At 38.0% G+C, this 126,550-nt stretch overlaps 7 protein-coding genes across 12 annotated transcripts; 3 read left to right on the forward strand and 4 right to left on the reverse strand.

The window, feature by feature from the left end:
* Window positions 1–9,033: 9,033 nt before the first annotated feature.
* LOC108677574 (septin-2) lies at window positions 9,034–19,773 on the forward strand. Of its 2 annotated transcripts, none has more exons than XM_047880523.1 (9): window positions 9,034–9,054; window positions 10,939–11,053; window positions 12,742–12,884; window positions 13,626–13,819; window positions 14,194–14,383; window positions 14,919–15,033; window positions 15,633–15,760; window positions 16,352–16,525; window positions 17,214–19,773. In XM_047880523.1, the coding sequence occupies exons 1-9, from the start codon at window positions 9,049–9,051 to the stop codon at window positions 17,385–17,387; spliced, it is 1,239 nt and encodes a 412-aa protein (XP_047736479.1). In that variant the 5' UTR covers window positions 9,034–9,048; the 3' UTR covers window positions 17,388–19,773. The 2 variants fall into 2 exon arrangements, with proteins under 2 accessions (XP_047736479.1, XP_018021300.1); XM_018165811.2 differs by lacking the exon at window positions 9,034–9,054 and adding an exon at window positions 9,373–9,967.
* Window positions 19,774–20,611: 838 nt separating this feature from the next.
* LOC108677572 (myosin heavy chain kinase B) lies at window positions 20,612–24,568 on the reverse strand. Of its 2 annotated transcripts, none has more exons than XM_018165804.2 (6): window positions 23,713–24,568; window positions 23,361–23,482; window positions 22,547–22,777; window positions 22,059–22,194; window positions 21,782–21,942; window positions 20,612–21,424 (listed from the first exon to the last, which is right to left on the reverse strand). In XM_018165804.2, exons 2-6 carry the CDS (start codon window positions 23,478–23,480, stop codon window positions 21,197–21,199), a joined length of 876 nt encoding a protein of 291 aa, XP_018021293.1. In that variant the 5' UTR covers window positions 23,481–23,482; window positions 23,713–24,568; the 3' UTR covers window positions 20,612–21,196. The 2 variants fall into 2 exon arrangements, with proteins under 2 accessions (XP_018021293.1, XP_018021295.1); XM_018165806.2 differs by having other exon boundaries at window positions 23,361–23,496.
* A 59-nt stretch (window positions 24,569–24,627) lies between these two features.
* LOC108677571 (echinoderm microtubule-associated protein-like 2) lies at window positions 24,628–45,576 on the reverse strand. Of its 3 annotated transcripts, XM_018165802.1 has the most exons (16): window positions 45,496–45,576; window positions 36,191–36,355; window positions 35,307–35,444; window positions 34,853–34,925; window positions 34,142–34,243; window positions 33,223–33,318; window positions 32,439–32,673; window positions 32,016–32,167; window positions 31,498–31,620; window positions 30,892–31,023; window positions 30,167–30,304; window positions 29,019–29,135; window positions 28,363–28,450; window positions 27,333–27,559; window positions 26,895–27,040; window positions 24,628–26,212 (listed from the first exon to the last, which is right to left on the reverse strand). In XM_018165802.1, the coding sequence occupies exons 1-15, from the start codon at window positions 45,516–45,518 to the stop codon at window positions 26,909–26,911; spliced, it is 1,941 nt and encodes a 646-aa protein (XP_018021291.1). In that variant the 5' UTR covers window positions 45,519–45,576; the 3' UTR covers window positions 24,628–26,212; window positions 26,895–26,908. The 3 variants fall into 3 exon arrangements, with proteins under 3 accessions (XP_018021291.1, XP_018021290.1, XP_018021292.1); XM_018165801.1 differs by having other exon boundaries at window positions 24,628–27,040; XM_018165803.2 differs by lacking the exon at window positions 45,496–45,576 and adding an exon at window positions 42,429–42,548 and having other exon boundaries at window positions 24,628–27,040.
* Window positions 45,577–51,334: 5,758 nt separating this feature from the next.
* On the reverse strand, window positions 51,335–59,653 carry LOC108677584 (transcriptional repressor protein YY1). Its single transcript, XM_018165827.2, has 5 exons — window positions 59,184–59,653; window positions 55,771–55,961; window positions 54,894–55,052; window positions 54,198–54,367; window positions 51,335–53,792 (listed from the first exon to the last, which is right to left on the reverse strand). The coding sequence occupies exons 1-5, from the start codon at window positions 59,605–59,607 to the stop codon at window positions 53,642–53,644; spliced, it is 1,095 nt and encodes a 364-aa protein (XP_018021316.1). The 5' UTR covers window positions 59,608–59,653; the 3' UTR covers window positions 51,335–53,641.
* Window positions 59,654–59,722: 69 nt separating this feature from the next.
* On the reverse strand, window positions 59,723–88,371 carry LOC108677581. 2 transcript variants are annotated; one of them, XM_018165823.2, is made up of 10 exons: window positions 87,751–88,371; window positions 72,150–72,266; window positions 67,754–67,857; window positions 66,633–66,714; window positions 64,809–64,892; window positions 63,562–63,672; window positions 62,709–62,823; window positions 62,415–62,536; window positions 61,480–61,614; window positions 59,723–61,112 (listed from the first exon to the last, which is right to left on the reverse strand). In XM_018165823.2, exons 1-10 carry the CDS (start codon window positions 88,117–88,119, stop codon window positions 60,978–60,980), a joined length of 1,374 nt encoding a protein of 457 aa, XP_018021312.1. In that variant the 5' UTR covers window positions 88,120–88,371; the 3' UTR covers window positions 59,723–60,977. The 2 variants fall into 2 exon arrangements, with proteins under 2 accessions (XP_018021312.1, XP_018021313.1); XM_018165824.2 differs by lacking the exon at window positions 64,809–64,892 and having other exon boundaries at window positions 87,751–88,370.
* Window positions 88,372–109,765: 21,394 nt separating this feature from the next.
* On the forward strand, window positions 109,766–111,431 carry LOC108677568. Its single transcript, XM_018165799.2, has 3 exons — window positions 109,766–110,213; window positions 110,869–110,946; window positions 111,170–111,431. The coding sequence occupies exons 1-3, from the start codon at window positions 110,130–110,132 to the stop codon at window positions 111,368–111,370; spliced, it is 363 nt and encodes a 120-aa protein (XP_018021288.1). The 5' UTR covers window positions 109,766–110,129; the 3' UTR covers window positions 111,371–111,431.
* LOC125177908 lies at window positions 111,371–112,587 on the forward strand (the record flags this gene model as incomplete). Its single annotated transcript, XM_047880540.1, has 2 exons — window positions 111,371–111,631; window positions 112,363–112,587. Coding segments are annotated over 2 exons (411 nt in total), but the record flags the coding sequence as incomplete, so codon positions are not given.
* Window positions 112,588–126,550: the final 13,963 nt, after the last annotated feature.

Below are 126,550 nucleotides of genomic sequence, written 5' to 3' on the forward strand. Positions count from 1 at the left end.
AGAATGACGAAATACTGCTTTATCAGTTTATGGTATAATAATCAAGAAATTATAATCAAGATAATTGATTTTTATGCCGCTGCATAGAAATGGCTGGCAATAACTGACCATCGAAGTTCGAATTTTCGAGAATATAGTTTATTCTATCGTTAGTATCCTATAATTAAATTAATGTCTTTAAAACCACGTTACATGTATAACCTTGAGAATAAACGTTAGGTTAACTAATTTACGGTTGTTCAGATACATTGACTGGCATCGAGTTAAATTTTAATAATTTTTCCTGCAGAACTTTTTGCCATTTTTGATTAAACTTCTTGAAATCCAAACTTCAATATGACCGTTCAGAAAGTTTCTAATAAATTTAAATATTATAGAGGCCGAAGTAACTCGTAAAATCCAAAAAATCGCGATCTAAATAATTTTATTGTAATTGTCCAACGTTAAATGTCAGCTGAACATAAGTAAGCCTTTTTTCATATTCATATATATATAAAATTCATTTATTAATAAATTTTATTATGTAATAATAAAATATAATAAATCACCAACACGGGAGTCGAGAGCTTGTTGTCAAACCACGAACTGTCCTAAACGTTTTGACTCCTTGTTCAGCCATGGCTGCCGCCCCGCCGGTTGCAGCTACCTCGTTCAGTTGCCAGAGGCACGGTTCTCGACTGTCTTCCTGTAATAAATATTCGTTGCATTTTCAGATCTCCTATCTTTGATTTCAATTTTCTAGAATATAATTTATTCTATCCTATTATTAATGACATGTCTTTAAAAGCAGTCTAAATCGTCTCCGTCTGTCTGTCAGTCCGTGACTTCATGTTTTCGTCGATGAGAAAATGCGCTCTCTAATATTACACTTTATCCGTCTGTCCGTCCGTCCGTCTGTCTGTCAGTCCGTCTGTCCGTCCGTCTTGCGTTACTATCATGGATACAGTATTGAAGGATATGCAGTGAATGTTAAATTGCATCATCGCGAACACAGGGCTTGGCGGTATCGTTTTCTTGCCCACCAACTCCAAGACGAAATAGTTTAATCTCTATTTCAAACGTATAAGAAATTTTATCTTCTACTAATACTTACTAAATAGTTTACCATCTATTCACTACTAATAAAATGGTTCACCTTCTTTCTACTACTAATAAAATTTAGAGTATTACTTTAGATTAAGTGCATCAAAAAAAGGTTTTTTTTTAATTATTTGGTTTTTGGGGTGTAGATTAGGAATCTGAAATCCGTTTTTGGCGGTACAGATTTTTTTATATATTTTCTATAGAAAATGACAATGGGGGAACCAGGGGTTTTAGGGGTAGGGGGGACATGCCTGTAGTGACTAGATAATATTATAGGTATAGTGTATAACCTCCAAGCTGAGAGATATTATAATTTCTTTGAGATTAATAGTTGTATAGCTGTACCTTGTCGGCATAGTTAATGTCGTAAATACGACGATGCTCGTGAACGTTGGCCGACAACTTCACAAATAACTAAGTTAAATATGTACGCCAGTTAAATATGGCCATATTTAACTGGCGTATAGTGATGATTATTTTAACTTAGTTATTTGTGAAGTTGTCGGCCAACGTTCACGAGCATCGTCGTATTTACGACATTAACTATGCGACAAGGTACAGCTTTACAACTATTAATCTCAAAGAAATTATAATATCTCTCAGCTTGGAGGTTATACACTATAATATTATCTAGTCACTACACGCCCGAGGTTCTAATTCGTAAAAAAAAATCGTCGAAAAATTTGAAAAAATCAGAAAATTTTTTTGACTGAAAATGATCTATATCGATCTGGGAATGACTGTAAACCTATGTAAAAGCCAAAATCGTGCTAGGTTAGGTTAGGATGTAGGCTGCTATTCCGCACCACCCAGGAGGTTGCAGCTTAGGCGCGTTAAGGCTTTAATTTATATACCACAGGCCTTTCCCAAGAGGCCTATGACCGTGGTTAGCTTTGCGAGAGTTAGTTTACTTACCTTAACCAATACATAAACTTAGCGTCAGTCAGCCGTTACTTTTATTCATCTTCAGACTCAGGTGCGATTTTTGCCCGATTTTTTTGACGAATTAGAGCCTCGGGCGTGTCCCCCCCCCCCTAAAACCCCCGGTTCCCCACGGGTCCCCCATTGTCGTTTTCTATAGAAAATTTATGAAAAATCTTGAAAAAATCGGGTTTCCGACGCCGACCGCCAAAAACGGATTTCAAATTCATTATCTACACCCCAAAAAACATATAATTAAAAAAAACACCATTTTTTGGATACACTTAATCTAAAGTAATACCAAATTTAGATTGATTCACTCAGTATTTGAAGACTTTTCACCTCCTTTGTAATGCCTTGATTTACGTCCGAAATAGATCGATAGCTGAAGCGCTTGTAGACATTTGGCCATTTAACTAAACTTGTCTTCATTTAGTGGTAGAAACGGAAGTTTCTATATATTTCGCGCTATGATGCATTGCGTTGAGATTTTTTTTCGTAGTTTTTTTGCGCTACAATGCATTGCGTTGAGATTTTTTAAAGAACTATTTGATTCAAGTGAATTTGTTGTTGAAAAAATTTGAAAATCTAACTTATTGATAACTTTTTGTTTTCCGGTTTGTCGGATGAGAATATACAGCTGCATCACAATCTGCAAATGGCGGAATCGGTTGCGATGCGGAAGCCACATTGACTGCTGTAGTTCCTGGGGAGTGGGGGATATACTCTTTGAACTTTTAGCAGCTTCATTGTTGAAAAATTACTCGGCGACGCATCCTGAAGACTTCTGGCGGCGACGGCAGATGCGGAAGCCACATTGACTGCTGTAGTTCCTGGGGAGTGGGGGATATACTCTTTGAACTTTTAGCAGCTTCATTGTTGAAAAATTACTCGGCGACGCATCCTGAAGGCTTCTGGCGGTGACGGCGAGAACTATCGAGTAATGCCGGCGACGTTGTTGGCTGGAAACTTGTATCTTGGCGACGTTGCTTGCACACTCTGCATAGTGGGTTTAAGTCACTCTTAAAACACCACACTATGCGCCGCAGCGCCAGCAATGATGAAACCGTCGAAACGTCACAAACTGTTGCCATATTTATATAAAAGCCTTTAGAATTCAAATCTACAAAATCGCTGAATTCCAATATGTGTGTGACTAAATGCGTTGTATTGTGAGACTAATTCTGACAGCGCTTCAAAATCATAATTCATAATTCCTACACCCTGTGTTGGAATTCCAACACCTTGTGTGAGTTGTGTCTGAATACAACACACGGGCCGGGACACGGCTGTCACGGGCTCAAGGCTGTGTGTCATAATTCCGACGCCATGTCAGGATTAATTTTTAATTATCTAAAACCATCTTTTAAATCAATCATCTATTAATTTATTTACCACTTAAAATCAGCAAATACAAGTATACTTGAAGGATTCTTAATATATTCACAGACTTGTTTAAAAGTCTCAAACCATAATATTCTTTCTACGCAAACAGTTTATCACTATTTGGTAGAGCAAGATCAACTATCAACTTTCACACATGTTTCGATGTTCTCACTGGGTGAGGTGTACTTTTGCCCTGGGGATCTTAAACATTTTCCCGCCAGACCTAGTGTTTTGCGGAAATATTGCGCACAATAGTATGACGTCACTATTTCAACCATCTACGCATGCGTGGAACTAAGACAAAGCTTAATATAAAGGTAAAAGTTGAGAAGTGTCGGAATTATATACAGTGTTGGAATATGGTGCATTTACCCTAGGTAGCAAACGTGAAACAAGATCTCTGGTCCAGCTACTTACAGAAATTTCTTACTTGATAGTCCAAAGTCCAAACTGTGAAACTGACATGTAAAATAAATTATAATTTAAAAATTTTGGTTGAAAAAGGAAGTAGATATTACCATTATTAAATATATATTATAAATGATATAAATATATTTTATAAAAATGAATATTGATAATTTTGTATTAGAAAAGGGTTAAAAAAATCTTAACAAATTTATGTTACTTGGCTAGAATTGTGATGAGTATTTCTTTGTCTTGCTCAAACCAAAAGTGAAAAATTAGGCTTGAAAACCTGTCATTTTAGGTTTTTGTGAAATAATTGAATAAGAATATCATCTCTATTTGAAAGGAAGTATTTATTGATGAGCAGTAAATGAAATGAAGATGTAATATGACTAAATGCAGTAAATATCATAACAATAGTCCAGAAAATTATCACACAAACTCGCACAGACACATGGGACAGTGAAATAATCTTTGGGGAAGGGAATTGTGCATCAGTTTACTTAGGTATGAGGCTAGAAGAACTTGATGTTCTCTTAGCCTTAGCAACTGATTTGTGCCATATTTTGTCTACTGATTTAGAATTGTCCATTAAATATTTATGCAGCAGTATCAGCTCAATAATTGATGTTCTGGAAGTTCAACATTATAGTAAAAATTATGCCAAAATTCATTCTTGATATAATTTTCATGACTTTGCACCACCTCTAGATATTGTTTCTTTGGAAAATCCTTCAAGAATATTCATTTGTCAGGTATCCATAGAACAAAATCATATTAATATTGCAAATTTGAGAAAAATTGTTTATCAAACACCCTGGTGTCCATACGTGTAACCCATGTTGAATGCTGGTTGCCTCTGGCTGCCAGCAGGGTCACATGAACTATGCAACTGTCTGCACAAATTAATCAAATTGAGTTTGCCCTGTGCAAACTGTGCAGTTAATTGGTTCCAGAAATCTTATTTTTCTTGGAAAAGTCCCGATAAATTTACATCCTCTTGAGCATGGTGGATAGACTTGCAGATGCATTTTGGATAATCTTGTATTTGTGCAGAAAACTGCAGTTACCAGAAAGCTTCTAAGGATGTTATGAACTGTGTCCAACTATATAGGCATAAAAGAGCAAGCATTATTCCCATTTACAATGGTAACACTAGTTGCCCATTGCAAGAGAAAGTTTTGATGCAATGCATGTGAAATTTAGGTTATTGTACTTAGACATTTTTAAAGAAAAGCGCTAGTTGGTGACAATTTAGGGCCATTGTAGATTGGAGTAAATTTCATTGTTGTATTTATTAGTTAATTACATTTTATTACTTTCATCAGCAGTAATAGACAGAGCTGGGCAGCGCTACTTGGAAATGTAGTGGCACTACCGCTACCGCTACATGCTCTAAATGTAGCGGGTGCTACCGCTACACCCACTAGATTGTAACGGGCGCTACCGCTACAGTAAAATGTAGCGCGCTACATTAGCCGCTACAATGGCCAAAATTATTGGAAATCTCTAAATGTTTATTCATCTGCTATTGGGATTTACTCATTAACATTTAATGATAATAAAACATTTTTAAAACATATCAATGCAACTTTAAAGCAATTAACCTAACTGAACTAGTATGGGTTACCCCAGGGTTAGATACAGTAAATAGAAGCTACAGTTATTTTTATGTTTTACCTTCCCTACATGGATGTGAACTTTAATCTACCAATCTAAGAAATTATCACATATATAAAAATCAGTTTTTTTTTGTATATATATGTGGATTATTTTTGAGATTGGTAGATTAAAGTAGACATCCATGTAGGGAAGGTGAAACATAAAAATAACTGTGACTGTAAGCAAACTGAAAGATGGAAACTGAAAGATGAAAAAAACCTGTAAGTGGTAACTGGTAACAACTTAACAAGTAACAACTAACATGTTGACACTAGTAACAGGCTGAGCTTGACAACATTACACCGAAATCTTTCGTACAGTTTTATTCTGTAATTTATATTATGTATGTATCATGCTGGTTTTTAAATAATATTTAATACTATTAAGGGGACCGGCTACCCTAAAAATCGGAAATTTTGGCTTTAACGTTTTTTTTTGACTCATTTTGTAGCTGCTGAAAAGGCGCGTCTAACGCAGTTTACTGCATGTCTGTGCGTGCTATAATTTTTGCGTAAGACAATTTTAAAAATATATATATATGAACATTTTTAACAATATGTACAAAGATTTATTTGAATTAAATCTGTATATATAGATCATTACTCTCGTTAATTACAAAGTGTTTGCACTCGTTTGATAGCTACAAACGAGACGCGTTCAACAAAGCTACTAAGGTACCATAGATGTACATGCAATACTTTTTTGTGTAATGCAGTCTTGAACTTTTATAAAATGATCATTTTATATCATTATTTACAAATAAATGGTATTTATATGTCATTATTTAGGTTAATTGCAAAGTGTTTGCACTCGTTTGAAAGCTACAAACAAGATGCGTTTAACAAAGCTACTACCATGGATGTTCATGCAATAGTTTTTGCGTAATGCAGTTGTAAAGTTATGTAAAATTAATATTTTATATATATATATATATATAAATGAAAAGTCCCATTTACAGCCTATTATTCACGTTAAATTGAACATAAATAGGTCTAAAGACGCGTGCTGGTACCTTGAATGCAAATAACTGGCAATGAGAAAGCTTGGGCTACAATATCAAGACTTTTTGGGCATATTCTTCTGTTTTCAATGAATTTTACTTTATTTGGCTCCCCTGAACAATTTAAAAATCCAAAAAACGCCATCTTAAAAAAATTATAACTCCAACAGTTTTCAAGCTACGACAATGAGAGACATACCATTCGATTTGTAAAAACAATACCTAGCGACTCTAGAAGCCTTTTTTTTAATATGTGCATGGTTTGACTTATATATGGGAGGGGGAGGAAGGTGGGGGGGGGGTAAAATATGAAAAAAATGGAAAGAACGCAAAAAAAACTATGAGGAAAATAAATCGGGGCTCTACAGTCGCTAGATATTGTTGTTGCAAATCTAATGATATGTGTCTCGACATTGTAGCATGTGATTTGCAAAAGTTATAAACTTTTTTAGAGTACCCCTTATATGCCGTTTTCTATTAATTCCATGTTTTCTTTCATTTTTTTTTAATTTACATGAACAAAAAGGTCTTAGATTTCTGTTTTACATATGTGTACCAAGTTTCAAAACAATCTGTCTGTAAACAAAAAAGTTTTGTTAGAGGGTAGCCGGTCCTCTTAAGTAAAATCTAAAGGCTTTATCTATAAATGTAGCGGTAGCGCTGTAGCGGCAAAACCTCGTATCTCTACTTAAATATGTAGCGGGTGCTACCGCTACCGATACATTGCCTTAAATGTAGAGCTGCTACCGCTACTGAAAGCGGCCGCTACATGTAGCGCGCTACTGCCCACCTCTGGTAATATAGAGAATATAGTAAACGTAGAACTGCCATGTTGTTATTCCAGTCAGAACTTCTGACTGGAATAACAACATTCTGGTAGTTTAAAAAGTAGATCAGTGTTTTATATTGCAAAAATCTTTGTTGAATTTGAGGCGTAATGGTTGGCTCTATAACACTAGATAATTTTCTTCATATCAAAGATATCCTGACCTTTACAGTTTGCTTGTAAGAAAAAAGTTTTTTTCTACATTCACCAAAAATAAGTTAATAACTATCTACTGTTGTCCTTCACTTTGCTCCTTTTGCAGTAACATTCCACCTTTAAATTAAAATTGTTCAATATATTTAATATGCATTTTGTGCGATAATATTACTATCAAAGTCATCTATGGCTCCACATGACATTAGCTGACACCCTGGGTGCTGGCTCCCTGCTGTTATGTCTGCTCTGACCTTTACCTCCCCTTCACAGCTGACACAAATGAAGCCTCTGCACCCAGAAGAATAGAGAAGCTAATTATATGAGACATTGTCATATATCAAGCCTTGGCATTTGCCTAAAAAAAATTATATATACTGGTATACCAGTATAGGAAAAATTTATTTCCTAGTTCTTGCCATTTGAGTGATGAATGTACTTGTCATTTGAATGATGAATATGCTTGTCATTTGAATGATGTAAGTGCTTGTCATTTGAATGATGAATATGCTTGTCATTTGAATGATGAAGGTGCTTGCCATTTGAATTGTGAATGTGCTTGTCATTTGAATACTAAAGGTGCTTGCCATTTGAATGATGAAGGTTTCTGTCATTTGAATGATGAAGGTGCTTGTCATTTGAATGATGAAGGTTTCTGCCATTTGAATGATGAAGGTGCTTGTCATTTGAATGATGAAGGTGCTTGTCATTTGAATGACAAAGTTGCTTGCCACTTGAATGACAAAGTTGCTTATCACTTGAATGAAGTATGAAGGTGCTCCTAATAAGGTGCTTGCCATATGCACTAGGAATGTTAGATGATGAAAGCACAGGGCCATTTGAAATTTCATCAAAATAGGTATATATAATATGAATTTGATGATTAATATCAAGACGATTTTCTCTGCATTTATTTCTATGCCTTCCATTGAAATTGGTGTCAGGAGACATCAGGTCAGACTTTAGCATCAGTCAGCCTTCAGCCATGACACTGTTTTTCATATATTCAAAAAGCACAGCCAGCACACCTCCCTTGAGGTCAAAATATGCAAAATATGTTAGATCAATAAGATGGATTTACCCTTAGACATCTTAAAATACCTATCCTATTGTTCTTATCCATAGTGACTAAGATGCATTTAAATTGAAGAGAATTTTCACACATGGTCTTGAAACTGGATTTAAAGTATGGGTGCAATTTTATTGTTTTATTATTATTATTTCATTTAGTTCTATATTTGATTTTTCCTTTGCCAATCCACCTGATCTTATTCTTGTCATTGTCCTCATATCACTCATTCTGTCTCCAAAATTGCTCTAGATATCTTTTTTCGTTGTCAGTCACAGTCACAGATGCTTCCTCAAACAAACCAACCCATTTTACTTTGAGGGCACATTACATACAAGTTTATCTACACTTTCACTGCAGTCTACTCATTGCCTCTTATTATGATAAGTAGGGTATTGAAGACTTTTATCTATTGATAAGTATATAAATGTGAAAATGCGCAATTTTAATATGTGGTAATTTTACTAATTTATACTCCATTAATGCAGCATGACATTTGCACAGAAATTATTTTCAAAATGTGGTCAAGTAAATAGGGTAAAAATGCATGTGAGTTGAATGTTGTATGATTCTATCCTCATTTTATGTTGTATTTTTTATATTACTATGGTATATACATATAGCATAGAAATTGCTACTATTTTCAGTAAAATTAATACTGCCAATTTATTCACATTTTAGAAAATTATACTAGAAACCTATATATGAATAAGAATATATCCACTATATGTGCATTTAATTTTTTTGCTTCACTGTATGTGCACAATAAATTGATTACAACTTATATTCGGCGAGAATGGCACGTTGTCTACAGGATCTATATATGTACGCAACACTCGAGTAGCTCAGTCGGTCTCTTGAAACTATTGAGGAGGGTCGCATACTTCGTTGACGGTCGCTCGCTTAGTGAACTCCAGCTCTTGCTCTGAACAATGCATGCTTAGTAACTAACTTTAAAGTATGCTTTAAAGTTAAGTTACTGAGCTAGTTAAAGTAAAGTACACATGCTTTAAAGTAAGAAATGCTAGTGTAATGGGCTGAAATGCCTGGAAAGCGATATAATGAGTAAAGAAGATTTTTAAACGCAGTCGTATTCGATAAAATACCGCTCGAGAAGGATTACAGGATAATCTGCATTGTCGGTGGAAAATACAAAGAAAATGCTCGTTATTAATCACGGTTGATATTATTCAATTGCAATAATATCGCATCCCTCGTTTTGCTGATCATGTCCGTTGCAAGTGAACAAGATTCCTCGGTTGTGTCTGACGGGTGCCGTCTGCTGGACAATCACCTGTACCAGTTAATTCAGTTCGATAGAGACGATAGCGAGAGAATCGTGCGCGAGAAAAGCAAGCTGGAGGAAAGTGTCGACGGTCAGAGTCTTGCGGCTGGCTGGGCGCGCGAGAACAGTTTCCTGAGACGAGGCATCGCGAACTATACCATCGACGACGCGCTTCAGGTCTGCTGTATTGGGCTTATTTGTGGTGTTTGAGCTTACTTGTGGTGCCTGAGTTTCTTTGTGGTGTTAGGGCTTACTTGTGGTGCCTGGAGTTCTTTGTGGTGTTAGGGCTTACTTGTGCCTGGAGTTCTTTGTGGTGTTAGGGCTTACTTGTGGTGCCTGGAGTTCTTTGTGGTGTTAGGGCTTACTTGTGCCTGGAGTTCTTTGTGGTGTTTGGGCTTACTTGTGGTGCCTGGAGTTCTTTGTGGTGTTAGGGCTTACTTGTGGTGCCTGGAGTTCTTTGTGGTGTTAGGGCTTACTTGTGGTGCCTGGAGTTCTTTGTGGTGTTAGGGCTTAATTGTGGTGCCTTGTTTCACTTGTAATGCATGGGCTTACTTGTGATGATTTGCGAAGTGCGAACAAACATGCACGTCAATCGGAGACTCAAGACGTGTGCGATTCATCCGGTTATCGGATCGTATACTTTCCCTTATGCGACGTGGGCGATCTATCTGGATGTGTAACGTAACTTCCGTTGTGCGACGATAAAGAAATGCTTATCTAGCTGTAGAAGATAAATAATTGCATTTAAATACAAAACCGTATGTTTAGTGTACCCAGCTCTATAATGTGTAGATAAAGCATTCGATTCGGATGTATATTCTGATAATTGATTGTCTCAATAAATTTATGTTATGCACAGTATCGTCACGCTCCTTGTAATTCACGTCAATTTCGAGTGATAATAATATCCACTGCGCAGACATCCTGCTTTGTCTCGCATTGCATGCAGTGAACATCGTCGGTCAACGTGGTTGTGAAAAAAGTGAATGCGTCTCATTAACTATTACATCTCTGGTGCGGGGACGGTGAAAAACTTGGGAGGAAGTGATGCCGCGATATAGATATGGATTACTGTGCACTTTGTGCACTCGCGTGTTGTACTGAGTCGAAAACTTCGGTGTTAATCGCGGTCTTCTCTCTTTATACAGGACGAAAAAATTCGGACGCTCAAACTGGGCGGCCACGTGGGCTTTGACTCCTTGCCCGAGCAGCTGGTCTCTAAAGCGACTCAGAATGGCTTCACCTTCAACATACTCTGTATTGGTGAGCCTTTTTGTTTGTTACTCTTTCATTGTATGCCTTTTTAGCGCATTTTCTCATTTATGAAAAAAATGCACTATTGTGCTCGCCATGTCCGTCTGTCTGTCTGTCCGTCCGTCCGTCCGTCCGTGACCTCAAGTTTTCGTCGACGAGAAAATGCGCTCTCTGTCACTCGCTGCAGTGAGTACTGAGTTATATTTTTTTGTTATTGTAACTCATTATAATTCGATTTTTATTTATAAGTTTCACTGGTTTTCATTAAATACTGGAGAATATATTGTTTTATTTTTGGTACTAATGTGTTGATGCGTGGATTTTTTCCTTGAATTTTCAGTGTTTGAAAAAGAAAATGAATTAAAGTAACTTCGCTGCAGCAGAATTATGCATTCGCGTGCAGAGCCTCAAAATTATGTTCGCAGTCGCTTCAAGCTGTATGTTTAAGGCATTAAAAATTCCCTGGGCCAATACTTACATTCAAATCTTTGTTAATTTTATTTTTTCCTCTTTCTTAAATTGATCGTTTGACTGTAAAGGTATACGTATTTATTAACTTATTACAGAACTGAGTTATTCCATTTTGAGGTTCAGATGTTCTTCTTGCGTATCATATCTCCTTGAAACTGTTCATGAAACGGTTTATTTTTTTAACTAAATTGTAATTTTTGATGTTTGCTCCTTCTGCATCCGTCGTCCTAATTGATCTCATATCGTTATCACTTCAATATTAGAAACACAAGAAGAAAGTGTGAGTAGTTGCGTGATGCGCGGAATCATGTCTCGCCCCTAGTTAGTTATCATTTAATTATGTTGCGACGACACGCAGTGATCGCTCTCTCTAAGCAAGTGGTGCAAGTGTTTCAGCAGTGTTCAGCTGTACCATGTATTGTTATTGTTTATTCAGCCTTCTTCCTCGTCTGGCTTTCAGAAACATTTTTTTTTTTGTCGCCCCGTTTGCTTATGTAGGCAACCCACTGTTCCATTATTTTGAAGGTGAGTAATTGATTTGCGCTGATGGGACTTGGCTGTCACCTTATCCTGATACATCTTGATTTTGATACATTTCAGATTCTCAGTGTTGTATATTATTAATATTTTTAATTATGAATACATTGCCATTCGGTAAAAATTTACGAATAACGTTTATTTTTGATTTTCAATTTCTTGTTATAAATTTCGTTCTGTCGTAAATAACTGATCATTTGATAATTGAAATCAGGATATAGAAAACATTTCTAGAATTCAATGGACAGGACGAAATAAATTCCAGTCTGTGCTGCTTCTGTGTTAGAATTGCCATTAGTGTGCAAATTTAATCCTACCCACTGACGATCTATTCATTTGGTCGAGTTTCGTGCCACGTAGCGCGATTGTGAATAATTGTAATTGCAGTTAACTGATACCGATTTTTATGTATAACGGATCATAGTTTTTTTAAGAATTGCCATGAATATAATATTTACGAACACAGTGTGTAGCGAAAAAAAAATTTTCGCGTTTCCATGCGCGGCAAAAAATTCTTCTAAATATATTTGTGCCTCGCAGTCGCTACTATTCGGCGATCGCAACTCGTTTACGCCGACTGATCGAAATTTGTAATTCATGTTGTGATCGGAGCACTGTAAGCACTTATGTTGTGTTACGTTTTACGGAAACATGTTTTCGGTGTTACGAATGCATTTATGTTGTGTTAGGCGAGACGGGCATGGGCAAGTCTACTCTCATGGACACGCTCTTCAACACGAGCTTCGAGTCCACACCGGCGACGCACAGCCTGCCCGCTGTCAAGCTCAAGTCTCACACTTACGAGCTGCAGGAGTCCAACGTCCGTCTTAAGGTATTCATTGTCCACGTGTAAAGCGCACTCACAGAAAATAATACTTGGTCCAAGTAGGTATGCACTTTTTGCCCTTGTGTGGGTTTTCCTGACTTTGATTTGCCCTGCACACAAGCGTATCCGTGCAACGCGCAGAAAGTGTCATTGTTTGGACAATGAAGCATATTCATTATTTTGAGTGCAGCCTCATGGTCACTAATTTTGGTACTTACAAACTAAATGGTTTCATTCGAGATCTGCCAAGGAGGTTTGCTTAAATTTTCGATCATATTTGCTGGGTACTTTAGTTTGGCTTCCAAGTGCTGTAAGAAAAAATTGATGATAGGCTGCAGTATTTAGTTCAATATGACCTGACTGATGGTTTGTTTTGAAAGACAATAGAGTTGAGTGCGCGCTGAATCTGCACGGTCGACTGAGATGACAGAAGATTCTTCCGATTTTCAAGACTATAAAAACATCTACCTCCGAGCTTAGTCTTTTAAACCTTGAGCATTACTTAAAATCCTTGCTAGAATTTTTAATACGTCGCTGTGTTGAGCGAGTTCGGCCCGGGTGTAGGTGTGGTATTACGATAAACCAATGAACCAAAGCATTCGTAGTGTCATGGCTTCATAGACATTTCTATAGAACTACACTCTATGCATATTTATCATAAAATTTCGTCAATAATGTTTTCTGTTAATTTTTATGCTATGATTTGAAGTGGTCATCTGATTAGTCAACGCATGCTCCCCGTTTCAGCTGACCATCGTAGATACAGTTGGCTACGGTGACCAAGTGAACAAGGCAGACAGCTTCACTGCTATCGTCGACTACATTGACAAGCAGTTCGACGACTACCTTCAGGAGGAGCTCAAGATCAGACGCTCCCTCAACACCGCGCACGACTCCAGGATACACGCGTGTCTTTATTTCATCTGCCCCACTGGACACGGGTTAGCTCTCTTCTGTCATGTATTGTTTCATGTATTATTAATCGAGTTTAGTAATCTCTTTTGTTGTTACGCAGAATGCAAGTTGTTTGTTGTAAAAATTGGTTTGTTGAGCTATCACGAACAAAATGAAATTCATGTCTGATGGTGTTACTGCATGTTTCTTGGCGTTATAAACTTGAAAATAGTGTAAAATTAGTTAATGAGAATGGGTGGTTAATATAAAGGTAATTGTGTTTAATTCTTATCTGGAGGTATTTTCGTTATTGCATTGCCTGGGGTCTTATGCACATTTACCCTGCATGCAAAATGAATGAACTTGAATTTTTCGCACCTCGTTCAATTTTCTGATCAGCTTCTTCTGCTTTCGATGACAGTCTGAAGAGCATTGATTTGGTGTGCATGAAGAAGCTGGACTCTAAGGTCAACATCATCCCGATCATTGCGAAGGCTGACACGGTCTCCAAGGTGGAGCTATCGCGCTTCAAGGCTCGCATCACACAGGAGATCAAGAGTAATGGCATCCATCTCTACCAGTTCCCCATTGACGACGAAACAATTGCCAAGGTGAGTTGACAGTAACATTAGCCTTGTTTGTTTTTTCCTCTTTGCGCGGTCTATTTTGTTCCGCTCAGTCTGAATGGCATTCCCACTAGGCATCTAGCGTCGATTTAACACCTTTTCACTGAAGTCAACGTTGTATCAGCGTCATATGACTGGGAAGTTGTTAGACTTGGACATTAAGTAGCCACCTACGTGACCTTTACCACAGCTGCTGTTTGAATGTTGTGCAGGCATGTGTGTTTGAAAAACGATATAGGTTATGTTAGTGTCTTGACTCTTGAGTAATGGTGTTTGTCGTAATGATTCTGATTACTTCATCGTGTATCTTAAGAATTCACTTTGGATTTAATCAAAGAAAACCAGAATTAAAGAACCAAATAAGAATTAGAAAATTGTTGAACTTTCAATAAAAGTGAGAGTGAGAGATGAAAACTGTGGTCAATTGCCAAGTAAAAAAATCAAATCAAATTTATTGTCCAGTGGAAGATTATAGTAAAGTTAGTGTGCTTTTCACGCTAATGAAAGCTTCTCGTTCCAGACGAACTCTGAGATGAACGCCCAGATGCCGTTCGCGGTGGTGGGCAGCACCGACTTCGTGCGCGTGGGCAACAAGATGGTCAGGGCACGCCAGTACCCTTGGGGCACCGTGCAGGGTACGTAACCTCGACGCTTGACGTGCGTAAATATTTTATTAGATCAAACATCTATGATGTTTGTCTTCTTAGTATGATTCACTTCCTCTGATCAGCTGCATGCAATCAGCACTTATCACTGAATTTTCAGTGATAAATGATTCAGCATCTGGATGCTTGTTAATTAATTATTTAAAGAAATATACAAGTTTTGTCCAGCTTGAAACTTGGTCATGACTCCATTAAATCTCTTGTGGTGTTTACGTTGACGAAAGAATTGACGGTTGACAAGGAGTCCTTGATAACTCTCACAGGTCTCCGTCATTCGCTATCAATGCGTCTACACAGTCGATATCGAGATCGATGCACAAAAAATGTCGCACTACAGTTTTAATTTTTGTTTGTTTGAGTCGCTTTCCAGTTATTAATTGTGCGTTTTAAGGACATATTTAGATCGAAAACAATGTATAGGGATGCATAGTAACAATCACACCGTAAACTCGTGGAAGAACGCCTCAAAACTTTTTTCCTGATTAAATTAATCAAACATGATTTACCCGTTCAAGCTCCGTGCGTCTTGAACCCGTGACGATGAGGGCTAAATATTTTATGACCAACAGTGGAGAGTGAGAGTCACTGCGACTTCACGAAGCTGCGTGAGATGCTAATCCGCACGAACATGGAAGACATGAGGGAAGTGACGCACTCCTGCCACTACGAGCTTTACAGAAAGAGGATGTTGGAGCAGGTCAGTTGGCGTAACCGGTTTTGCATCTGTGCTCTTTGCGACTTATTTACTCGGTCTGTTGAACGAAATTGGTCCTGTGGCTAAAACTGGAGTAGAACAACCTGCCTTGCACGTGAATGACAGTTCATAAAAAGTTTCTTGTAGCGTATGTTAAATAAAGATGGCTTGACAACTACGCTACCAAATAGCGTAGCTGCATTGCAGTGTCAGATCTCATTGATCGAGTGGAATGTTAGGCTTTTGCCATTTTACCATTTCAGACGCGTCAGGCGTATGGTAAGGTTGAACTATTGACACATGTTATATACTGGCCTGTAAATTGTTGGTCTATTTCAAATGTTGCTCTATTTCATTGCTTGGAAATACTCAAATTCTTCTTTGTTTACGCGTTAAATATTGTTTTTTTTTTTCTACATCTATGTTCTTCAATATTCTTTTGGACCTGTGTATTGGCTCTGATGAAACAAGAGCGATTAGTTGGGCTTATTATTTAAAGTAATAATACTCCGGTCGAATGTGCACATTTATTTGTTCATTGCTGTGACGCTGTGTAGATTTGTTCAATTCTGTAACGCGTTGCCATGTCTCCAGATGGGCTTCAGCGACGTCGGCGAGAACAACCAGCCCAAGAGCTTCCAGGAGACGTTCGAACAGAAGCGAGAAGAACATCGCGCTGAGCTCCAGAAGAAAGAAGACGACATGCGCCAGAGCTTTGTGCTCAGAGTCAAGGAGAAGGAGACCGAGCTCAAGGAAGTCGAAAAAGAGGTGAGGCTTTTCACCAGAGAAGGCATTTGCAAAGTGAACTATAGTGCACTTTGTTTCAGTTCCATTACTTTGAAGGATTTTTTTGCGTGAAAGAATTTTGTTTAGTTTCGAAACAATTAATAGCTTTTCATGAAGTTGTGTCCTTATTTTCCTTTTCATGGGCGTCTTTGTGTTCACTCTTCAATTTTCAAATTTTTCAAATTATTGCGTATATGTGAAAGCTCAATACTTTATTAACGGAACTTTCTGACATGCTAACAAAAGGGCTCCTGATGGTAGAAAATAACATTTGTGTTATGCAGCAGATTATGATGTTCATACAAGTTGAGTTTATTTCAATAATTTGTTGGCTGGTGCTGGCTGAACGTGATTCTCTTGACTCATCCTCTCCTTATAATGAGGAGCTGACACCTAAACACCATCGACTTCACTCGTTCATTATTAATGAAATCTACTTTGTTTCATTTTAGACTTGTATCTTTAGAGTAATTTTACGTGCCTTGACAGTTTTTTTTGATATTCAAGAGTTGTCCTGGGAGAGGTTTTTGGAAATAGCTATTTCTAACGATCGTTTCAATGATCATCTGGTCAATAAGTTCTAAAACCCGATCGTGTTGAACACGAGAAGGCAGAAATTGCTATTATACACTCCAAGTAAAGGGGACATAAACGTGCATGTTTTGTGCAGCTGTACACGAAATACGACCAGCTGAAGCGTGAGCACGCCGAGGAGAAGAAGCGCTACGAAATGCTCAAGAATCGCCTTGAAGAGGAACGAAGTGAGTTCACCAAGCGTCGCGCCCAACTCGTCACCAACGCCCACCACCACACCCTCACGCTGGGCAAGAGTAAGAAGAAGTGAGGCATCGCTTCCCCTATTCTGGGGCTACGGGGGCAACAACGTCACGAGATGGGAACGATGCAAAATTCCAGTGCACTTCTGCATTGTTATGACACAACGGTTACAAACCCAGAGGCTAGGTTGAACCATACAGGTGCAACCGTAAATTCAGCTGATGTATCAGGGCAACTTGGAAATTCAGCTAAAGGTTCACAAGAGTTTATTGGTGGGAGCAGCGATGTGACACTTCAGATAATGTCTGGAAGTAATAACGATGTTTGTGATGGCGAGTACAGTGACGTTAGTGATGTTGACAGCGGGCTGGTTGATGGCGGCAGTCCACTTTTAGGATTCGAAAAGAAGTGTGCGCCTCGCGAGCATTTCGATGAGGCGCTCAACAACAACGAAAACGTGTGGGTGAAGCAGGACCAAATTTTCCGACCCGTAAGTGTGGGCTGTGCACTCAACACGGAAGAGCTCGGCTCCCTCATTAATCAAAAGAAAGAGAAAAAGAAGAAAAGTTGCTTGAAAGTCCCTCGCACGAAGTGGGAAAGTGTCAAAGAGGGTAAAAAAGATGGCTTCCATATTTGTGGGTTTTTCAAGTTCAGTTATTAGGGAATTTTGTGAACACGGAATTTGTAATTAGCTATGCAAGAATTGAGACTGGGCTAGCGAATGACGTGTGTTCACGGCACAAAAGATGGCAACGCTAATTTTTTTAAAATGCTTAATTGTTCAATATTCTTGACACTCTTGTGTAAATTTATTGCTTTCCTGTTTCATCAGTAACATAATGCATGCATTTCAGCAGCAGTGATCACTTGCTTTGTGATAAGACTAATATGAATTTATCGTAATTGCTCTGCCTGCGCCATGCCATATCCTTTCATTCTGAGGTGTGCCCTTGTAGTACTTTCTCTCAAGTCTCAAGCTTGCCAAGGTTTAGATCATAAACGTTATCCTAGCGTAGGTTATCCAGGCAAACTTTTTTTTTTAACGTGATGTTGGATAGAGTTCTCGAATTGTTGACTCTCACTTCTAACTAACATCTTAGAACGAGTTGAGATAGTCGTAAGAATTTGTTGTACCGCAACCTCAGTTATTGTGCTGGTAGCTCGTAGCTTACCGTGGGATTGCAAATGTGCATCCGAGTTTTGTTTGTGCTTTGCATGTGAATCTCTGCTGGCTTCTGTCTGTACTCTTAGTTTATGTTAGTGTTGTTGAAATTTTATTTTGTAGGAATTACAGTCTTCTCCGCTGCCAAGGTGCATACTTCTTTCACAACCGTATTTTCGATGATAGTTATTTGTCGTTCACACTTTTATTATCGTAAACATGTCAGATACACTTCTGGATGAAGTACTGTTGATGATTTGTAATTTCCAAAAGTTAATGTAATGTAAATCTAAAAGTTGAAAATTTTCATGTCGGAAGTAAGCCTGTCAAATTTCTTAGTTTGAACAGAGTTGTCAAGTTGCACTTTATGATCTTGTAAATGTTGCCGTCTCACTTCAGAAGACACATCGTATCAATTCAATTCAATGAATCAATTAATTGAGTAATTTAAGGATCCCTTGACTTCATGATGGCGTCTAAGATTCAGAGCTAAATTTAAGTTTGCCTTTTGTTCTGTTCAGGGCCATTTTAGTGCTAACATCAACAAATTGTGTGAACAGATGCTCACTTTGCATGCAAGTCGGTTAAAAGCTAGTCAAGGCTGATTATCACTTACATTATTCCTTGAAGGAATATTTGCATAAAAACTTCCCTGAAACATAGTATGAATATTTGGCGCTTGTTCCAAAAGAATATTTCAGTATTAGTAGTGAAATACTTCAGACGGCTTGAATTAGTCCCAGAATTTTGATGAATTTCACTGCTGTTAGGGGACTAGTTGAGAATTTCGTCAGTTACTTTTTCCAACACATCTTCCGATCAAAGTATTTTAAAAATAACTTCTCTTCTGCTATCAATATTTTTACGTTGATTCGATACTCTACCCAGGCGTCTCCTCCATGGGTTTTGCTATTCACCTAATTTTCTCATTCTTATTCTGTTGTTATTATATAAGTAATGACAAAATACTATACAATCAATTCCTGTAATTGTTTTGGAATACAGTTCACGCGATTAATTTCTTTGTCGCCTCTTGAGATTGCTGTCAACGCAGGTTACATTGTGTCTACCATCACCATTAGTCTATCTTCAGAGAGTAGTAACAAACGAGATAGTAAGTTTTATTGGAGAAAGTCTCCATTCTTTGATAGGTCAGCCATTGAGCACCAAAGATCATTTTTACTGAACTAATCACCGCTTAACTAACACTCGTTTTAGGTTGTATTTAAGGTATTTTTATATTATATTCCATTACGAATATTCAAGAGTTCTCAGTACATTATGGCTTCTTGACTATTTCTCCTTTTCCTCTATTGTTTATTCTCATTGTAATGAAGCACACAGTTTTTTATCAGGGTACAGCGTGCTGCCGTAGTCACGTGAACTCTTTCGTTGGTTGAGTGCGTGTAGAGTTATCCTCAGGGGTTTTAGTTTAACTGAGTAAATTTGAATACTCAAATTAAATTATTAAATGACATGATCAAAATTATGGCCTTGGTCTTTTTGTGTAATTTAAATGGTAAATATTAAAGTTATTTTTGTAGACATGTGATGCGCTTGCCTTATTACTCGCATTTGTGCTTTGAATTTTTTCATAATACCGAAGTGCAAACCTTGAGTGGGATTATCCCTTGATAATTTCTTAAAACGTGGTCTTCAACTCGTGGAAAACTTATGTTGATAGATAACCAGTGCCAGCACCTGCATATATTTCATCGTTGTATCTTATATGTTGGAAGTTATAAGGATTATTCAGCGCTTTAAACTCGTAAAACATTGGGGGAATTGCGAATTTACGGAATCACTGACTTTTAAAGCAAATAATTAGATCATACTCGCAGTCTTGATACGAAAGTTCTTCTAAGTTCGTCATTCGAGAGTAGGTAATATAGCTCACGGTTTTAGCTGTATTAATGATCGTATAATTGTAGGCCTGAATTGGATTCGTAACGTGAACTTGTTGAATTATGATTTTTTTTTTGCGGGAGTTAAGTCGCGGAACATTTCGTCCTTTTGCCCTGCTGCTCTCGCTTTACTGTCACAGTAGATACGTTGATGCAGAATAAACCCGAGGAATCAAAATATACAAATTATATTCGGAGAATATATATATTATGCTATCTAATAATTAAAATTTATTGCTGTCGAATTTTCAGCATCGAACTAAATTTTATAAATCAAAGACGTTGGATTTAAAATTAAGGCTTTCAGCACAAGTTCATCTGAACTCCACAGAAGCCAGGGACGGCCAACTATCTGTAGACTATAGCATCAGCTGAACTAGTCATGTTCCATTGACTTGTCTCTTATAAGAGATTTGTATATAATAGAATCATTTGTAACCTAATAGCAACTAAACGGTTGAAAGTTTGGTTTCTGCAAAAAATGTAAAAGTTGGGCAGCCTCAGTTTCTTATACAACCACAAAAATATCTAAAGACTCGCTTCTTTTTTTTTTTTGTCGAAGTGTCACTTTGCTTAGGAAATATTTTTTACCATAATTCAAGCCATATAATCTTAGTTTATGTAACTCAGATATTGACATTAATCAAAAGCGATGCCTTTCTACTCCTTTGTTCACAATCAACCCTATTTTGATATTTATCACTATTATCACTAACCTAACATGTTAGTAGTAACCATCCAAATATTAGCTCATATTTTGTAAGTAGTACTCCGATAATTCATCCGAGTGTGGTAATCATCGATGTCTGCTCATGCAGCAACAAGTTTGGCCAAGTAGCCATCGGGTCCACCGATGTACACAGCGCCATCATCTGCCACAGCCAGACAGGACGGAGTTACGCTGGCATCGTACGTCGCCAGGAGTTTACCCTCTGGCAGCTCCCACAGATTGACTTTGTTGTCGTACCCGCTGCTTGCAATCCTCTCGCTGCCGCTCACTGTGTTCCCGCCAAGACAAGTGATGATCATTGAATGACCCTGCCCATGTATGAGAACTTGTAAATTGAGGTACAATTTCTTATAATTTTTGTTCTAAGTGGTCATTTACGAAGAACAAAGTATCTTTATCAACAGCTGACTCGCTCATTCTACCGTCGCACTCAGTTACGAAATATTTTTATTATGGTCATGTCTAATAAGGCGCCCATTTTATATCGTGGTGAAGATATCATTTATAGGTAGGATTGTTGGTCACGATACTATATGGTGCCCATTATTAGTATAACTATTAACTTCAGCTACGTACGTAGAGATTGCATAGCCACTTATTTTTTTCCTAAAAAGTTTCAGCGAAGACAAGCCATCGAATGTCTCGCGTGGGAAGTCGAATCTCACCCTCAAGTCTGTGATCTTCGGGAAGTCGTTAGGCAGGTTCTTGTGAAGATGCAGACCGTAGCCGGCCCCAAACTCGCTGTAGACGAGGTGCTCCTTGCTCAGGTAGATAGGCGCTCGGCCTTGCAATGATTTCACCACCGTGTGCTGGTTCGTCTCGCCTCCTGAGATATGGCGTACCTTCAGCGCCATGAAACTTATTACACATTATTATTTTCTCTCTTACATACGTCAAAGCATATTTATCGTGATGTTCCAAATAGCATTTGTAAGAACTCACTTTTGACTTCAGTGACAGAAAGCCCTCTGTCTCTGACGGTAAAGAAGAATCTATCGTAGGCTGCCATGTCCCACACTTCCTCGACGACCTCGTACCTGTTCTCTGAGGCCAGACTGTCGCCGTTCCATATGATAACCTGCACAACGTACATATGATGTAGTATATCATATATAAAACACACGTATGATGACATGCACAACGTAAATTTCATGCCCCGCGCAATGTACACAGACCTGAAAAAAGTTTACATGATGCCCCACATAACGAAAATACTATGACTTGCACAGTACAATGAGTACATCATCTAGGGCTGCAATTTCAACGGCACGACTTCATTTTCGGGATTTCGTTTCGTATTTAAATATGTGCTCTGTATCTAGACGATTGATTTTCACTGAGTACGCCTTTTGCTCAAATTGATATTTCTGCAATTTAGTTATATTAATAGGCAATTAATGTCCGTTTTTGAGCAATTGCGGATCACTCACGTCGCCCTTTTCGTCGCCCGAGAGGAGACGGTCTCCGTTAGTAGCAAGCCTCCTGACGGGTTCCTGGTGCCCAGTGAGGGTCGTCACCAGCTCGAAGGTGCCCAACTTCCAGACTTTGATGGTGGCGTCAATAGAGGCTGTGAAGAGTCTGTCCTTCAGTACCAGCAGGTGGTACACGGCGTAGTCGTGAGCCTGAAACTCAGTCTCCAACTTCAAGTCTTTATTCCACACCTGAAATGGTATAGAAATCATTACTAACGTCCTTTACGTGCAACGATATTTAAATTTTGTTTCGCCCCCTTCTTTTTCAATCGCACTTCACAATTTTGATGATCCAAGTTAAAAATTGTTATTAATAATGGAATCCGTCATCCTCATTCCCGTTCAAAATCCAGCGCGACATCAGCCATCGTAAGGCGAGGTAAGCGATGATGTGCGCGGAGAGGATGTCGGGCAGTGTACCATGGAACACGTTGGTTCCATAATTCTGTTTTCGTGGATCCTACACGAGTTTTGAGGAGTTGAGTTAAACTTTATATAAAGTCAATTATCATGAAGGTGGTTTTTGACGATGTGTTTACCGTATAATTAACGATGCATGTTTCGAGGACAGTTTGACAGCTCCGAAGCTAACATAGGTTAAATAAACTTTGTAGCTACATGGATGAATCACATTCAAATTAATGATACTAGTAGACATAAAATATGAGTTTAGGCTAAATTGGTTCCAGCTGTAAAAAAAATTATCTAATTTATTGCCTTAATTTTATATTAAACTCGAAGTGAGTTAATTACGTTACGTTATTAAGCTCACCTTGACCTTGCCGTCATCAGCTGCCGTATAGATGCGCCCGCCATGCAGCACGACGCTCTCCATGTCAGCCCCGTGGCGACTCTCCACGTCTGCCTCGCACGCCAGCGTCAGCGACACCATTTCTGCATGGAACGGCCTTCTAACTCGTTAGTCTTCAGTAGCATGTTACAGTGTCTTACTTTATAACTTTTAACACTACACCTCACTGCAATGAACTAAATATTGTTACTTGCCAGCAAACACACTAGCTCTAGTCAACAATTTTGCATTGGTTTTCATTCCAAAAGTATTTCATAAAGGTAATACTTTCTTCACTCAATCATTGGCGAAGCTTCAACTGCAGTTGACTCACCTCTTGAAAATTGAAGCTTGTCTCCCGTACGCACACGTTGCCGGCTTGAATGTAACTGAGCAATTTTTTGGCACGTGCAGACCAGCGGCGAATATTCTCGCCTGCACTTCAGAATGACTGGTGGAGAACGTTCAAGAACTTACGAGGAAAGAAACTCGAACGCCTCAAACTTGTTCGAAGATTAGTCTTAGGTTCTGTTTTTGATGTACACTTACGGATGTGATCCTATGCGCTTTCGGGCTTAACTTGTAACAAAATTTTTTTTATATCTATTTTCATTAATTTTTGTGAGCTTAGCATAAGCACAGACGTATTGCTCGGTAAATTAGCTTTCAGCAAATTCTTTTAATTCAGGCCCTCAAAACAGCAGAAGAAAACGACCGTAAAATCAGCACTAAAAATAGAGCAGGTATCGCCTTTATTATAACAGCGGCTGCGATGCTATTTTGAGGACAGATTGCCACCCCACGCACCGGCCAAGAATAGAAATAAACGCGACGTGTGTACGGCAGTCGTTCCTGTACGCAAGCGCAAGATGTTGACGACCAATTTGTCGGTGAGAAATATATACGTAGTCTTGAAAGGTGTGGATCCCTGCCGCACTAGCAGCAAATGGTATCGCGAAAATAAACTGATCTTTCAATTCTTCCAAAAAAAATGGAGTTTGAATAGTTGTTGGCAGAACCAGGACATTTTCGTGTAATACATCTCGAATTAACCTCGTTTTTTTTTTCGATGTTAAAATTGAACTGCCAGTAGAAACATTTCCGCCGTCATTTGAATTAATTATTTAAATATTTAATTTAATCAACAAAGTTGAAATATCAGAAACTATGTCGTGGATCAAGCAAGCTCCACATGAAGAAATATATCTTGCGAGTCATAATTAATATCAGTGGACAATTATTCGACAAATATGGTCACGTTTATATTATATTTGCGTTATACGCATGTTTGGAACTAGAGTGCGCGATTAATATTACATTTTTAAGCACATTGAAGGCAATTGTTTTCAAAGGCAGCATTACTACTGGTTTGCTAATCAAATATTCAAGGAATAATGCTGATATAATTTCGTCAACAAACTCAATTGGGCCATTCAGCTCGCGAATTTAATATAATTAACACATATAACTAGAGTTTTTAAATACTTTTTCATTACAAATGAATTCATAAAGATTGAAATAGGTACCATAACAATTCAAAGGTATCAGATAAATTATCTACTAAAATCTGCAAGTTTGAAAATTCACGTAACTAAGATTTGAAAACTTAATGTTCAAAAAGTAGAAGTTCTAGTTCAAGCACAACACAAATACATCGCGTTGAAGTTGTATTCAATCATTAATTATATCAATCCATGGGAAAGCGGTAAAGTTGAAAAGACAAAATCTTACTCAACTAGGAACGGTGCACTAGCGCCCAACAGGAACGGACATTGCTAGTTATTACTACAGTTTTGCCCTACACAGCCTATGACAGTCAAGTATTTCTGAGAATAACTTATTTTAAATCACGAATTGGGTTCTACATAATTGATTACCATTGCAAATGCTTTGTGATAGAATTTCATTATAAAGCTCAATAGCCGCAATAAAAACTTGGAGATTTTGGAGAACTCAAGGTTTTGTGATGCAATGCTTATTTAAAAGAACTTACTCAAGAATTTACTTTGGTTAATTTTTTTGAAACAATTTTAATTATCAGACAATTCTTCAAGCATTTAGTTAACTTGAACTTCTAAAATGGAAATCGTAGCCACAAGAAATTATATTTCTCGACTACAGACAAGAGAATTTGGGTCCGATGATGACAGGCTTTTTAGCGAAATTTACAGTGACGTTGAGAATCATCCAGTGAAGCTCGACTGAGAGTTTAGGCAAATACAATTCGATGTTTTTCATTCTTAACCTACAGTGCGAAATATCAAGTATGCAGTTCTCTTCCACAAGGAAGACATAAAATCATTCAACTGAGAGCAATACAACTAAAATTTCGTCCAACTTCCATGAAATGTTTCAAATAGTAGAAGCAAAATATTGCACGCGTGAGCGCCACAAAAGCGTGAATAGACTACGATGAAGAAGGAATTTTGACGCGGCTAGCAGCGCAATGTGCATGAGTGCATGCCAAAGCGACATACAAAGGAGAGGTGCTGATAACTAGAAACATCGTGTTGACGTAACCGATCTTATCACAGACTTAGATCAGTGAAATGCTTCGGCGTCTCTAAAACCACAAAGTATAATTTTTCTATGAATTCGACCTTCCATCAACACGGTCCATTTCAGGGCCTTCAGCGTTACTACTTGAAAAATTTATGAAGAAACCGCTGCCGATAACAGTACTACTTCTTGGTTTGTGTTCAACAATTATTCACGTCGCGTGAGGCAAGGTTAACTTAAAGATTTGCTTCCTTGGTAGACCATTTCAAGACTGACAGCACTGCCACAAAATTGTAGAGTATCACAACACCATCACACCATTTTCACAACGAAACCTGCACAGGCAAATAGATAAAGGTATTCCGTCAAACACGTGGTCAAATTTCAGCCATCAAAACCATTATTAGCGGCAGTTAGAAACTCGTTCAGGCAATTTTAGTAATTGATCGGAACTTATTTAATGTCTTAATTAATTTAATTAATGCCAAATGTGATCGGAAGTCTGATTTCGATCGAAGCAATTCTTCCAAAGTTTAGAAGTTAGTAAATTTCGTTCAATTGCCAATGTTATTATGAAATGGAAAACACAATAGGAGAATAAATTTCATGTAATATAAATTTTGTTAAAGTATTTTCAGTTGCTAGCAACCGGCCAATTTTTTGGTTGAACTGTCATCTCAATAGCACCATAAAATACCTGCCTTTTCACAGCGCGCTCAAACTGGCAGTCTTATTCTGTTATACGAGACTATGGTTCAAGAGACTATATGAGAATATATATGTAGACATTAGAATCGTTGTAACTGAGATACAGCGACACAAAACGTAGAGAAAAAAAATGATGGAATGTTTGACGCACAACTTCCAATGATGCGCACCTCGACGCCTAACTAATTATAATGCGCCATTATAAATTTTCACTCAAACAAAACAAAATATGAATTCAATCAAGCAGCAAAATCTGAACAAGATCTAGTAGGCCGGAATCGGAAGTTGTGAAGCAGGGAAGTAACGTGCCGTTAGCAGACGCGTTACTCGTCGACCACGCGCCACTGCAGGACGCTGCTATCACCACCACCCAGAGACACGAGGAAGCTGTCGTCGTGGGAGAAGGCCGTGGATGTGGCATGGCTGCTGTGACCGCGGCACACCTTGTGGCTTGTCTGTGTCAGGAAAGTTCGATGAAAAGTTATTTAGTTAATGACATGTATTAATTCTCTTAACACGTGACATTGTACGCGAGTTTTTCAGATGCAAGTAAATTTGATAAAAATCCCGAAATTTGATTTTAAATTTAATCCATTGTAAATAATTAAATTTTAACATATTTAAAACTTAAGGATATCATAAAATTAAAGTTTTTGCATTTCAAGTAGCAAAGTGCTTCATTAAATGCAAAATTCTGAAACCTAAACTAGGGTAATTCAGTAAATGCATTCGAAGATTAAAGCTCACATATGCATAGTAAGTTTGAGATTTGAAGAGCTTGATTTTGCCGAAGTCATCGGCGGTGACGACAATCGGCTTCTGGTGCGCGGCGGTGACAGAGTTGAGGTCCGTGCCGTCCACGCCCTCCGGCCACACTCCGAAGTTCTCGAAACAGAGCAGACACGTGCGGGTCGCCCACTCTGTGTCACGCAGCTCTGAGGCGCTCGTCTCCTGGCTGCAGTCTTCCGTGCGCCCTGCAAGTTATCAATTTAGCTTTCAAAGTTGAAAATAAACATTGTTATCAATGCTGTTAGCTTTCAAAATTGAAAATACGGAGACTTCCAGGATCTTTAAAGGGTATAATAACCGTCGTCAACTGCCGGTTCTTGCCTTTATTTGGCATTCTCAAATTTAAAAATCTTAACTTTCGTTCATTTACGTAACAGCTACTTGTGAAATACGTTAATCCATGAACTTACAGTTATAATATTTTCATGGCCAATATTCATGAATTAAATCATACAGATGCCAGTAAGAGAGACGACAAAATCAGTTTTCTAGTCATTTTAGTTTTTCACCAAGTCACACGAGTACAATCTACAATTTTATCAATACTGTTTTATCAATACTGAAAAGAGTACCGGTATCTCTAAAGAGTATCTCAACAGGATTTATAGCTAATAATCATTTCTTACGTAGCACCTATGCAAAACTTATTTCACTTCAGACGAAATAAAACACCAACCATTGTAAAGCTAGCGAGGGCGAAAACATGATAATTGGATCAGAATAGTTTAACACGCACTCTATTCATGTAACTTGATGTAGCCATTGTAACTCGATGATAATAAATCTAATTGCTCTAGATCTAGGTGACAAGTAATAGGGTATATTTAAATATCAATTTAAAAATGTGTTTTAAAAAACATATTCATCATTATCTTAGAAAAAGGCATTTAATCACATAAAATATGAAATTATTACGATTACGAAGACTCAACATTCTCCAAATAAGACTGGAGACACAACACAAAGTTTGCCCAGGCCGACAACTCACAGAAGAGCAGCTCGTAGTCGCCAGAATTGGTGCGCAGGAATGAACCATCGGCAGAGAAGTCGAGGCTGCGGATGAAGCTTGAGTGGCCCTGTCCAACAATATACTCGGTATTATTAGAGACTGATTAATAATATTGACGATTATTAAATATTCACGATATTAAATATTATTTAATAATTCGGAACTATCATAATTTCTTGTGCATCTTTAACTACAGAGAAATGCACCGAAAGATAATTGGTTAAAACGTTTCCGCTCAGGGAGAACATTAACATGATGAATATTGCGTTTCCGTCACTAGAATTATTTGTTCGGTCTCCTAAACTAATCCACTTTCACGAACCGTTGAACGTACGGATTATATTTTCGTCTAATCTTAGTCATCTCAAAACAAAAAAAAAAGAATAAAAAAATAATTTACAATTCTTCGGACAATGACAATCTTACCCCTCCAATATCCAGTCCCTGGTTATTTATCTTATTTATTATATTATTGTGGAACGAAAAATACAATTTTTACAAGAAAAAAAAGTTAATTAGGAACAGTTAACCTTTGCATTAAAACATTTATGATGAAGGGAAATTGTGCACATCAATGTTCATGAACTGATCGACTTGTTTATCATTTAGCGATATAAATTCATTTATTGACTCACAGTGCAGGCGCCTCGACTATTGTATTCCTTGAAGGCGTCGCCAGCCTCGTAAATATAGACGCTGTTGTCCCGGGACCCGAGCGCCAGCAGCGACCCATCAGGGGAGAACCGCACCACCTGACACAACACGTTGACAACTCACAGCACATAATAAAGTGATTATTCAAGGTTCCTGCAGATAAAATCCTTATGAGGAACATCACGTGAATGACTGTGAAAAAATGTATGGCAAATAGGGAATAATACAAATAAATTTGCTGCCTCGTTTCTTTGGGCGTACGGACACACAGAAATGATAGTTAATAAACCTTCGAGAACGATTCAAAAAGAGTCAATTATTCAAGAATAATCATCTGTACACCATAAGTAAACCTCCCTCTATTGGTGAAATATTGCAAGTGAACAATGCGAGAAGGATGTCTCAAAATTATGTACGTAAACCGTCTATGATGTTTAGTTCACGTATCAAGAACATGTGACTTCTCGAAGTAAAACAACTGAAATTTACTCAAGGCTTAAAGACATAAAACTTAAATTCCAGAACAACTGAGTTTCAGAATATAACATCGATTCAGAACAGAAATCATTTCAACGGCCGTTGATTCAGTTTCGATGTTGTCAGTTGCCAAAAAATTAAATAACCGCAAACACTGTAATCAATTGAAAAAAATTTTAATTCATTAGAAAACATTGTTACAGAATAGCCGAAAATTATAGAATGAATAATTGATAATTACGAGACAAAAACATCATTCATGGTTCATTGAAGAAAGCGAATGATAAATAAAAATAAAAGGTATGCTCATGATAATCAATCTATCATGCTGCTCTGCTCATTCGCTCATATCATTTCTTGGCAAGAATTTTGAAGTAATAAATGGTAAGAAAATGTGTGAACGAAAATATTGATTACAAACGATGGCACGGCATGGGTAAGATAATCGAACAGACATGACTGTGGACAGTGATATATTGCTGGGCAACAGAAACATTGAACAATGATAAATCTTACGTAAAAGATATCTGAAACAATGATCAATCCTAGGTACAAGATGCAATTAACAAACACTATTATACGTATAAGTTACGCAATAGAAAAAACAATGATATAAATACAAGGCATCATAAAATAAGTAAGTTGTATCAACCTGTATGGGTTCATCGCCATCATGTCCCTCGAACACGACCTCCTGGGTCTCGGTGTCCAGCACCTGCCACGTGCCGTCAGCCAGCCCCACCACGACCACCTCCCCTCCAGGTGAGTAGCACACGCTCTGCACGCCACTCTGCACTCACAAAGTTCTACTCATTAGCCAAATAACGATGTCTCCACCGGCTGCAGCCTATGCTCTGCACGCCACTCTGCACTCACAAAGTTCTACTCATTAGCGAAATAACGATGTCTCCACCGGCTGCAGCCTATGCTCTGCACGTCACTCAGCACTCACAAAGTTCCACTCATTAGCACAATAACGATCAGCTCTAGTCATCCGAAGTATACAAGTTGTGCATGTCGCTTTGTGCGAATTATCTACAATATTCTAAATTTTTGTTTCAATTTAAAATTTAAAATTATGTTTTAGGAGCTCGGCCAGCTAAAGCCGACTTATACGGTTAGTTGCATTTTACTCGTGGCAAGACAGAGGCATATTGCTAAGAATTGCAGGCAAATAAGAGGAACAACATTTACGAGTGTTGTCAGATTATAATAAAAATCACGGCCGTACTATATCTTTTCTCTATTCAAATCATTAAGGACTGACTTTTGTTTGTTTTAGCCGCGTGATTTGAACTTCGACCTATGCACTGTCATCAAAGGAGTACATCGTAGCAATGCCTAAAACTGTACATAGAACAAGATGAAAATGCTGACCTTCATAGAGACGAACCACTGAGTTTCTTTAGTCTCAGCGTCTCGCGCGATCAAGAGGCCGCCCAGGCACCCGGTCAGGAATTGGCTGCTGGAGGGATGAGTGGCCACGGCCCATAGCTCTTCTTCGGCTCCCTGTGAACGGCGGGCAGAAACTTTCAATGAAGGAACTCAACATGACGCGAGTGACTATGACGGTGAAATAGAGCTCAATATTGAGCTCAATATAGCTCAATATTGAGCTCAATATAGCTCAATATTGAGCTCAATTTCAAGTTCATGTTAAATTCAAATTTAGAGAGAGATGATAGATAAATATGTACTTGAAACAATATTTGAAAGAACTACTGTAGTAGATAGTCTATTTGCGAAATACAAACGATACCTTAGATGGCTAAATACAGTCTTCAACAACCCATCGAAATTAACACGCAGCACAAGTATTTGCATTAACATTATGGCTCAACTTTCAGATTTTGCGGGTCAAATCATGGTACGATTTACAGTAAGTCGGTGTAACTTACGATGTCAGAAGTCTTACTCGTTAATATAATCAATGTGCGCTGTTCGATTATTGTTATCTTCCAAATTGCCAGTAACATACGTTACCTTGAAGATGGTGGTGAAGCCGTCAGCGAGGCTGCCTTTAAGGAGACAGTTCTTGATGGTGCCCACGACAAGCTGCTCCCCCAGCACCGCAAACGCGCGAGCTGCTCCGTCGTTTTCGCTCACCTGTCGAGCAGGAATAATTAGTCAGCAGCTCTAAACAAAAAGTCGAGCAAGAGGCGTGTGTCAACAGCTCGAATCTAAAAGTCGAGCAAGAGGCGTGTGTCAACAGCTCGAAACCAAAATGTCGAGTAGGAGACGTTTGTCAACAGCTCGGAATCAACAAGATAAGAGAATCCGACATGAAATGTAGCCTAAAATAGCTGTGGAGCGAGTAGACAAAATGAACACCAGATAGGCGTGAAAAATAACTCCATGTTATGAAGATAAGTAATCGATTTTTGTTTCAAACGAAGTCTCTTGACCGCGCAGCTCACGAGAAAATAGTCAAAACTGAATCAATCGCACAAATAATGTAAGCGAAAGGCAGGGATTCACAATCAGGTGCTGCAGCATCTCACCACAACAGATGCGCTGGCTTCGCCAAAGTTTACATCCCATTTCTTAATAGTGCCGTCCTTGCCGCTTGTCAAGAAGCCGCCTTCGTGAGGCAGAATGAAGAACACGGAGCCTTCGTGTATTCCAGTCACCGCTTTCGTGACCTCGCTGCCGTCTGGAAAATGAAAGTAACCGAAAAAATGAGTTTCATGACGCTCATGTTCAGTTCTTGTTCAAGTTTACACATTGTTGTTGTTTCCCAATACATAACATTACTTTCATATGACAAGATTTGGCTTAGTCTGAATGTGGATCCCTGTAGCGTCAAATAGTCGTTCAATTTTATACTAATAGCACACTTGCTTGCTAATAGAAGATCGGTTCCATAAATCTTGACCCACACAAGCGAAAATTACACGAAAATTTTATTTGTTTTATAATCTAACCTTCCTTCCAGAAGAATATATTGCCGTTGTTGTCTCCCGTGATTGTTTGGCCGCTCTCGGTGAAGGCCACAGCTGTGGTGAACTTGGGCTTGGGGTGAGAGCCATAGACGGCCGTGCGTTTCTTCAAAGCTCCGTCCTCGAGGCTCCAGAAAACAAGAGAGTTCTTTCCGCTCGTGACGACGCGCTGAGTGGACTCGCGTGAGAACGTCACAGCGAGCACAGGGTCGCCAGAGCACTGGCAACGGACATGATTGTTAACTCAATAATATAAAACTTAGATGGCAAGATAAAATAATAACGACATCAACGATATGAAACTTGAAACTCACCTCGAAAGATTAACACGTTCAGGAAATATTTGTACATTAAACCGACGTTCATTTTATAACAAAAACCAAAGCACTCTGAAAGGAGGATCTTGAGATGCAATTACACATTTGTCTTCAGACGAAAATTTGTATCAATCTTTGTATTGATACAAATCAATACAAATCTAGCAACAATAACAATAGCCAATGACTTTAATTAAATTATTAGATAAATAATTTAGCAATCATTACTCAATCATCGAGTTCGATTGTTCAAGTAGACAATAAAATAAAGAAAAGATAAAATTCAAGGTTTATTAGTCCAGATGATAATACATGAAAAATCAAAGCAGAGAAAGAAGATGATGCAAGTAGATGAATCATCGAAGTAGAGGATTCGAATCTCAAAGCAAAATATATTTAAATATATTTGTCACAGACGCGGTGTGAGTTTACTAAACTAAGCAGTAACTCACGCGAGCGGCGGCGACTTTGTTCTCGTCCTGCCACTCCCACACTGACAGCCGCGGCTCAGTCGCTTCGTCCACGACGGCGAGCAGCCCTCCTCCGTCCTGGGACAAATCAACGCGTCGCTTAGCAAGGCAAGCCTTCATATTCAATATGGGAAATTAAATAAGATATTAAATACTATTAGTAGACTGTTGAGAGCTCATCAGGCAAACGTGAAGAATTTAATTCCCGCAGAGAAATAATATATTCCCGCGGAGAAATAGGAGGGGCGATCCAAAAAACACACTGCCTGTGTGGTGGGCGATGTTTTGGTAGTACCGCATTATCCCAGATTGTGAATATTCTAATGACATTCCTCAGCAAGTGTAAAAAGCATTTCTGCCCCAGAAGGCCGTGTTCCGCTATCGCAATTTATTTTCGTGACATTTCCTTAGCGCGCTCGTCTTTTTGTGATGGAGAATTTCCGTGAGCAAAGTGCTGCCATTAAATTTTGCTTTCTTCTGTAACAGGAAGAAACTGGGAATGAAATGCTACAGACAGCATACAAGGATGATGCTATGGGGAGAACGCACGTTTCTAAGTAGTTTACCCGCTACAAAAAAGTGGAAATGTCAACTGACGACAATCTTTGTTCAGGTCGTACTTCCACTCACCGCACTGAAGAAAATGCTGTGAAAATTAAGAGACCAAATCCTTGAAGATCAACGTAGAAGTATTATCAAACTTGCGGAATTGTCACAAGTGACGCGGAGTTAACTCCAGCGAATTTGAAGAGAAGATTTTGGCTAAATTGAAAAATTTCAAGGAAATTGGCTGTTTTTTATTTGGGTTCCCCCCTCATATATTTCCAGGTTCAAGTATATTTGTCCTGCTCTTAATATTAAAGACTATTTTTTACGAACCGACTGACTTCTTGACACTCACTGTAACCGAGAAGGCTAAGCAGGCAACCGCGCGCTCCACCTCCCCCGTGCCGAACACGTGCAGCGTCTCCAGGGTGACGCTGCTCCACACGCGTACGTGAGCCTGCACGTGCGTTTAGCGTCAATTACTGCTTAAGTGACTATTGATACGCAAGTTAGCGACAATTACTACGTAAATATTTCACTACGGTACTTCAAGAGCAATCGTTGCTCTACGATTAAAGGCAAGACGTATCAGAGCGTTACGCGTATCAAGTATCTCACCGCATCATCAGCAATGACGGCTCTATAAGAACAATTTAAAAATCATTAAGTACACTGCAACCACAATAAAATGTTTCAACTAAAGAAGAAATTATGCGTTTACTTCATACGATCAAGAAAACTGCTGGATGAAAAGGCTCATGGGTACCTGGGAACAAGGAATATCAAGATGGATACGCTAAGCTGTTAGTTAGAGCTTAAAGTTTCCGAGTCTAAGTTTAACTCGTATAACTTGTATGTTCTGTGATTTTAAAACTCGGGAAAATTTTTCTCAATTGAATGTATGGTTACAAAAAAGTGCGTGCCTTAAGAATAATTACGCGAATCATTGAAATCACTCAAGGTTTATCATTATTAAACCTTATTATTAACAGAAAATAACCACACGTTTTCACGACTCGTAAGAACTCAACAGAAAAAATTGATTGCTAGATGCGGCGCAACTCACAGCATCGAACTCGTCGTCGTTTCCTTTGACCTGGCCAGTGGCGACCGTCTCACCATCGGGGTGTACGGCTAGGCTGTCACATAAAGATTAACTATTATTCAGGACACAGATTAACTATTAATCATGTCATTTATGCATGGAGAAACCACTTTGGTTTCGATGAATGAGATAATTAATCAATTATCTTGCAGTTATCAATAACATAAAAGTAGGAGACTATTACGCACATGCAATATCATTGGAACTAAAAAAATCCAATTGAAACATGTATAATTTTGCTAAGTTTAAAAAATAATTTAACATCTCTTCTAGGCTAAAAGACACAATAGATCATTATTTCCTCTTTATTAGCCGCAATGACGAGTTTGTTTTGGAATAAATAATAATCAAAATAATAATAATCATTATTATGAATAATATCGAACGAGGTAACAAACAAAGGACAAGTACATACCTCCTGATGTCGTCGGTGTGCTGGTTGTAGAATCTCTGCGTGTTATCGTCAACGTTGTAGACGACGCCCACCGCCGCCGTGAAGTAAACAACCTCACCTGACGCCAGGGCTACAACGTTGTTGCGACACGTGCGGCCTCTGGTGAATTTGAACGATGAATAACAACTTCCCACCGAACACAGGACGTTGAATTAGCGTTTGAATTAGCGTTTATGCAGGATGAATTAGCGTTTATACATTCAGAAAAATATTCAACTCAACGTCAGATGTCTGGTGGGTTGACTTCACGATACGAAAATACAAGAATACAAGTATACCTATACAAGTAACAGGATTAACTTCAGGGCTGACTCTAACTATATCCAATGTAGTTTAAAAGCACTCTTCTACAACAACCAGTATTTTCACAGCGTCGTTCAAATTTACAACAAGAACTTTTAACAAAATATTTCAGGGTTTTAGAGACACAGCCTTCTAAGTATTATAGAAAAACAAATGTTCATCATTTCTCTTCACCAAAAGCGATATTTTAGTGAGCTTTGTCGCTCTTCAATTATTGTAACAAAACAATAGCTCAAAAGTTATTATTTTGATTTTCGTCGTCCTTCAAACTCGCAAACGCCTCGATACTGTTGGATTCAATATACGCTTCGGAACTCTCAATTGACCACTAATATGGTAAAAACTAGAGGTAAAATAACCTTACTAACTAATATGGTAAAATAACCTGCAGCGCCGCAATTTACAGTCAATTGTCTCACTTAAATGGCAAGCGTCACGATTTACAGGAGGCGTATTTATTTGTAATAGCTCACTATAATATTCCAACAAACTATTCAATAATTTAATATTTCTTTACTGTATAATTGTTTTAATATACTTACTTGTAGCCGTAGATATACTGCAGCTCAAGGCTCTGAGAAGGAGGGCTTGTCTCGAGGAGAGGATCGTAGCCATCATCTTTTATGGCCGTAGGAACGTACAGATGCACAGGACGACGGAGGTAAAACTTTACCTGGCCCGAATCTTCGATGTAGCTGATCTCGTGACTGAAAAGATGGAAGACTTTTTAATGCCCTTCTGGTCGATGATATGGCCGTTCAACACAGGCACTGGCTGGGTACAAGTTAGGTTGGAATCGGGAGCAACAATCATTTACGTATTGACTACCGGCCACAATCAGCTTGCGCAGTTAATAATGGATTACCCTGCGAGCATGTAGGTGAGAATTGTGAAGACCTCGCCATGGCGCGATACGTACAACATTCTAGAACAAAATATCTTAAATACTAACACTTCAAATAATAATAGCTTAATTTGCCAAAAAACAGCTGATAATGGTTTGCGTATGGATAAAGTTGACAAACATAGCAATTGCGCAGAGAGCTCTGTAACATCATAACATGACAAATTATTGGAATTTTCAGTAGATTCTTTACCAGCACATCGACTGAGTGCATTACAAGCATCCTTTAATAACGCAGAAGTGGTCACTGGTCAGGTAGGAACATCATTCGTCATGCTACGAGCCAGACTTACCCTTTACAAATAGATTACCTAGATTTTCTGGGGGGAAAATGTACCGGTATACATTAAAACGGAAAAATATTTTGTCCCAGATAATTACGGCAGCTCATGGGTCAAGCTAGGAGAGTTTTCAACAAGCAGTATAGCCACAAATACCAAGCACTAACAATCAATGGCTGAAACAAACAAAGACTGAATCAAGTGCACGGCTCACACTGTCACTTGAGCAATGTTTGTTCGCGCAAAAATTTGACTACCAAATACTGGCGTCGAATTAGATGAACACGACCATGACCGCAAACCGGCAATTTGTCTGATTAGAAGAAGTTAAATGCAATTGAAACTTAAAGCTCGTGACTATCTCGCACCAACACAAGGAAGTTTTGTGTACATTTTGGAAGACAATGAAGTTTTTGAGCACCATATCCCACGACAACTCCACTGCATAGGAATGATAAGCTCATGATGAAAGTATTGGAGACGAGATAGTTGTTCGTCTGAGCATACACTCCATTCAACTAAATAAAATAGTAGATTCATCCCACCTTTAAAGGCAGTTGAATGATGATGATAACACAACATTCTTTCCACATCTTTTTAAAGAATACACATGCTACGTTTTTTTTCTATTATAGAAACAACGAACGATTACTGTACACTCCATTTCGGTTGTTAGGTAACATCAGGCTAATAAGAAGATCCTTAAACGAAAAAAAAATGAAAAATTTAATTCCCACAGAACAAAAGTGCATGGTGACCCTGCTTCCATGTTAAGTATATATATATTTTTTCTGTTCGTAGGCATAAATTAATACATACATAAGAATTTAAGAAAACGAAGCTAAATTTAGACTAAATATGGAAGATTATTTTACAAATAGACTCTCTATTAATAGTCAAAACCACCATGCGAATGCATGCAACCAGTACTCAAATTCTAATAGCTTTTCTAGTTCATGTCTAATGTTAACGATTAAAGCGACTATATAAAAGAAATGATACATTTGTATGGAGCGAAATACACCAATAATGCAACAAAAAAATTATTTCCACCTCAAATTAATTATGAAATAGTACAATGAGCATAACCATGAGCCAAAATAACGAGCAAAATGAAACTGCACGCACAAAGCATGCATTTCCTCGTCACTCGTGCGACGAGACGTTCTCGTTCGTTTCCATTCAACAGGTCGAACACGATAAATAATTAAGAATGTATCTCATTAAAAACGAGCCTTAATTTAAAAACTAAAATCATCTTGATGGTAATGCAGCCTTGTTGATGCCATCGACTGGGCACGGTTAGAACTTCCTGAACAACATTCACATGAAGCTCAGGTAGCTGCTAGGTCTTATAAATGTGCAATTGTGCATGGAATGAACCTCGATATGTGGTGAGCCGTGGCCTTTAGAACCGATTTAATGTCACCGCACACCTTGCGTTCACTCGCTACTTCGGGGTTGGTGCGATATCGTGCTTATCAGAGAGTGTTAGTTTCATAACTTCAATGCTGTAATTGAAGCCTACTAATTCGGGTGAAATGAAGTGGATGTTTTTATATAGTACATGGAGTGCTATAATTGGCTCGAGTTTAGTGCCGCAAATTTTCACAGGCAGACCGAACATTGTCAGGGAACTAGAATGAAGAGCAATAATTCTAGAATAAAGTAAAAGAAAAATATCAAGTACATGAGATGAGGAGGTATGGTAGAATTGTTCCACACAACTGCTTGCTTCAATCTGTAACTCAGGTTAGCTGGCCATGTAAGGTTATATTTAAAATGGTTCTTTAAAGGTTTTGTTCAGTCGTAGAAATGTCAAGTCAGCTAAAAGTTAGCATAATATGAACAACTGGTCTTCATATAACTGATATGTGCCTTTAAATGGCAAAAATAAACCGTTCTCGGGAATTCCAGGATATATCGGCGGACACGGTACGTCCTCAACGTCGGAACGCAGCTCAATAGTTGATTTTAACAAACACACAACATTATTCTGTACCTGGATTTTCGTGCGGCATGTATCACTTATCAATTGAATAAGAGTTAACCCAATTGGAAACTCGACTGCAAAATAAATCATTTATGTAAAATGACGCATAAAATGAGAATATAATTTAAAAATTTACATCATGTAAAAGTTCCGGCAAACCATTTCACGGAATATTCCAACTCGCCCTTTAGCACTTCGATCATCAGCAGGTTGCGAAGTTATATTTTTTTTCAAATAGCTACGGCGTAACTATAGTTACTTATAGGCTGAGGAAGGCATAAATAAGAATAAAAATCAATTTGTGATAAATTGGAACGACGGCAAGCCAAATATGGGTGATGTTAAACAAACCTCATCGTATATAGAGCTTGACAATGGCGATATCTCAGTACTTCATAATAGCATATAACACTGGCACGCCAGCAATGAGACGATGAGAATACACAACAAAGATGGCGAGCAGCAAGTGAAACGAACCGGTTAAGAATTCCTCGGCCAAGATAACCTTGGACGACGGAAGCCGGTCCGCCATGGCAGGCGGGACGAGTTGTGTCTCCTTCACGCTAGAATGCAACGCTCGAGAATCCGCCGTGGAAGACAAAGCCGCGTCACGGACACGGAATGCGAATAGTTTTTCATGCTGAGATTATCCAGCTTATATCTTCGCTGGCCAATAATCGAAGAAGTCTAAAATGAAAAAAAAATGGATTCGCAGTTGCGATGGTAGCACGCAGCATGCACAGATGTTTGTAAGCATTCGTTTTCGTGAACTCTAAAATACTTACAACACATGGTAATTGAATTGACAACCATTGGTAAATAGTGGTTGCTTTAGCCGGAAATAGTTGAAATTTCTTTTTATGAAATTTTTATTTTAATAATGAGGGCTTCTGTAATTTACTGAAAGCGCAACGACTATCTTCCACGGCTTATCTCTATTCCAAGTGAAATTATTAGGTCCTCGATGGCATACTTAATCATATTGAACGACGTGAACCCTTATTCATGTTATAATGAAAGAAAACTTTACGATGTTATGCCAGGGCTAAGGTCCGAGAAGAGCTGATGCAACGAATTAATGACCAGGTGCTTGCCATACGAAGAAGGAGGTCGCTTCTTCATAATTTGTCAGAGTCATGGCATTGATAAACGATAAAGTGAGCTCACTGAAAATATACGGCGGCGGGACAAAAGGCTCGATAAAATTATAGGTGGACAAGGCGAAAATATGTAATTTTGATGGCGTGAATTATCAAGCTAAATGTTAAAAATAATTTCAAGTCGATTTGGATTCGGATAGTCCAAAACATATCAAAGAACCGGCTTACAAGAACTCAGACTAGGCGACAGGATCGAACGACATCAAACTTTCAAGGAGGGCGGCAGGAGGAAGGAGTGACCTTTATGTGCATAACGCGCTAATGCCGGCTGGCATTTATCATTCATAATATAGTACGAAAAAGAGGTGAAAACGAATGCTGTGATCAATAAAGAATTGACATCACATAATTACATTGACATCACAAATTACGAAATACTTTAAAAATGCTTTGCAAGAATATTAACGATTATATTACTCATATATTTTGTGCAACATTCAATTTATTAGGATACGAAAAAAGAAATGTTCCAGGAGTTTAGAGCTGCAGCCATCTTGTCATGTCAAAAGCCTTCATTCTGATGGCAATATGAAAGTTAGTCGCTGAGCGTGTAATGTAAGACCAATAAGTGAAATTCGCGCGTGAAATTAAAACTGATAAATTCCATTTAGAGGATTGAAATGATCGATAACATAATTATATTACCGAATATTCTAGTAAAATTTCGAACTTTTTTTCATAACCATATGCAACAAAAATACTCGTAAGTAGTCCTTTAAACACAGCCAACAAAATCTCGTCGTCATGGCAACGGGCTTCAGACAGTCTAAAGAGGAGGGCTCTGTCTGCACGATATTCAAAAGAATCCATGCGAGGTGACACGAAATTAATGATGCCCAACTTAACGACCACCATGGAAGGATAACGACCGGCGTGCACTGTAGCTAGTGTCCTCTTTTGAAAACGGTTCCCAAAAGGTTGTAACTAAAACGGTTGTAACTAGAGCGAATTCTGTACCTGGTTCCACCTGCCTTGTAACTAGAGCGAATTCTTTATCTGGTTCCCAGCAGCCTTGTAACTAGAGCGATTCTGTACCTGGTTACACCTGCCTTGTAACTAGAGCGAATACTTTATCTGGTTCCCAGCAGCCTTGTAACTGAGCGAATTCTTTATCTGGTTCCCAGCAGCCTTGTAACTGAGCGAATTCTTTATCTGGTTCCTAGCAGCCTTGTAACTGAGCGAATTCTTTATCTGGTTCAGGCAGCCTTGTAACTGAGCGAATTCTTTATCTGCTTCCCAGCAGCCTTGTAACTGAGCGAATTCTTTATTTGGTTCAGGCAGCCTTGTAACTGAGCGAATTCCTTATCTGGTTCCCAGCAGCCTTGTAACTGAGCGAATTCTTCATCTGCTTCCCAGCAGCCTTGTAACTGAAGCGAATTGTTTATCTGGCTCCCAGCAGCCTTGTAACTGAGCGAATTCTTCATCTGCTTCCCAGCAGCCTTGTAACTGAGCGAATTCTTTATCTGGTTCCAAGCAGCCTTGTAACTGAGCGAATTCTTTATCTGGCTCCCAGCAGCCTTGTAACTGAAGCGAATTGTTTATCTGGCTCCCAGCAGCCTTGTACAACTGGAGTGAATTCTTTCACTATCTGTGATAGTGAAATCAAACAGACTAGGGACTCGCAAGAGCAAGAAAACGTCCAATAGGTTAATCCAATGCCTAACCTACCAACACTGTCACGCAGCGTTTTAATACAAGGCGCTGAAGATGCAAACAAAATAATGAAAGCTAATTATAAAGTCGGAAAATTCTGTTGACGAAAATTTCCTGCACTAGGAAAGATTGTAAAAGTGATATAGAGTAGGCTTAAAGTTTCACCAATTTTTGAGTTCAAGATACGAGCTAAGATCGAAGTTCGAACCACCGTATTGTCAGGTATACCGAACAGTCCAATCTCCAAACGTTACGTAGGGATGAAAATTATTAATCCGTTTATCAAGTTATATGAAACGTGGTCCTTCATATACAAAGACCGTTTCTCAATATTTTTTATAAGAAGCTCGTTAACTCGGATAAATATAAATATATAACGATGTATTGTATAACTGGGTACAGACGTCAATACATACGCGTTACGTGAACGGAATTCAAAGAATTCTTCCAAGTGCTCTTACAAGTTACAGTCTTAGCAACGCATACATTTAGCCTCGTCCACGAAGTTCGTGCAGACACCTGCTGGTTACTAGAGGTACAGTCAGTGTTGAGTATTATAGAATTGAAACAATAGTATTCAACAGAATTATTGAATAAGTTACTCGTTTACTGTAGTACAATAGTTGTAGAGAATTGTCAGATTAAGCCGGGGACGAGACATCCCTCGCGGTGAAGGAACCACTCGCACAACCGGGACAGCCCTCGATTATATTGGTTCTAATTTCTAAATAATCGATGGGCATTACTATTACTAAAACAAGAGAGTCTAGAATAACTTTTGCAACTTACTCGTCTTCGCCATCGGCCATTGTGTTGGTATGCTAGTACAGAGAATAGCGTGTTAGTAACCAATATATTGCCACTTGCACTCTACCACCCGTCCTGTCCGAACGCTCACTGAGTGGACGAGAATTCGGGAGTCGGGACGTCTCGTCTGAGCGTGTTGCGCAGGCGCTGACATCAGACGCCTAAACCGTCGCTCCAATATGACCTTCCCTAAGCCAGACGTGAGTCACCAATGCACAGAGCTGGGCAGCGCTACTTGGAAATGTAGCGGCGCTACCGCTACCGCTACATGCTCAAAATGTAGCGGGCGCTACCGCTACTGCTACACCCACTAGATTGTAACTGGCGCTACCGCTACCGCTACAGTGAAATGTAGCGCGCTACATTAGCCGCTACAATGGCCAAAATTATTGGAAATCTCTAAATATTTATTGTTCTGCTATTGGGATTTACTCATTAACTTTAAAAGATAATAAAACATTTTTAAAACATATCAATGCAACTTTATTGCATTTAACCTAACCGAACTAGTATGGGTTACCCCAGGGTTAGATANAAGGCTTTATCTATAAATGTAGCGGTAGCGCTGTAGCGGCAAAACCTCGTATCGCTACTTAAATATGTAGCGGGCGCTACCGCTACCGCTACATTGCCTTAAATGTAGAGCCGCTACCGCTACCGCTACATGTAGCGCGCTACTGCCCACCTCTGCCAATGCAAAGCAATTCTGGATTTGGTTCATAAGGTATTACATTCGTGTTTGCTAAAAGATTGCATTACCTTCAGTCTATTGGTATTGATAGGATGAGGATTCGAGTGCTGACACTACTTTTGACGGTTTGTAGCAGTCAATTTTTTCAAAGCTAAATCGCTGAAGCTGACAATATTGGCTATATCACTGGAGACTATTCGACCATTCAATTCTAATTTTTGTATAAGAATTTCGACTAGATCGTTTGTTTACACGTGACTTGAAGCCCTCATTTTCAACAGGACTGTGGGACATAGACTTTCAGTTGGCATATATCGTCCATGAGGTGTAGTTTGTATTATAGTGACCCAACTAAGTTCACTTCAAAGAACTTCAAATGATAATTGACTTTAGAATAAAATCTTAATACTAAATCGAAAAAAAATTTCCGTACCTTTCTTAACAATGGACAAATTTATATCTATCTCAGGTACTGGGACTATTTCACACCATAGGAATAAGATATACAATACCTGAATCAGTGGTTCCCAAACTTTTTCAGGCTGGCGCCCCCTTTGGCTCCCTACTGAATTTCAAACGCCCTCCACAGACAAATAAAAACCTACGCCTCTTTCTTGAAATTTGGTACGCTGCAATTTTAAAAGATAAAGGTTAAACACAAATGGGTATTTCACAAATAGAATCCCATTTAGTGAACCAATATGTTTTTCAGCTGTTTTTACTGTTTCAGCACTAGAAACCCAGGACGTCTCGGGCAAATTTATGGCAGGACTCGTTGCCGGTCTCACGACCAATCTCCAAATTCAATTATCAAGAAATATCTCCCAAACTAATGAACGCAGCTCAATGGAACTTGGAACACGTATTCATCAGAACCTAACGTTATGTTTAGCTCGTGAAACTTTTTTTTAATTTCGCTTCCTTTCGTGAGTTATATTGCGATGAAGGCCGAAATTCGCAGTGATCAAAGAATTTCTTCCAAACTACTGAACAGATTTGAACGAAATTTTGAATGTACATTCCTAACTACCAAACGGCGATTTTTAGCTTTTAAAAATTTTTTTATTTTACCTTCGTTTGCGAGTTTTTTTTCATTTCACCGTCCTTCTTGATTTCACACTTCCTTATATTAAGCCCATAACGCCGGGTTATTTGTCGCTTAAATTCGCGGCGATCAAGAAATTTATTCTAAACTACTGAACAGATTTCAACGAAATTTTGTATACAAGTACATAACCTCCCAACGGTGATGTTTAGCTCGTGACAAATTTTTATTTTGCTTTCGTTCGCGCGTTATACAGTAGAAATTTCTTATAACCAAGAAATTTCTTGATTAGGTACTACGAATTTAAGCACGTATTGCTGTTTAAATCACGAATGAAGGTAAAATAAAATAAAAGCTCGCGAACGAGGGCACAATCGAAACAATTTTCATGTGCTAAACATCACCGTTCGGTAGTTAGGATTGTAAATTAAAAATTTCGTTCGAATCTGTTCAGTAGATTGGAATATTCCTTGTTCACAGTGAATTTCGGCCCGTACAGTCATATAACTTTGGCAAGAACAAATGAAGGCAAAATTAAAGAAAAAAAAATCACGAGCTAAAGATTAGGTACCGTTAGGTTCTAATGAGTACGTGCACCAAGTTTCACCCAGTCAAGTTCATTAGTTTGAGAGATATTCCTTGAGCATTGAATTCGGAAATGAAATTGGCCGTGAGACCGGCCGCGAGTCCGGCCGTTAATTTATCCGAGACGTAAACCCAGGAGAGCTTAAAAAAAAAAACAGATTTGGGTGAGACAACTATTGCTGGGAGTCATGTGCTGCACGTGTTGTGTACAAATCGTCAAACACACGTTCGAACTTCTAACTTCGGACTCCCCCTCTACCGCCCCCTTAACGCCCTCTTCTTCCTTACCGCCCCCAAAATCTTTCCAAGCCCATAGGGGGGCGATATCGCCCACTTTGGGAACCACTGACCTAAATGAATCAACGTCTCTCTTCCAAAACGCCAGTACAAACTGCCAGACTTATCATTTATAGATTGAATTCGCAAAATATATTCTACCTTTGTGACTAAAACAATTATGCATACACGATTCCGTTTTTCAAGAGTATTTGAACCAAGATTAAAGTTAACTATTTTACACCAGTTCAATTTTGTGTCATCTCATTTTTACGATACGCTAATCCTAAAAGGTTGAATAATGCTCGTAAATAACGATCTTGAGAAATCTAGACTTTTTGGTAACGTCGAAAGGTCACTACCAAATACATGCGACGGGCTAGGGTACGTAAGTGAAGGAAACTAACGGCATTACGGTACAACAAAATAAGGAAATTAATCAATAAACTTACCTCTTCTTCCTCTTGGGAGCCATTGCTTCTTCTTGTCTGGTTCAAATTTTGACAGCAAGGTCTAGGAAAGATCACAGATCTAGAAAATAATTCAAACAAATCACGGCTTAAATAACTTATTTATGAAATTCCTACCAAGTAATATAATTGACACACTAATCTATGCTAACCATCGCATTTATGAAATTCCTACCGAGTAATGTAATTAACACACTTATGTGTGCTAACCATCGCTATGCTTGTTCATGCCTCCATAAATAATCATTATATCATTCTTCATTCATGGCAAAACGAACTATTTTGGTTAAAGAGTGAACCGTTGTGCGTTCCAGTAGCCCAATCAAGCTATTCCTAATTGACGAACCGTGCTTCAAGTTTAAATATGCAATGGCACATTCAAGTTAGGCGAATAATTCCTCATCTATCTATAATAAATTAGCCTCAATTGAGATTTTACTCACTAACGCCTTTGACCCATGATAAATTCGGCCGTGAATTGAAAGAGCATTGAAGAAGATGAGTCAGGGACTAGAGTTCTTGACCCAGCTTATAGTCAGTTTGAGAGTAAAACTAAACTCGACATAAATTTATATGGTCTAAAAACGTCCTAAGAAGACAATAAGGACAACCTAAGTAAAAATATAAGCTCTCCTAACAATGTTCTGCACACTATTTCTTTGCCGCTCATGCGCCGCCGTAGCTAGAAACACTGAACTTCGATTTTTTTAATATACAAGCAGCACAATTACGGCCCCTCCAGCTTTACAGGTGCGGCTGGCACGAGGCGTCGACACCGAATGATATCTCCAGCAATGGTGAAGTGCTCCTCCCGATCACAAGCCTTCTGGAGCCATAAAAGGGCCCGCGCACAATGGGGGACTGGCCTCGTCTGAGTCATGATCACTAGTGCCATCCTTGTTTTATTGATTGACATGATAAATTAGTTACACAAAAAAGATTCCTTGGTTTGAAAATTTACCCTGAATATATTCAATAACATTTTCTTCGCGCGTCTTTTTTGTTTTAAAACCAATGGCCAAGAAAGTAAGCCTCCCAGTGCTCCCTACACATTTCGTCTAAACTCTAAAGCATTCAATTGGGATGTCTCAGGCGGTGACTTTGAACAAATATATAAAATGGCAAATTCGGTTTGCATTTCATGTAGAGTACGTTTACTACGCCAATGAACAGTTTTAGTGTGATACAAAGTTTTGAACTCGGCTAAATTTACATTAACACGAGACGTCATTCAAGAAATATGTCAAAAAGAAGCAAAATGAAATTTTGCTAGCGAACGGCGTTATTTTCATGGTCAGAACGATTTAATGAAAACGGACAGTTATAAGCAACATCGTGATGAAACTTTGAAACAATTCCAAATTTTTTCGCCCACGTGCAGCCATTTCATGTAAACAGAATTTTCACGACGACGTCTCTACTAATAGCCTTCGAAACAAAATTATTCACTGACTAACTTCATCATAAAGTTCAATTGAAAAGTATTTCCTGACATGTTAACCATATTCCTGACGAGTCAACCAAAATTAAAGGCGGGTTCTACTTCACTGAAAACAATTTTGTTCTTTCGCTGTCAATTTTGCAAATAACAGCGATTCCATTCAATTTAGACAATTTTAATTGATTATTTCCAGGGCCACTATCCACCCAGATACAATAGACTCGTAGATATAAACATTTCAAAGGCGTCTACTATATACGTAGATTCTTTTGTCTGAGCTGACGCCTTCTTACTCGTGTAACAGGCAGACAGGCGATGTAAAAGGGAGACAGGCAGTGTAACAGACAGACAGGCCGTCATCGTAATTGGACGACTCATCAACGACTAAATGAACCCAGTTGTTGGTGGTGTCGGTGGTATCTTACATATCACGCACGCCCCACATTTGAGTTCGATACCAGATGCAAAAGTTTGCATCATTTTGTTTACAAAATAAATAAATATTCAAAGAAATGGACTTTTCTTTCATATTTTTATCGACATTTTCAACACCACAAAACAAGTAACATTGTACAGTACTATGTTGCAAGTGAGAATCATCGTGAGTATGAGATTAATAATATACGTTTAAAAATTACTTTTTAAAGACAACACTTCCAAAGAATCCAGTATCTCCAATCTTACAGATGTACAATGAATTTCTCATTTAATATTCGAATATTAAAAAAATTAATTTTTCAATTTTTTTAATATATAAATTTTTTTAATTTATAATTTTTTTTCAAAATTATTTATTCTATTAATTGATTCATGCATTGCCTCTGATTTCACACAAGTGTGCAAAATTTCAGATCAATTAGACAGGTAAAAGTGTGTCAAATATCAGTTATAATATTTGTAGCTGATAAAATTATTTTTAAAATTTTTTTAATATTGAAAAATTTTTTTTTTACTTTTTAAAATCATTTATTTTGACATTTGATTCATGCATTGCCTCCAACTTTACACAAGTGTGCAAAATTTCAGATCAATAGGATAAGTAGAAGTGTATTAAATTTCGATTACAAGATTTGTAGCAGATACACAGACAAACAGACAAGAAGTGAAGTTAAAGAGAAGTGTTGTAAAAATAACTTCTGTTGTTCAATTTACACCCTCCGCATGGAAATTCATTACAATGAAACTGCATTATTAAAATGTATAACATAACATAACATAACATAATGATGTCGGCGCTGAAATGTAGGCCTGATGTGGCCTGTCGCCGATTCTTTTCCTTTTCGTGCCTTGTTCATAGATCTAAACTCGTATCATTTGATCGGATCTTTTCATGACTGGCGATAGTTTGAAGAGCAACAGCCGCTCATGCGGAACACTGTCAAATGCTTTGGCAAAATCGAGGTACAATGCATCCACTGGCTCCCTTTCGTACAGCAGGCGAGTCCAAATTTTTTACTTTTAGATTTTACTTTTAGATAACAAATTTTTTACTTTTAGATCCAAATGTATTGTTTGTAATTTTTGCGTTTCTTTGATGTTTCAACATTTGTCAAGATAACAATTATTTTTAAATAAAACTTTCGCATTGATCCATATTTATTTTTTATTTCGCATGTGAATTTTTATATTAAAAGAATAAGTCACTTTCTAATAAATGAAAGAAATGATCTATTAGAGACAAAAAACTAAAATGGAACGTTGATTGAACGAACATGCGGGCGATATGACGTATAGCAACTTTCGCTACACTAACACTAGCACATGTAGTTAACAGGTACGGGTGTGCTATCTCACAACCTCGACCTACGATGCGCGAAAGGGGACGACTGAAATAACCCAGCATTGCCCAATACCAGCATAATTTTCATACTTCACCCCGTGCGCAAGCATGCTGCAGAGCAAATTAGCCAAAACCTAACCTAACCTAACCCCTTCGCGGTATCGCGGAAAGGTGGAGGGAATGGGGTAAGTGTGGAGGTAGAAGATGCTGGTGAGCGTTAGGGCTGGGCTTACGCCTGCGAAGTGGGTAAGGTGATGCGACAGTCCGGTGCGGGGCCGTTCCCATTTACGGCAGTCTGGTGCGGTCTGCGGACCCTGTGGCTTACGGCATTTGTAAGAAGTGATAGTATGGGCTTAAATAATTGGTGTAGGAGCTATTGGGCGTAATCCGTTTGTAGTATCAGTTTGTGGGATGAGGCATTGCTTGTTTCAAGCTGGTGTGGCGAGATGAGGCAAGTAAGAACAGCTGCATAGGTATTAGACTGACTATTTCTATTGCATGTAGAGGGTTGGCATTGGCTTTTGGGCTGATTTAAGAGTCAAATTTTTGGGCTACGGCAGCGCTCCCCGCGAAAGTAGTCCTAAGTCCCATTGTCCCAATAATGTGTGCATTTCATTTTTCTGGATAATTTACACGCAAGTTTAATGAAAACAAACAGTGCATACTGAAAATTTGCACTCGATTCGTTCTCACGAATTAGGGCAACATATGCTAATTTTTTTTAATAATTTGCCCAGACCGCAGGCTCAGACACAACATAAAATCTAAACATTTTGTCTGTTATTACGTGTTTCGAATTGCGCGCGAGAAACTCATCCGATTGATCATCTCTTGGAGCCGCCAGCCTGGGATTTTTCCACGCCACAAATATGCAAGCACGTTTCCATATTTTAGAGACACAAAAGATAACCGGTGATAAGGAGTTGAATAGGTCAAATTAATTCTTATACATGCATTTAGACTGAAGTAACACTCCGACATATTCCTCAATCTTCGGAATCCTCATCGTCTCAAGGAACACTGTTAAATTCCATCTAGTAATAGAATCAATCAATTACTTAACCTACCCACTGCAACTCTTTTGAACGCACATAGCACAATCATCCACAATGTGATCAGTATTGAACGAGCGTAACTAAACGAAAGGTGAGACCTTGCTGCACACGAAATTTCTCATGGACGACGCTCGGAAAAGAAAAGGCGGTGCCACTATTCGGTTAAAAAAAACTTCATCCCGCTAGCCAACAATGTTACGAAAGAGGTCCAGAATTATGAGTTGATAATAAACTGAAATAAATCACTCTGATTAACAACTTAATAAAGCTCGTTAGAAATATTTGAAAATGCGTTCGTAGAGCTGTGCCAGTGCTACTGACGTAAGTCATCACAACGCTGCTCTCGCGCGCCACTGCGCTTCGGATGCTGGCAGAGGCCGGTGGCGCAAAATAGTTCGTTCAGCATCCCCATTAATTGCAATTTATTTACTTATTATGATTCCTGACAATTTTTTTACACGTTTTTGAACCAAAATATACTTCTACTGTAGTATCTTCCCATTTTAAAGTCAGTAACTGGAGGCACCGACTTATTTAGACAAAATTCTCACAAATTTTCGTTTGTACTCCAAATTAATTAGTTTGGTTCACGGCGCGATATCATTTCACAGGCGGCACCTCCTCTCCTGTTTTCTCTTTCCACTGTCACTCCTGATAACGCTGCTGTGAGCAGAATCCAGCAACAGCGCCACATGAACATTGGAAGCTTGCGCTTTGATCTTCATGGCAAGGAAATATTGAAACATCTGCTGCTTTTCCGATAGAAGTTGTGCGCGGAGGATACCATTGTTTCGTAAAAAACTGATGCATTTAACCATTGATGGACTACCGTAGTGCACATGGATTATAAAATTCTGTCTGCAAGAGTAATATAGAACGGAGCAAAAGTTGACTTCTTTAATTGACTCTGTTATGGTGTTCACTCAAGGGTAATGGAATTCAATCTCAAAAGGTCCCCTTAATGAGATTTCGCATCAAATTTAGCTGAAACGCACCATGCTGAAAATTTTTAATTACGCGCAATCATACCTAGTGCGTCAGATACCAGCAAAAATCAAAATATTACATTCAAATTCATGGAAGCACGCCGGTCACGAATTTCGTAAAATTAGCATTTGATGCTCTTTAGCGTGAAGGATAATTCGATCAAAAGCGTCTGCAACAATGACAAGCGAGAATTATTTTAAAATGAAGTCAGATAATACTCGAATCAAACGTTCATCTTCGTACACAGATTTCCACAATCCAATTTCAATAAGGCACTTAGTATTTCGAACGAACAATTTCTGCGTTAATCTCTTAATAATCTAGATTTGACCATAAGCGTGAACATTGGCTTTTAACAAGGCCAAAGGTAGAGCATACAGAACATTGAATAAGAATTTCACTGTATCCTGCTTGTCCTAAACTAAGTGCTGGCAAAACGATGACTGCAACTTTCAGAGTTAATACGTGTATCTAAAACCGGAAACGACGAATTTCAAACGTGAAGACGCTGAGTATCGAACAAGAATTAGTAGTGCTAAAGGAAAGTTTAAGTCTGAACATAGTATAAAAATGTACTTTATTTGCAAGGAATGCCACGCAATGCGTGGTAATCATGATATTTATATATACATAATCTACTCAGTCATTATAATCAATATAAGACACGGATCAGGATTTTAGCTCACAGCATTTGGACAGAAACTCTTAAAGTCTATCAAAATGCCACTAACGCAGAACATATGAAATGAACGACCGCACCAATAAATAACGAAATCATAAGATGAGTTTAAGTACATAAATGATTTAGACCAGATACACAGAGCCCCAGTCCCTAGCACTGCAGTTCCTTCTTAAATTGAGTACCTACCTAAATTGGAAACTTGTCGGTCGTTAAACACTATGTGAATCTGCTAAGCAAATGCTTCGTAAACCAACTAAACGCCGCCTGACCTCTCAGTATGTTTTATTTCCTCCGATTACCTGACTTTTCCAATGGTAGTCAACGAATTAAAAACATGAAAACTTACATAGTTTATAAGACAATAACTAATAAATGCACAATTATTTACACTTGGTAAACGTAATAAAGATCGTGCGGGACAAATTAGAAAATAAACACCACCTATCACTAGGCAAACTAAGCGTCACGAGCTCAACATGAGCTTCTTCGTTCCGAGCAAAGCAAATTTCTGACCGTCCAACTCTAATACAATTGCATTAGAGGCAAAATCACGAGAGAAAATTACGGGAAAGTAGATATAAAACTTTCAGTTTAATTTGTATAAAATCATCGATAACCAAAAATAAACGAGCGAGCTATCGATGGTGGTTAGATTGTCACGGGGTTGCATAAAAAGTTACAGGAGATCTATCACTCTCTGAACAAGAGAGCAAGATATTGATAAACCAAAAAGAACGATAAACGAGATATTCGACCAATAACTCACTAGTTTAAATTCATCTAGTGTTAAAACAAAGAACGAAAAGAAATTTTTTCTACTGTCAATGAGAACGCAACTTATTTATTTGGTTTAGGCTGTCCATAAGTAATGAGAATAGTAGAAAGAATTCGATGAATACTGGTATCAAAGTGAGTAGGAAGCCGAGAAGAGCAGCGATCAGATATTAGGGAAGAAAGAAACGAAATACGATGCATTAGCTTGCTCCAATTCGGTGAAGTAAGGTCAGTGCTGCAAGTAAGCTGATGAAAAGAAGGCTATCAAAATATCCTCAACTGCGCTATTCATTTCATAACTCAGGTAGGAATAGCATCATGAATCGAAGAATGTGATCGCACGCTAGAATCGGCAGTGAATAGTTGTTAGAAATTACAGATAAGTAACACTAAAAATATGGGAAGTCAGATCGGCATATAGGTGAATATTATTACTGCCTATGAACCATCAGGACTTGGTGAACAGTACAGAAATTGGTATCATTCATAATATAAGCTACGAATAATTTGCAATAACCCTGCATAACTTGAAAGGTTATGAGACAAGGCACGAGCTAATCTATTCTCCGACCCATAAGAACATCCGAATGTCAAACTAAATTAAAAAATATAAAACAATTTCCGAAAGGATTATTTCAAATAAATTTTGTACAAGATTAAATAAATAATCAATCTACCATGCTAATTTAGGAATTGAATTTGACCACAAATGAGTGAAAACTTTAGTGAGGCAGAGAAGTAAGAAAAATTAGACGTCAAAAGTATGATCTCGAAGCAGAAGATGCTTTCCAACCTCTCATGGAATACTGAGAAGAACATGTTATGAAATAAACTAGCGTCGACTTCAGATCAAGATCAACTACTCTCCCGATCAACTATTTGAAATGGTTTTCAATTCAGATAATACTTTACAGAAGGTCTCAGTGGTTTGAGTCTCAGCCAAAAGTTCTTAGTCCCTATTTGAGTTTTTTTCAATGCAGGTAACGATTTTTGAAGGTAATGGGTCTGTCACAGCATCATAACATACTAAAAAAAAATTAAATGTTAAACATTTTCGAAATTACCCAGTATTTGAAAGATATTTTGATATTATGATATCAGTTAGTACCTAACGCATCAACAGACCAGTGACAATATAAGTCCCAAAACCAATTGATCAAGAAGTAAGGGAATAATCACTCAACGCGAAATTCCCCATTATTCACCAGTGTTGAAAGTAGGACACGAGTGCAAATGAAGCTAACGGAACAAATTATTCTGAAGACATAGAGCAAACTTCTCTATTATTGGATTTGCTAGGCCGAGGCAGTCCACACCATCATAAAAACATAAAAAAAGATTCTTGAAGAGCTGATCAGGCCTCAGCCTTGTGCACAGGACTAGAGCTGCACGAGGCTGATGGCCTCCTCCTAGCTTGTGTAGATAACGAACTGCTGGTCTTCAGGTGAAGGCATTTCTACCTGCACGTATTGCTGCGTCTGCGAGGGTAGATTGTATTCGGTCTCGTATTGAGGGGTGGTGTCAGCCCCTGAATTGTTATTGTTTGCCCTCATGTTGTTTCTGAAAAAAATTATAAATATAATTTTTTCCAACATTTATGAATGACCTTAATAAAAACGCCATGGAACTTTTAGCACAAAACAAATCACAAGTCAATTTCTACTTTTGTGCATTAATCATCAAACTTGAGAAATATTAAAAAAGCGGACCTTTTAAACTAGCTCAATAGACACCTGGGGCCCATACTTTCAAAAAAAAGTTAAGAGATCGTAAGTTCATCAGCCAATCATTGACGGCCTTTCAAGCCACTCTTTTAAAAACAGTTAAGAGATCGTAAGTTCATCAGCCAATCATTGACGGCCTTTCAAGCAAAATCCACCAATAATAGACAAGAAAATTGAGCGTAAGTACTTACGTTCACTTAGCGAGTTTTGAAAGTATGGCCCCAGATACAGAAACACTTACTTTGCCTTAGCGTGTGTGAGGATGTGAGACTTAAGATTTGTACTTTGTGCAAATTTCTTGTTGCAGCCATCAAAAGGACACACGTACGGCCGGTCGCCAGTGTGGATCCGAACGTGCGTGCGTAAATTGAAGTCCAAAGAGAACCTCTTGCCACATCCTTCGAATGTGCACTGTAAGGTAAATTAATTGGACATAATAATTATTTTGTAAGTGGAGTAAGGTAATTAAATGGATAGGAAACGGAAAAAGATTCATAAAAAAAACAGAGAACAAAATTTTTATTAAAAAGATTTCAAAGTTCTAGATAAATCATGATCATAGAAATTAATAAAATAACATTGGCTTACGAAAGCCTTACTTTAATTAATAATAACAATAAATAATTAAGATATTCAATAGAAGTCAAGAACTTTATCTACGGTAGTCAGGAAGTCTCCATTAAAAGAATCTTAACCGTTCTGTTCATTCAAAATTTAAATGAGTCTGCAAAAAATCCAGGCAATTCTCAGAACAATAAAATCATACATGAATCAAAAAGGAAACCAGACAGAATGTGTTGAGCAATTACTTTACTATAATTACTACAACTACTTTGATCACTATAAATAAAAAACAAGAAAAATATTTTGATGCACTATTTAATAAACATATATGGCCAAATTTTGGCAACATACAAATTCAAGTAGAAGAACTCACTTGGAAGGGTTTCTCTCCTGTGTGAACAAGTTGATGACGCTTTAGTTTAGAGGACTCAACAAATGCCTTGCCACACTCCGCACATACATGGACACGGGGGCCATGAGTGTGGAGGTGTTTCCTCATTGCACTGTTGTCACGGAACATTTTACTGCAGCCCTGAAAAAATAAATTCTAATCAAGACAAGATTTATACCTGCAGTAAAATTAAAAAAATCATTCATGATTATATTCACAGGCATAAATTCTCTTTTGCAAAACTGTCTGAACAGATGAGATAGTAAGACTTCTATATTTGAAAGAAATTAGGTTTCAAAGCAAGGCTTTTCTACACATTTAAATGAATAGGTACATACCGGTAGAGCATAAGATGCAGGATAATGAAGTAAAATTACCAAAATAAAATAGTCAGTGAGCAATGGTGAATAGGTATATATTATTCTAAGTACCTATATACCTATATACATGTAACAAGTTAGTCATGGTTCAACTCTTTTTTTTTCATTCTTTGATAAAGAAACAAGATTGAGATATAGCATAATGAAAAATGTCAATGATGGGCAAAGAAAAGCCTACACAAAGTGCCTATGCCTAATAAGGTTTAAACAAAAGTTAGGCAAAAGTTAAACAAAATTCTAGCCCACTGCAAGATGAAATGGTTACCCATCACTAGTCAGAATACAAATGGGAATTAGACATTTGTTATATCAATTTTTCAGCACACCAATTGCATTTCTCCCAAAAATGTTGTCCTACATTCATAATAATAATCAGTGATAGTGTCCATTAGTGTTTTTAAAAATTTGTAGTAATTTCATGAGATAAACTGGCAAAAAACATGAGATAACTCCATATAAGACCAGAGAACTCTACTTACCTTGTGCGGACAGGCAATAGTTCTTGCTACATCTGCAATTGGACTTTTCTTTGGTTTGATTTTAGCAAATTCTGCAAGTTGTTTTGGGTCACTGAGGTCAACATCAGGGACTCCACCAGCACCCAGCTTGCGGCTGGACCCAGCCATATACTCCGCATAGTCAGGATCAGGTTCTGGATTGCTCAACTCATCTGCACAGGTTAAAATTGAATTTAAACCTTATTAGGCATATAAATTTGCACCAAGAATAAATCAAATGTATAGTATGCTACAAATCACAATTACTATGAATTCAATTACAAAAATAAGTAAAAAGCAAGAAAAAAAAGATTATATATATATATCTATATATATTAGTTTTGGATGGCAGAATTTGTTGATTTATACGCGTGCAATTAATGACCAGAGAATTCGTTTATTTAAATTATCAATGAGTCGGACAATTTTTCAGATGACGTTGGTAGATCGAAAGGCATATATCAGGAAGTAGTTTTAGTTTGTTAATGACGTTTCAAATGTAACAAACATCCATTTTACAACACTTCTCTTTAACTTCACTTCTTGTTTGTCTGTCTGCTACATATCTTATAATTGATATTTAACATACTTCTACCTGTCCAATCGCTCTGAAATTTTGCACACTTGCGTGAAGTTGGAGACAATGCATGAATCAATTGACAGAATAAATAATTTTATAAATTAAAAAAAAATTTCATATTAAAAAAATAAAAATAATTTCATCTGCTACAAATCTTATAATCCATATATGACACAATTTGACCTGTCCAATTGATCTGAAATTTTGCATAATTGCATAAAGTCAGAGACAATGCATGAATCAATTGACGGAATAAATAATTTTGAAAATTTACAAAATTTTGATGTCTTAAAAAATTTGTGAAAAATAATTTTTTTTTAAATTTGAAAATAAAATTAGAAATTCATTGTACATGTGTAACATCCAAGACACTGGATTGTTCAGAAGTGTTGTCTTTAAAAAGTAATTTTTAAACGCATATTATTCAAGTTACAAAGAGCATTAAATATTGAAATTCTGGTGGAAATAAGTACATAATATACGTAAATAGGATACTACAGTAAAATTTTGAATCAGAAAATCACTCTGAAAACCATTTCAAGGTTCAGCCAAATCAGGCAGTTAAGAAAGAGATAGCAGGCATCCAATGCGTAGAGACGATGAGGCTAGCCATCTTCGGTCGATTGATGTCAGGCCACTGCTTGATGACAATGCTGGTGGGTTCCTTCAGCACAAAGTGAGTGACGGTTTGGTTGCGAGATTGTTGCGTGTGGTTCACTTGCCCTCCGGGTTGGAGGTAGCTAATAAGATAGCATCTCTGTGTCCTGGTTGTTGATCCAAAGTGTCGCTTCTTTGTAATACTTTACTTTACTTTACTTTAATCGCTTCTTTGTAATACTTTGAGACCTGGTCTGGTTGTGAGCTTGTCTCAGATGGTGGGAGAAATGGTAGTTCAATGTCGTAGTCATTACTGCAATTACCCAAATGCAATCCAAATAATGAAGAAATCTACAACCTTCTTTGAAGCAAAATTTACAGACTACACCAGCCTCTTGAAGAACTTCCACTTTTTTGCATTTGACATTGCTTGGTATGGTCCAGGGTTTGACGTTGTTGTCAAGGTTGTTGCGGAGCCAGTTTAATTCATAGATGATCTTGAGATGAAATTGCTCGATTGTAATACTCTGAGACCGTTTCAGATACTTTTCTGAGTCTCTAGTTTTCATATTTTTACCTCACTGCTGATTTTTCTAGCAATTGGTTTAGTTCTGTGTCTCACAGTAATCATTTTCTCTCCTGCTGCCGGGTCTTTATTGCAAAAATTAGTTTTGGATGGCAGAATTTGTTGATTTATACGCGTGCGATTAACGACCAGAGAATTCATTTATTTAAATTATCAATGAGTCAGACAATTTTTCAGATGACGTTGGTAGATCGAAAGGCATATATCAGGAAGTAGTTTTAGTTTATTAACGACGTTTCAAATGTAATATATATATATATATATATATAACATTTTATATATATATATATCTCAAATTTTATTTTAGACAAATCCGGTAGCTATATATATATATATATATATATATATAAATTACAAGTTAAAGTAAACCCAAAACTTTAATGAACTTCAAATGAATATGTTTGTTTTGTAAATTTTTGTATCAAAAACCCTCTTAAGCAAAAAGTAAAATCAATTCAATGCTCTGTCATCCGGGTAATTCATTTGATCAAGTCTAGAACTGCACAAAATAATGTAACAGCATAGAAACAAATTCATTCACATTTGTTTGAAGCTTTAATTGACATAGCCATGATAAGCAATGAAGGAGTCTTACATTTCAAAATAGAAATTGAAATCAAAAACATAAAAGCTTAGCATGGTATCCTGGAAATAATCATCTACGGTAGTTAGTACGTAGACTAGTAGTTATTAATTATTTGATTAAATATTATGATCAATTATGACTTTGATATTAAAAGAAATTATTATTATTCTCATTCTACAAAGCAATTATCCTGGCGTCTGGTTAAAACAAACTTCGAGATCGAAGGGACGTTACACTTAACTTTAATGGCAAGCGAAAATAAATGATTAAATCACGTTGGTACCGTACGCTTTGCGCGAGCGTGACCGACCTATCATTAAATTATGACCCTAGGCCTAGAACAAACTGTTTTAACTTTTAAGTACTGAAAAGAATTTATTTTGAACCTGGGCCTGTGGACAGAATTTAACGTCTTTTTTTTTAAATAAACAGTTCTTCTCAATTCTCCTTGCCAATTCAGTTAGCCCTCTAATCCGAATTTTTCTTATTAGTTCGGAATTAGAAAACGAAAATATTCTTTAGTTGCAATCCACACATCTAAACTCGAATAAATTTCCAAAATGAATAACAAGATCAAATCTTACGTGGACAATAACTATTTGGGTTCTTAATCGCAAAAATTATCATAAGGTTTGAAAAAAATTTGTGAATTAACTAATTGGACGCTGTTATCGTGACACAATAACGTCCCTTGCTGCTCAATGGCCGCCATGTTTTCAGGACAGCAGCCATATTTGAAACATGGCTGCGCCCAGACATTTCAATGGCGGCACACCAAAACAATAACAAACAAGTCGGCCTCAGTGCCAATCTTCGCGAAATCTCAACAACGTGAAAAATTCTACGTCACTTAGATTATTAAATCAATATAACAGCTCACTGAAAGTAACCGACTTACATTTAGAGCACAAATTTGCAGATTAACGAAATAATACACGTAGGTATATCAAAAGTATAAAACATGCAATAATATTTATCAAGTCCATGGAGCATTAAGCTAAGGTAATGATTAGGAAAAATTCTGAAATTTTATGGTTCAAACTTACCATCATCTACACCAGATGACCACATGGTAACGGAAAACTCTCCTTCCAAGGTCTTGATTTGAACTTGTTTCTGTTCCCAACGTTGTCCAATAATCATAGTCGGACTCCCATCATCATCTCGCCTTCTTTTATTAGGTTTTCTACCAGATCTTTTAGACGTGCCGGGCAAAGATTCAATAGTTAAATCACTGTCCATTTGTATGGGTAAAACTTGTTGGTAAGGAATTTCTTGTTCACCGCCAACTTCCTGGGAGTGAAAAACAATTTCTTCTCTGCCTGGTTCAGGTAATTGTTGAAACGATATTACTTGTCCACCATACGACTCCATTGCTTCAACTGGTATATCGACCGGCATTGCATCGATTTCAACTTCTTGTATCTCGGGTTGAATTCCAACTTCTGTCACAACGTCAGACGATGCCATATCATGCTCACGCGAGAGCTTGGCTCACACTGACCATACGCCGCCATTATCTTCAGGCGCCGACCTCTAAACTTTAGCGGCAATATCACCAGCAGTTGGAAATGAAACGAAAAGGTACGTTTTTAAACGACTTCATGTTGATATAAATATCTATACAAAAAACTAACACCAGTACAGAATTAAAAATGTTCGCTGTAATTATAATGGGAATCGAAATTTAATGAGGTGAACCTAGTCAAATGGAATTTTCTATGAATTTGTTTAAAATAAAACATTACCGTAAATTTATGTTGATGTAATAAGTTATTATTTCGTGAAAGTTAGCATTAAAACAGATATCATATACAATACTTCACACTAAATTTCTATCGTTTAATGAAGTGTGTTGCGTTCTTATCACATGAAGACGAAAAATTATCAAAAGGTTGATCCTCTAGAACGATATTTCTCAACTATTTTGTCCGGCTTTAACAGCCTTTAAATGATTTGACGATATTGTGCTCTTTAATCTCATACACGGTCATAAACTAAAAAATTATTTTCAGTTTTGATAGCTTACGAGACGGTTGACGAGAAAGGCCGCAGGACGAGCAGAGACACTTAAATCGAACTTCAGGTACCACAATTTCTGAACTATAGCGCAGTGATTTCCTCATAACTGAGTACTAGACTTACAAATTATGAGTTAGTTACAGGTCAGCAACATTATACGAGAACAACACGAAATTAGCTAGCTTACACTTGTAAGATCCTGCATCTTTTCTAAGGAAAAATCAGTTATTAAAATTACAAAAACTATCGCCTTGGTTTCAAACTTTAGGCATAGATAATAATTGTGATAGCGTGTCGTGAGGGTGCTTAAGACATCGCTCGTCTAGCGTGTCGAATGCACTATATATTAATATAGAATCTAACTCTTTCATTCAATACCATTTGGTGTTAGGGGGAAAAAGTATGTAAATGGGTAATGCACATAACACAAAAACTGAAATAGGATTAACAATAACCGATTACATGCTAATCTATGCTTGAAATGACCTCTACTTTGACTCAAATCGCAAATTTATAATTTCGTGCTTTGATTTTTATAATGGGCAGATTTGTCTAAGATAATGCAAATTTATGACAGATTTAATCGTTAATTCATTCTTGGATTATCCGGATCCAGTTTAATGAGAGTTGTGTTGATATTGTATAACGTGTGGCCTGGAGGGAATGTCTCCACGCATCCGAGAACTGTTCATAAATATATTTTTTATGTAAGCAAATAAATATAATAAATGATGCATAGACAAACTAATAATCGAAGACAAGCTGCGTAATTGATTGTTCGAAATCAATCAGTAATTAGATTGAATCAACAAATTGATCTACGCGTCGAAGAGCTGATGTTGTGACTCTGGGGCGTCGAGCAGCTTGACGAGACCGAGCGTTGCCTCTTCGCCGTCCTGCAGCCGCAGGATGGGCGACTCGGGCGTGTGGCTCTGCACGCGCACCACGGAGTTCTGCACGAGTTGTTAGAGTATTTGATTATAAATATTACTAGTGATGAATGCAACAGTATGCATTGCGATAAATAATTGCTTCTTCACAGGACAATTGAATCACTCGCGCACCACAAACTTCGGCACTTTAAATCAATCGATTTGTGATCATAAATACTGAAAATCGTGATACTTATATCACGACTGACGTGCACCACCATCACGTCACCTCACCAGGTGATACCATCATCGCACGACAGACATGCAGTACCATGACGTCACCTCACCAGGTGATACCATCATCGCACGACTGACATGCAGTACCATGACGTCACCTCACCAGGTGATACCATCATCGCACGACTGACATGCACCACCATCACGTCACCTTGGGCAAGTAGGTGACGACGGACGTGTAGCAGCTAGAAGTGTAGGCGTCGCTGACGTGCGAGCACGAGGCTTCCGCGCGGTTGTTCACTTTAATGTCGAAGCCCGCGGCGCGGTTGATGATGGCGAATTTGACCTGCCGCAACGTGATATTCGTTAGTAGTTATAATAGCTCACTGTGGTCAGTATTACAATGTTTCTATAAATAATATTCGATTCCAATAATAAATTTTTTTATCAGTTATATTTATGTGAAGAATGATATTTTGGAAGCATTTAGTCTCTTGATTGATCAATAAACCAGTGAAAATTCTAATGAAAGCATTGCTAAGGTTACGGAGCGCGCTTCTGTAACACAGTATCGACGTTTATTCGTAATACAATTTATAGATTATGTGATGTTCAAAATAATTTTTTTATCGAGCCTCTGCTAAACTATATTTGTTATTTGAGTAAAGAAAAACTGTTTTGTTGATTCAATAATTTATTACATTGAGGCTTCGATGAATATCAGCTAATAATCAGTTCCATAGATCACAGTCTCTTACACAACAGGGGATTGTTGATCAAGGATATATTCACCGTTCTTGAATAACCTCGTTAGGTCTCTTTCGATACGATTTTCAAATAATTTTCAAATAATTTTCAAATAATTCATACATATTTTTTCAATTAGTATAATACGGTATTCTTGACAGAGAAAAATAATAACACACGAAAGTAAAAATTTCGCTATTTTTCAGTGAAATAATCTCAAGATGAGTACGTAGGACCAGATATTTCAGGGAAGCAGTCACTAAAATTGTGGTCGTTGCTTGGTAATTCTTGAAAAATTAAAAGTAGGCCTTAAAGACCGACTAGAATATTCATCCAATTAAGAATCGACAAGAAATATAGGATATGACAAATGAAGCATGAAAACAAACGAACTCATACTTGCGCGTAAAGAAGATAAACGCCAGACTCGGCGACAGTGACGTGATCGCCGCCAGTCTTGTAGCGCGAGGTCAGCCCCAGACCCTCCATCCACTCGGCCGCTTCCCACACGCCGTCTCCTCCTACGTCATCAAAACAGCATTACTATACTGCAGAATAGAAACTTGTTTGATATTATGGGCCCTACTTATTGAAACATCGCAAAAAATCTTCGTTTGTCAACGAAATTGGAGTTTTCATCTTCTATTTTAACCATATGTCATACTTTTAAAATACCAAATACAAGGATCTTACCAGCAGCATCAGGTCGTCCGTTGAAGTGTGCAGCGGTGGAGCGCGAAGCGTGGCGACGGCGCTGGGAGTTCTTCTTGCGAGGCCGCTTGTGCGGTCCAACGAGACGGCGTTGGGGCTGTGGGGGTCACGAGTATTACATGATGGCTTTGGGGGAGTGTAAGTAGAGGGTGAGTGACATGATTGACACTGCGACAGAAGGAGACAACGAACTATATGGGATGCGTGAAACATGAGTAAGATGATGACACTTGGGCAAGCAAAGTAGTGGATTAATGATACGATTGAGACTGCGAGACAAGGAGACAACGGTTAATAAGATGCATGAAACATAAGTGAAATTATGAGACTTGGGGCAGCATAAGTAGTGGATTAATGGCGCGATTGCGAGTGCGAGGAAATGAGACAACGATTATGGGATACTTGAGACACGAGTGAGACGTAAAACATTCAAGTTAGTAAAGTAGAGGATTGTTTTGACATTATCAAGGATATTTGACTAGAAGACAACAATTATGGGATGAGACCCGAGTATAGGATGGCATGGATCTGCGTCCCAGATGCGACATGGGTCCGAAGTCAGCATGAAGAAGTATTCAAGTGACATATATGTTGAAGATGTGTTTGGATTCGTGCTTAAATTACAGTGAATGTCAGTGAATCTAAGTTCATACAAGGCAAGTTAAAGAAAAATGCAAAATAAGTCGGGGACTCCAATTACGAATCCAAATTCCACTGAAATAAGTCATCAAGCATTATCTCGAAAAATCTTTGAACAATTTGAATGACTTAATATGTATAAACGTACGCTTAAACGTCAATGATTTAAGAGAATCACGAATTTATTTGTACTGACCTGAGAGACAAAGACGGGCTTCGAGGCAGCCTGCGTCAGGTAGGCAGGGCTCGCGGTGCTCTGCTTTACTTTAGCTACTGCTGCATCCCAGACGTCGTCCCCGGGAGTGTTCTGATCAAACATTTATTCACTTTATTCACTTTTTCATGCATGCAGTTAGTTTGGGAGCATAAACTATTTAAACTATAATAATATATTTTTTAATTTGTCAGAGAATTCACTCCCCGGTATTTTGTGAATGATGGCAACATTAAAAAAATCATCACTTTATTAACCATCTGGCATGCGCAGCAGTCCAACGAAAACAAATAGTTGTTCTTCCTTAGGCGTATTTCTTTATTGCTTTGTATTGTTTTGCTGATTTTAAATGATCTCTTAGAAAATAAGTCTAAGATGGTAATAAATTGCTTCTAGCTCATCCATGTGGACATCAAATCATATCAGCCGTGCAAGTGAGAACGTGTGAAGCACGCGATCAACGAGTGTCATTCGGCCAGCAAATAAGGAGTAGGGACGGGACGATGTTTGGCTAACGCGCCTTTGTGAGGGCAACCCAAAAACCAGTTGATTAATTAAAAGTTGTTTCTCAGCACGCGAGAACAGTGCGAGAAATTTGGACGCGAAAATGTACGTGTACTCTTTTCCTTATTCAGCGACTCTACTACAGCACAGTCACCTGTAGATCTTGAAGAACAAAGACAGCCAGAAAAAAATTTCTTTATACGAGAAAGAATGAGGAAGTCTTGAAGATATTGCATGTCAGATTAACATGGTCCCTCCGCAAGAATGACTTGCAAAATCGTGGAGCATTTCAAACTTTTTCTCTTACAAAAAAAATGTGATTTTCTTCGCTTCTGAGCTCTTGATCGTGAACAATGTATAAGGCGGTACACATGACTGCTTTCGTATGTATACCTAAGATAAATTGACTGCTGCAACGAATCGCAATAATCTTTGGAAAATATGTCATGAAATACATATGTAAAATCTTGGTGACCGTTTTTTTATCCCTTACCTTGAGCGTATTAGACATCATGCACCATGATGCAGATTGATAAAATTTCTTGGAAGTTTGTCCTCATATAACCTTGGTTACATTTGCACCTTGTGAAGACAAAATATTACCCGGCCTCCACCAGCAATAGCGGAGGTAGGTTTCGCTATTAGACCGTATATGATGTTTATCCAATGGTTATATATATACCGCCTTGTTAAGGTTAGTCTTCTTTTGAGGAGGCCGAGCTCACCTTGTAAAGGGACTCTCTGTACAGGACGTCATCATTTTTCACAAGCCCACCGATGGGAGTGGGATTTTCATGTCGAATGAGGCTCTGATGGCGCGAGTTGGAGGCAGAAGTTAGTTAGAAGTAAAGACAGTTCAATGGTAGCAGATTCTACAAAATAATTATGAAGCCATACATACAGCTTCTCAAGGAAACTGACACCTTTTAAGCTAAAATTTGAAATAAAATAAAAAGCTGACATGAATTATTTTTGAGAATCTAGCTGCCATATACCAGACCGGCAAATATCAGTCAAATACACAACAAAGTAAAGTGAATTTAGAGCTCATTCTCGGCAGAGCCGATGCGCTTACGGTAAAACTTGACCTTTATCTGCTAATACTGCCTGTGAAGTTAACTTTCTTTCATAAAATTTTTCGTTTCATTGATGCTCTATCACATGTATGAGTGAATGAAATTGATAACTTTTTAGTGACAGATAATCGGCGTATACGTTGCGTGGATGAGTAACGAGGTTAAGTTACTTTTCAAAGTTTAGGGAGATATAATCAGTGCAACAAAGTTTCAAATGTTAAATTTGCGAAAAAATAAAAAAAAATTCAAATTGATTGAACGCTGAAATAATTTATGCACGATTAACGTTGGGCTGACTGTAAAGACTGCATTTATTAGCAAATGAACTAAATTTATAAAGCTTTTTATAACGAATTCGAAATTTTGATGATCATATATAAAGTTCATTCCCTGCATTGAATTCCAAGTAACTTTAAATATAGGATAAAAATGCTGAATCTGGATGTGTTAAGCAACCATTATAAGTATTTTTTCTAATCGACTAAGATCCCAAGTTTAAAAATAGACGAATTACTTTCGTCGAATAAATTTTTACAGCCAGATATTGAATCAACCAGAGAAAAGGGAAGTTCATGGCTGGGATCAATTAAAACATACAGTACAAACAGGCCCAGAGATAATTAATTATTTAATTTTTAATAATTTTGCTATGTAAGCCACAGACGATGAGAACAACCTGACGGTAAGCTATTTCAGAGGGCAAGTGGCAATTTGGAAGTTGAGAGATTTCTTGGGAGATAATGATAAGATAATGGCTGGAAAAATTGTTCTTCGATCCTGACATAATAAAGTTCAGTCGCTCGAACCAAGAACTCAAAAAACAGATGCCAAGCATTAGTGGTTTTCCAGTCGAATAGAAGAACCAGTTGGAGATAAGGATGAACAATGCTATAAGGGAGATCATGTTCAGACGATTTCACTGGATAATCCAATATTGTCCTATGAATAATCTGGACTGATAAATCTTAAACAAATACCAAGAAACTTATTGCACCATTTTCTACAAAGCAGCACACGAGTGATATGCGTAAAAAATAAATTAAAATAAGAAATTAAATATAGACAGCTACACAAAGAACCTGGTGTAGTTATAAAAGTATTTACAGCATGAATAAGTAAAAGCAAGAACGTTGATTAGGTATATACACACGAGTAGTTCGATGTTAATTGACAATGTAATAAATATCAACGTCAAACAGTACCTGGTCGAGTCTTTGGCGTTCAGTGGCTTCCTTATAAACTTGATCCTCAGGCTAAAAACAGTTAAATCGGTCCCTGAAAAAGCTGTATACCTATAGGCTTGAATTTAATTGTGTTCAGTGACATCGCTTTCTCTCGATGCATGAAACAAAGTGGCCAATGCTCTTCATCAAACTAATTGTAACATAAGGATGAAATATTGAAATTTGCTGATGCAAATATCGCGAAGTGGAAAATAAGCTACCAATAAGATTTTGCAGGTCGAAATCAAACCTTGACTTGAGGACGCTGACCACGTCGGCGCCTGATACCGTCTCCGCTCTTGAGGAAGGACGCAGGAGGCGGCCGCAGGACTCTGAGGTACAGAGTGGTGAAAGATAAGAATAGCAGGTAAAAAGCTTTTATTATGAAAAATATAACTCAGTACTCACTGCAGTGAGTGATAGAGCGCGCATTTTCTCGTCGACGAAAACTTGAGGTCACGGACGGACGGACAGACAGACGAACATGGCGAGCACAATAGTGCATTTTTTACATAAATGAGAAAATGCGCTAAAAACACACGAAAAAAACTGCTAAACCTCACATAAACCTACTAGGCAGGTTGCATATTGAGTCGGTAAGCCCTGTTACAGGAAAAGTTTCATGATTATATATACTTGCTGACAACACGAGAATAGGCAAGCGATATGAATGCACGGATATTCGGAGAAAGTGCGTATCTAGCGCACAAGAACAAAAATTTGTGGAAATGAAAAGTTCGATAAATTGTGAACTGCATAAACAAAATTTATGGGGTCGTACTTTAGTCAATGTTTTTGAGTATATAACTCCGTCAGCCAATTACTGACTGCTTTTAAAGCCAAACCCACCAATCACAGACGAGAAATCGGCCTCTACGTATACTCAGACCGAAATCATGTCCTTAAGTGAGTTTTAGCCCCAGAACATTGAATATGAGAACTTAAGCTACGCGCTTGATGGGTCAAAGTTTGTTAAAAAGAGCTGGAAATGATTAAGTAGAGAGTTGATTAAATAATTGCATTTAGCTAATAATGAATAAATATGTTAGCAGTGCCAGTACTTAAAATGGAATTTAAACCTCAACCAATAAAATTAACATTGAAACGGGTTCACAACTTACGCTATTCACCACAAATACTGGGCTCAATTGAAGATCTCGGTGCTACAAATCTAAACCTGAACTAAACTTACGTTATTCCCCACAACCACTGAGCTCCAACAAATATTTTGAAGCTTGAAATGTAAACCTGGATCAAACTTACGATATTCATCACAAATAGTAAGCTAGAAAAAATATATTGGTGCTTTAAATCTAACCCTGGGCGCAAGCTACGTTATTCACCACAATTCCTGAGTCATCGCTGCCTTACCTAACTTCATCAGAGTCTGGCTTTTCTAGAGGCGCGTCGATCGAGTTAGCGTCATCGGGGATGGACTGCAGGGTGCTGTACAGCTTTAGTCCGTCGCCGTTCTTCTGCACACACAAGGCACAAACATTACTTTAACTTTCATAACCATGCTTAAAATTATAGCGTAGGCAAGAACTTATTCAGAATCAAAAGCCGAGATATGGACATTGAAACATGAGTGCGGCAGCGAAATCATACTAACCTATAAATTGGCTTTCAAAGTGAGCGTGAACAAATCCGCTCTTGAATTATTAAAAATTCTGAAACTTTAATTAACTATATCCGCAGCATATATAACTTACTTTGGTAGTTCAGAGTAAAGATTGAGGCATGAGTCGTATTCAATCTACACGCATTACCCGCACTTGTAAGAGTAACCGAACCTGCATATTGCTCAGGTCGCCTTATGCTAGGCAGGTTCACAAGATACTACTCGTCATTCCAAGCTCCTTGTTTGTGTAAATAAATTAAAGAATTTCAAACTGAATGCACTTAACTGAGACAGATGCTACATATTGTTTTCAATTACTAATTAGTTCAAATTTACGATATAATCGGTTCCGCAAGTAGCTCGTTATTTTCCTCACACGTGGCAGTTCTCGCTTCTTTTGTAGCGATTAACCTTGGGTTGAGGGAAGAAGAACCGCCAATATCAACAGTACGTTTTTTCATATCAATGTAACATGACTTCAGTTCTCTATTCGTGTTATTAATTGATGCCGAAACACGAGAGAATTGTATTCACGTTCCGGGCGTTCGTTTGAGGCGAGCGTGAACGCGCAGTGCATCTCCTCTCAAGGTCAAGGTCACAGGCACCTACTGGAAGTCTACGAGGATCGTCCGTAGATTAAAGCCAAGTTGACGCTACCCTTTAAAGGGCATTCAATACAATTCAAACGAGGATCTTGACTGGTACGCAGGTCTAATTATATATTTTCATCAGCTTGCAACATGACTACGTTTGCCTGAGGGTTACATCTTATAATTTTGAGTATCTTACCCTATGAAAAAGCTGATCATTTTTCTAATAATTAAAAGATGGAAAAAACATGAAACTTTGTTCCTCGGAACTTCATTTACAATTCATGAATACAGACAATAACAAGAAATGAAAGTTTGCTCGCTCATGCAGTTAGCAGTCCAACTGAAGCCTGAGTGCCCATTCATCATTTTTGATTCCCCTCTACATGAATAGTTTTAACTTAAAATTTAAAAAATTACATCAATTCAAAACCCAGTATAGTGCAAAGCAAATGTCTTGAGAGCACATAAAAATATGAGAGCCATGTTTCGCATTTGCCTGTTACTTTTGGCTACACTAAGTTTCTCAAAGTCAGATATTTGTTTCAGCCTGAGCCATACATTTTGCCAGGTATAGTTTTATATAAACTTTGAGCGTACATTGTTTTCAGAAGGCCGTTATGAAAATTCACAGAAATTTCATTATTACAGCGAACAATAAAATGAATTCAGTCAAACATAAAACGCAATACTGAAAGCGCTGCAGTTAGAAACTTCTAGGCATTACCTATGCATTTCATTTATTACCAATCGTAAACGTACAACCGACATGTTAGTCTTAAAAAGACACAAGTAAATATTGGATTCATTAAACTACTTAACGCACTCGTGCAGAGTGTAGCTGCCCCTAAATTATTTTTAAAACCATATTTATAGAGTAAATTTAGATAATAAATTCGGTAAGATAACAGGGTTATTTATTTCTTGTCGGGTTATTTGTCGTATTTATTTAAGTATAAATTCAGAATGAATAATTTATACACGAATGGAAAGAATAGATTTTTTCCATATTTATAAATGTTGAATATGTCCCCCTTGTGCTGCACGGCAAACATATAAACGGTAGCCAAACTCGTCCCACACACGAGAAAGCAGATCTTCTGTTACTGAGTGCACCGTAGCAGTGATACGGTTCTTCAGATCAACCAGAGTTGCTGGTACAGGCGGGACTTAAACAGAGTTGCTGGTAGAGGCGGGACGTAAACAGAGTTGCTGGTAGAGGCGGGACGTAAACAGAGTTGCTGGTAGAGGCGGCACGTAAACAGAGTTGCTGGTAGAGGCGGGACGTAAACAGAGTTGCTGGTAGAGGCGGGACGTAAACAGAGTTGCTGGTAGAGGCGGGACGTGAACAGCTTCCTTAACGTAACCATATAAGAAATAGTCACATGGGGGTGAGATCAGGACATCTCGGTGGCCAGATTAGGTCCATCATTTAGATTTTAGAATAACCCGGTATATGAACTTACTCTGACTGGGTCTTCTCATTCGGCTGTGTGCTTGCTTATCACGAGTTTGACAAAAATAAATGAATATGAGCGCAAAATAGTGTCAAAATTCATTAATTTCCATTAAATTCATCTCTACGTGCCTGTTCATTTGATGAATAAATCGACTTCAAATTACACGTATAACGGAGCGATTGTGTGTAAAATAATATGTTACGAGAGCAGAATCGAAAGTTTATTAGTGTCAGAATATTGCATGTCCATTGCCCATTTAAGAGAAGAGCTACAAACGACAGCATTCACGTAGGAATAGCACTATAGAAGCGAGCACCAATTCATCCAAACAGGCTCGGGAATTACAGAGCAGAGAAATGCTAAGGCACGGACACCACGGTAGGTTAGGCGCGCACGTCAGGCTGCTATTACACTGAACTTATCACGTCTATAATAAGACGCGCGACTGCGCCCTAGCAACTCCACTCTCAACCGGGACTTATTCAGGATTAAAAATACTGAACTTTAGTGGGAAAAATTACAACTTTTTTGTGGATAAATTAAATTTTCAGATATCTTATAAAGTTTGGAAATGTTCGAAAGATTCATCGGAACCAATTATAAGGGGAGAAACTTGGTACTTATAATTAGAAACACCACTTTACTGATAACTGTAGATTTATAGAAAATTTCAGCTCCTATAATTAAACACAAAATAATTTATCAAAGTTTTCTTGAATTCACACCTATTTCTTCCCTCACAATGTGCACTCCCATATGAACAAAACTAAAGCAACTCGGTATGATCCGTTAGCCGTTGCAATAGACTTGCCATGCAGCAGCAAGAGATCGAAATTGACAACTCCTGTAAGCTAATGTAAAAACAGCGAAAATCTCGCTTCACAAAACATGTTCCTGTTAATTTGTTTCAAGTGCGAGAGCAAGTAGCGTTCATTTCGACGAGCGAAAACCATCAGGCACATTTATCACAGTTAGCAGCTAATAAGGTACATAAGAAGGGGCCGATAACGATAAGGAGGATAAATTAGCTTAACATTAAGTAAATGCTAGAACCGAACCGTATGTATAACTACAGAACTACTTCCACAAGTTCTACGAGTTGCTATATCGAAGCAATGAAGTTACTTTCCGGATTCATTGAGCCACGGTAATAAATCATGTTTTCTTATTCAGGTTGCAACAACTAAACACTGTCTAATGGCATAAAGAAACATATTTTAATTAGTAATGTTATTCCTACATAGATTGTATAATTATAAATGAAGTCCAGATTCGGGTAGGAATAACATTGTCAACGCCGAACCATCTGTCAAAAAACCAAACCGTGAAGTCACGCAGCAATGACGAGTCACTCAGCGACTTTTAGTTCACTCACGACGCAATGACTCGTTTTAAATTGCCGAGACGGAGTCGTGCAATCTCCCCCTTCTTTCAATGATTTCACGATTCAAAAAAAAATTATTTGAAAACTGAATTTCAGTAGAGTCGAGGGCATGTTCCCCTAAGAAAATAATGGAATAATATAACAGGTGCACGGGCGAGGTGCTGCGCAATGCAGTCACGAGTACATCTAAACTAGGGCACTTGTCGAGAATAGAGCTAACGAGAAACATCATCACTTTAAAAGTTAGCATTGATAAAAGCGGTAAAGAATCGCGGACGTTAATATGTAATCTGTACACAGTAAAAAAGTGACATTTTGAAATTATTTTGTGAATAATTATTCATTGAAAAAATTTGACAGGTAAATATTATTTGATGCGTCGAGTATTGCGAGACGTTAGAAGTCATCAATAAATTGTTGCGGTATGATATGGAGATGAAATTCTAATCAACAAAAATAAGATGTACAAACCTATTTGTTGAACAGAGCTCTCAATTATTCATCGTATTCACAATTGATGAACTTGACCCCACCTCAATATCGAGGTCGTAAGTAGCGTTTGCTGATTGCGAACTTAGTTCTTCGATGATTCCAACTGACAAATGATGAAAAACTTGACGCTGTTGTAGATGCACACAGATCTGGCTTTGCCTAAAAAGTCGACGCTGTATGCCCTGTTGTAGATGGGCACAGGTCTGGCCGTGCAGCTTACCTTAAAGTCGACGCCGTACGCCCTGTTGTAGATGGGCACAGGTCTGGTCATGTAGCGAGACGGACGGCGGAGCGTCTCCGGAGACCGTTTTCGTCGCGTCAACACTGGATCCTCGTCCTGAAAAATTTTGTTTTCGATGACGTAAATAAAAAGTAAATACAAAAACGCACTTGTCAGCTACTTTAAATATTCAGATAACACAATATTAACTCTACTATTTGCCATTTGACTGTCTACAAAACAAAAACAATATACCAAATTATAATTTTCGAACAATTTTTGCGGTTTAACTCTAGACAAATAGTCATTAATATTTTAGTCCTACACCATTGATTTAGATTAAGTCTTTATTTATTCAATATTTCATTTTATTCACAGCTCAGACTGGTGATATGAATTTAGATAGGGAAGTTAAGATAATAAGAAAAATAATGCTGATTCAGAGGTGCATCACCAAGTAAAAATTTAGAACTGTTGCACAAAACAATTTAGGCAATAAAATATTCTACGGAGAAATATTATATATTAATAAATATTCTAAATATTCAGGCAATACGGAGAAGGACAGCGACATAAAAAATGCACATTAAGAATTTCGTACTAGTTTATAAATCTGAAATGTTATGAGTTAATTAAAAAAGTAGTACACCCGAGTTAATTAAACATTGTTTAATTAACTCGGGTGTAAAACGTATAATATCATTATATTCGCGAGTGTTGGAAATGTTAAAGTATGATAGCTCACAACCTACATAGCTGAGGTTTTCTAAATCGACTATTTATTCAATCTTATATATATTGTGACATAAAGAAATTTTTTATTGCAAGACATTTCCCTCTGATATTAATAAATGATATACACTAATTTAAATTGCTGATTCAGACGAACAGGACAATGTAACTAAATTCGTTCAGAAACGCAGGAAACTGTGACCCTAAATTTGATATATGGGGCCATTTGATGCATACCGTGGCTGCATATATACGTCTGGACCCATCTAAAGTCATTAATTAATTCGCACAGATTGACTATGAAACAGATTAACAAAATGAATAGCCAATTATCAGAAGGTCAAAGTCATATTGGAGGTCAGAATCTGCAGCATGGACCTCATAGTGTGAAGAGCAATAACAATCTATTTTAAATTCGATGCGCTCGGTATCAAAGCACCCATACAGAAAGTAATAAAAGTGCTATAGTTCTGATCGTTACTCGAGTAAAATCTACAAGACATGCTCACAAATTATTGACCAGAGAGTTATGCTTCCGACTCGCATCCAAATGAGTTAAAATTATATATCTATGCATTCAAATTCAGAATATAAATTAATTAAGAGAATATGGCTATGAGTTCAAGTTTTTCTGCACGTCCGACATATGAACAACATACACGTTGCCACGCTTTGCATGGCGTGGCCCTGCGTTTGCCAGTTTTCCTTGCATTTTCAATTATATTTTCACTGTGTAAACAACTGTTTCAGTTCGCGTTTGTCTACTGTGTAAAAATGAGATAAATACAGGAACAATTTGTGTGTTATAAACCTAATATTTGTATGAGGGTTGAGAAAATCAGTACCTATCTCAAAACTCTGAACATGCCGAAAGTAACACTCCTTAATTAGGTTAAAATGAGAAAATAATATGTATAATTTTTAAAGTTGTATGAAAGTTCGCAGTAAGCCAGACATAGGAAATTACGAAATTCTGAAGATGATGCCCTGCAAAGACCACGGACACAATAAGTGTCCATGGGTTACACTTGGCTTACATCGAACACATATTTCAATATTTAGTAATAAATAATTTAATTAATGTTCAATAAAGCTGGAAATAAGTCCAACATAAAACGCTCAAATAACTTTAAAAAAATTAGTGAATCTTAACTTTCTCCAAGGCTGGATAAGAAGAAGTCAGTGCAATGATAAAGACAGCAGTAGCAGGTGTCTGCGTTCGACCCACGGTGTCGAGTTACGAACTTCCTGACTCGTAGCAATGATCATGCAGCACTGACACTGTCAGGCACCGCGGCAACAACACATGTCAGCCCGTGTGTGAGTGTGTCAGTAGAGTTGACATGACACGGCAACGAAAAGGAATGCTCATGCAGCAAGAAAAACAATAAATGTTAGATGAGTAAACAGAAAATAAAATTAAATTAAATTATCGGTAAGGCTCCAAAAATATGTAGACATGAGTTAAAGCTCTATTTATTGTGAAATTTATTTATCTTGGAATGTAATAAACACTGTAATTATATAAATAATTAACAGCGCTTTGAGGTGAACAATGTCAGTAAACGTTCATCCGCTTACGATTCTCTCGTAGTTAAATATACGTCCAGTAATTTGTACGATATTTTAATAATTTATTAATTCATACAACTTAAATTATGAAATTTTCAGATTTTTCATATACGAACACTGTCTTTCGATGTAAGTTTGAATCAACGCCGAAGAAAATGTATTCTTTATCTCCTTTTAACAAAAACATCTGAGTAAATCTAATATCATGCGTCTTCGATGCATCCTAAACAACACGTGCGCTCTGGAGGTGACCGAAAAAGACACCAGGGCAGATCAAAGAGCAGCTCGATCCTGTCGTGGACGGATGGACTGCTGTGAAGCTGGAGTGACGTCAGGTGGCCATCGTTGTTACACTCCTTACAAGGAATGACGCTCTAGATAACGTCACGTGGCCATCGTTGTTACACTCCTTACAAGGAATGACGCTCTAGATGACGTCACGTGGCCATCGTTGTTACACTCCTTACAAGGAATGAAGATAACGTCACGTGGCCATCGTTGTTACACTCCTTACAAGGAATGACGCTCTAGATGACGTCACGTGGCCATCGTTGTTACACTCCTTACAAGGAATGATGCTCTAGATGACGTCACGAGGCCATCGTTGTTACACTCCTTACAAGGAATGATGCTCTAGATGACGTCACGAGGCCATCGTTGTTACACTCCTTACAAGGAATGATGCTCTAGATGACGTCACGTGGCCATCGTTGTTACAGTCCTTACTAGGAATGACGCTCTAGATGACGTCACGTGGCCATCGTTGTTACACTCCTTTCAAGGAATGACGCTCTAGATGACGTCACCTGGCCATCGTTTGTATACTTATCCCCAGAAGTAACGATCTATTTGATGTAACGTAGACATCGTCGCAACGTTTCGTAATTGGAGTGACGGTCTAGATGACGTCACGTGGCCATCGCTCCTATATACGTTCCATATAAGGAATGACGATCTATAGACTCACATACTGAGTGTTAATTCTTTAAGGTCACAATTAAGTTTCATAATACACGATATGTATATTCTTATATTCTGTTGCGATAAGTACGTATAGTTTATTAAACCATTTTATGCATCGGTCATCTCAAGCATTATAGAGGAATGAGTTCATAGAAATGCAAGTCATCGATTTTTAAGTATCTCCTATGTTATTAAATTAAACTTGAGTTTCATGCTTTTTTAAAATAACATTTACCTGCGTCAGAGATAATTAAATCTTAGTTGAAATTCATTTCGAATTTCTTCAAGCTCCAATGTATTCAAGACACAAATGGTTAATTCGTAAAAATTCAATTGTTGAAAAATTGAAATTCCTATCAATTAATAACGCAATTTGAATTTGTAAATAATATTTAAAGTATTAGCTGTTGATTTCATGGGATTCTAAACTCACTACGTTCAGATAGCTAGACAAGATTCTGCAAAAGAGTCTCAGCGATGCACATATATTGGCCTATATGAGCTGTCAGTTCTGCACGATGTGGAAGTTCAAGAGTATAAAATTGGATATAACATCTTATACATTGCACGCCCCTGTGCATAATGATCTTCTCTCAATTGGTTGAAGATAAGTCAAGTTTCAGCGTCATTGACATCCAGTTCTCTTTTGTGGCGAGCAGATGAAAAAATATAATTCAGTACTCACTGCTGTGAGCGACAAAGAGCGCATTTTCTCGTCGACGAAAACGTGAAGTCACGGACGGACAGACAGACAGACAGATGGACAGACAGACGGACGGACATGACGAGCATAATAGCGCCTATTTTCCATAAACGAGAAAATGCGCTAAAACACGCAGTGTCACATCAGCAGCACAATTAATTTTAATCATCAGAATCTATTTATTGCTGTCATTTCAATATTCAAGATTAAACGCGAACTATAATCATGAATACCTACTATATGGATGGGGATGATTACAATTGTATATATTTTTTATTAGGTTTAAATTATTATGTTATGAAATAAATAAGTTGTGCATCGCAGCCCATACCACATTCTAGGATGCTATTTATAGATGAATCATACGGAAACCTTTTTGAAGCAATTCAATCAATTAAAAAGTTTTAAGCATCGAAATATCCAGCATATTATTGCATTTAAACATGCCATTTTTAATAAAAGTCAAAGAATTAGTTATCTTTCTTGTGATACCTCGTCTATTCAAATGAAAAATAAGAAAAATCGCATTCTCCGGCAGTGAAACTCAACAGCATCCACGAAGGTCTTGCGTGCTGGATAAATGCACTCCGGGAACAACCATATTGCACGCACGCAACACGGGCGATAAATCAGGAGCGGGGCATATGGCTCATGTAGGAGGAAGTGACCCGTACACGCAGTGTCCTATCGCAGCTGCCAGCCGAGCGAGCTGTGGGCCGACCCTTACAGCCTTGTAAGTTGTGGACCGACCCTACAGCCTCACAAGCTTTGGGCAAACCCTACAGCTCATACAGCCTCACAAGCTGTAGGCCGACCCTGCAGCCTCGTAAGCGGTAGGCCGATCCTGCAGCCTCACAAGCAGTGGGCCAACCCAACAGCCTCCTGAGCTGTAGGCCGACCCTGCAGCTCCATAAGGTGTAGGCCGACCCTATAGAGCCTCACAAGCAGTGGGCCGACCCTATAGCCTCGTAATCTGTAGGCCGACCCTGCAGCTCCATAAGGTGTAGGCCGACCCTATAGAGCCTCACAAGTAGTGGGCCGACCCTACAGCCTCGTAAGCTGTAGGCCGACCCTGCAGCTCCATAAGGTGTAGGCCGACCCTATAGAGCCTCACAAGTAGTGGGCCGACCCTACAGCCTCGTAAGGTGTAGGGTCAGACTGGCAACGAGCCTAAGACGCTACGTCACTACAGGCACGCCTAGCCAAGATGCTGGAACTATACTGCGTTCGATTACTAGTATTCATACGAATGATTCGTTTATATATGAAAGAAGGCTCATATTATTGACACTTACATCCACCTCCTTCCCACATAACGGACGACACTGCGAGGAATAAAAAACTGGCAAATCGTGCCTCGAACATTGAATAAATTGGAAGATTTTCGTACCGTAGGACAATCGAATAATCCAATATTTAGGAATGATTATAAAACCATTTGCATGTCAGATACCTGCATTTGTGGAACAAGAAACCGGTTATTTCCAGCCTGGGGGTGTACAGCCTGCAATGAAAACCCCTACATAAGAATTATTAGCTTGTGAATTTCCAACGAAGACAATGATCAATGTTGACCATCAAACATTATTAGACAAATTTTAAATATATTTGTTTGCATTCTGCGTTTCAGACGGACTGTTCTAAAATCATAAAAAAATCAAGAAAATGAGCTGATGTATTTTACAACGTTTGATTATCGGCTCTCATATCTGAGACACATCACCAGTTCACGAGCCAAGTTCATAAGCTAAATTTAATTATCTTATCATGCAGATAATCTTATGCAAGATCAGCAGCCGTATATAGCAACAACACTGGCATTAAATATGAGGCAGCAAAAAAAAAATAATAATAACCAAGACTAATACGCCCTTATAGTTTGTTTTCTGGCAGGGAGCAATGGCAGAACAAATAAAAAATTCGGAACCAAGAGACACACAAGCGCAAAATTAAAATAATGAGAAGACTATTTACACAAGCAATTTTTATTTAAAAGTCTAATGGCCCCTAAAAATTGCATTTAAATCTTATGTCTCATTTGTTTCGGACGTACTAAAATTTCTCGGTTATGCACGCATAGTGAAAATTGGTTTACATACGAGCATATTAGCTCGTATGATTATTAGTATATATACTCGTATATATATGTGTATTTTAGCTACAGAGATTGCTAACCCGGCGACTCGCACAGCAAACCGAACAAAAATACGATGTGGAATTGACCCATGCAGCTACTTTTGCTTTTGTGTAGAAACAGAATAATTTCCAGGAATTTTTTATGAATGGTCAACAAAACGAGAACACTTCCACACAATATTATTTTCGAAGCCTCCTTGCCATATAATTTAGAAGTTAACAAAATCTCGCTTGTTCGATGAACAGCTTTCTTGACATCAGTAATGGGTAGAAAAAATCAAGTCTAGATAACAAGGCAGTCGAGGCGTCTAATAAAAGCGATATCAAACATCAACTAGAGACTTGGGGTGAAAAATTTCCTATACAAGCCAGCGGAGGATTTAAACGCAGCGCAGATAATTATCAAATTTGAGATATGTCCATAATGCGAAAATACGAATGTAGCGGAATGTTGCAGATATAACCAAAATAATGTTAATAGTAATATTCTTGATAAAACAGAATTTCCGATGGGAGAAGATCGAAGCAGCATTTTTTGTAAACAATGTATAATTTTAAGAATTCCTGCTAGCAAAAATTTCTAACAGTAAACCCCGTAAGAATATTGCTACAAGTTTTAATTTCCAACCTAATTACCATAAGACTTTTGGAATTTAATTTTCGAGTCGATTAATTAAAACCAAGTACAAGAGTTAACGATTTTATTTTCTTTCTATATGGTGCTAAAGTCATGGCTTCATTTTTTAATACGATCGAGAGAAAGACTAAGAAAAAAAAAACAGAAAATAAAAATTAAATGCTGTGCATGTACATTGTACAGGTACCAAAGCTTTTCAAACGAAAAACTATTATTTCTTGAAAAATAGCATTTGTGGTACAAATATACGAAAATTTTAAGACAAAACTCAATTGTTTGTTTGATCATAAAAAATATTCACATTTGCAACTTCTTTGATCTCACGTGCTTCTTTTATTTAAAATTTAAAAATCTCACCTGAAGAAGTAACAAACACAGAAGATGTTTAAACTTCACATTTCATTGATCCTCTCTTGCCTCCCAAACATCTAAAAAAATATGACTCAGTACTCACGGCAGCGAGTGACAGAGAGCGCATTTTCTCTTCGACGAAAACGTGAAGTCACGGACGGACAGACAGACGGACGGACAGACGGACATGGCGAGCACAATAGCGCATTTTTTCCATAAATGAGAAAATGCGATAAAAAGCACGAATTGCGTGTGTTAAACTAAACAAAACTGACTGCCATGTAGAGCGCTGCTCGTATCTGGGGCGCGTCGCTGGAGTGAACACTCATGACCTTACGTAAGCCACAGGCGACCTCCAGAGCGAGTTAGGAACTTGGCGTCGGAAAAACTTGACATCTTTAAAAAAAAACATGATCGATCTGTAAGTGAGTGAATATTTGGAGCGATCGCAAGCAAGTTTAAGCGAGATAGAATGAAATTTGCATTAAATCGATTTAAAGAACGCGTTCGCCTCAACGTTTTACAGAAAAATATACAGGAGTGAATAAACTACACTGAACAGAGATTTCCGTTTTATGATCAAGATCTCACAGAGTAAACATGGAATTTTAAATAAGTGAGACCCGATGTGTTATCGGTGACAATCAAATGCGGAAGATGCACGGTGGAGCTTGTCGCTATAAATTATATTCAGAGAACTGAACATTTGCATGCATGTTTATACGAATAAAAAGGATCATGATTTCATAAAATATAAGTAAAAACAATGTATGAACTGGATGAATGCATGAATAATTTAAAAGTGATGCAGTATTTTCAATTTTGGCTTCAACAAAAGCTGACATCGAGATGGAGTACGCCGATTAAAACCATAAATAATAGTGAGATGATTCCCTTCAACTAGCGATGCGGCACAGGTAGGTCACTTAATGCAAGTACTTCATATCTGTAAATAGTCTGACCTATTCAGTGGACAAGGGCATCGCTTACCGTACAGTCTGCTTGAGCACGACGCTAAAACTATTCAATTAGCTATTCATCTTCGCCCACCCCACCGCCCGTAGGAAACATTACTATACATGAACTGAAGCTGAATGTGGATAATCAAGCGTCATCCGGATGGTGTGACACACTTAGAAAAATAAGTGGGTCATGTTGTCAAAATTTTGATACACTTCTTACCAACTGCACGAGCAGACAGCGGCCATAACACATATACGTTTTTTTTGCCACGCCAAATTGGGTCAGAATTACCCACATAAGTGCAAGAAATGCATCGCTATTTGGACAACAACTCACTCATTTTTCTGAGTGCATTACAATGAGTGGACATAAGCTCCTCCATATCACCACGACTTTAGTTTAGCCTTAAACCATGGACACTTTTATTCACCAGATGAAAATGTCACTGATAACTCCAATGAAATAGAGCCTCGATACATGGAAAATGAGAACCATTGCACGGCGGCATATGTGATCATTTTTGTGATCTTATTTCACAACCAATACGTATAATTTTAAAAATATACAATTATCTTTACACATAAAGTTTTTTATTATTCGATAAATCATTTTTTTTGTTGCAAGTGTATGCATGAAAGAGAGTTGAGGTTAAAAACATATCGGTTGTATACGAACTAAAAATATTGAAAAAAAAATTCATGTCAAGAAAAAACCTAGGATGGTGTATTTGAGTGCGGTGAGAATATTGTGTTTGACAAGATATAATGGTAAAATTTTACCATGAGAGAACTCAGACAAAATATTTCAATTAATTTCCCATTCAAATAAATTTGTTATTCTGTTCTAAATTAACAAGGTTTGAACGAGAATTAAACTACATTTAAGAACATTCAAGCCAAAGAAGCATGTGAGTGATTACCCTGAACATACATAAAAACTCTTGATACAAACATATTTTATTCATAGTATCAATAAATGAATATCAACGAATATGCAGTAGGAATTCACGGTTTTCACTTGCCCTTGGAGCGCTATCACCAGAGCCTGTAGTACAAGACGACAATATCGCGGACACGTGCACTGTGCAGTGCAACACTCTGGAGGTGATGGGTTATAATGTGCAAAACATGAAACACTTTCTATGCGTAGCACTGATACGTCGTTTTGCCGGGTCAAAATGGGTCAGGATAACATAAACAAGGTAATAATATGCGTTTAAGAATTAATTTTTAAAGACAACACTTCTAAAGAATCCAGTGTCTCGGGTGTTACACATGTACAATGAATTTCTAATTTTATTATCAAATATTAAAATAATTAATTTTTTAATTTTATTTTTAAATAAAAAAATGTGAATTTTTTCAAAATTATTTATTCTGTCAATTGAGACATACATTGTCTCCGACTTTACGCAAGTGTGCAAAATTTCAGATCAATTGGAGAGGTAGAAGTGTGTTAAATATCAATTATAAGATTTGTAGCAGACAGACAAACAAACAAACAAACAAACAAGAAGTAAAGTAAAAGAGAAGTGTAGTAAAAAGTGCATCACTTTTTGGACAGACCATAATTAAATATTGTGAGTGCGCGTCAGACATTCAGGCCGACGCTGTGTGTGTAGAGGTGGGCTCCGAATGTCATCTGTCATCACGATCCATTGCAACAAGGTCACCTGAATATAAAACTTTGTTGCCTCTGCGTTACCTCTTTGTTACCTCTACTTTGTTGCCTCTACGTTACCTCTTTGTTACCTCTACTTTGTTACCTCTACGCCGCTCTATATAAACGACAAAATAAAGGATGTCATTGGTTCACCTATACTTCATCTACGTCTGAAAACACCGTTATATTGTATTGTTCGTTGGCTGTTTTTACATCAACAGCAACAAATTCTGGCTTATTGTTACCATTGCAGTATATGATTATATCTACAGCTACAAAACCATGCTTATCGTTACCGGCAATGTTTTTTTATCTACAACTACCAAGCACAACATATTTTAAAAGCATTTGATAGTTTTGGCAAAAAAAGAGCTGCATCGCAAACGCACACAATAATAAACTACGGGACTAATGAAATTTGTGATTATATAACATCCTTCTAAATGACAAATTCATCATTTATATTAAATAATTTAAAACTACATCATGAAATATAAGTAAAACCTCTTTTAATGTTAGCTACAAATAGCAATGAGTTGAATTTAATCGAAAAAAACTAATTTTTACTTTATGATTAAAACAGAGAAAAAAATGGGGTTTTAAGAGCGAATTTCTAAAAAGAACTCACTTTGTGGGAAAATATCAAACATGTAAAGCAGCGGATTGTGATTCGTCATTATCAGTCCTATTTACTCTATAAAAAACGTTCTGAAGAAACTTTATTTGCAAATTAAAAAAATATAGGTGAAGATAACTGATCCCGAACGGTCTAACTGCCCCGTGAATGTGCATGGTTGTCTAGCGTACAGTTAACAATTTTGATGTATCGCATTACAAATAACAAACAAAAAGTTAGTTTCAGCTATAGACAATTAAAAGCAATTCATTCATTGGTGACAAACATGGCATGCCCTACACATTTAAGAATTTGAACGTGCCTCATGAAAAGCCGAAGAAGCCACCGTATTCAGCTCCCTGAATACGCTGTTAAAGAAAGACTATTCGACCATAGGAAAATGTTAAATAAATTTAGTCTTAAGAAGACACTGAGGTCAGAGTGCACGTGGTTCATTGTTTAGAATAACGTAACCTTGAGTAGAGATGAATCTATTCAGATGGGTAAGCTCACTTTAAACTACAAGTCATGGAATCACTCGACAGGGGAAGGGCTTTCATGATCACACATTCTCCATTCTTTCGTGATCCACAGTCTCTTTTTTCACATTCTCCATGGGAGCATGAGCACCTATAGGCATCTGACGTTGAATTATCGATTCTTGAACGTTGTTTCCACGAAATCAACACTTAATTAACGCTGATTGAACAAAATCAGCTCGTAATCAACGTTGGTTTAAAATAAATCAACGATACTTCAACGTCATTAGCCGCATGGGGAGCATCCTCCAGCTGCCTCGCGGCACACAGTAAGTAGGCCAAGGAGTCCCACAAGGTGCGTACGAATAGCGGTGCCCCGGCGGGTGATGCTTGATATACCTCAATCATATGGAGCTCCTTAGCTCAGTGAAGTTTGCCGGGCTTTATATTCAGCCATCTGCTTATACCGGAGACCTTGAGGCAAGCATTATAGAGTAGGTGACTTGTAACATAAATAAAAATAAATCACGATCGAATAAATCCTGTACGATGAACGGTTTATGTAAAGAAAGACGGATACGTTCAAGTGGAAATTTATAGCAACATAATTCCTCCAATCGAAAGCGCAGCTGGTCTCAAAATTATAAATGTGCACTGGAATCGACTTGCTCATTAAATCATGCCGTGTCATCTGAAGAAAGTTCAGGTGGCACTTGAGGAGTTGTGTGGGAGTACGCTGTTCGCATTTGAATTTAGGCGAGGATTTTTTTAAAACATTTTTTTCTATTAATAATCATTTCCACACCCTGTAACATTTCAGGCGTAATATATCTATAAGATCTATGTAATATATCTAGTCATCTAATGAACGAAATCCAATTAATTTGAGTGTTCAGAGAAGTACTGTGCAATGGGACGGATTGAAGCAAATAAATACATCATATTGAGGCATTCGTCCTCCTGTTTACTCTGAATTACTGAATTATAAAAGATAGTGATAAAAATGCATCACAATGATTGATTATTTCATATGTTTAAATCATTTTAGGTTCCCCAATAATAATTCATAATTATTGCAAAGTTGATTCAAGTTAGCTATTATATCTAACGTATGCGCTGTTATCACGTAATTCGATTCATAATTTTATTAAGAAATACAATTTAGCCAAGCTAAAATCATTAATCAGAGCTCTGATTAAAATGCATGGTAAATATAATACGAACATATTTCCGAAGCGTGGACTGAGAAGCGCAAGCGTATCTACCGACCTTGGGGTCACGGTATCATAATAGCAGGTCAACCTTGTACTTCTCAACGTCAGTTTAGCAGCGCTAGCGACATCTCTCCATCAGATAGCTTTGTTCTCCTAACCAAGCACTGAATTTAAGTTCGAACAACGTCACGAGAGGACAAAAACGCACGCCACTTTCACTGCCTGGTGTCTAGGACTTCCTTATACTCGCGTTCCTGAGAGCAAGGGTGAGCAATGATGACTTTGTGAAGAGCATCCGCTTGAAAATAAAGTTTAAGGAATTTTTCTTGTTTCCAATTTCGTTGAAAATCTACTCAAATTTTACTCAATTACGAACGAAAATAATTCGCGGCTTTAGTTTAACTAAAAGGACGACTTTATTCGAAAAAATGTTATATATTAAATGTAACGAAAAATACAGGTTAAGTATTTCAAGACGATTCATGTTCCCAACACATGGAAAGGGTGTGATAATTCATATGTAAATCCCTTGAAACTTATTTTGAATCGAATTCTGAAAGTCTTCCATCTTTAATTTTTAAGAATAATAATCAAAAATAATATTGTATTATATCATCATTGAATTATAAGATTAGCTAAATTAGATAAAAGTAAAAGTTGTCGGGATTCCAAAGCATCCTTAAAAGTACAATGCAAGAGTTGGTGGCTGACGCACTGTAGCTCCTGATGAAGCCCGTTTGACCGCTTGTAAAACAAGTCACGAAATTCAAACAAAACTTTCCCGTTCGTGCACCTAAACTCAAGCCTCCATACGGCCATCTGAAGCAAGTGAAGCTAAAATGTGAAGCAAGTGAAGCTAAAATGTGAAGCAAGTGAAGCTAAAATGGATCATCCGTAAAAATTTCAAAGTTATTCTTGTACAGAAATGCGAGTTTATTTATCAATGATAGACGATCGGTAACACTTAGCGAGCCAAACACACGATTTTCATGGTCACAAAGACAGCTGTCATTTTTATGATAAAACATGATAAGCAATCCCTAAACACTGAAATGTTCAATGAAAATCAGAATATTTACGAGCTAAATGAATTTTCTCTAAATTAATTTTCCGTTAAAATATTGGTATTCTATGTTGTGAAACAGGGTTGTCCGATGGCCTAAAAACGGCCAGGTCCGCAGACAAAGAAGGCCAAAAAACGCATGTGACTCAATATATACTGTATATATGTAGGATCTAGTTAAAAAATTCCATTTTACTTTTTTCACCCTTTTCAAAATTTCAAAAGGAAGTACCGCCGTCATAAATTTTAGCCGGCCGATGAAATTGAAAAAAACTAAATCGTGAAATTTGCCCAAAAAAGCTCTGCTTTTCAATAGGAGCGAAATTGACATTCAACTCTACGCTGAACACCAGAGAAGTGAGGACCTATCTCGTATGTTTTATCCGCTGAGATGTCAGCGGCTGACACTGAAAAAACTTCAGATAAGCTCGTCATGTGGAGCTGGGTCCAAATTACGATGATAAACTGGTACATAACGACCACGCCTTATAGTTCGTAGCTCGAATGGTACAAGGGAAAATCGAACGCTCTCACAAGGGCGAGCTCTTATAAAAACTCACTATCACTCACATGTATACTTTAAATAACAAGGCTGGTTAGGATGCACGAATTGCGGGGCGCTGTAATCATAGCTACTAACTTTCATGTGGCTGACTAATGTGACTGGAGCAACTAATTTTGATCTATTTCACGTTCTCGGTAAAATATACTGAAATTAAAAAAAATTATTATCGAATTTGTTGATTACTGCATATTTGATTCATGCTCAAAAATGCAACAAATGAATCAGTTATGACACATGATAGTAGATCATAGAAAAATTATTACTCTAAACTTCGCAGTGTGTAGGCCAACGATTAATTTTATTTGAGTATAGAGTGAAGATCATCACGAGTGGCGACCTCAGCGAAAAATACGTACGCTGGTCCTTGCTACTAAATGCGATCACATGCATCATAAGAGCTCGTCGCCACTTAGAAAGATTCGATTTAGATACATTCAAAGTTTTAGCAACTTTAATTGATTTTTTTACGACCCACTTAGCGTCGGTATGTTACACTGAGGCAAGAGTCGTCGAGTTTTTCCGAATTGTTCCGCTTCTGATCGAGTCCTTACATGGAGGTGATATGGCTTACTACGAGGGATCAATTACCTGCCACTCTTGATGCAACTATACAGCGTATTTTAACGGGGCGCTCGGTCTATGATATCTTTCAAATTTTCAGCTCTTTAATGAGCACACATTACCATCACCTCTTCGCGGTCGTTGTGGGAACACTGGACAATATAGAATTTAAATTGAATATTACATTGTTAATTCGTCTAATTAATCAAGTGTTATAAACAATAAACATTGATGGAAAAATATAGTAAGAAATTTATCAATTATTAATTATCTTCAGCGATCCTTGACAGAAGAAAAGATTATTAAGAAGGATTGCAAAACCTAATAGAATGAGAAATCACCGCGGGCAGAGCAGAAATAAAACAACCAAAAATACCCCAGACCCTAGAAATTAACCGAAGACATACACTTAATTTGAAGTGACTAATAATGGTCGAGACCAACAAATAGTTTTTGAATATTTTTTTTCAGAGGAATTTAGCAACTAGTGATAAATTGAAATGTATAAAAAACTTATGTTGTTGCACATGCTATTTATTGGACGTACTCGTTACTATCCTTGCGAACAAAACTTAACCTCATTACATTTCACGTTAACACAGTTATATGAATAATCGAAGATGATTACAAATCAAATAATAAATGGTGTTATTCATAACATACACTCACGCGTCATGGAAATCAAAGAAACGCACACGCATATAACTCACGGTCAAAATGTTATGGAAAATTCCGGCAAAGATCAAGCTCGTTGACACAATTTAATCTATTCTAACTAACGATGCCAGAACACATGGCGCATGTTCTAGCCTATGGTGCGCACAATGAGTACGAAATTCTAACATCCAAACACGACTCTTAAGTCTTAAGACACGTGGAGCAGGTAGGGCAAAAGCAGCCAAGCCTTCGATGTTCCATCACGAACATACATCGCTACCCTTCCTATAGCAAGGCGCTGCTCGAGTATCCTCGTAACAAGATCAAGCCTTCAATAATTATAATCAATTACTTGTGACCATGGCTGCACACAAACCTAGCAAAAAGTTCAAGTAAATGTAATTAATTTTTATTAATTTGAGTACGACAGTGATGTTCGGTGGACGTTTCTTCTATTCACTCCCGATTGATTTTTCGAATTTGTTAAAACGATCTGCATTTCTCACTAACAAAAACTCTGCGGGAGACTAATTTCAGTATTTCATATCTAATAAATTAATTTGCAACCCTCACAGAACCAATTTTCAAGGCATCTGACAATTGAATTTTTATATCTAATCACCGAATTTCTAACTTTATTATATGTAATAAACGTCGATGGAAACCTGTTAATGTTTCCATACCTAAAATTGGTATCAACTCGAAAGCACCATGACTTTTCTCTCACCTGATCCTCGTCCTCGTGACCGAAGAGAGCATCAAGCTCTGCCGTGTCCAGCTGATCAGCTCGTTCGTCCCTCATGACCTGTTCCAGGTCCAAGGCGGCTTCCATCAAGTCAACTCGCGCCAAGAGAGACTCCACGCTCTGAAGAGCAGCGAGCCGATCCTTCTGCAGCTCCCGTATGCTAATCGAATTGTTACAAGCAATCCATATTGTGGCAAAGAGAAGGCCGGTAACACAACACACCAACAATAGCAAAACTTTAACCATAGTCGTCATTCGATTATTAGTTACAACTTCTAACTGCAGAGGTACGGTCTCCAGATTCGAATCTGAGTTGTGCGAACCGCGAATTGCTTTGCACGGTGACATCATGAATTTGTTCTCTGTTGATATTTTGTGTGCTACAGCATCTGTTGAGAGCGTTCAGTTATTCATAAATTTATAAAAAGGTTCAATGGAAATATGATTTTATTCATGAATGCGTAGTGGTATCGAATTTAACGGTACACACACGCGTCTCTCAGACACGCGGCTAGAGGCAAAGATCGCACAAAGAACACAGAGCACACTACCTCACCCGACGATGTCCACAGCTGGACTAGGCACGAGTTCAAATTGTGTTGCGCCCACCGTGCATTGCACTCCTGCCTCAACTGCCTGCATTCTGGCAACATCTCCTGATGCCTGATGTAAACGATCGAAGGAGCTGAATTTAACCCCGGACCAACTCCCACAATTACAAAGAAACAGCTATTGTACGAACCACAGCGGGTAGAGAGTGGGCGGAGAGAGCTGCCACAAAATTCTAGATTTACTCGGCTGATGATGCGATAGGACGATTTAATGGAGAGACTGAAGAATAAGGACGCTCTTTTGTGGCTGTGAGTTGGGAACCGGCAGATGTATTCGAAAACTTTATGATGCTACGCGCCTTGTACGAGAGAGAATCCAGCGATACTCACATTGTATAATTATTTACTGGTGACTCAGTGTACGATCTTTGAACTGCATTTAGTCTACTTGTTGTATTTTACTTGTTGTACTACTCTCGTCTACAAGTATTAATATAAAAAATTCAGGTGTCTTCTCATTTTAAATTATGAAATCGAAATGAAATCTTACTCAGCCAAAAATAGGTGACATGAAAAAGATCACGGTTTATTTGAGAACTTATTTGAGGCTTGATAATATTTCTTTTGAGGATACAACACTTCATTATAAAATTAATGAATGTAATAACTGAATTATTTTTGTTGACTTGGGTTGTCCCACTTTGAGATTTGCATCGCCAAGAGCAGAGAAGGTACAGGCATCTTGCACTCTCCTAAGCTGGGGCCATATAGAGTTGTGTGTGGGTACTAAAGCAAATCAAATCCACCTTCTAACAGACGCTGTGACAGCAATTACAGCTCATATTTTAATTTTACGGGCGCAGATAATTAATTGAAATCGGTCTTGTTCGACAGTTTAATTAACGCATACAATTTTTTTGGTACGCAACATACTGTTGATAATTTTAATAAAAGTTATTGTGGGTTCGGATAATCACTTCATTAATAAAAAATTAATAAAATATGCACTTAGAGTTATAACTAAATGTAAATAATCGAAGCGGGCAATTTTTATTCAAATCAATGAACTTATTCTGCATGAAATTAGAAAAACAACGCATATATAGATGTACTTAAAATTTCTTGCAAACACATTTTCCCGGCATGGAAGGTGAATCTCTCAACGCTTCGTTTAACATAAAAATGCTGCTCCAACATCAGTCACCGCTACTTATCCCTTACGATGAGGCTGAAAGACCGAGTGTAAAAATGATGACTGCGTACAAGGCGAATTGTTGCGAAGTAAAAACGAGCAAGCGTGTAAAGGCGCCTCAAAAAAGTCAGATACAGAGGCAGCGAATAAAGTGTTTGAGCTCATCACCGTACGTTAAGAAGACTTGAGCGTGACTTACACGCGTCTTGACTCGCTCGTCTGAAAGATACAAATGCTGAAAGGTCTCTGCTAGGAATGAAATTCTCGGGCTTTATCTATTGTTATGAATTAAAATAGCACACATGTAAGTGGGATCACATGATGGATGCAAAGAGTTAGACGAAATTTTTTCGCGTATAGTTTGATGCAAAATTTTAATAACATACTTTCCACAAAAAAAAAATCATCTGCTTCAGCTGTTAAATTGAAGAAAATTCAGCTGCTGATAAATTCGTACTTTTCGGATATAAGTAAATGATTTGCAGTTCAAAACACTATCACACTCTAGTTATCAATGTGTAACATGAAATGTACAAAAATAGCTTGTTAGCCCAACGTTGCGCGGATTCAATAATCCCCGAAATTATTTAATCCGTAATCCACAATGTCGAATCCTGTAAATAATAATAAAGATAATGTATGTTAAAGGAAATGCGCATCCAAGCCAACGTTTTATGTAATAATTAGAACTCCAATTAGATTTTGGTACTTTATAGTGCCAATTTAAAATAAAATTTCAATTTATGGTCCCCATTTACGGTGAAGAGCTTCCAACACACAAACATACATTGACAAATATATATGAGACTAAGTACGTGAAATTTCAGTAAGACTTCCGTGCTGCATAATATGAAACATATATCTAGCGCCAAAAAATTGGAACATCCTTCGTTATTTATACAGCATTCTTTCACGGCCATACCCAGGGACTTTAATGCACATGATTTAATAGCTCCGTACGTGGTGTTTATATTGCACGCAATATGCCTCGCAAAGTTCACCATATGCAGAGCTTCTGCATAAGAGAGCGAATTATCATAACATACATTTTAGGAGGTCAACTTCTCGTTGAAGCTCTTCCCTATCAAGGATTAATTAAAAATGAAATGAACGAGTAGAATGGTAGACAAACCGAACAGTGGCCTATGTATTCGGAGCATAAAATGAATTGGAGTCACTCAAATTATTTTAGATATTATCTCTCGTCGTTTATAAAAAGGAGCTTTAAATAAAATAAGCTTCAAGTAATGCAAAATACATCTCGGAGGCACGCGCCATTTTTTTAGTGGAAAATTTTAATGCTTTAAGATAGATTACATTACCTTCTATTTCTGAAATCTTATTATTCTCCCAATTGCATTAATTACTTTGGGTCATATTGGTACAGCAAATAGATCGAAGTGAAGTACTTAAATTCTCAACTACTCGAGGCTTTACATCGATGGCTTTAAATTTGTGCTTAGGTCGCAAACATCAATACGAAAATTTTTAAATAATGCCCAAATTTAAAGGCATTTTATAGTCACAAACGTTAACCAAGCACGAGGTTGTATGTGTGTCCTGCGTCACGACCACCGCCTTAGGTTTAGCGGATGAATGCCCTGCATGAGCTCAAAGTTCTCTAGGGTATGAAAACAGTCCCCCTAAGTAGGTCGCTCTCTGTGGACCTACACTCGTTGTCATGTCTTCCGCGAGGTACGGTCATCCGAAAGCAAGCTTATCTCGTGGCTGCTGCGAGAATTGATGTGGCGAGAAGATCTGTGTGGGCGGATATTAGCAATTATAACCTCATTAGCATGGCTTCATGAGAACGCTACGTCGACAGTTTGAACATACATCCCGACTTGTACATTACAACTTTTATATCTCGATAAAAAATTCTGTTATTTCAAAGAATGATGACCATGAGATATTTGTAACACTTAATTTATTTTTTGGTGATATAAAGTGCTCTCGTTTTTGTCGTTGTGGCCTGCTATACCAGTAACGTTACTCCTTTGAGTACAATTTACTTTGGATATCCGAAACTTTGATGGGTAGCTATATTGTCCACCAACTTCTTTAATCATATTGATACAAATGTATTTACAAAAACTATAACTGCAACTGTATGACATTGCACGCCTCAAATTACAAAACCTTATTATTTCATTTCTATTTTTTTCCTGCACTAGTATTTTGCATTGTGGCTTCCAATAATCCTCCCTCAATTGCCTCATATAACTTGCGGGTAAGGAGCAATCAATTACGGACGCCCGAAGACTTCAATTTCTCTGTCACCTGCAGAACAGGTTATCCATTACTGACGAATAATTTCTCTCTACACGCATATTTTACACGCAATAAATAGTTGCGCCGGGAGCAGACCAAGTGAGACCACCAAGCGGAGAACCGCTTCAGAAGATGCACTTAAAACTGCATCGTAACGAATGCATCTGAAGTGTCCTGGTAATTTGGTCAAAAGCTCAAGTATTTACTGATTAAATGAAAAAATAACAGAATCTAGAACAACTTCGCAATGAAGAAACTTCTGATGCGGGTTTGAAAGCAACCAGAGAATAAACGACAATGTTACTGAACACAAAGCTTTGCAGCTATTTATATTTTTTATCAACTGAATATTTGGCGTGAGTGTACATTGTATTAAAAAGTTAGCCATTTCTTATTTTGCCTCTTCTTTTTGTGCAGTTCATATGTCTCATGAAATTATTCCTTAAAGTATACTTGCATGTGGTCTGAGTTGTCCGGAGAACACGAAACAATCAATGATTGCTTAAATTTAGCGCCTCAATAGACACAAAAGTCATAAATAAGTTCAAGCCAACATCGCGCGATCAATTCTGCAAGAAAAAGTTCCTAAACTAACAAGACGTAAGCTGAGTTAGATAACGTCTGTAATTTATGCGGGTGTTGCGATATTGCGAGCCACTTTACATTCTTAATTAAAAGGCGACTCCTGAAGAAGATAAAGTGAGGTTGGGAGAACGACACCCACTTTCGGTTGACAGTTTTGAGCAGCTGGGCTCTCTAATCCCGACACAAATTACAGTCTTATTCACTGCACACATTAGTGCATTGGTCAACAGAAGTGATCCTTCTGTTAATGTGCGTTCCGGTGACTCAAGTTATGCTGACACAATTCTTGTTTGGTGCATATACGTCGTGGTAAGTTGGCAATTTAACGTTATAATACGATGAATAAAAAAATGGCCTGTCCTAAACTTTGGTTAATCAACATTGATTTTGAACTGAAGGAATAATTGAATTTGTGCTAATCTTTTTGAAACCTTTCCCATAAATTAATTGAAGTCTTTTTCTTTATCTGAAGAATAACTTGGATCCTACGAATTCATATTTCAGTGGAAACAAATTAAGCCCTGCTGATTAATGAGAGTGCTCATGCATGTTCTTCTATGGATGATGAACTTACGAGCGCGTCGAGCTGCAATTTCTCTCCAATTTTTAGCCAATACGGATTGGAATCTCATTTATATATGTATATATAGGATCCTTGTTATTTACATTCACGCATATAAGCGAATTTAAATTATAATTTTACATTTTATATATGAAACACATAAGGTATCTTGGATGACTTCAAGTAATGCGGTCAAGGTGCTGAAAATGTAGTATATCTTAATATGAGTGCTTTTTTGCTATGACATTTCTTCTCTGCACATACCGGTAATTACAGAAAGCCTCAAAGAATGTTTTCTTGAGGAACATATTTGTTGAACTGTTTTAGCATCTTCGAGAAAGCCAATACAGCTGAACTATTTTGCACAGACTTATGTTCTCTGACGTCATACATCGTTGAGTAGTCTCTAATGGATGCAGTATTGCAGTTGAACGGAATATCAACTGACGCTCCATTTTCTGTTCCTAAAATGCGACTTGTTTGCCATGAAAGTTTTCTCGATGGCGCTCGGACAATAACCCAATAAAACATCCGTGAATGGTACGTCTTGACCTGCCATTAGTCACACGCTGTTTAATCTACATCATCATCGTTTGCGCCCACAGAAGAAAGTAAGCTGTTGCCTCAATAAGGATAGTATTTAGTAAAACTTTAATGTCATGCTGGAGTGCTCTCATTTTCGAGATTTACATAACAATCTTACCCTATTTATTCATCGTCATGCAGATTGTGCTCAAAATTAAAAAAATATAACTCAGTACTCACTGCATTTTCTCGTCGACGAAAACGTGGTCACTGACGGACAGAAGGACCGACGAACGGACAGACAAACAGGCGGACGGACATGACGAGCACAAAAACACTAAAATTTTCAGTCCTAGGTCTGGACCACATATTAATATATTACAAATAGCACAAATAATATTGTTTAGGCATGCGAAATGTTTAGACTTGATAAGACGGCGCAGTATTTCAGTGACAGCGAAGTGTTTCCGCGTGCTGTGAAGGGCTGCCGTGCTCTACGACACGCGCTGCCTGCTCATGCAGCGGAGGCTTGGCGCCGTGCCAAGACGTGGCTCTGACACGACGGCTCATATGCATCCTTGTACTTGATCCGCGCACTGTGTCGTGGATTTTCTTAACATCTGCTCGGAATACTTTTTAGTTTTCATCCCATCTGAGTATTCTTTAGCGCTTACCTGATGCACCGATCGGGTTGTTCTGTGAATCATATACGAACGGCTTTAAAAAATTGTTCTAGTAACATTCAGCTATCTCTCTTATTTTCACCTCAGTCACGTGTATGATTGCTTACAATCTAAACTTACGATGAACTTTAGAATTTATCAATATTCAATCTCGTACTGATCACTTTTATATTTTTTGGGAGATATTTTTTGAATAAAGCTGTAAACTAATAGGTTGTTGGTAAAATTTCAGCCACAGAATTCCATAAGGGCAATATTCTTCAATTGCTTAATTGTTAATTTGTATGCATAATCTCAAACTCAAATCCCCAGTTTGCTATCAAAAATTATGGCAACATTCTTAAATTGTTTCATTGGTAAATTTTTATACATTATATATCATTTTACATATTACCAGTTTGCGAATCAGAGTCGCTGTCCCTGGATAACAATGCACAGGAGGCAATGCAGGAAGTCCAAGAACTCTCTGAGGCTACCCGCCGCACCAGCTGTAGGAGTTACACGTCACCGATGCAGACAATTTTTAAACCATTAAAGATCCTTCACCCTTAATTAGAGGCTCATGCTGCAGCCTGGCTTGTGTAAACTCTATGTTCCTCGTATGAATTATCATCCAATTTAAAGGTTCTTTTGCCATATTCCTGTGAATTTTTGAGAAAAGTTTCTAGTAAATCACGCTATTGAAGGTTGAGGAAACGTAGCAAAAAAATCCATGTATTTTATATTATTAACTTGCGTTAAAAATTTGTTAATGATTTCGCTGTGAAGATGCTTGACCTAAATTTCTTACGTGTTGCCACTAACAGAGAACTTCATTATAGATGAATTCTCTTCATGTAAAAAATTTCCTTTTCAGGGAGAATGTGAGTCGTATTTCACTACTGGAATTCGGAAGAACGAGTCATACGTTTGGAGATTATTTTGCCGTCTCGTGCGCGCCTGTAGTGACAAGCATCACAGATGACTTGCGCTTTTATTCTACCCTTTCGCTATGGCTTGTTAAGAGAACGATTCTGACACCTGATAATGCCTGCACCTTTTATTGAAGCTTCGAGACAAGTTGCCGTGACCCGAGGTATCAGCCAGATAGTGGTTTACTCCCACTTTTGAGGAACCTTATACGACTGTCCAGTATTTATTTCATCAAGCTGCCCATACCTCCACGCGAAGTTTAGGGCATGAGGTTCCTTCTTATGGATTGTCTCTGCTCAAACAAGCGAAAGCTATAGATTAGCACGCGGTAATTGAAGATAAAACAACTCATGGCTCTTTAACTTAACACTCACTTAAATTAACACTCGGACTTAAAGAACATGTGCTGTATGGCCGAACACTTCCCTGCTAGAAGTTTCCTCGCATCAGCAGCTGGTCATGTGACTACACTGATTAATATCTCCACTTAAGCATTGTATGACGATCATTGTTCTGTGCCATAGCCAAATGTACCAACGTCCAACAAAAACACGTGTTCGTTGAAAGCAGAGGTGTTTTACTCGTCGCTGAATACAAAAGCAATATTAAATTTCATCTCGGCTTGGGAGTTTCAAGTGACTTGGACTTGAGCAAAGAAGGAATGAAATTTTGCTGTACTAAATGACTGGGTTTCTGGCAATGATGAAATTTTACACTTTGGATCGTAAATCACCGAAAATTTGTAGCAATCTTATTCACACTTTTTCTCTCATCTCTCATCGACGCCTTGTGATTTAAATTGCATGAACATATCTTGGCAAACGCATCATGAACCATGACAGAGATTACTAAAATGATCGAGAATACTCCAAGAGCAAATTTATTCCAATTACGCGAATGTAAAAACAACAAGGTCTTCGGGGAAAAAAAATTGATGAATTGAATTTTCAGGGCTTAACACATGAAACAGAAATAAGAGTAAAGTGGAAACGTAATCCAAATCCAGGATGCCAGAATGAGTTTGCAAAACAACGTAAAAATTCAGGCATCAGATTCAGACGATAGAAAACTGTTCTTGACAACATTTGGAGCAGCAATCAAATCCTGAAAGTTTGGAATGAATAATAATGCTACGACCTTCACCACAATTGTGGCCTTATACAAAGACTAACTCGATGGCGCGTTTGCTCTTTGAATACACATTTTTTCTAATTAATCTTGCCCCCACGTGACCTCCTCGGCGTGGTAGCTGCCACATCGATGCCTCATCGTCGGCCGCTACGGAAATAAATTTTTTGCTCCTCACTAAAGGAGAGTACAAAATAGAGCTAATAATTAGACACTCAATCACAGTCTCCCCTGGGAACTTTGAATGCTTTATTTTGGGTATCAGAACCTTACAACTGACCGCCGAATTAACTTCCTTAATTGAGCGTTCATGAAAATATGCAGTGTATAAAACCCCTGGATTTCGTACGAGAAAAAAAATGCTTAGATTCCTAATGCGTAATATTGCTTAAAAGATATTCTTCGATTAAGGTCCATTTTCATCTTTTAGCGGAATAACGTAGATAGAAGATCTGAGTTGTTTGAAAAATTCTATATTTAAAGGTAAAGGTTCCGTAGCGCTGATCTAAGATGTTTCGTGACATAGCTCGTGTTCTACGGCGATATTTATCTTCTTAAATGTTGCAGAATACGCCTGAGAAGTCAAGAAACTCAGCCTTGAAGGCTGACATAGCCACAGCCTCCTATAGTCGGATGAGACGAGCACCGCATAACTCTCGCTTGCATTGCATGCGAGTTGAGAGCTCTGAACGAACGTCTTGCATGTAATGGAGGAGAGGTCAGAAGATCAGAGAACATTTCAGAAGTTTTCCCACTATAACTTGTGCTACACACGTAACTGTTACCTGGAATAGAAATTGCACATATTGTAAATTTTCATCAAGTTAAAATAAAATCGAAGTGACCGGGAATGTTTTGATGAATGTTTTATATTAATAATTGAATTTAAAATTTACTTTACATGTTAATCATACTATAAGTTAAAAATGTATTCGATTACGACTGTAAAATAACGTTACATGTTTTCTTTGCAGAATTATTCAATTTAGTCAGTGACTGATTCCAAATCTATGTATCCGATGTGTGGATAAGGCTAGAATATTTTTCAGACGCTCCCGAGTAGAGGACTGGGAAAGTTTTTTTGGATGTGGATTGGTTGAACGAAGTGTTGGTCTGAATTTAGGTCTTAGGCTGGAGCAGTATTTATTTTGAAGAATGTGTTTTCAAGATAGTTTTATATAGTTTATTGTCATATTGAGAATAACTGTCAACCAAGAAGACCTGTACAACAGGCTCAAAATTAAGCCGCATTTAGTAAAGATAAATAAATTATGCTCTAATACAATCGGAAACTTGGCAGAATCATTGCGTCTGAGACTTAAATTGCTTGCAGGATATATATTTCTAAAAAATTTCTAACGTCCCGATAATTTGTAGAAACATTTACTTTTTTTGATGAGGTAATGGGAATAATTCTGTAAGGTCAACAAATTAAGAACAACAAACAGATTTAAAAGAATGTGAGGGCGTGAGGGTCAATACAATTCAATTCACATGCTCTGTAAACGAAAATTTTGCATGTTAAAATGAAAATTAAGTTATTTAATGTAAATCGGAAGGAATAAACCTTTACTACGACATCCGTGGTGAGCAATATTTGTCCAGCTGTCAGCAAATGGAAACAAATCATAAAGCTTGACAAGCCACCTGCCCAGTGAACAATGCTGAGCGATAGACCAGATGGTCAAAACTGTTGACCTAAATTGACAGATCAATCAATTTGAGCTGGGCATCTTACAGAATATAAATTAAAAGCGGAACTATACAAGACGCAAATAAAAAGCAAAAGCTGTGGACTTTTTATTTTCAACCCACCGATCAGTCAATTAAACCACGAAGAGAATGTCACATGATACTTGATATATTACAGACCTCTTAGACAGTATTAAAATAAACATAATTGAATAGTTGATATCAAATTTAAGCACAAGGATTATTTCGAAAGCTGGAATCCAATGTATAGGGCTATTAATAGGCCATGTGCTGCTGCCTCACATATACTCCGAAGATCAGGACGAAATATATCGACGTCAGAGAATAAATTGGGATAGAATGGAGCTAAAGATGAGAATGATCTCAATTTATTAAAGAGATATTTTTTTGAAATGTGAGGCCTGCGAATAACTCAAGCCTACATGAATGTAGTTCAACGAATATCACTTCACAAAATTTCTTAAAATGTGAAAAATGTTCGAACGCATCACCTCAGCAATGCATTGTGTTTGCATCGCTGAAACTGATTTCGCTTGTTGTATAGTAAAAAGTCTACCTTCTGCGAATATAACGATGGAAACTCAGAGACAAATCGCCTAAAGCAGACAAAAAATAATTGGCATCGAGGTGCGAAATTCCAGAAGATTGCGGCATGTGACGACGACCTAGGTACGTGTCTGGTTTTTGCTTGGGTCAATGAGTCGTCCGTGAGATGGCGCCACTGGCGCCTCAAGGAAAGGCAAGCGACCTCGCCCCAAGACCGCTTGCCTCGCGCGGGCTTGGGTTCACGGGGCCAAACACGCAATATCGAGACTTGGTTGATATCAAAAGGTGATCTTTAACGATCCGCCTACACATCGGGGCCAAGTTATCGTACTAACATCATGGGACTGAGTTATCACCCAAATATCTTTCCTCGTTTTCGTCTGTTTATAAAAACATACAGGGAACAATCGAAATAAGGGAATTTTTTTAAATTTAAATGGATTAATTTGCTGCAAAATATGGTTACTTGTTTCATTTATTTCTGTAATCAAATTTTCCTCGACCAAAAAAGTAAGTCTCACTAGTTTCATCCCCAAAATGAACTTGCACATAATCTCTAAAGATAATTCTCGATAACCCATTACTGATAAAAATTCGTGTAGCTCATAAAGAAAGGAACTGACGTTAGTATTTACGTTTTAAAGTCATAGAATGACTAAACAGCTCCCTTCTGTCGGGAAAACACTCACATTATTCAAAATAATTGTGGGACCAACTTGGAATATTTTGAAATATTCAAGTAACGTCTCACTGCAATCAATTTACATGAATGAATGTTTCGTCAAACTTTACTCATTTCGTCAAACTTCCAATTTTTTGTCAAACTTTACTTAAATATTGATGATGTGAGTGCTATGGTGATTGGCTAATTTTCTGTTTCTCTTCATCTAAACCAGAACACTTTTTAAGAATTTAACAGAGCAGGGAAACGAAATGAAAACATCTTTCCAACTTCATTGAGAATGGAGATGATGGTGTCAAATATGTGTCTATATAATCACAAACACTTTACCAAAGTCACCAACACAAATGAACAAACCGTTTTTAAATAATGTAAAAAGGGCAAAGTTTCTGAAAGACGAGTATATTTGAAAGTGATCCGTGTCTAACCATATTACGAATGTTATCGTAATGAAATATCAGTGTAAACTGAATCATTACCAACGAATAAAAATAGAAATAGGATCACTCGTTTTTTATACATTCTTCAACTGGTCACAGATTCCTATTGTTAGCAGAAGCCTCCCGATTACTATTCTTATATCCCCAGTTGTAATGAGAAGTTTTCTGTCTTCTCCTTCTACGCACCATACAACAGAAATACACGTACGTACGGCTTCCATCGCTGGAGGTCGTGCACGTGATAGGAATCTGACATACATCGAGGTCGAGAAGTCTGGCGCCAGCCGCAGGTGTAGTTCTTATACAAAAATCCTGCATTGACAGCTTTCTATTGTCCCTTGTAGTCCTTTACAACCACGTGCGATGTAGGACATCAGAAGACTGCCGTAGCATGTCCACTTGTCCAGTATTGCCTCCCCTTATAAGTCAGTCCCATAGTCATGCCACATGGCTATGGATAATTACATTTATAGTCAGTCCCATAGCGACACCACATGTTATAGTCAATCCCATAGCCTTGCCACATGTTTGCCATGTGCTGAACAAGCCATGTCGCCTTCTATGGATCTATGCCAAATCTTATCAACAATTCTATACAAAATCGAACAGACTCGCTAACGAGGGAATATATTTATACGGTGTATTATATCTCGGTATTAAAATTAAACGCTATTCTGTATTTGTAAAGAAGCTCATTTGGGAGTGAATCTAATTTTAATTTTCGTTTAGTTTGTTGTAGTTAATTAAAAAAGTATATTTGTAACTACGTCACACACTTGAAAATTTGTTCATGAAATTAAAAATATTTCTGCCAAACATATTCTCGGAGTATATCATAAAGCTCAAATGTCCTGAACAAATTTTACAGGAATAGACGTTATAAAACACAATAGCGAAGTGAGTTCGACTCTTCTGGTGGTTCAACACATGCAAGCAAAGAGGCTGTAACGTGTACAAGCGAGTAAGATGAAGACGCGTCGTAAGTAAGATAACTGTCATGCAGTTTATGAGCGTTGTGTTTGCACGGGAGTTGTATTTCACTTGAAGTGATGCCAAAGCAGGCATATGGCTCGTTGCGGCGGCCTTGGCCATGACAGTTCTTCAAGCAGCTGCGGAAGTCCTCGGCGTACGTTCGGCTCAGGGTTGCCAGAAGGTGACAAGAGAAAACGGCTAAATCAGCTCGCAAAAAATGTCAAAAAACCTCATTATTCAGTATTAATTAGTATCTTTTTAATATGCAGTGTAATAATTCAATTTTTCGAGCTTCAGAAAAAGGTGCAAGAAGAACTAAATAATTGAAAAGTACATTAAGTTTGAGGCCATCATAGATTTTTGTCGGCTAATCGTAATTGTAATAATATGCGCTTAAAAAATTAATTTGTAAAGACAACATTTCCAAAGAATACAGAGTCTCCGATGTTACACATCTACAATGAATTTCTAATTTTATTTTCATATATTAAAAAAATTAATTTGTACATTTTTTGAAATATATAAATTTAATTTAAATTTTCAAAATTATTTATTGTGTCAATTGATTCATGCATTGTCTCCGACTTTACGCAAAAAGTAACCGACTTACTTCAAGTCTGCAAAATTTCAGATCGAATGGGCAGGTAGAAGTGTGTTGGAAATCGATTATAACATTTGTAGCAGACAAAATTATTTCTTCAATTATTTTAAATTATAAAAAAATTATCGATTTTTAAAATTATACATTCTGTCAATTGATTCAAGCATTGTCTCCGACTTTACGCAAGTTTGCAAAATTTCCGATCGATTGGAGAGGTAGAAGTGTTTTATATATCGATTATAAGATTTGTAGCAGACAGACAAACAAACCAGAAGTGAAGTTAAAGAGAAGTGTTGTAAAAAGGCCCAAATTGTCAAATTGGCCAGAAAAAGACTCATCTGGCAACATTTCACGGCCAGCTCACGAGGCCTCTTGCATGCAGCAGCCTCTAGAAGCTACCGAACGTGCGCGTCCAAATCCAAACAAAGGTAATAAATTTATAGTACCCAAACTTATTTCTTTAGGCAATCTTATTAACTGTTCAATTGTTATCATTAAAATTTTGTCTGAAGTTCATACCACAAAATATTCATAATACTTCAAGCAAAGAGGCTTCTGCTCGATTCCTAAATTTAGCGCTAGCCAAAGCTCATATATTAGTTAGTTTATTCAATTCTAGTTGATATTGAAATGTAATGATCCGAACAATAATATAAGAAGAGACAGGTCTGTTAAGCTGTAGTTAATTTTAAAATACAGATATTGCATCCTATCCACCCGAACTCAAGGCGCACAATGCAAAAAAATGTTTAAAACTATAAATATAATTATAATCCACAAACATTAGTCAGAAAAAAGTGGAACACGAACAGCTTTTATCTCAGGAATACGCATGAGAATTTCTAACTTATTTAGCCAGAGTCAGAAGGTCCATTATAATACTCTTAATATAATTAATTAACAACAATAATTTTCTTTACTGAAGTAGAAAGTTTGAATAAAATTCAGATTCATATTTTTGACCATTTATTGATGGTAGAATATTAACAAGCAAGCCCATGCATATGCCTATAGCATAGCAATTAGTGCGTTGTTATAACTGCGCGTTTAGAGCTCACATCTCCTTTGGCCTCGTGACGCCTCATTCCTCCATGACCTCACAGTGACCTTTACTTTTACTGTGACTGCATTACTCAGCTATGCAGTCCCTGCAACCTGCTTTCAGCTCCACGTATTTGTTCTGCAAACAATTAAACCAACTGCAGTCCGGGGCACTGGGCACGAACTGAGCCATTAAATGCCAAGCTCGAACAGCACAGGCAAACTAGATCCTGGGTACACACCGAGCGTCTGCTATAGCTACGCCTTACGCGAAGCCAAAAATTGCATTTTATCTTGGGCATTTTATGTATCCGAGCTGAATTTTGGATTAATAGAGAGATTTTGCCGCAATTTACTTGACTTTTGAATTTTCGTAAAAAATTGCAACGCAGTTTTTTCGAAAAAAATTTTAAATGGGCAATAATTCGCGGATGTAATTAATTGCTGATTAGAGGTGACAAAAGAACTTTATACATGCCAGGTCAATGGACAGAATGAGGATAGTGATACAGAATGAACACTAATCTCGGCCAGCATCGTAAGCTTTCAAGCAGCTCTCAAGTACATGTCAGTTCTTGATTTCTGTTTGCTTTTCTAAAGCGTTAATTCTTATTTTAATCCCCAAGATGGACAGAACAACTCGCTTCATCTGCTGCGACACGCGCTTGCACTCGTCAGGAGCGACAAATCTAAACACATGCAACATATCGACCTCATCATCTCGTGGTCATTGATCCACTCACCCTTCAACACACACGACTACGTGGTCGCTATATATATTCATTATTCACTATAACTTAGATCATTTCGTTTTTGATAGTAAGAAAATTGATCATTTCCGTTTAAAAATCGGTCTAATCATTTTAATCGTTAATTCAATTAACAGTGATTGAAATCAAGAAATTCTTTATAAAACAGCCTACGTGAAATTAAGTTGACGTAAAGATTTGGTTTGTAGATAAGATGGATTAATCGATACATGGATCGCCGATGAACTTAAATTTCTAAAAACATAATTATACAAAGTTAAAAATAATAGTAATGTTATGAATCGAAATTTTCACGTTGAGATCTAAGGTTGTCAACTGAATTTTTTACCGTGAAATTAGAACCAGTCAAGACAAATAATTCCAAGCCGGGTTTCGTTTTCTACGCCTGCATCATGTCTTCTTAATTTCGAAGGCCAACCACGTTGTTAGCGTCCTTGTGATGGCGAAAATTATACTCGACGTCGCCGCGCAAGCCCAATTTGGGCGTTCGTTTGCATGGATTTTAATATAACGCCTAGGAGGCTCGTTGGCGTCTGCACCTGTACAATCCATGTTTGGCATAGAGTGTTATGGATAAATTTTGTTGCCGTAAATTTGTTTACCCAGCTGATTTGTCCTTGTGGTCTGGATTTTTTTTTTGTGGAGAAGCTCGTGAAGGAGATCGAAAATAATACGGTTCGTTTCAGTTATGCGGCCGAAACAGCTATAAAAGTCTTACGTATTTAGATTCTTTTAGATCGCCTATGAATTTTTAAAGAATTTAAAAAAAGAATGACGTTACAAAAATTTGTACCTATATAAGTAAAATGCACAATGAAATGCAAATGTAATAAGTAAACACTTTAAATGACTTTATGTGGAATGCGTAAGAGAACGTTTAATAAGTGATATTGGGCCCTTTTATATTTTTGACAACAGTAAACAAGAATTATTATAAACCGATTATTTTCAATTCTGAATAACGTAAATCCAGCATTACCTTATCACATTTCAAATAATTTCAAACTAACATTTCAAGAAAAAAACATGATTCGTCTAAATAAACAACAGATATAACATTGTTCAAGTATTTCCCAATGAATAAAATCTTAGCAAATATAAAAATCTCTCGAGAACATTCATTTCAACCGCTCATATTTCACTGATGGTTTCGAAGTACGGTATATACAAGGACACTGCTAATTATGAAGCATGAAGACTTCGTACAATATTAAACAGAATTAATAGTTTGCCGCGTTATTTAAATATTGGAGGAAGAGAGCTGTAAATAGCACATTTTAGGCTTGCCTCATTAAATAAACTGTTGCACGTCTAGCGCCGTTCCGATGCAGGAGATTCTCTGGGACCACCATATCTTGTTTTACCATCGACCATATCTAGGATATATGGGAACCATCTCGTTTTAAATATAATTAGTCGCACCATACGAATCAGCTAGCGCTCGTTAAATTTCGCAACGAGTTTCTAGGACATTACTTGACAAACAAGCAATTTCAATAAATAAATATTGGAAACGAAATTCCGACACAACGGTGTCTCGAAAAGGAATTGAGTAAAATTTATACAGGTAGCAGGGATATCGGGTTAAATTAACTTGAGCAACAACATTAACAAAACTATTCTTGGCTATTTATATTTGTAACAGTTTGATCTTAATTATAATGCCCATGAAATTTAATATCCAGATGGGCCAGAAGCAAAATATTTATTTTGAACCAGCATAAGAAATTCAACATATCAAATTTAACATGGGCAGCATCCGCCACTTCTTAATTTATGCGGTTAATTTTTTCAAACCAAGGGAGAGCTCAAGCATTTCCGAGCCTTCTTTCCTGGAAGCAAATAAATTGGGGAAAGATCTACAAATAAGCCGGTCAAGAAGATTGCGTAGACAACAGGAAGGCCTATTATTTTTGTGAGATTTTCCTCATCCCAATGCGGATGCTGTCCCTAAAAAATGGCAATAATGAGAATTCAGTTTCGTATCAACTTGGTACACGTGTCGTTCCTGCTACGATTCTGGTTAGTGACAATTTATATAAAAAACACTGATATATAAAATATTCGTCACAATAATTTAAAATTCATTTATGATATGCAGAAAATTGCAATTGACAGCGCCACTCTATTAATTACTAAACAGTGCCAAAGTGATGTGATGCAGGCATGTAATATTGGTCAAATTATAAATACTGAAGCGAAATTGCCAATGACTTTCAATGCGTAGACAAGCTATGTGGCTTGGAACCACGAAGTGGAAGCCAAGCGAGCGCTGTCGGCATAAATTCTTGAAGAATTAAGAAAAAACATGTATGAAACTGCGACCAAATATCCTGGCCTGCTCAAGAAATCTTCTCACAAAAATGGGTCTCTATCAGAATGAAACATTTATTGAAATATTATTGTTTCTCCATTAAGCAGTTATTTTGGAAAATTGACATTCACGATTCACGAGAAGTGTTGTGCAACACGTAATTCCGTGGATTGTTAGTAACACGTAATTCCGTGTAATACATATCTTTCAAGAAATTTATCAATAACTTGCAAATAATAAAAGTAAAATAGTTGGCTTTCCCACCAGAGCTGTTAGCATTCAGTAATTCAGTAACCAATGATACAATTCAGATAATTTAAAAATTCTTTTAGTTGTTATCAGAGCATTAATGATGTTTTATGTAATTATTTTGAAGTTCCCGACTGTACTACATTAAACTTCTAGAATATGAAACACAATTCTGCCCCACACTGCAAGACGCTGATGAGCCTTCGTAAATTATGTAAGCAATTTTAATTTGACAGGATGGGTACCAAAAACGTCGAAAAGTCAAACGAAAATAATCACAGAGATGTAAAATACATAAGTTGTACGAAAAAGCGATTCACGTGGAGCTGCTTCCTATAATCAGACCATCATGGCAAGTGGGAGTTGTAGGGTAAGACCCGGTGATATCATTGCCGCTTTCGTTGTTCTTACTCCCCAGAAATCCCACCAAATTCAAATTTGCACAGCGCTGGGTTAGACGAAATCAGAAAAACGTCTCGGAGATTTTAAGGTATTTTTTAATGTGTTTAAAAATGACAATTTTAACAGGATTGTGCTCAAGGATGTTTTTATTTTGGAACAAATGTGACTCCGGACAGCACGTTGCCAAACCAACCCATTATAGAAGTAAACAGACTCCCAATATACTAGACCTGGTGTTTACCAGTGATGAATCAATGTTGGATGAGCTTCGTCACGAGGCTCCGTTTGGCAAAAGCCATCACCAATCATTGTTTTTCAGACTTAAGTGCTGTACAGAAAAGACGCCTCGGAAGCGTGAGCTTTTGAATTTTGCGAAAGGCGACTATGATAAACTCCGTGAAGCAGTGAATGCAGTGAATATTTCGAACTGTATTAAGGACATGAATGTGGCTGAGTCATGGTCACTTCTCAAGGATACGATTATGTCTGCAGTTGATGCGTGTGTACCTAAAATTAAGCTTGGTGGAGCCAAAAAAACTCGGTGGATGAACAGTACAGTTTTAGCCAAGCTGAAAACAAAGAAGGAAGCATACCAGCGTTATTTACAGACTCGTAGCGATGCTGACTATAACCTATACGCAAGAGCTCGAAATCAAGCTAAAGAAAGCTGTCGCACCGCAGTAAAAACCCTCGAAAAAAGTATTGCTACAAATGCAAAAAAGAACCCGAAAGCCTTCTTTTTGTACGCTAGCTCGAAGTGCAAGATGAAGGACGGTATTTCTGATTTGAAAGTAGATCAGCGAAAGATATCCTCTGATGAGGGCAAAGCCAACGTACTTAATCATTTTTTCAGTAGCGTGTTCACTGAAGAGGACTTGAACAGTATTCCAGCTATTGAGGAGCGCCCAGTCGGCTCTAAATTAGCAAGCTTTGAAATACAAGAAGAAGAGGTTCTCAAGCGCCTTATCGCTGTAAATCCAAACAAGTCATGTGGACCAGACGGCTTCCACCCCTGATTACTCAAAGAGTTAGCAACTGTCCTAGCCGGCCCTCTGACGTCACTTTTTCGAAAAACTTTGATCGAAGGAATGTTGCCGGCTGACTGGAAAGAAGCTCAAGTGACACCATTGTTCAAAAAAAGGTGACAAAAGCTGCCCGGGCAACTATCGCCCAGTCAGTTTGACAAGTGTCCTTTGCAAGGTAATGGAATCTGTTGTGAGGGATCGATTGATAGATTATTTGATTGCTAATAATCTCCTATCAGACTGTCGACATGGCTTTATTGCCGGGAGATCCTGCACCACTAACCTCTTGTCGACTCTGAACGAATGGACCCGCCTGCTGGACGAAAGGGAGCCTGTAGATGCAGTGTACCTCGATTTTGCCAAGGCATTTGACAGTGTCCCACATGAGCGGCTGTTGCGTAAATTGAAGTCTTTGGGAATTGAGGGTAATGTACTCAAATGGATCAGGGATTTTCTGGTAGGGAGGCGACAACGTGTCAGTATTAATGGGTCCGTATCAGACTGGGCTTCAGTGCACAGCAGCGTGCCACAAGGAAGTGTTCTCGGGCCTATTCTATTCGTTGCGTTTGCAAACGATCTGCCAGAAGCTGTGTCTAGCGTTTGCTCGATGTATGCTGACGACACAAAAATTTATAATACAGTGAAGAATACGTCGCAAAAAATACAGTTGCAAGGTGATCTTGACAGGCTGGTTGACTGGGCTGATAAGTGGCAGCTGCGTTTTAACGCTGACAAATGTAAAGTTATCCGGCTGCTGAGGCCGCTACTGCACCAGCCCACGAAGGTCTGCGCCATCAGGAGCACCAGGAACACGAATCCACCTTGGCAAGAATAATGAACAGCAAGATTACAGTATGAGAAGACACGGTTGCAACGACAGAGTGATGATGTCGAAGTCTACAACGGAAAAGGATTTAGGAGTTAATATCGACAATGAGTTGAAATTTTCTAAGCATATTGAAGGTCAAGTTAATAAAGCCAATAAACGACTTGGACTGATCAGACGCTCTTTCGAGTTCCTAGATTTAGAAACGATGAAGCAGTTGTTTGTTGCTGTCGTGCGCCCGAACCTGGAGTTTGGAAACGTCGTGTGGTCACTGAAATTTGAAAAGGACAAAAATTTAGTAGAGAGTGTTCAAAGACGCGCAACAAGGATAGTTCCGGGCATGAATGGCAGGTCCTATGAGGAAAGATTAACACGTTGACTACGATTGGTTCATCTTGAAACTTTTGTTTCATTTTTCTAGTACTATTATGGAACAGGGTTGCCAGACTTTCTTTTTTTTATCGGACAAATTCTGCGATTTAGTTTTTTTCAATTTAGGTGGTCGGCTAAAATTTATGATAGGGGTTGTAGGGGGCGCTTCCTAATTAACTAAAAAAAATTGAATTTTTACACCGGAACCTACAAATATACTAGTATATATTGAGTTATAGGCCTTTTTGGCCTTTTTGTTCACGGACTTAATTGGCCGATTTTTAGGCCATCTGGCAACCCTGAATTATGTACCAGGAGAAATACATTTCGTGGTACGCATATGTACCAATACGTAGTCAACGTGTTAAAGATTATGAAGCTTCCAAGCCTCAGTTATCGACGTCTACTTAGGGACCTCATTGAAACATACAAATATACTCATGGCTTATACAAGGTCCCAGAAGGATTACTAGAATTTGAAACAAGAACCAACACCAGGGGCCACGGCTACTAACTAAAAAAACAGCGTTGGAACACATCCATGCGACAATATTTCTTCTCGCTTCTGTAAGGAATTCAAACAAACATAACTGCTAACAATTTTATTGAAACTCCAAAGGATAAGCTTCGGATCCAGAGAAGTAGCAACCGGAACTGCAGTGGATGCAGTTGAGGAAACTGAAATTAGAAAAAGAAACCTTACTTAATGAATGCCAAAGCTTGAGAATCGATTTGATCAATTATGCTCAGAAATTCCAATTCAGCGGTACAAAACTTGACAGTGAACGCATATTCCCAATCTAACCTCAAATGAAATAACGCGATCAAAAAGATGATAGGAAGTGAAATTGCACTCTGGTCACTGCGGGCAATACAGTAGCCTAGAACACCATTTGTGTCACCTCCGTATCATATAAGCCAGTCAAAAGTTGAGCTCTTAATGCTTCAAAATTTCTCTCGAAATCAATACTTAATCTAACTTAATCTCTAAGGTCTCCGTTACAGTAAAACGGAACATAATTTCAATTAAATGGAACATGAATCGGTAAAATTTCTAATACTTCGTGTCACCGACATGTGGAACAGCCTCCCTGATAGCATCGTTGACGCTCCGAGTAGGAACATCTTCAAAAACAGACTAGACGAAGCTATGCTGCCTATGCAGGAGCATATGTTCAGTCTTAAAATGCCTAGCAAATTACGGACCAGGAAATAAGTCCAGCAGCTATCTATATCAATCGTCAGTTATGGAAAGATCGGGTTCCAAAGGCCGGATCCCTTGTGAATCAAGTAACGAAAAGTTCAAGAATCGGCAACAGGCCATGGGCCTATTTCTTCAACGCCGACAATTCTATTCTATTCTAAATCAAAGAACCGCAGAACGTTAGCCACATTTTTAGAAGAGGTGGTCAACTTTGTGGTAGTTAAACATTCACTCTACGGTTTTTAATCAGCTTTGGATTAGTAATATAGTAATATCTGTTATGTCAAGGAAAATACCCAGAAAAAATGTTATATTGGTTTCATGTAATTTTTGAATCCCGGACTAATCCGTTTTTTACTGAGAAGTTACATTTTATATTGATGCATTAAATTTGAGATAAGACATCATAATAACCAAACCTAAACTTTTCAGGCATTAAAAGAGAATGCATAAGTTTCGTGGACATTAAGAGTTTTACCGAGGTTGCCAAACAAGAAGGGAAAGAATGCACTTCGCAGATAAAAAACAACTCATTGCTGTTCTCGACTTGAACTCAACGTATAATTTATAGTATTCGTCAGTTAGAAGATTCTCCGTAATATTAGAGAGATTGAACTAATGAGTTAGTTTACAGCATGTTTATACCGCACAAGTCAGAACACCAAATGAACAGCTTGTTCTAGATGAATAATATTCATTGTTATTATTCTTACACATAAGCTGTAGCATAATTAAATTATTATTCTGTTTGATTCAAGTTTTTTATGAGAGGAAATTTGGAGTAATTTGGCCGCGATGAAGCGAATCATTCGGCCGTCGATTCTTCATCTTCTGGTTCTCGCCTGCATCACAATCTTTGGAGCCATGTTCGTAGTTGAGGTGAGGGTTTAGCCAAACACTATACGGTGTTATCAAGATTAAAACCTGAACTCGAACATTCGAATACCGCAAAACTCAAACACACAAATGGTCTCAAATACCATTAGCCTGTTTAATTTGTGGTGATTGATGAAGTAAATGATTGCTCATGATTAGTTCCGGAGGAATAAAGAGCTGAAAATTATAATCTCATAATGTCACTATAGGCTTTATCTCAGGCATCTCATTCGTGTACAAATACTGTATAGTATGTATGTCGCCTTAATATTGCATCGAATAGATTCAATCATAACAGCTATGTAATAAAATGAACTTTGAGTCCTTATTCATACACGCTTATGTAAATATACTGTACTCTGCCGTGCTATAATCACGCACTAGAATATTTGCATGTACGTGCTGTGTCTTTCTTTACACTTAATTATTGAATGGTCATTATTTTTGCCTTTAACTTATTTGAAGGCCTACGGCATAATTTTTGTGTATAATGTAAACAAATCATAGCACATCTTGGAAAGTTTATGTTTATCTTGTTACCAGTACACCTATGTAATGCAATATTTTGTAAAATTATGACAACAATGGTCTTAAATGTAGATGACTGGCAGTTTTCATATTGGTTTTGACATCGTTAAATACTTCTTAATTATTCCAGGTCAAATTCGCGATGGTGAAGGGGACAGTGCCGCTTGAAAATCATTCAACTTATGAGCACTTTGCAGACCTTCGCGAGGTGGTGCAAGCTTTCAACATACAGTATAATATTGCGACAAATAGGAAATTTCTCATTCTTAGAGAACATATTAAGTATAAAAATATCAGTTTATTAGGAAATGTTTAGATGAACAAGCAAGGATTATTTTAATAATATAGTATTTAATAGCAAGGAATACCTTAGTGGCTAACCAGTTTATGATCATAGGTCAACGTGTAAAAGTTGCACGTTGCTATTCCAGGTAACATTCAGACTGAAAGGACCACTTCAGCCTGATGATCCATCCCTGATATCCGTCATCAAGCGTGACTATTTACGGCCTCCAGGATCAGGACCTTACCAGTTGCGCCACCTTGTCTCAGGCGACTACGAAGATAAATTGATCAGCGAGCTTTGGATAGACTCGTACCTAAGGGACATTTATCCTCCTGGTAAAAAATGATATTTCGTGGAAGCGGGAGCATTGGATGGTGAGTACCTCTCCAACACCCTGCGTCTGGAGAGGGAGCAAGGATGGACTGGACTCTTGGTGGAGCCTGACATGGACAACTACAAGCAACTGTTAAAGACCAACCGCAAGGCATGGACGAGTCCGACCTGCCTGGCTTTGAAAGACTATCCCGAAACTGTCGTGATTGCAAAAATGAGGAACCTGAGACCTCAGATAAATTGGCTTTGGAGAGCCACTACGTATATTCGGACGGTGAGGCAGAGGAATAACAAACTATCATCTTCAAAAATAGTTTTTTTCGACTGTTGAAGTAACCCCAGCCATAGAAAGCAATTACTGAGCGAAATAGCAATGACACATATTATTAATCATTTCAATGTTGGACTGAGAAATATACCTATAAAATAAACCTACATGTGTTAATTTTTGTAATTGTGTCATGTGTTTTTTCACATTGACTAAATCGCGACTGCAAACGGGACAAAGAAATCACACATAATAAATCAAATCTTCTAACTAGATATAAGACGTCACCTTTTTTCATTCGTTCACATTTGCTTCGCCCAGTTTTCGCACGTGATTTGGCATTTTGCTAACAGATAACTTGAATAACGATCAAAGACGACCACCATGTGAAATCATAAGCCATTCACAAGCTAACGGGACAAATGAGCTTTATCGCTCTAACGTTACATTTTATGTTTAAAAATTCGACTTCAAATTACACCTAATCGAATGAATGAAGTTTGTTGCAGATATCATTTGCCGCGATCAAATTGTGGTCATTTACTTAACATACATGTTTTGCTTCATGACAAATATCGTTATACTAATTAATTCTTCCTTCGTCAAGGTCGTGTATTTCAACTTTTCCTCCGTCAGGGTCGGGTATTTCAACTTTTAAAATTTTAATAAAGCTACAATTGTACCTATCTCCAGATTAGTCCGAATTTCGATTCGGAAACAACTGTTCTTTCTTGCAGGAAGAACGCGATCATCCACAATACTCGGAGGCCAAATCCGTTACGCAGTACGACACCGCCCACTGCCCAGTGCGTCCCTGCGCGATCCCTGTTCCTGGCGCTCAACGTGAGCCACGTGGACTTCTTCAGCTTGGACATCGAGATGACTGAAGAGGCGGTGCTCAAAGTTTTCCCTTATCAAGATGTTACGGTGGACGTGTGGGCAATCGAACACAGGGTACCAGGTTTTGTCGTTGTTGATGTTGAGAAACTGCACCGCTCAAGCAATTACACTCTTGTGGAAATGGAGCAGCAAGGCTTTCCACCGGAAGATATAATCCACAGACAACGCCTCGTAAGTGCGTTCGAGGATAAAAACTTCATCCAATTCATGATCAACAAAGGGTACTACTACTTGGATGCCACGTGTACATACGTCGGAGACTTTATGTTCGTGAGGAAAGAATCGGAGATTTACAAGTCAATGGAAGTGCCCGAACATGCAAGCAATCGAACTGAAATTTGCAAGCACAAGTTATTATTAGATCATTCCCAAATCGACTATAGTGACACCGCGTCACGCGATCCACATCACTATCCAGGATTATTGTATAAGTTTTTGGAATAAAATAGCTCACTTGATTGTACAATGCTGATCGTAATCAGACTGAGACAGTTTCCATGTATGTGCCTCACAAGGCCGTCTGTGAGGTCACTTTCAGTACTACTACATGCCAATAAGTTTCGAGGTAGAAACAAATTAAAACTCTTCACTAGCCTTTTATGATGAGGAATATCACTTACACACATAGAACTTATTAACCTGAAGCCCCTGCGAGATCTTGCCTTCTTTTCTCATTTTATGAGGATCATTCAATCCTCTAACTTTGAGTAGTATCATCTTTGATACCAAACATAGACAATAAGTAGCACTGTAGAACATATAAATGTATCACATTATCAAATTAGTTACAGCCATTACATGTTAGCGATGGATCATAAACAAATACAACTTGAACACTTTAATAAAATTACATTATTCTGTTTAAATGAATATTTGAGCTATCACATTTGTATTCAATTATTTAATTACTACTCCGTCTCTTGCAACTGCCATTAAATCTCACAGACAATTCTTCTATTTAAATCTGCGGGTCCGCCAAACTCCGCTATACATGCTGCGTCAGGTCCCTTGTCGCATGATTGAACTATATAAGGTTGACCCACGAGAAGGAGTTCTGTTCTAACCGTTGAGGCAAGAGGTTCTTTGTGCTGAGCTCCAGTGACAGTATAGCCGGCTTCGGCCGGCTGCTACGTCATCTTTCTGGAACTATCTTTCTCGAACTTTGAAAATGCCGTGCTGTCCCGCTCTGAGGCGTTGAGCCGGCGAATGGTACGACCAGCTAAAGTGAAGTTTAACTCCTGAACACCTAAAATGCTCCCGGCATCTAACTGCAAAATTCGTTACAAAGATTTTAAGATGCCTCCATGTGTGGTTAGTGCCCCCGGGTTCGTGGTTAGTGCCCCCGGGTTCGTGGTTAGTGCCCCCAGGTGAGTGGTTAGTGTCCCCAGGTGAGTGGTTAGTGTTCCCAGGTGAGTGGTTAGTGTCCCCAGGTGAGTGGTTAGTGTCCCCAGGTGAGTGGTTAGTGTCCCCAGGTAGTGGTTAGTGTCCCCAGGTGAGTGGTTAGTGTCCCCAGGTAGTGGTTAGTGTCCCCAGGTAGTGGTTAGTGTTCCCAGGAGGTGAGTGGTTGGTGTCCCCAGGTGAGTGGTTAGTGTCCCCAGGTAGTGGCACTTTCTGCCCTGGAGTGGGACTATCTGCCCTGGAGTGGGGCTATCTGCCCTGGAGTGGGGCTGGCTGCCCTGGAGTGGGATTATCTGCCCTGGAATGGTGCTCTCTGCCCCGGTGTGGTCTCCACTTTTGTGGCCCCGTTCTGTAGCCCTTCAGCCATTGAGAAATCTGGAGTTTTTTTTCTAAGACACCCAATTTTGTACCTGAAAACAAAACTCAGTCAAATTCCTTAAACTGTTCTGACATGGGGCCGCATTGAACCAGTCTTCAGAGGCTCCCATGAATTCCAATTAAAGAAAAAAGAAAAATACCCACGAGAAGTTCCGTCTTTCAGTTCAGCTTTCTCGTTATGTCACGTAGATCGAGAAACGTAAACAAACCTGTCATTCCAATGACGGATTGTTTGACTGGTTTGATCGCATTTCGGTGATTGGATAATGCCCGTGACGTCACTGAGATCAGTGACGACACAGGCGAACAACGGACTACATCCGCAAAAATGGGCTGATGGGTCAACCTTAAACTAGTTCAACCATGCCTGGTCGTCCGCGTTATGTGGCACATGCAGTCAGACTGCGGATGCTGGAATATTAGAGGAACTTATATTTCAATAAAAGTGCCTATGTTCAGTCAATTTTAATGCGCTTGCGTGTTTGACTTTCATGGCTCTCTGGATATGTTGATTACTTATTGAAGGATAATGGCGAAGTTTCAAGTTGTTGCTCTTTTAATTTTCCTGACCATCAACCTGAAGATCCATTGCCGGGCTGTTTGACAGAAAATAAATACGGCTCTTCATCTAAGTTGAATCGTTTACCGACACATGGCCTGCCTTATAAGATGGAGGTTCGAAGTATAAAATATCTTCAAGGATTTATTCGAAACATGAAACTATTAATCCAGAAATTATCAGCAGCATTTGGTAGCTATAAAACGCTAAATGTCGTAAAATCATTATAACTTGGCAGCATACATTATAATATGTTTTGTGATTTCACCGTGCAAGCTTCCCATAAAATCTTGATGCTCCTAGCGTCACATGAGACGATCAATTATCGCAAGACTGGAAGTTTACGATTGGACTGCATGATCGGAATCGTGTTATAGAATTGCTGCATATAATTGTATGCAATTGCTGGCTATTGCTGTTCAGCAAACACGACTCTCGTCAAGTGGAATTCTGCAAGAATAAGTTTTAACAAGTTCCCCCAGATATCCCAGATATTTACAGCAGTAAAATGAATAATTTGATTCGTGTCAACAATGCTATATTGGAATAAATTTAGGTATTTTTCCATAATAGTACACACCGTTTGAATTTATTTCAATAGTTTTCAATGGAAAATCTCACACGCGGAATTTACGATATAAAGTCAAATTCACGAATTAAGTAATAATCTGCTGGATACTCTTGGGCAATACAATAATTTTAGTTTTATTTAGGTGAAACAAATTATGTTCAAGATGCATAGATGATCGGAAGATGGAAATTGAACCTCATTACAGGTCATTTAAACCAAAAAGGGACTTGATCTGAAAAATAACACAAACAGTGAAATGTTCAGATATAATCCCGAAGCATCGGTTAGTGTGAAACTGCAGCCCAGTATTGATGGGACTTCTTGAAAAAATTCCGTCATCCCATATATGAATAGTGCAAGTCTCCAAAAAACTCACATCGATTAGAGTCCTAAAGCATACCCACTGATTTTAAAGTTAAAGTTACTGAAATATTAGTTGGTGAAATTATATAAGTGACCACCAGATGATATAACCACCATATATAAATTATTTAAGTGACCACCAGATTTATCCTTATTATCAAAGTCTAATCTGCAATTTTGTCTAATTTCAAGCCGCTTATTTAGCAATTTATGTCACACCATTGATAGAGAAATAAGCTTCACAGAGGTTTTTTGCAACAATTTGATGTTAGCTTTGTCTACACTAGCTGTAGGTTTAATGTCAATTTAAATAATTAATTTTAAATCCAATTCACATATCCAATCCAATTCATCCAATTCATTCAGTCTCTCAAGGTGAAATATAAAAAACCTACATTATTATTATAAAAGGTTATTTTTGCAATGATATTTACATAGTCACTTGCTATGCTTTTTAAGACTATTATTTCATGATTAATATATTTATTATGTTAACCAACTCAAAAATCCAAAAGAAGTAGCAAGAAAAATTATTAATTAATAAAAGCCTTCAGTCATGACTGTGGAATAAGAGGAGCAAAGTACGTAGACTTTCTCTGTTTTGTCATTTAGCCACTTGATATTTTGGCTCCTCAAAAGAAGTCGAATCTTGAAAGACTAGACAAAATTAAGGCTGGTTAGGAACAAAGAAGATCAAATCCTCTAGGTATATTGTTTTTTCAAAGACATAATGAGGGAGTACTTTTTGATAGAGGTTATTTTACCGCTTTTTAGAATACCAGTTTTTTTTAGAACATGCGAGTTTTTTTTATTTGCATGATTGAGCTTCCTAGTTAAAAAGCAACTAGCGATACAATTCCGTCAATTTTCGAGCACTTGCAATAGTAGAAGCCTAAAGGATTGGGACAGATTCCAAAGTGATCATTCTAATTATTCAATAGTAGTAGTAGCAGCATTGCGGCTTGCTAGCGCTTCAGCTATCAAGCTATTTCGCACCGGAGGTCGAAAGATAACATCGAAAGCAAGGTGGAAAGTCTCAATTATTAAAAATCTCATATTAATCATCACCCACAATTAAGGAGCGGAAGATCTCAATAATTGTCCAGCCCGCTGAAGCTGGCTCGAAAGAAGCAGCGTTAGCATCTCAAAAGAGACGAAGCGACAAGGAGGGACAGGTGAAAAGCCACAGAAACTGAAACTAAGTAGGTAAGGAATCCTACCTACTTAATAAATTAATGTAAGGAATCCTACCTACATAATAACTTAACCCCACAACTGAGACCCGCAGTCAGACACCGCGAGCTCAGCGGTGGGGCGCTCAGGAACAATCCCCCTAGGAGAGCGAAATCCCATAGGACTTCTGACGAGCACAGACACGCGTCAGAAGTCCCCCCCGAGGGGCTATTTATTCAATAATTATGAGGAAGAAACTGAAAATGTTTTTTACTAGCTTGCACTATTTCAGTTTTGAGAAACAAGAAAACAGCAAGGACTTGGGTTAATTGTTTTAATACATATTATTTCTTATTAATTTGCAGTCTCTGGCAGAGATGTGTCACTGCTTTCTTAATAGTGATACATCAAGTTTATGATACATCATCCTTTAGCTCCCTGTTTAAAAACTTAACAATAATTAGGTTAAAAGTTTTGACAAATGTAATAATAGAAGCTGATACTCTATATCAAATTTTTAATAATCAGCATGAATTTCAAAGACTTTAATGATATGAATGAATTGAATGATGGAAGTGAAAAAATAATAAAACCCATACCCCCCATTTTGACCGTTTTTTTAATAAAATCATGTTTTTTTTCAATAAAACCCGGGTGGGTTGGGCAATTTGAAAAAACCCTAGGTTTTTTGCAACCCTGCAAGATGGCAATGGCCATATAAAAACCATTGGCAAAACGGTGCTGATTTGGTGTCAGCGTGACGTAGACCTTAATGAGAATATAGCGTAGATACAGGACCGACGCTGTCTGATCACCTTATTGGCATTCAATTTTCGGAAAGAAACTTTTACACAAACAAAATTAAACTTACCTCTGCAGTCGAAACGCTGCCCGGACGTGACGTCTTGACGAGGAGTCGTCGAACATTACAAGTTTTCTTGGCGGCCACGCTGTTTAACAGCTAACTTGCAGAGCTATAGTTTGTTCGATGTGCATGAAGTGCTGCGGTGGTGGCTGCATGACGTCTGTTGGCTTATACACAGTCTCTCCCCGCTGACGGCGTTCTCCATTCAAAGCACGGCAGTGGTGGTCTCCGACAGGCGTCCCCGCCAGCCCTCAACCATTGCCTGAATATTTATCTCGAGATTGAATGTAGCCTGACAGTAAAATATTCTTGGCCGGGCAATATCAGGGCACCCGGCGGTACTGTGAACGCAGCGGGTGCTGAAGCTAGGTATCAAGTAAAAATGCTTCTTGATTTTTTCATCAAGGCAATGAGGAAAGTTGGAGCGATGTCGAGCATCCAGACTACGTAAAACGAGTTCGATATTCGAGGCAGTTGTTTTAGTCAACGCACGCAAGGTAAGCTGATGAGTGTTGCCTAATCATGATGGCGTAGAAATTCCATTAATTCGCCAATGTTGGACGTGTTGAAGAACATGTATTGATTGGACGAAATTTTCGTGATGCAGTGATGGCTTTTTGTATTTGTATATATGGATTAACAGTGATTAATTGTGCATTGTTCAGGATCTGACCGCTGGTAGATCTCAGAGCGGTTGACGACTTGAATTCACAGCATTATTAACCGTGAGTCAGGTTTTATATTCACTGGACTACCAATTACCCAAAATTGACGAGATTACGACCGGTGAGCTCTGTATATTCTCATGACTTCCTCGTGTAACCAATCTCGATCCTCCAATACAACCTTGCATCAATATAAAAGTGAATTACCGAAAGACTTAAATTCTTCGCAGTCTATAATTTTTAAGTTATCTGTATCTTCAACGTTTTACTTGATATCTATGATGTGCGGTTATCATAAGGGTTGAAAAATAATGAACTGCATTTTTCGTCTAAAGACCTATTTACATCGGCCGAGCATTCTCTGCGAGCGTGGTTTCCAAACGGCCGTGAACAAGATTCCGATTGTGAGAGCGGGAGCCCACGCTAAACAGGGCTTGCAAACTCAGAACAATTTTGATTGAACTGCACTAAAATTGAACCTTTCACTGAAATCGTTTCGGTACAAAATTCGCGAGATAAGTCAAACCGGCATAGTAAAAAGTGAGAAAGTTGGGACCCGCAAACACTACGTGCGTCCTCGATCACTGCCAGAACTCAACGGATTCAGCGTTAGATGCATGACCAGCGTAAAGCCGTAAACTGCAAACCAAGAAAGAATTGGAGCAGCTATTGGTGAGTGGACCGATTATTGCTGATTTAATTGACATTTATGAGTATAATATTCAACACATATCAAACAATCATCCTTGTATGCGCTACAGTCATTAAATAAAATTGTCTCCGTAAACATGTAGGGAAGAGTAAGTAATTTATTTAAGTATGAATTGGTTCCAGGGTAAGAATTGATTGTATGGTCAGATTTAGCTATGCATATCTACTCTTGCTTATTCAATCACATTCTTTATAAGGCATGCACAATTGTGTTAATAGTTGGAAAAGTTTGTGAGACCATGCTGAAATCGTACTATTTCTATACAGTTTAGATGACCACTTAGCAATAGACACATAATTTCTACTGTTCAAAAATAAACATTCGCACAACCTGCATTTATTGCTCTGTGGGTGATTTGACATTCAGTGTATTTTAATTATTATCGACGCAGCACAAATGGCAAGGTTTGGACATCATGGGTGCAATGCGGGAAAATGGTTGAATGCTCGAGAACAACTTTTCGTATATGTGCTCGATCAGGCACTGTTAATAGGAGTCCATCCTATACGTTTTTGTGAATGTTTTTCAACGTTTAAAACGGTCGCAAAGTCAGAAACATTTCCCAACTAGTATAAATTTGAATTAGCAGGAAACTCGTAGTAAACTGTCGTAGCACTTAAATCTAAAAATAATTTTGATTGTTATTTGATTTTTTTTGTAATAGGGAAAGATACCGGGGACTAATTTGGCCTCAATGCAGCAGATCATACGGTCATCTATTCTTCTTCTTCTGGTCCTCGCCAGCATCGCTATTTTTGGCACCATGATTATGGTTGAGGTGATGGTACAGGAAAGCCTGAATTTCAGGGGTCTATATTTCTAGCAGTATTAGAGCAGTGAGTTGCGAGTTCTAGACCGCAACAATCTGCGAATGCTCTGCGACGATAGGAATCAGCGACAGGCCTACGGCCTAATAAACGTAGAAACAGCTATATGTATAATGTATAGGTGTCCTTTGTCTTACTGATGTTACACTGGTCAACCAAAAATGATTCCGACGTCATTTTGTGTGGTTTGGAAAGCATTTTCACTGCCGATTCAAAAATTATTTCAGATTTTTCCTAGCACGTTTATTTTATGAAAATAATCGCATTCATTTCTTATATATATTTGATAATTATGTGTGTACAAATAGGTTTACTGGTTAACAGAGAAAATTATTCTGAGATCATTTTGTATGGGCTGGAAATCATTTTTGCTGCTGATTTAAGAACTGGCTTTGTTTTTCCTCTATCAGGCCCAGTTCTTTCACGTATGGGCATTTCTAAGTAGAATATCTATAATAATTAGCTAGTTAACTAATCGAAATTTAGGGGGTGGCCAGCTTCTGAAATATGGACGCCTCAAGCTCGATTTGAGCTTAAAATAGCGGCTCTATACGTCCGCTCTACGCTCTGGTTGTGCGAGCAGAATAAGCGTCTGATAAGAATTCGGTCTATTCCCTGACAACCGTGGGGCAGTGCGGGGCGGTCGTATTTGGCCATTGATACCTTCGGGACGGACACGGTCGAATCTAAGTTCATTGAAAAATTTTCTCTTCCTTCCCCCCTTATACTGGAGGAAGGGAGGGGCATTGCATACATTGCCTTTCGTATTGCTATTAATTGCCTTGCATACATTGCCATTCATTGCATACATACATTGCCTTTTGAATTGCCCGATTCTACCCCTACATTCCAACCCACTCACCACTGCCAAACATTCTTCTCTATTCCGCGTAACAAACATCTATATCGTAAACCAGTGCAAAATATTCTGTCACATTGTAGAGGGGACCACCAGGCTCGCATGAACTGTCATAAATAATGTACTTGTAAATAATGGTCAGGATGTACTTGTAGTTCCGCACCACGACTCAGCTATTAATTGTGCAAATTTGTAAAGTCCGTTCAGGCTCCTACCCTGCACAAGACGTAAATTGTAGAATAGAGGCTTTCTCACACTCCACTCCAATATTAGAATGATCTCCGTTCGTGCGACACTAGTCAACAAAGTTACTATTCGTTCTATAGCAAGCTTACAAATTTTACATCGTAATTAAATGCATCCTTTTTCTATACACTGTACGTACACTGTAGACAATACGCATTGCTGACCCTTATTAATAATTAACGTAGCCCCCACCCAGTGTCAAGCGTTCTCGCACATAACACAATGATGATTCAAACATCTCACAATGATTAAAAATCTCATTATGACTCAAAAATATATAATAATTCGAACATATCACATTCATCGTCATGCTTTTTCTCTTACATTCATCATTACCAAGCATTCTACCACATATACACCAGTACTTAACATTTCTTCAGCAATTATCAGTCCTCAATATATGTTCTCCCACATTCACAAACAACAGCCGTGTGGATCTCCAAGGGTAAATTTTAATGCATTGATTTGATTGGTATATAAACAATTTCAAAATGGTGCGGTTTAAATTTGGAAGCTAATTCCTCTATTTCCAGGGATGGAATGACTAACAATAATATCATTATGGATTGTTGGCGCCTTGGCGGTTGCAATTCAATGCGAGACCCGCTTGCATTTCATTTCCGCACACATGCGGGCATAGCAACCAGATATATAATTTGATAACGACTTATAATTTCACGGTACGCCTTTAGGAAGTTCCGTTCAGCGAACTGTTTTGCACGGGTTAACGAAAATCTTTATAAGATTTATTGAAAAATTAACCAAATCGTTGGAGCCGTCCACGGAAGGAACAATCGAGCTGCGCCACCCCTTCTTCCACACGTCCTATCTCGTCAGGACACTCATCATAGATAGAATAAGACTGTGGTCAAGACCAAGTTAAAAATGAGAAATAAATGGTAATCAGTTATCCCTTATTTTTATAACTTACAGTTGTCAATTTTATTCAATTTAAATCCGTTATCAGTTTAAATAAGTTATCAGTTTAAATAAGTTATCAGGTTAAATGAGTTATCAGTTTAAATCAGTTATCAGTTTTATAAATTATCAGTCTTATCAATCATCAGTTTACATACATTATCAGTTTACATCAATTATCATTTACATTAATTATCATTTAAATCCAAAGAAATAGGCGACTAATGAGGAATGGGATATAATTAGTTACTTTCGAATGAAGACAAAATTTAGCCGGATGGATGTCTTTAATTTTGAGGAACTTAGCAAAGCAAACTTAAGGCACTTCAAGAAGCAGTCACTGAACTTCGGCACAGGGTAGGGTAGCGACTTACGGCTTCAAATTAGAAGAGCAAGCTCTTCTGGCTCTGGGCCCAGGTGAGGAGTCGTCTGGTAGGTGGTAGTGCCTAGTGCAGTTCCATCATCCGTACGGAGCCACAAGACGATAATTTTAAGAATTCAATTTCAATTTTAGAAAATTATCTTCTAATAATTTGTAATTCTTCAAAAATTACACAATTCATAACGACACTGAGTTCATACCGGTAACAAACCTGATGTCACAATGGAAAAACACCTAATCACGGAAAAAGAAGCAAAGCAGTTACTTACGAATACACTCGACATCCTTGTTTAAAATTTCGCTAGCAACGGCTCGGTGGAGAAGACTGAAGACAGGCACGGTGAAATTTTGTTTCTAGGCAGTCGACTGTTGCCAATGCTCAATTTTCGGTTCCACAATTTGATCCAGCTATATTGATGAATTATAAAATTTCGAACCTGAAGCATACAGACACGAGCCGCTAAAATAGCACGCTTATGCCGACATATACCTCAAGTTAAAAAAATCTCCAGCTCGCAACTGTGTGTTCTCATATAATCAGTTAAATGCTGCCAAGCCGGCGTCGGGTTTCCCAACGAACTTACTTTATGAAGCTTTGCGCTCTGCACATTAATCCAAGAAATTTCTGTTTATAACCATTCCCGGAATTAACATGTTCAGCCTTAAAACTGGTAATTGATTTCAAGTCACAGACTTCACTTTTCATGGGACGATTACACAATTGAAATGAGCAGCGTGTATCGTCCAACACCTAGTCAACACAAGAAACACTCAAGAACCGCCGCCAGTGACGTTAGCGTCTGTTCATTCCCAATGATTTCCCTAACCGGGATAAAATTTAAACATAAAACGTGCTTGCAACAAATTTGTGCGTGGCGAACACAATAAGGCAACTGTGAAATGAGAACCGTGAAAAATTGTCTTGGTTTGGTTCTCGATATCGTTTGAACCGATGAATGAAATTTGTTTTAATTTCTTCAAAAAGTAGCGAAGTGCCTGGGCAAAGTCGACTATTATAAACACCACAAGATCATGTTGACCTAAAAATATTCAAATTTTGTAGACGTTGTTTGTATAACCGAAGGAGCATTGTACATATACCTGTTTGGAGGCAATGCACTGGTATTACAATATCAAACAGTGTAATTCCAAAATCATGATCTGAACCTTTCATAAAACTTGCAGGCCCTGACGGTAAAACCGGACGTTCATCTATTACTGGTTCTGCCAATTAACAGCTTGCATATCGGCTATGTATATTATGATATGGATGTGAAATTACCTCATAGAGTTGCAGTAATTGTTTTTTTGACATGACGTACTCTTTATGAAGCGTGTTTTTCCTCTTGCACCTCTGTATATATATACATATGACATTAAAAAATAATGGCATTTTCTTGTCGAAAAATACTTTTTGTCGCATGCGTTATGAAATTACTAGCTAAATTCCACATAAGCTCACAAAATTGGTCAAGTCAATTCTCATCTTGATCTATCGTATGAGTTAACAAACGTACGTGTACACGCCGTTCCATGAGCAGGAGATGGCTAAGGTTCGCTCTAATATCAGAGTCAGACTAGACGATCATGAAGCAGTTTGACCAGCTGCTCTTTTCGGTTATATTATGCTGATTCGGCCCATCGGGCAATCGATTCCCGCAAAAGGCTCCTAAATAACAGCCGAATACAGTAAGGTGGCCGAATCAAGCCTGATTCACCTCTAAAGCGAGAGTTGCAACCGTTAGGCGTCCGAAATCGGACTCCAAAATTTTACTGTGTGTGAGCTGGTCCAGGGATGCCAATCGGAGACTACCACTGCCGTGTTTCGTATAGAATTTAATGATCTCTTCCTTCAATAACGTAGCCTTTAACACTTCTTGACTAACATTATAAGTCGCAAGCCACCGGATAGATCACATCCATTGAAGTAGACCAATCAGCCCACAGAAAACAGCCTGCAACAGTTTAACCCAGAATCGCTTGCCAGTGCTCGAAAAAATTCTGCACCACTCGGACACCGCGCGCCGGAGACTTGCATTAAATTTTTTCTCTGCCACCAACTCGTCCGCATTCATCCTTAGCACCAAATCAGCCCACGGTCGAACGGCGGCTCGTTGACAGACGATAGATTTTGGAACAGATCTATGCGGGACGCCTATCTAAGACCACCACTGCAGTGCTTCGAACGGACTTTCATAATCTCTTCCCTCAAGAATGTTGCCTATAACACTTCTTGACCGAAACATTATCAGCCGCAAGCCAACAGACAGATCACATCCATTGAATTATATCTATCAGCCCATAGGAAAGAAGCCTGTCGTCGAATGGACCAGCATCGTCTGCCATAACGCGAAAAAAATTTACGCCACCCGGACGGAGCGCGCCAGAGCCTTGCAGTGAATAGGTATGATGCTCGCCACCACCGACCCGTCCGTATCTGTCCCGTGTGTTGAATCAGCCTACGGTTGAACGGCCACTCGTCGAAGGACGATAAATTTTGAAGCAGAACTATGTTATCCGGAACATAACCCCAGATGCTGTGAGCTAAAAGTTACGTTATTTAAACGAAGCTGCTGAAGTCACTCGTCGAAGGACGATAAATTTTGGAATAGAACTATGCTATCTGAAACCTAAACCCAGATGCTGTGAGCTAAAAGTGACCGCCTGGTGGTGCACGGCAAGATTCATGCAGTTCCACTGGCGGGCTAGGCTGATAGATCATAGTCCGTTGTTCGCTGGTTACAGTTCGAGCTAAAGTCAGGGTATAAAGTGATGATTCAATGTCACGTTCAGTGTTGGACGATCATTACACTCTGGGCTATTCGCTTCAGAATATGGCGGCGTAGAGGTCTAGATATTTAAAACAAGATCATGTCACGGGTTGGTTACTGACGGCAGGGTTAATACGCGGCTAATTGGTGGTCTTACGGAAATATGCTTGGCGTTTTATTCAAGGCTGATTGGTGCCCAAAATTGGTGGTGCACGGTTGCGCTCCCGCTGATCCTACAAACGGCACAGAAAGTACAGAAAAACTTGGTTTCGTAAACTACTGTTAAAATTTATTGTCTAACTAACTCGTTAATGTTTATACCCTTAGCGTTTGTCTCGTGTTAGGAGGCAAAGTCGACGCTCGTTAGCTCGATCTTAATTACTATTGCTTTAACCTTACCGGAGTGAAGACATCATGCTCAAACCATTGATCAATCTTGCTTTTCTGTTACTTAATTTGTGTTTGTGCGAGTGTGTTTTCCTTTTATTTTGTTCCATTTAATTGCATGTTAGCACTTCTGTGTTTCGCTCGTTTAAGGTCTTAATTGGCGCCACCGCTTGAAACCCGTTGGGTTATTGGCTCCTTGAAGCTTCGATGTTAACCGATTATGTCACATGCCTTAGTGCTGTGAATTGACTTGCATGCGCTTAACTCTTTAAGTACGAGCGAACACTCCTTATACTGTTTTCACTATTTTCTTTCAAATAGTTCTCTACATGAGAACTCTTGTCTAGGGTTCCTTAACGGAAACAAATAGGTTTGTCATTTTGATTATTTGAAACTGTATTATTATTCTGAATTTATATTATTATTGAATCATACATTATTCATGAATCATACTGAAATCCATTGCGGTATAACTTTGAATCCAATAATTTTAGGCTTAATTTGGGTTTCTGTCTTATTCAGATAAGAATCCACTTAACCGCATCTACTTGGTTTTCACCTCTGCCGTTTTTTTTTTTTTTTTTTTTTGAGCTGAACTGCTTGCTTATTACGTTCTGTTGCCACCGGCAATATTTGGTGAGAATTGGAGAGAGAGACATATTCACCCTGAAACAGTGACTCATTCAACTGAAATTAAATATTGTACTTATATCATTAGTCTGCTTAAATCGCAAGTTCACAAGGAATTTAAAAGCAAAGAAAACGCCAAGAAAATTCACCATATCGATATTGAAAACGTTTCGGAGTCCAGCTCCATCATCAGTTCGACTAAACTAAAATGAATAAAATCACTTCAAAAGTCAAAATTCAAAGACAGACATAAAACCTAAACAAGACCTAACATTATATCGAAATAAACAGGACTAGTTATGAACAACTTAGTCCTAGGGG

This window comes from Hyalella azteca, unplaced genomic scaffold (assembly GCF_000764305.2).
Source record: "Hyalella azteca isolate HAZT.00-mixed unplaced genomic scaffold, Hazt_2.0.2 contig5529, whole genome shotgun sequence".
Lineage (NCBI taxonomy): Eukaryota > Metazoa > Arthropoda > Malacostraca > Amphipoda > Hyalellidae > Hyalella > Hyalella azteca.

Coding starts and splice junctions, on each gene's coding strand:
- LOC108677581 (XM_018165823.2), bottom strand. CDS start 88,119: ATGATGTCACCGTGCAAAGCAATTCGCGGTTCGCACAACTCAGATTCG. Junction 66,715..67,753: donor CCAGACTCTGATGAAGTTAG/GTAAGGCAGCGA, acceptor TCTGTACCTCAG/AGTCCTGCGGCCGCCTCCTG. Junction 61,113..61,479: donor TCGTCACCTACTTGCCCAAG/GTGACGTGATGG, acceptor CAACTCGTGCAG/AACTCCGTGGTGCGCGTGCA.
- LOC108677571 (XM_018165802.1), bottom strand. CDS start 45,518: ATGGCTCCCAAGAGGAAGAAGAG. Junction 31,621..32,015: donor AAGCCAGCGCATCTGTTGTG/GTGAGATGCTGC, acceptor CCTGCTCGACAG/GTGAGCGAAAACGACGGAGC. Junction 30,305..30,891: donor AGTGGTTCGTCTCTATGAAG/GTCAGCATTTTC, acceptor TTGTGAGTGCAG/AGTGGCGTGCAGAGCGTGTG.
- LOC108677572 (XM_018165804.2), bottom strand. CDS start 23,480: ATGGTGTCGCTGACGCTGGCGTGCGAGGCAGACGTGGAGAGTCGCCAC. Junction 22,778..23,360: donor CTGATGACGGCAAGGTCAAG/GTGAGCTTAATA, acceptor ATACCATTTCAG/GTGTGGAATAAAGACTTGAA. Junction 21,943..22,058: donor TTCTGTCACTGAAGTCAAAA/GTGAGTTCTTAC, acceptor GCCATATCTCAG/GAGGCGAGACGAACCAGCAC.
- LOC108677568 (XM_018165799.2), top strand. CDS start 110,130: ATGAAGCGAATCATTCGGCCGTCGATTCTTCATCTTCTGGTTCTCGCC. Junction 110,214..110,868: donor GAGCCATGTTCGTAGTTGAG/GTGAGGGTTTAG, acceptor TAATTATTCCAG/GTCAAATTCGCGATGGTGAA. Junction 110,947..111,169: donor ACTTTGCAGACCTTCGCGAG/GTGGTGCAAGCT, acceptor TTGCTATTCCAG/GTAACATTCAGACTGAAAGG.
- LOC108677584 (XM_018165827.2), bottom strand. CDS start 59,607: ATGGCATCGTCTGACGTTGTGACAGAAGTTGGAATTCAACCCGAGATA. Junction 54,368..54,893: donor CAGGAGAGAAACCCTTCCAA/GTGAGTTCTTCT, acceptor TTTACCTTACAG/TGCACATTCGAAGGATGTGG. Junction 53,793..54,197: donor CTCACACACGCTAAGGCAAA/GTAAGTGTTTCT, acceptor AATTTTTTTCAG/AAACAACATGAGGGCAAACA.
- LOC108677574 (XM_018165811.2), top strand. CDS start 9,734: ATGTCCGTTGCAAGTGAACAAGATTCCTCGGTTGTGTCTGACGGGTGC. Junction 9,968..10,938: donor CCATCGACGACGCGCTTCAG/GTCTGCTGTATT, acceptor CTCTTTATACAG/GACGAAAAAATTCGGACGCT. Junction 16,526..17,213: donor TCAAGGAAGTCGAAAAAGAG/GTGAGGCTTTTC, acceptor TGTTTTGTGCAG/CTGTACACGAAATACGACCA.